This window comes from Vulpes vulpes, chromosome 2, assembly GCF_048418805.1.
Source record: "Vulpes vulpes isolate BD-2025 chromosome 2, VulVul3, whole genome shotgun sequence".
Classification (NCBI taxonomy): Eukaryota; Metazoa; Chordata; class Mammalia; order Carnivora; family Canidae; genus Vulpes; species Vulpes vulpes.
This window is the reverse complement of record NC_132781.1, coordinates 126,359,235-126,503,413: the sequence shown is the minus strand read 5'-3', so window position 1 is coordinate 126,503,413 and position 144,179 is coordinate 126,359,235. Positions and strand designations below refer to the sequence as shown.

At 36.8% G+C, this 144,179-nt stretch overlaps 4 protein-coding genes across 4 annotated transcripts in view; all 4 read right to left on the bottom strand.

The window, feature by feature from the left end:
- LOC112907689 (serine protease inhibitor Kazal-type 6) overlaps positions 1-6,082 on the bottom strand; it is a 9,371-nt gene extending 3,289 nt beyond the window's left edge. The window contains exons 1-2 of the mRNA XM_025982998.2: positions 6,025-6,082; positions 4,319-4,341 (exon numbers count right to left, since the gene is read on the bottom strand). Coding sequence (XP_025838783.2) covers positions 4,319-4,341; positions 6,025-6,082 — 81 coding nt within the window. The remainder of the gene's footprint in view (positions 1-4,318; positions 4,342-6,024) is intronic.
- Positions 6,083-31,283: 25,201 nt separating this feature from the next.
- On the bottom strand, positions 31,284-34,442 carry SPINK14 (serine peptidase inhibitor Kazal type 14 (putative)). Its single transcript, XM_025982984.1, has 4 exons — positions 34,373-34,442; positions 33,466-33,509; positions 32,204-32,340; positions 31,284-31,329 (listed from the first exon to the last, which is right to left on the bottom strand). The coding sequence occupies exons 1-4, from the start codon at positions 34,440-34,442 to the stop codon at positions 31,284-31,286; spliced, it is 297 nt and encodes a 98-aa protein (XP_025838769.1).
- Positions 34,443-40,856: 6,414 nt separating this feature from the next.
- LOC140596737 (double-headed protease inhibitor, submandibular gland) lies at positions 40,857-45,961 on the bottom strand. The gene is made up of 6 exons (XM_072745231.1): positions 45,865-45,961; positions 45,102-45,115; positions 44,458-44,579; positions 43,020-43,062; positions 41,655-41,764; positions 40,857-40,995 (listed from the first exon to the last, which is right to left on the bottom strand). The coding sequence occupies exons 1-6, from the start codon at positions 45,959-45,961 to the stop codon at positions 40,950-40,952; spliced, it is 432 nt and encodes a 143-aa protein (XP_072601332.1). The 3' UTR covers positions 40,857-40,949.
- A 9,796-nt stretch (positions 45,962-55,757) lies between these two features.
- On the bottom strand, positions 55,758-134,283 carry SPINK5 (serine peptidase inhibitor Kazal type 5). Its single transcript, XM_025982973.2, has 33 exons — positions 134,154-134,283; positions 132,830-132,855; positions 127,609-127,736; positions 125,881-125,953; positions 109,303-109,430; positions 107,230-107,293; positions 106,265-106,392; positions 104,708-104,774; positions 100,748-100,875; positions 99,314-99,401; positions 97,322-97,449; positions 96,024-96,102; positions 94,546-94,673; positions 92,712-92,793; positions 92,244-92,371; positions 89,681-89,729; positions 87,824-87,951; positions 86,179-86,269; positions 83,640-83,767; positions 82,925-82,991; positions 81,387-81,514; positions 79,556-79,664; positions 78,026-78,153; positions 75,022-75,094; positions 73,948-74,075; positions 73,707-73,785; positions 69,702-69,829; positions 68,824-68,896; positions 67,594-67,721; positions 66,622-66,718; positions 61,959-62,089; positions 59,023-59,110; positions 55,758-56,064 (listed from the first exon to the last, which is right to left on the bottom strand). The coding sequence occupies exons 1-33, from the start codon at positions 134,206-134,208 to the stop codon at positions 56,056-56,058; spliced, it is 3,192 nt and encodes a 1,063-aa protein (XP_025838758.2). The 5' UTR covers positions 134,209-134,283; the 3' UTR covers positions 55,758-56,055.
- Between the last annotated feature and the right edge of the window lie 9,896 nt (positions 134,284-144,179).

Genomic DNA, 144,179 nt, shown 5'->3' with positions numbered 1-144,179 from the left:
TAGACACACCTAGGTTTGAATTTTGCTTCTTTCACTGACTAGCTACATTACCTTGTACAAAAACTTCACTGCTCTGAGCTTAAGTTTCTTCATCTTTAACAGGGCTGGCAATGCCTATCTTCTGGGATTATCTTAATAATGAATCCTTTGAAAACACTTTGTCAAAGCTCCAGGTATGTGGAAGATTGCTACTATGCATACTAACAATGTAAATTGTATCACAGTCTACAATTTCTGGAGCCCATTATTTCTTATCTCATTTTTAGTGAATTTTCTGACTTTTTAAAAAATTGGTGTTGGATTTAACAAGCATCTATTTATTTCCTCAGTTCAGCTTCCAGAGACCACTTCTGTGCACTTGGGTGTCAATGTTTAGTATCAGTCTGACCCCTTGTGGTTCTTCAAAGAACTGTGCCTTCTAAAATATTCTGGAATAATCTGTGTCTTTTGCTAATGGTGACTACCAGATTATTTAAATTATCTGGAAAATGAGTTTGTACAGTTAATAAATCAACCAAAGAGTCAGGATCATTGATATATTAGTCTAGCATTTTAGTTCTACAAATAAAGCCAGTGAAAGTTTGCAAACACACAATCACACACACACACATACACACATACCCCCCCACCCCCCCACCCCACACACACCCTAGAGTGTAGGACTTCATCTATTCTCCTCTTTACTGAAAAATACTAGTTTAGGTGCCCCTAAACTACTGCTTTCATTATAGTCTTTCTTTCTTTCTTTCTTTCTTTCTTTCTTTCTTTCTTTCTTTCTTTCTTTCTTTCTTTCTTTCTTTTCTTTCTTCTTTCTTTTCTTTCTCTTTCTTTTAAAAGATTTTATTTATTTATTCATGAGACACAGAGAGAGGCAGAGACATAGGCAGAGGGAGAAGCAGGCTCCCTGCGAGGAGCCCAATGTGGGACTCAATCCCTGGAACCCAGGTTCATGCCCTGACCCGAAGGCAGATGTTCAACCACTGAGCCACCCAGGTATCCCATTATAGTATTTCTTTGCTTAAGAAGTAAGGATAGAAAACACTAACATGTATTTGCTCAGAAAATTATGTTGCTCAATATGTATTCACACGCCCTGCACAATGGCTTTCTGTTGCTGATCAGAAGTAGCATGGAAGGGCACCTGGGTGATTCAGTCAGTTGAGTGTCCAACTCTTGATTTTGGCTCAGGTTATGATCTCACGGTTGTGAGATCGAGCCCCACACTGGGCACCATGCTGGGTGTGGAGCCAGCTTAAGATTTTCTCTCCCTCTCCATCTGCCCTTCCCCTCCAATTAAAAAAAAATATGAAGCAACATGAATCCACAGACGCTCACTCAAAGTGGAGTTGGGCATCCTGAGATGCTGATTGCACAGCTTTACTTCTGTTGCTAAACTTGGGTGAGGTAGGTCCTCTTTCTGAAGCCTGTTTCCCTATCTGTAGTTAAAGTGTAGGTGCTGATTAACACTGCCAGGTTGTATTTAGGTGTCCTATCAGTATCTTAATTATGAGTTAGTACAAGCTCATTAAGAAAAATGAATAGCCCCAAACATATTTTAGCCATGGAGCATTGTTTTACTAACTCTACTAAAATTTATCATGCCTTTATCTTAAAATACCAACAATAATAAACTTATATATCTTAAAATTATTGTAAAAGAAAATGATTGACAATTATTTATTTTTGAGCAGTTTGTTATATTAATTTCAATCTGGAATACTCATTTAAACAGCACCTTAAGGATATGGTTCCCAAATATCCAGCTTAGTAGGGAAATAAGAAAAATAAAGACAAAGAGTGAGGGGTTCTGAAAGCAAAATGTATTCTGTTCAAAAACCTATCCTTGTTCTGAGAGCATGTATTTGAAGCATTTTGGTATTACCCTATAATTTCTTTAATGAAGGCTGATGATGGTAAATAGTGGTTTTACCTTTAATTATTATTATTATATTTTTATATTTCTGTTATTTAATGTTTCTACTTGGCAAATTAAAGAGTTGGCAGCATAGTAGTCACTTAAATTTATGGGGGAAATTTTATGGAACTATGAATTCCCGAAGTTCAGGAACATGCTTTTCGTTTAGTTTGAACCCTCTCTTTGAAAGAATGTGAAACTTTTACAAGTCAGTAATTTAAACTGTTCAACTCTAATTTCCCATCAGGTGCTCCATCATGGAGAGACTTCTTGGCATGAGATATTGGCTTTGGGGTCAGAGAAAACTCTTTCCCTTTTGTCCTGGCTGGATCAGACGTGAGTAGGCATGCTCCCAAGGATAGTTTCAATTTCTGTCTGTTGTTGCGATTGCCAGCATTCTTCCAGACACACAGAAGAGAAATGTAGCCTTTGTGCCATCTCAAAGGTGGCATCATCCCTACCCTTAATATTTGAGCGTAAAAGAGACAGCAGTCTTGGTCAGGCAGGCTTGGTTCATTCCGATTCAGATCCCCAAGGCCGGAAGGGGTTCTAGAGATCATTGAATCCATATTTTCATTTTAGAGATGTGGAAACAAAGGCAGTGAGTAGGGAAGATACACCCCTTGGATCATATAGCCAGCAAGGATTCAAACAAGGACTCATTTATACTGTCTCCAGGGTGTGTGGGCACTCTAAAGTAGGTGCTTTCCAGCATCAGGTAATTACCTAGAATGTAGATTCAAAACTCCCCAGTTGTGTGTTATTACTCAGCAAGCCTGGCATAGTGTCTGAGGATCTGCATACTGAGGAAGCATCCCCTGGGATCCTCAGGCAAGCAGAGTCTAAGACTGGGGTCCATCTACAGGAACGAACCAATAAATAGCAGATTTTCAATGAACCCTAGAAACACTAAACATCCAATCTGGAATTCCAAAATGAAAGAAGAAAAACAACTTCTAGGTTAATGAGAAAATTGGGGTTAAATTCCATATATATTAAATTTGTATGTAATGGCCTCATCATACTTTACTACTGAATGGGATATAGAATGTTTTTCTGGATCTTATGTCCTCTCTCTATTTTGATATTTAACATAGGCTGGCTACCATATATATTTAAACATAAGAATAAATCAATTTTAAGATGTATAATTACATATAGCAATACAAACCCATGTGTGTATGCACTAGGACCCAAGTGTATATGTGCATGCATGCGTACACACACACACACACACACACACACAAGCACATATAGCACACTGGCAGTAATCATGAGGCATCATCCATTATAAGATGCATCTCAATTTCTGAGATGCTAAATTTGAGGAATAAAAAGCCTTATGCGAGCAGAAGGTATACTAGGGTTGGAAAATGTTTTTCAGCTACTTTGCCAAATCCAATCAGTTGGCAGTAGTGTCTAGAAACTTCTAATGCCAAGAGTTCTTGAGCACAATGGGGCTAACCAAGAACCAAGGCCAAAGTCAAGTAAAAACGTTCAATATAGACACAGGGCCAGGACTCGTAGAACAAATACCACTTGTTTTGTGTTGTCTTTTGATAGAACAAGAAAACTGGAAAAAGGTGGTAGATTAATTTGGAAAAAAGAATCAACCAAATAAAGAAAATAACTTGTGCCTATTTCAATTGTTAATCCCAACGGTACTTAAATTTAAGTGAATACTCAAGGCAAGACACTGAACAAGTTTACTCTCTAAGCAGAAATTAACAGCCTCTGTTCTAATAACTCCTTTAGAAGTTGCTAATGATTGATCACTAAGTCATCCTTCTATAATTTGCCAAATGCTCTCACATAGTTTATATAACTTAAATCTAATTCTATGTGAATAATATTATTCCTTTTCTATAGTTGTGGAAATTATGGCTCAGAAAAACTGAGTAACTTGCCCAAGATCACACAGTGAAATCAGTGACTGAGCATTAGTGCTATCACAGATTCATCCTATTTTTTTTAAGATTTTATTATTTATTCATGAGAATACACAGAGAGGAGACAGAGAGAGAGAGGCAGAGGCAAGGTGGAGGGAGAAGCAGGCTCCATGCAGGGAGCCCAAGTGGGACTCCATCCGGGGTCTCCAGGGTCACGCCCTGGAGAAGGCAGGCGCTAAACCGCTGAGCCACCCGGGCTGCCCAGATTCATCCTATTTTTATTTATACTTATTTCACTTTAACAAAATCTGAGGATGGAGCATTTAGACTCTTTGAAACTGAAAACAGTATATTCATAGAGATACTGTAATTAAAAAATGATATACTTCTGATTTCTGTATTTGTCCTGCTTGTCCATTGTTTCTGCTCTTTTACCCATAGGCAAACCTCTGGCCAGGGAATACCAACCAAATACCAGCCAGGTCTGAAGAATAGATAAAAAACATACACTGACCTGTCCTCCTTGACTGAAGACACCTGAAAAAAAAAAAAAAGCACAAAATCCAAACAATGTAGTCTCTGAATGTGTGAAAAGCAGGATTTGCAGAATAAAGGTGCCCTCTGTAGAAACGTCAAAAGTGATATAAGGACAGGACCCTGATGGAGAATATTTCTTGGAGGTTGAGGGGAAGTTAGAGGAAATAGTTAAAGGACTCGGGAATTCATATGACAGTCCTGGTTGAGTCATTAATTTACTATGGGAATGACCTACCTATTATCTCTGGCTTCACTGTAGAGAAGTTGGGTTGGAAAGTTTCCTCTAACTTTGACCTTCCAGGCTTCAGTGCCTGCAGCCTCTCCCCAAAGTCCTTGTTACAGGCAGCTGGGGAAGGCACTACTTTTGTTGTTTGTTCTTTGATCCCCAAATTACTCTTCTGCCCTTTATACTCAACCAGCTTTAAATATAGACCCAAATATAGACTTGTAAGGACAAACTCATTCTCTTTTCTGCGATATATTTCTCTTGCTACAGCTTTCTAAATTCTTGAAAGAGAAAAAAATGTCCATAAATACAGTTTTGCTTCTCTCTCTTCCATCTTTATGATTATGTATGTGATTTTAAGTTGTGGCTAATTAGCTCAGTGGTTTAAACCATTCCTTTTTTTTTTTTTTTTATGATAGTCACAGAGAGAGAGAGAGAGGCAGAGACATAGGCAGAGGGAGAAGCAGGCTCCAAGCACCAGGAGCCCGATGTGGGATTCGATCCCGGGTCTCCAGAATCGCACCCTGGGCCAAAGGCAGGCGCCAAACTGCTGCGCCACCCAGGGATCCCAGCTCAGTGGCTTAAAATACAGATACAATAAAAGTCTTAGATTCAGTTCTGGTATGAGCTGTTGAATCTTGATTTCTGGCCATTGCTGTGGAACTCCTAATGCCAACAACACTTCTCACACTGAAACAGCAAAGAATAGAATAATAAAGAAGGAAAGAAATAGGTACAGTGGCCCTGTTTATTCACACAATGCTGTGATAAAAAATATCAGATTGAACTATAACTATCCTTTCAACAATCTGAATTGATAGAATCTATGACTATTGCTCATTAAAGTAGCCAAAGATATTCCCCTGTTTGAAGAATTAATTCACCACCAGCATAAATGTTTCTGCATTTTAGGATTCCATAACTTTTCTGAAGCATTCTCTGGGCTGCCTTTTTCCTCCTTATTTCAATTTCAGTTATTTGAATCTTAATTATAAGAATAATGAGGACAGGAAATTCTTCTTTTGTCTTGGAAACCAAATTACTCGTCCTCCAGACTAGTTCTATGAAACAAACATCTATACTGTTCAGAAGTCTTGGATTCAAGTTATAAATTCTACTTCCTACTTACAAGTCTTTTGCCAATTCTCTTAAGTTCTATGTGTCATGGTTTTTTTTTTTATATGTAGAATATAGATACGAATACTTGGCATGTCTATTGAAGATAATGTATAAAAGACCTCAGTACATTCTTAAAATATAGAATATGCTCAACAAAAAATATTTTTATCATTACTATCACCTTTCTCATCATCACAGTCATTATCACTATTATAATGATCTCAGAATTGGTCTTTAATATCAAAATTGTTAGAATTTGAAATATGGTAGACAAATATCCTTATTTCCAGTTTGCTATGAACACTGTATTATAACTTTAAGAAAAAAAAACAACTCACCTGAGAAAATGCTGAAAAGAGCCAGAGAGAGGAGCAGAAAGACACTCAATGTTTTCATGGTGCCAGTTAGCTCACTCAGATCAAGGCTGCTTTGTCCGGCTCAGGTTCTGTGTCAAGACACTTCCCAGGGCACTAAAACGCACACTGAGACATATATATATAGACATGATCAAGGGAGCTGGGATCTCCACCTTCTTTATAAATCATATTCTAAAACCATATGCAAATCTTTACAATTTAGGCATTTATTGGGACCTCTTACCAACTTAAAGAAATGCTTCATGCTCTCCAACATTCTTAAAAATTAGAATAATTATGTAAGTTGCACCTTAGATCTTATTAATTGAGGATGTCCTTTCCCAGCTGTAGTCTACGTTTTCCTAACAACCAATATATCCTCCCTAGTCTTCCCTCTAAGGTTTTGCTACATTAAAGGGATGATTCACTGGTGGAGCCTGCTTGATGCCTAGGTCTTTTGCAGACAGGTCCTGCATGTCTGTGGTCCAGATGAGCAACCACAGGGGAATGGAATCTAGGGTGTAACTTGGATTTTCAAAGTCCACGTCATCCAAGGTGTACCCCCCCCAAAATAGGTATTCTATGTTGTCACCAGGACTGCATTAGCAAAAGCATTTTCTGGGGGAGGAATCAGCCTGCTAATTTAAAAAATCATCACTGTACTCAAATGCCAGTGATTTTCAATTCTGAAGTCAAAATGAAGAAGGGAATCTCTATATATTTTTTATTTGTAAAAAATTATTTTCATTCATTTATTAATTGGTGGTGATATATGAAAGTATTGAGTCACTATATTGTACATCTGAAACTAATATTACACTAAGTCAACTAACTGGAATTTAAATAAAAACTTAAAAAATTATTTTAAAAAGTTACTGAATTGAGGAATATTTAAAATAAGGAATAGTAACTAATTTCTTTTTCTCTATAAGGTAAAAAAAAGTAGTCATAATAAAACTTTTTGTTTTTGCTTCTTGAAAATATACTCTTCATATACATAGATGAATCCCATTAACTATCATGGCCAGTTCATGTGCAAGACAGATCAAATGCTGTACCTTTTTTTGTGGGAACAACAACAAAAATAAACAATGGTTATAGCGCTAATGAAAAAGTCTGTCTCAAATCATAAACAGCTACTTAAAATACCATAAAGAAAAATATAGCACTTTAAAGTTTTGGAAAAACATGCAAAATATGCCCAGTTTAAACACTCCTATGTGGAATCCAAAAAAATAAAACAAATGAATAAACAAACAGACAAAAAGCAGAATCAGGCCTATTAATACAGAGAACAAATTGATGGTTGCCAGTGGGAAGGGGGGTGGAGAGTTGAACAAAGTTGATGAAGGGAAGTGGGAGATAGAGTCTTCTGGTTATGGATGAATAAGTCACAGGCTTAAAAGGCACAGCAGAGGGAATACAGTCAATGACATTGCAACAGCATTGTATGGTGACAGAGGTAGCTACCCTGATGGTGAGTCTGGATAGTGTAAGGTATAGAGAAGCTGAGTCACTATTTTGTACACCTGAAACTAAGTAATATTGTGTGTCAACTATAGTCCAATAAAAAAAAATAAAAGAATAAAAAAATAAACACAAGTGATTAGTGTGTTGTGTGTACAAATAAGTCAGAAATTATACTTCTAAACGATGGGGTTCCTTTTACATTAAACACTTTGAGAAAATATATATGTAGTTCAGATATTATTCCTTTTATTTCAAGATATTTATTATCTTTTTAGAAATTTACATATTTTTAGGAATTTTAATATGATACATCTCAAAATTTAAGATGTGTTTTCTGTCTTTGGAAATGGTGAACATATTATACTGAATTTGGTAATCGAATGAAATACTGCAGTTCAATAAAAAATGAAGCATGAATGTAATTAAAATAAGAATTATTTTCTTTTAATTGCCTCTCTGACAATTTTGAAAGGTGTGAACTTGTATGGTAGAGGAAATGGGAGAGTGAGGAGAATAGGTAAGAAAGAGGAAAGGAATAAGAAGGTAGGAAAAGCACGTGCTTGGCGAGTATTCAGTATTTTCATTTTCAGGTGTGTGGTGTAACACACATGTAGACACATGTGCTCACACATACATAATCTTGAAGTCCTTTGCAAAAAGTTAGGTCAGATGTCAGGCACTAAAAGTTTCAAAGGCAATTAATGAACAACCTTAAAAACTGTTTTAAATTATTCTTGAACGCTTCATGGGAAGAAATTTTGTGACTTCCAAATATTCGTAGCAATTAATAGGTGCTCAGAAAATGTTATATAATTGAGATTAAGATATCTTTAATTGGCAAGAAAGTATATTCTGTTATTATCATGACATGAAGAAAATAACAATAAAAATAAAATTTCATTCTTTGACACAGAAATCTTAGCTTATATAAAATTGGATCCATTCTACTCAGTATATTAGGTCCAAACTTCATTCATGTTTTATAAGAAAATAAAAAATAGATTTTATAATTAATTGTGATCTTCAAGGACATTTACCTCCATCTTCTTCTCAGCACAAAATACAAGCTAAAGTTCTTCTAAGAGAAGTACATAGTCCTTTTATACTTAACTGGTTCTGTGGTGGATAAGAAAGAGCATAGACTTTGATTCCAGATAGACTAGGAATGTGCATTCCACTTCTGCCATGAACTGTATGATTTGAGGGATGTTAATTAACCTTTCTGATTCTTAATATTCTTAAATCAGATGGCCTTTCTTTTCATGCATCTTATACTTATTTCTTTCACTTTCTTGGCTCAGAAATACCTTTAGTGTTTTGTCGAAAGTTTGCATTCAGTCTCAAAATTGTTTAAGGTTTGAGTATATCATCGTATTAGTGATGCCTTTCAACCTTGTGTCAACTACAAATAGTAAATGTCTTCTTGATCATCATCAATATCATTGACAAAGTGTTGAACAAAACAGGGTTGAAGATATTTCACCAACTTATCTCCCAGGTTACTCTACTGGAATCAACGTTCATGTTTTTGGCATGGTAGCAAGCTCTCAGCCTTACGAAATACAGGGAGGCATATTGGGCATGACTTGCTTTTAAAGAATCTACGTAGACTCCTGGTTATCCTCACCTTCTTTCCTAAATGCTCACATTACTGTATTTCCTGCTCCTCCCGTCACAGATTCAGCACCCCTTTAAAAATAAGTCCTTTATTTGCATTACACTTGTATTTTCCTAACTTAAGTCATGATGTTGCTTTTGCCTGGAATGTTCTTTCCTCTAATCGCTGTAGTCTAAATTCTACATATCATACAGGGAGAAGTCTAAGTAATAATACTCTTCAGGAAACATTTCTTTCTTCTTTGTTTCTTTGTTTCTTTTTTCTTTTTCTTTTTTTTTTTTTTTTTTTTGAGAGAGAGAGAGAGAGAGAGAGAGAGAGCAAGCAGGCTGGGGTAGAGGGAGAAGGAAAGAGAATTCCAAGCAGACTTCATGCTCAGCACAGAGCCTCACGTGGGGCTTGATCTCATGACCATAAGATCATGACCTGATCTGAAATCAAGAGTCAGTCACTTAACCGACTGAGCCACTCAGGCACCCCTCGCGGAACATTTCTTAATCCTCTAAGGTAGACATTCTACACTAGTAGCATGAAGATTGACTCTCATTTGTTAATGTATTTTATTTGTAATGTATTTATTTGTATTTTAATGGTTTAAAAAATTTAAAATAGTCCACAACTTTTAAAATTTGAATATATAACAAAATGTTAAACACAAGATTTCTGAATTTTTGGGGGTCCTTCATTGCCAGGGTGAAAGTCAGCTGGCATTTAATGGTAACTGCTTCATTTAAATATGTCATTGGTTCATCATTGGCCTTATTTGTTTTTTTTTTAAATAATAAATTTATTTTTTATTGGTGTTCAATTTGCCAACATACAGAATAACACCCAGTGCTCATCCCGTCAAGTGCCCCTTCAGTGTCCATCACCCATTCACCCCCACCCCCCGCCCTCTTCCCCTTCCATCACCCCTAGTTCATTTCCCAGAGTTAGGAGTCTTTATGTTCTGTCTCCCTTTCTCATATTTCCCACACATTTCTTCTCCCTTCCCTTATATTCCCTTTCACTATTATTTATATTCCCCAAATGAATGAGAACATACAATGTTTGTCCTTCTCCGATTGAGTTACTTCACTCAGCATAATACCCTCCAGTTCCATCCACGTTGAAGCAAATGGTGGGTATTTGTCGTTTCTAATGGCTGAGGAATATTCCATTGTATACATAAGCCACATCTTCTTTATCCTTTCATCTTTCGATGGACACCGAGGCTCCTTCCACAGGCTGGCTATTGTGGACATTGCTGCTAAAAACATCGGGGTGCAGGTGTCCCGGCGTTTCGTTGCATCTGAATCTTTGGGGTAAATCCCCAACAGTGCAATTGCTGGGTCGTAGGGCAGGTCTATTTTAACTCTTTGAGGAACCTCCACACAGTTTTCCAGAGTGGCTGCACCAGTTCACATTCCCACCAGCAGTGTAAGAGGGTTCCCTTTTCTCCGCATCCTCTCCAACATTTGTTGTTTCCTGCCTTGTTAATTTTCCCCATTCTCACTGGTGTGAGGTGGTATCTCATTGTGGTTTTGATTTGTATTTCCCTGATGGCCAGTGATGCAGAGCATTTTCTCATGTGCGTGTTGGCCAGGTCTATGTCTTCCTCTGTGAGATTTTTCTTCCTGTCTTTTGCCCATTTCATGATTGGATTGTTTGTTTCTTTGGTGTTGAGTTTAATGAGTTCTTTATAGATCTTGGAAACTAGCCCTTTATCTGATAAGTCATTTGCAAATATCTTCTCCCATTCTGTAGGTTGTCTTGTAGTTTTGTTGACTGTATCCTTTGCTGTGCAAAAGCTTCTTATCTTGATGAAGTCCCAATAGTTCATTTTTGCTTTTGTTTCTTTTGCCTTCGTGGATGTATCTTGCAAGAAGTTACTGTGGCTGAGTTCAAAAAGGGTGTTGCCTGTGTTCTCTAGGATTTTGATGGAATCTTGTCTCACATTTAGACCTTTCATCCATTTTGAGTTTATCTTTGTGTATGGTGCAAGAGAGTGGTCTAGTTTCATTCTTCTGCATGTGGATGTCCAATTTTCCCAGCACGATTTATGGAAGAGACTGTCTTTCTTCCAGTGAATAGTCTTTCCACCTTTATCGAATATTAGTTGACCATAAAGTTCAGGGTCTACTTCTGGGTTCTCTATTCTGTTCCATTGATCTATGTGTCTGTTTTTGTGCCAGTACCACACTGTCTTGATGACCACAGCTTTGTAGTACAACCTGAAATCTGGCATTGTGATGTCCCCAGAATGGTTTTCTTTTTTAAAATTCCCCTGGCTATTCAGGGTCTTTTCTGAATCCACACAAATCTTAGAATAACTTGTTCTAACTCTCTGAAGAAAGTCCATGGTATTTTGATAAGGATTGCATTAAACGTGTAAATTGCCCTGGGTAACATTGACATTTTCACAATATTAATTCTGCCAATCCATGAGCATGGAATATTTTTCCATCTCTTTGTGTCTTCCTCAATTTCTTTCAGAAGTGTTCTATAGTTTTTAGGGTATAGATCCTTTACCTCTTTGGTTAGGTTTATTCCTAGGTATCTTATGCTTTTGGGTGCAATTGTAAATGGGATTGACTCCTTAATTTCTCTTTCTTCAGTCTCATTGTTAGTGTATAGAAATGTCATTGGCCTTATTGGTTTGCTGGCCCTAGAAGGCATTTGAGTTTGAGAATCATGTCCTTTGACTGCAATAATATTTATTCTTCTTAATTCTCTTGACGTGTATCTTTACTTTTCTTGTGAAACTGTTCTACTTTGTAAAATTATGCCCATCTGACATCTCCTCTATTTGTCTGGATGCTCCTTGTGAACAGAATCTGTAACTTATTAATCTTTTATCCTCCAAATCTTTGTCTTATATTTAGCAATTACTCCACATTTATTCAAAATGTGAATAAGATTTTTTTGTAAATTAGCATTATATATTCATCAGAGATCATTAGTTACTTGTAGCAAACATTTTTCAAAATCTATCCTTTTCCTTCTTTTACACATGTAGATGTTTGCTCCCTAGTTTCCTATCATTCATTTCTTTGATTTCCTATAGATATATTTCAACAGGGCTGTAGTTTCCCTTAGAAACCCCTATATACTTACCTGCTTCCTAATGAAATAGAGGGACTATATACTAATACTCTCTGACTCTCATGCGAGAAAACATAGACTGCCACTCACATAATCAGGAGTCAGATTTTGCAACCTGCAGATTCTTGTGTGGCAGCTCTCTTCCTATTTAATTCATATAACCTTCTCCAGTCACTGCCCTTACTTCACCATCCACACTCTCTTCATATCCCATTTCATTATTATTTTTCTTTATATTACTTTAACTGTAATAGAAATCAAACTAAGTCATAAAGTACACTTTTGGAAGTTAACTGATGTTATGAATCTTAATATAACATTAAGAAAATTTCTATTTCATTCAAATATTTCTATCTTCCTGATTTTCTCTCTTTTTCATGTTTTTGTATATTTCTTCATGAATTCACTTTTACAGTTAAATTTTGCATATGTAGTTTCATATTAAGCCTCCTTAAATATCTTATTTTTATTTTTTAAATTTAAATTCCATTTGCCAACATACATTGCATCATTAATTTCAGATGTAGTTTCCTATAATTCATCATTTGCCATAAACACCTTATTTTTGAATTTAGGTGTTTTAGCTCCACATAAATTTGGATAAGGTTCAAGAGATTACCACAGCATAAACTTAGGAATGCTATGAAACAGTGATACTATTCCTTAGTCATCCTAAGAAAAAGGTCAGAGTAACCTTGTTTTCATCTTTGACAAGGTCACTAGACTCGTAGATGTGGGGTACAGAATAGATACCATGGGTTGGACACTGGCAAGGTGTGAGACAAACTGTCTCAGGCTGTAATTGTGAAGCGACAAGAGAATTAGGAGAAGACTGCTTTAACTGGTTCAACAACTGAACAAAAAACATGCTGATGGATGAATAAACATACCTGGGAAGAACAGAGTACTGTCCAGTCACTACTTTCATAACTGACTCCAATGAAGATATAGAAAGCGTGCTTTAAATATGAACTTACTTCTCTATTATCCTCTCCTTTTGTGGTTCATTTCCTTGGCTTATATAGAGTGCATTTCATCTTGTTCATTTTGGCCGGTCATCACTGCATCACCTTCACTGATTGTATCAAATTTATCAGTTAAACTACTCAAGGTGTCAGGGCTGGAGTACTACCATCGTTCACCTCTCTTTTCTTAGAACTTCAATAAATCGGTTCCACCGAAATTGGTACTGGATTGCTGTTATGTTATTGACTGATGAGTCTTGTTCTGTAGCTTCATCTATAACATGAGATTATAATGATCTTGAAAGCAAGACAGGGGTTTATTTCATTCTCTTTTAAACTCTCCTATCAATATTTTTTGAATGAAAAAGGACAGTTCTCATCTTTACTTATGTTCTTTACTTATTAATCTTTTGGTTATCTTATCTAAACTACTTCCTGGGGACACCTGGGTAGCTCAATGGTTGAGCATCTGCCTTTGGCTCAGATGATGATCATGGGGTCCTAGGATCGAGTCCTGCATCAGAGTCATAGCAGGAAGCCTGCTTCTCCCTCTGCCTATGTCTCTGCCTCTTTGTGTATGTCTCTCATGAATAAATAAAATCTTAAAAAAAAATAAACTGCCTCCTAATCTTCTCTGCCATTATTTGAAGCTGATCTTCCTCAATGGTTTCTATAGGTTTGTTTGGCTGCTTTGCTCCCTCTGCCTTCTCATAGCAATTTGCTCGTCCTCATTAGAGTACTGAGAACACTATGTTATCTCTGTACTCTAGGAGTTCACAGTTTAGCAAGTAAGATACAAGCAATACAATTCAAATATCATGTAGTAGTAACATTTCAGAAAACACACTGTTTTTGAAATGCCATGAGGGCATAAAGATCCAATTAATTTTTCCAAGACAGTATCAGCAGAAAAGGGCTCATTAAAAAAAAAAGATACACTTGTACAACTGTGTACAAGGAGTCTTGAAGAGTAAATATGAATTATGTGGCAAAGTAACACTGGAGGGGAGATGCTGAAGAAGAAGAGGAGGACAGAAGTAGAGATACAATTGAACTAAAACCCAGGCAAATAGAATGAATGAGAGAAGACTATTGACTGCCATGAAAACCAAATAGCTCTATAGGCTGAAGCACAGGCTACCTGGTCAAGATGGTTGAAGAACATTTGAAATGGGCCAGGACCAAGTTAGTTCCTGGAATGTCTCACCGTGTTTTCAGAGTGAGCAGTGGCCCAAGGTGATTTAGAGCTAGCTCTGAATCAGAGGGCAATAAAAATTCTTGCTGGCACACTGACTTTTCCTACCACCCTAAATTGAAACATTTATTTACCCTCTGGAAAACATGATGGAAAACAAGCTAGGGTGAATTGCACATGGTAACAATGGAAAAAATGAAATAGTTTCAGCCCAACTAAGTGTCTGGTTGTGCCTGTTCCTTTTGAAGCTTAATTATAACCATCAAAAGAAGCTTCTATAATGTTAGCTAACACTACAATACCAGGGGAAAGTTCGCCAAAGTCTTAAAATCACAAGGAAGCAGTGTTGCCCAGGTCAGGAGATCTAGTTCAAACAAATCATTACTCAGTTTCCCCTAAATTTAGGGGCAAAGCGTCTGCAAGATTTTTACTTCTAAATTCTCTAATCCCATTATATCAGCTATCTACATTCTTTCCCAAGCCTATCGATTCTGGGGATTGGGGGACAAGCTACAAGAGGGAAGAATAAGTGAGAGTGCCTCCCCATTGCTTAACAAAGTTTAGCCAATAAAATTAAAGAGCTTTTAACTCAGGATTCAAGGTTCTTCTGTGATCTGGCTACCTTCTGTCTCAATTTCATCCCCCAGTATCCTTGCTGAACAGCAGAGGCTCAAACCACTAAAATCCTGAGTACTATCTCTTCCTATACTTTTGCCCACTAATATTTTCTAAAACACATTGTTGCTACTTCTGCCTATCAGAATCCAACTCAACTTTCCCAACTAAGCTAAGGTAAAGCCTATACTAAAACATTTTCTGCAGTTTCTCAGGAAGGAATCAATTTTTCTCTTCTAACTCATATTAAAATAAATATAAGCATTTTATTTATAATAAAAAGCATTTTTACCTTTCATGGCATATAGCATGGAGTATATTCTAAGTCTATACCTACCTTATAGAAGTTATTCATTATTACTTAAGATACTATATAATCTTTGAGAGTAGAGGTTTATTAGACATATGCCAATCAAAAATAGTAGGAACTATAACTAAGAGTTTAATAATAGTAAGAAAAATAGGCAAAGCTAAGTAGCTATGTTTGGTGAAGCATCAATGTTTCTATGATTCATTGTGTTTGGTTATGTTGCATATAGAGGGCAATGTCTATGACTTGGCCTCGTTGCCTGTGTATAAGAGAAACAATCCTGTATCTATCAGATAGTACAATCCAGTAACTCCTTATCCTCTTAATTCTGATGCAGGTAAATTTTGCACCATACCTTTTATTACAAATTGTTTTATGTAAGATAGTCCCAGTTGATATAACACATTACCTCTATGTATAATAACTTACACAAGAGGAAGTGCTTCTCAATTGTGTAAAGACCAGGTGGCTACCTCTGATTTACATACATCCTTTTTCCAAGCAGTGGTGAAGAGACCCAGTCTCCTTTTATTTTGGGCTTTCTTATGTGGCTTAAATTTGCTATGCTCATTTGCATCAAGGTAGTAGGAGAAAGAAAAATATTGTGGGGCACCTGGATGGCTCGGTTAGTTAAGTGTCCAACTCTTGTTTTTGACTCAGGTCATGATATCAGGGTGATGAGATAGAGCCCCATGTTGGGCTCCAAGCCCGCACAGAGTCTCTTTGAAATTCTCTCTCCCTCTGGACTCCCACTCATTCTCTCTCTTTCTCTGTCTAAAATAAATAATAAAAATCTTTTTAAAATAAAAGAAAAATACTGTGAAGGGTTCACACGTGATTCTTCATCAACTTGGCTTTAAAGTGAAACATCAATTATCGCTGAGAACTAGTCAAATGATTACACTTAAATCCAAGAGGGGTAGAAAAACCAATTTCCTTGTTGGGCTTTCCCTTCCCGGCAATGGTTTTATATTCTATCAGTGGAGTATGAATTTTGTAGATAATTAGTCCTGATGGTTACCAGATAACCATGCATACCTGTTTTCCCACTCTTAGGACATACACACTTGACTTCTCATAAGAGGCATTCTAAAGTGTTATCCAATCATTGCAACCAGCAAAAAGTCCTGATTTCTGAGAGGAGCTCTTTATGGAGACCTATACATTGTAAGGTATGCTGCCAAGGCCTATCTCCTCTCCTATACTAATACATAACGGAGCTTGAACCGGGTCACCACAATTCAGGCCCCTATTCAGAACACAAGAGTGATGAGATTCACATGCCTATCACTGGCACAAAGCACTGCCCAAATCTGCTTATCTGGACTAGTGAAGTCTCCTGGCCTGGTAGTGGGGCACAGTCTTTGACAACACTCTGATTTTATTACCTAAAGAAATGCCCTCTTCCCTAGTTCTTGGCAGTTTTTGGCTCTGCCCTCTTATAAGGATCTTATTTGCCTTTCCCCCATCAAGAACCAATCTAAGCCAGGGATGCCTGCATGGCTCAGCTGTTGAGCGACTGCCTTCAGCTCAGGTTGTGATCCCTGGTTCCTAGGATGGAGTCCCACATCGGGTTCCCACTGTGGGGGGCCTGCTTCTCCCTCTGCCTACGTCTCTGGCTCTCTCTGTGTCTCTCATGAATAAATAAATAAAATCTTAAAAAAAAAAAAAGACCAATCTAAGCTAGGGTTTGGAAACACATTTACCCCTGGGGCTACACTACTTTCAAACGTACTTTTCCATGGTCAAGTTCAGAGGCTTAAAGTTTCTTTAAGGGAAGTGATTCTTTTATCTTGGCTTATAGTTTCTCTGGCAATTCAATTTGAAAAAAAGAAAAAAAATAGTTTCTTTAGCAATACAAATACTCAAAATTTAGAAGTTTCCTGAACTAATTCCTTTTACTTGTTTCCATTTTGGGGAGTACGTTCAAAGTCCTTTACTATAACTGAGGCCTACTTTATGCCTTTTCTTTCTTAATCTCCAGTCTTCAGCTCTAAGTTTAAGGGAGGATAGTTTGTGTCCATCTGAAATAATGAGCTTAGGTGGGAGATCATATCTTTAATATGATCGTGGCAACAAACCTAAATGACTTTTTCAATGGAGAAAATGCACATGGCTTTTGTTACGAAGGGGCTTTCTCATTTTATTTCTTACCATGAGAGGTCTAGAAACAAAAAGCTTCTTAATTTCCTTGGAAGCCTCACATTTCTGGGTGTTTTCTCTGTGCCCTTTAATTTTTACTAGTAAGCCTCCAAATACTTTTCTCAACTCAAGTCTTTCTTATCATATGTTAAAATAAGAAAATAAAAACTGGGGGCCTCCTGAGTGGCTCATTCAGTTAAGCATCCAACTCTTGGTTTTGTCTGAGGTCATGATCTCAGGGTCATGAACATGCAGCCCCTCATCAGGCTCTGTGTTCAGCACAGGATCTGCTTGAGATTCTCTCTCTCTCCCTTTGCCCCTCCCCCTGCCCATGCTCTCTCTCTCTCAAATAATAAATAAATAAAATCTTAAAAAAAAAATCAGAATACACTCTCACTGTGACTCTTTCTGATCCTCTTCCCCAGAATTACAGGCTGAGGAGGCATATGGGGTTGCTTTTGATTCATCATGGTGTGGCAGTTGTAAAACCCAGTCTCAAAGTTGTTCACATTCTTCCCATCAAGCAGTAAGGTCCATAGCCTGTATCCTTCAGCCTGGGCAAGTTTGGGAGTTTGTCAGTCACTAGAGTATGCCAGAAGTGAGGCTGTGCAAGCTCTGAGGATAGGTCATATAAGTCACCACAATGTGTACCTGGCTGTCTTGGAATGCTTACTCTTGGGATGTTCCTCATTGGCGTGCACATTGAATAGATTTGAAGTGTGCCTTTTGTTCAATAAAGCGTTAGGCAAAATGATGCGTAAAGAACCCAAAAAATTAAGGGGCACTTGGGTGATTCAGTTGGTTAAGCATCTGCCTTTGACTCAGGTCATGATCCCAGGGTCTGGCATTGAGCCCAATTTTGGGCTCCCTGCTCAGCTGGGAGTCTGCTTCTCTCTGCCCCTCCCTCTGCTCATGTGCTCTCTCTCTCTTTTTCTCTCAGAAAATTAAATAAATCTAAAAAAAAAAATAACCCAAAACCTTTTTGATGACATTGAACAACCCTAGACTGAAGGAGACAGGAAGAAATGAAGAGGTCATGTTTTGTGTAATATGGTATAAAACATCAATGGGCAAGAGGCAGCCTCTGAAAACTACTCATCTTTAAACACAGGCCATTTTTTTGTGGGGTGTGTGTTTTCGATGGGTAAAGGGTGAGAAGGTAACACAGAATGAATAACCAAGAGACCAGAGGACAGGACTGAAAACAGAGAATTACTCCCAGGTAGCAGTGTGGGTCTTTATCAAAAACTAGCAACTTGTGCCCAATTAGTGAAGATCTATAATGAAGAAGTGGCATGGTAAAAATTATATTTAGACCGAAAGATTCTGGCTGAGTGCACTGTGCTGATGTGTAATGTTGAATGTTGAATGCATGCTGAAAGAGTGGAAGCAGGGATAGTAATTAGAAGATTATTGTAATAATTCAAAAGAAATAAGACAGTGGCTATACTGAGGAATTAACAGGGTGGTGATGAAAAGTGGTTAGCTTTGGGGTATATTTTGAAGATGGAGCCAAAAGACTTTGCTGACAGATCAGATGCTGGGTGTGAGAAAAAGAGTGCAGTCAAGGATGATTATAAGGTTTTTGGCTTAACGACTGGAAAAACTGGAGTTACCATTTTACGAGCTGGTGAACAATGAGGAAGAAACAATTGAGGAGGGACAGAATGTCAGGAGCTCGGTTTGGGACACAGTAATTTTGAGATTTTGGTTGGATATTCAAGTAAAAGTGCTGAGTGGGCTGTGGGATACAAGACTCTGGATTTTGGGGAAGAAGTACAGATTGGGGTACAATCTGCTAGTGGGTGAGATCGCTAAGAGAATAAATATGGGTAAAATCCAGAATGGGTCCAAAGGCTGAGAAGCTGCCATTGCCACTCGAGGAAGTAAACTCAGAGAAGCTGAGATGGAGCATCTTGGAAGTGTGATGGGGGAAAAATGTCCTTCCTAGAGGAAGAAGATTTTAATTGCATGAAATGTTGTTGATATGTCCACGGAAGTGAGGATTAATCAATAATGGAACATTATTCAGTCCTAAAAAGGAAGGAAATCTTGCCATTTCCAATAACACATTATCGATATCATTCTTCATATTGGTCATTCATGTCCTCTCTCTTTTTGTTTTCAGTCAGGTGGACTAGAATTTTCTCAGTTTTATTAATCTTCTCAAAGAACTAGCTTTTGATTTTGTTGCTTTTTCTGTACTGCTTTTGTTTTTTTCACTTCATTACTTGAAAATGGAATTTTCAGAAGCAGGAAAGGAGATTTTCAGGAGCAGGAAGCATATTCACCACAGGCATGGGGGAGGCACCATCTGCAGGTTGATGGTAGTGAAAGGCCAGCATGGGTCTTTCAGGATTGCTTCTATTTTCTCTAAGAGGAAGTTCTGAGAGTGAGGATGCTGAATGAGACACACGTAGTGCTTTCTGACTTGAATTCAGCTTTGTTTAACATTGACCTTGATGACCTCACTTTATTTCCTTTTCCCCATTTGATGGTTATAGTTTTGACATACTTTGTATTTTTAATTTTTCATTACACCTTTATATTGCTTTTGTAATGTGACTTTTTAACAGTTTTCCTTTTTTTGTACAAGGAGAGATTCTAGTTCTATATTTATTGCAATGATTCCTCTTTTAATTATTTCTAACATCTTAACTATTTGCATTTTGAAAAAATCAGATTTGGTGCATTTTGAAAAAATCAGATTTGGTGCTCTGGTTGTCACAAACAAATTAATTGAGTTTGAATATTTCAGATAGGAGTTGTAGCTGAGACCAAGACTACATTTCAGAACACAAGAATACTTGTGAAAATGTGAGAAAAGTAGAACTGCTGCAATTTTGTCTATTTCTCTATAAAATAAAGTATTCTTATGCACTCACCTTTCTTTATGTATGTCAGTCAAAAAAGCACACACATACACACACACACAAAACCACAGGAAATAAGTGCTGGTGAGGATGTGGAGAAAAAGGAACGGTTGTTCACTGTTGATAGGAATGCAGACTGGTACAGCCACTGTGGAAAACAGTATGGAGTTTCCTCAAAAAAAAAAAAACCTAAAAAAATAGAACTACCCTATAATACAATAATCATACTACTGGGTATTTACCCCCAATTGCAAAAACACTAATTCAAAAGGATACATGCAACCCTATGTTTATTATAGCATTATTTACAAACTACAGAAGCAACCCAAGTGTCCATCAATAGATGAATGGATAAGGAAGATGTGGTATATAGTTACAATGAATATTATTCAGCCATAAAAAAATGAAATTTTGCCATTTGCAACAACATGAATTGAGCCAGAGAGTATAATGCTAAGTAAAATAAGTCAGTCAGAGAAAAACAAATACCATATATTTCACTCATATGTGGAATTTAAAAAACAAAACAAATGAGCAAAGCAAAAAAGAGAGAGACAAACCAAGAAACAGACTCTTAGCTAAAGACAAACGATTGATGGTTACCAGAGGGCAGGTGGGTGGGGGTTGGGTGAAATAGGTGATGAGGATTAAAGAGTACACTTACCATGATAAAAATAAAAATTAAATTAAAAAATCTCATTCATTGAGTTGTCTCATTTTGAATCTCAAAATTCTGTGAGATACTCATCAACAGGTAAGGTATTATCTTATTTTACATATGATACAACCATGTGCAATAACTGACTATCAAGGTTGTAAATAGCTTGATGATAGATACTAACCATCTAGTATTTCCTAGAATCAGCCCAAAGGGCACTACATTGACACAATATCAGCTTGCAGAATTCTTATGTGGAAGACAAAATATGTAGTCCCTTAACAGATGTGTTATGAAGGTGTATAGATGCTCCCAGGAAACGTATGATGATTCTTCCCCTTACTCAGGAGTTATTCTGTAAGTGTGAACTCTGTAGAGCTTCACCGAAAAAAAGACACAAAACTTCTGCTTGACTCATTAGGATGCAACCCTGCAATATAGGACTTTTCCTCTCCTAAAACTTAGTCACAATGCTAACAAGTCATAATTTCCCATGGAATGCTGATGTAGGAGGAGGTTCAGTAAATGTGTAATCATTGGAGCTAAGTTATTATTACACACACATATGAAAGTCTTGCTTTGATATTATATTCGTCTTTCCTTAAGAACAGTCTCCTGAGTCCCTCTCTCAATGCCAGAAACTGGCAAAAGGAAATTGAGCAAGGCCCTGACCACAGCAATGTACACATTCCATTCTTATTTTTGGTCACACGGGTATTTCAACAAAAAAAAAAGAAATTAAGAAGAACTGTTTAGTCATGTCAATGTATAAATACCTTCTATTTGATAGTCCTAGTGGCTCCTAAGATATATTATATCAAAAACTAAATTCCTCTTGATTGCTATTGAATCTACATTTTTCCATGTCTTCTTATTTGATTAATAGTATTATGGATGAGGGATCATCTCAGACTTTGATTTGATTTATATCTATACCTTGTCTTTATATCTGATCATTATTCAGTCACTAAGATGGCATCTTCTTCCTTAGTAATATTTCTAAGAAGGAGGAATCATAAACCATGAAGTTGGCAAAGATCTGATTTCAAAGATCCAATAGTAATCATATAGATGGTGAATATGTCACATAGTGCAGAAAATTCTGAATATATGAGTACTCTATAACTTTTAAATCAATTCCAAATATTTAGTTGCTTTTCCCACTTTCCAATCATTCCTTGATAATTATTTCTGTCATTTTCCGAATCCTGCTAGTAAGGGCCCAATCTACTTACAAGCAAGTTTGAGAAAAGTTGAAATCTTCAAAATATAAAGCTGAAATTCTCCATCTACCAAAGGACCAGATAATCTGAGGAAGTTCCTCCTTCCTACTCCTGTTTTTATGCAATTGCCATTGTGATGATGGGAGATGAAACAAGGCAATCTAAGAATGCTCTGCTCCATCTTAGTTTAAAAAATACTGTGAAAATGTTTTAGAACCAAACATCATATTAGCATTTATGACTTCAATGGTGTGGTACAGCTCAGGTGACTAATTCTTTATTCATTTGTTGAATAAGCACCTACATTATGCCAAGCACTAGACTGGGGATAGGAAATGTAACAATAAACACCAATATGCAATGTCCCCTGCTCCCCTGAAGCTCATGGTCTAGTTATGGAAAAAGAGGTTAGTAAAATTATCCTCGTGATATGTGCTTAATTTTCTGAAATACAGACATTTAGCAGTATGAAAGGTCCAATAAACAGGTCAGATTTAGTTTGGGACTCAGGAAAAATATTCAGAAAGAGAAGGAAGCCTGAGAAAAAGCTTCCTATCTCACACGGCCCTCCTTTTCCTCCCCATAACTACAAGCAAAAATACTGTAATCTCCTATTTTACTTCCCAGATCTGGCTTCCATCCTATAGTTATTTCTTCTGGGAGTTGGACTGTGACTCACACATTTCTGCTTCCTCTGGATACTACCCAAAGGACAATATCAACCTCAGTTTAGCTGCAGGCCCTAAGAGATCCTTCTCCCTCCCAGCTCCTCCTTGAGAGCCTGCCTCTCAGGTGCTATTTTGGGATTGGAAGAATCGGATACCTACAGAATCTGTTCTCTTCAGGCCACTGATCAAACTCTGTTTTGCCTCAAGTGGCACAGTTGCATGCTTATAGAAGATCAACATAATTCCTAAGGGCTGAGAAACATTTTAGTTCTATAAAGCTTGCACCTAGGTACAATTTTCCTGCAAACTCTGTAAGGGCAGTCATTAAACCTTTGCTTGAGTATTTTTAAGACAGGGACTGGACTCCTTTTCAGGGAAGCCCATTCCACTGTTAGATAACACAATTAGACAAATCCTCCTTTTTTTGGGGGGGGGCATAATTTTATTTTATTTTTTTAATTAATTTTTATTGGTGTTCAATTTACCAACATACAGAAAAACACCCAGTGCTCATCCCGTCAAGTGTCCACCTCAGTGCCCGTCACCCATTCCCCTCCAACACCCGCCCTCCTCCCCTTCCACCACCCCTAGTTCGTTTCCCCGAGTTAGGAGTCTTTATGTTCTGTCTCCCTTCCTGATATTTCCCAACATTTCTTTTCCCTTCCTTTATATTCCCTTTCACTATTATTCATATTCCCCAAATGAATGAGAACATACACTGTTTTTCCTTCTCCGATTGACTTACTTCACTCAGCATAATACCCTCCAGTTCCATCCACGTTGAAGCAAATGGTGGGTATTTGTCGTTTCTAATTGCTGAGTAATATTCCATTGTATACATAAACCACATCTTCTTTATCCATTCATCTTTCGATGGACACCGAGGCTCCTTCCACAGTTTGGCTATTGTGGACATTGCTGATAGAAACATCGGGGTGCAGGTGTCCCGACGTTTCATTGCATCTGAATCTTTGGGGTAAATCCCCAACAGTGCAATTGCTGGGTCGTAGGGCAGGTCTATTTTTAACTCTTTGAGGAACCTCCACACAGTTTTCCAGAGTGGCTGCACCAGTTCACATTCCCACCAACAGTGTAAGAGGGTTCCCTTTTCTCCGCATCCTCTCCAACATTTGTTGTTTCCTGCCTTGTTAATTTTCCCCATTCTCACTGGTGTGAGGTGGTATCTCATTGTGGTTTTGATTTGTATTTCCCTGATGGCAAGTGATGCAGAGCATTTTCTCATGTGCTTGTTGGCCATGTCCATGTCTTCCTCTGTGAGATTTTTCTTCCTGTCTTTTGCCCATTTCATGATTGGATTGTTTGTTTCTTTGGTGTTGAGTTTAATAAGTTCTTTATAGATTTTGGAAACTAGCCCTTTATCTGATATTAGACAAATCCTCCTTAATTTTAATTGAGACCTGCCTTCCTGATGATTCAGTTATCTTAATTTCCACCTTGAAGCCACACAGATCACAGTGTGTCTTTCTGTCCCTTCATAGGCTCTTTCCCTCTCTTCCCCTCTCTTCCTTCTTCCTTTCTTCATTCTTTGTTTCTTTCTTTTCTAAACATATTTCATGCTCTATATAAATATTCTTCTCTACAGGCTAAATATCTGTAGTTTTGCCTTTTATTTTTAATTAAACATTTTTTTAAGACTTTGTTTTTTAAAGTAATCTCTACACACAGCATGGGGCTGGAACTTACAGCCCGGAGATCAGAAGTCACATGCTCTACCTACCAAGCCAGCCAGGTGCCCCTGCAGTTTTGCCTTTTAAAAATGGAATATCTTCTAGTACTTTCATTATTTTGATCAAATTTTTCTATACTATTTCCAAATGTCCTGTTTTTCATCAAGTTTCATACCCATGTGTATATACATACAAATATATGTAATATTCCTATATATATAATCTGATATATATTATGAAATATGTAATATTCCAGAAGCTACTTCATCAAAATAGAACTTAACACAGCTATCGGTTTCCTCAGTTCTATTTTGATGAAATAGAAACTGGGGTTGTGAGATGGATCCCCATCTTCAAGCTGCGAGCTGAGCATGGAGCCTGCTTGAGATTCTCTCATCACCCTCTCCCTCTAACCTTCCACCATCACCACCCCCCCCCCATTTGTGTGTGTATGTGTGCGCGCGCACGCATGCTTGCAAGGTCTCTTTCTCTAAAAAAAAGAAAAAGTCATAAGAAATTAACTTGACTTCTTTGTCTTCTGTCCTGTGAATTATTGCCCTACCTATCATAACCACAACTACTTGGAGCAGAATTTTATTACAGTTTGGGCTCTAATAGTCCTCAGGAAGGACCTCTTTCCAACCATCACAACACCAAATAACCTAGAATTTCTGTAATAACTAAGGATAAATTCATTCTTCAACTTGTTCTCATTCATCATTAATCTAGAAGAATATGTATTTTTAAAATTTTTTAATTCTAATTAATTAACATATAGTGTTATATTAGTTTCAGGTGAACAATACAGAGCTTGAACAATTCCTTACATCACCTGGTGCTCATCGAAATAAAAACCCTCCTTAATCCTCATCAACTGTTAACCCATCCCCCACACCCCTCTCCTCTGGTAATGGTTACCAGTTTGTTCTCCACAGTTAAGAGTCAGTTTCTTAATTTGTCTCCTCCTCTCTCTTTTTTAACCCTTTGCTTGTTTTGTTTCTTAAACCCCACATATAAGTGAAATCATATGGTATTTGTCTTTTTCTGACTTATTTTGCTTAGCATTATACTCTCTAGCTCATCTATGTTGTTGCAAACAGCAAGATTCCATTCTTTCTGATGGCTGAGTAACATTCCATTGAATATATGTACAATATTTTCTTTATCCATTGATCAATCGGTGGACACTTAGGCAGCTTCCACAGTTTGGCTATTGTAAACTATGCTGCTATAAACATAGGGGTCCATGTATCCCCTTGAATTAGTGTTTTTGTTTTCTTTGGGTAAATCCTAGTAGTGTAATAGTAAAAAAAAAAAAGCATGAAGCATAAATAAAAATAAGGTAAGCTATGTAATATTAAAATTAAAATTAATCAAAATTTTAGAATATTAGTAAACTAGTAAAACAGGTAAAGTAAAAGAGAAAATATTTCCAACATACATATTCAACAAGTGGCTCACAGAAATACATGAAGAACTCCTACAGATGATAAGAAAAATACAACTGCCCAATGGAAAACATGTGCAAAATAAAGGAAGAAGTTATCAAAAAACTAATAAATTATGCATCATCTCCATTATCCTTTACATTTCAGTTGTTTACCACTGGTTTTTTAAAAATTTTTTATTGGAGTTCAATTTGCCAACATATAGCCTAATACCCAGTGCTCATCCCTCCAAGTGCCCCCCTCAGTGCCCATCACCCAGTCACCCAACCCCTTGCCCACCTCCCCTTCCACTACCCCTGTTCATTTCCAGAGTTAGGTGTGTCTCATGCTTTGTCACCCTCACTGATATTTTCACTCCTTTCCCTTTATTCCCTTTCACTAATTTTTATATTCTCCAAATGAATGAGACCATATAATGTTTGTCCTTTTCCGATTGACTTACTTCACTCAGCATAATACCCTCCAGGTCCCTCCAGGTCAAAGCAAATGGTGGTATTTGTCATTTCTAATGGCTGAGTAATATTCCATTGTACGGATAGACCACATCTTCTTTATCCATTCATCTTTCAATGGACACCGAGGCTCCTTCCACAGATTGGCTATTGTGGATATTGCTGCTATAAACATTGGGGTGCAGGTGTCCCGGCGTTTCACTGCATCTGTATCTTTGGGGTAAATCCCCAGCAGTGCAATTGCTGGGTCATAGGGCAGATCTTTTTTTAACTCTTTGAGGAACCTCCACACAATTTTCCAGAGTGGCTGCACCAGTTCACATTCCCACCAACAGTGCAAGAGGGTTCCCCTTTCTCCACATCCTCTCCAATATTTGTTGTTTTCTGTCTTGTTAATTTTCCCCATTTTCACTAGTGTGAGGTGGTATCTCATTGTACCACTAGTTTTTGATATAATGTTATAATAAATCCTGCTCTTTTGCTAAGGTGAAGCACTTAAGAAAAAAATAAATCGGTTCCTTGGATTATATTTACTTTCAAACAGTCTTCATCCTGTTTCTTTCATATAACACGTTGCTCTCCTAAATTTTTTGGCTATTTTAGAGACTAGCATACATTTCAGTTTTCCTATTTTAATTTCAAACTCAAAATGTACAGTTCTAGCCATACTTCTCTTTGATCTGACATAGAATCAATTTCCCCTAATCATCTGCATACTGTTATTTGCAAGTTTATTGTCTTGCTGTTTGATCTATATATTAAGGGCTTATTTTGTTTCTCTATTCTTTTTTTCTATGGTGTGAAGTTTGGGATTAAATGGGGATTGCACACATTTAGAATAGAATTTCTTTTTCTATGGCATATTGACCTGCTTATCCATTACTTCTCACTTCAAAAGTAGCATGTGTAGTATGATCCCATTTTTAGTTCTATCACACTTTTTGAAAAAAGATTTTATTTATTTGACAGAGAGAGCACAAATAGGCAGAATTGGCAGGCAGAGGGAGAGGGAGAAGCAAACAGCCTGATGCGGGCTGAATGTGGAGCTGGATCCCAGGACCCTGGGATCCCAACCTGAGCCGAAGGGAGCTGCTTAACCAACTGAGCCATCCAGGTGCCCCAGTTCTATCACACTCTTAACCTACATATTTAGTCATTAAGAGAGAAAGAGGAAGTGTTGGAAAGATTTGCATCTAAAATTCATGACAGTAAATCTTGGCTGTAATGTTTTGTTTGGTTTTACTTTTTTAAATTAAAATTTCTCTGTATTTCTGAATTCTTCTTGAAGAGTATATATTACTATTTCAAAGCAAAATCATTTTAAAATACAAATTTAACACTTAAGGAAAGTGAACCATGGTGTAAATTGGTCTTGTGGTTTGCATGGTATTTCAATGAACCTCTTTGGCTGCCTACACATACCAGAACTCTCAAGTAATTCCTAATTTGTGTATATATACAAAATATGTATCAGCCATCAGAAAGAATGAAATCTTGCCATTTGCAACAACATAGGTAGAGCTAGAGTGTATAATGATGGATGATCAATTTTTAGTCAAGCCTGTCTCTTTGAGTTGATTAGCTTTCTTTGGGTCAGGAAAAAATGAACTCTGCAGAATTACATGAGTAATATTTAGTCTGTTAGGTAGAAACATTTACCAACTCTTATCCAATATGAGACCTGAATAAGAGCTCCGCATGCACTATATTAGGAGATTTCACCGTCTTGGGGAAGAAAATAGATAAATAACATCAGGAATTGCTGAAATCTCTCTTCACCCTAAACTGTTTCCCTTAAATAGATTCAGAAACAGGAATTCCTATGTAAGGAGTGAAGGAGAGCTCTCTTGCTCCTTCATAAGGCTTTGTTTGCATTTGCTACTCACCTGGACATCCCTATTTAAACTTTTCCGGAACGTCACTTCTCCTCAAAATCAGCAGTGTGCTGTTATTTTCATCATTTGAAATGATGAGAAATCTGTAGCTCCTGGAGCGTTAGCAACTTGCCCAAATCACATTGTTGCTATGCGATGAGCGGGCCAAAAAGGCTACGCAGTTATTGGTTTAACCGGCAGGCAGTATGCTACTGCCACCTTCTGGGAAAGTAGAGTATGTTACAAGTCCTACAAGAGCTCATGAATAAGGTCAGGCCTTTTAGGCTGTGCCTGTGGCAGATGAAGTAAATGTCTTACAAGTCATACTAGGATATATGTTTATATATAACACACAAAAGATAATGGTTTTTAAACAGGTCATGTTTAAAAATGATTTATAGAATGGTCATGTTTATAAATGATTATAGAATAGAGGCAGGATTATGGTTGAGAGACTAGAATGGAAGTAATAGTTAAGAAGAATATAAAAATAACCCACCAAAACATGATGAAGACTTGCATTAAATAAATATTCATGGGTCTAATTTATATCTAGGATGAAATAAGAAATTATATAAAAGTTGCATATTGAAATTGAGTTTGAGTGAGAAAAGAGAGACATTGACTTTCATTAAATCAAAACGCATGGAGAAGTCCATTTAGAAAGAAAAAAAGGACTTATATTAGCTATATCATTAAAGATTCTAGAAGCCCATGAGATTAAGATGTGTAGTATCTGATACTAAGTTTATGGGTACAGTCTCATTGTGTGAACACTTGCGTTATAAGTATACAGACAATAGAGCAATTATAGATGTAAGTGGGATTATGAAGCAGAGAAAGATGGGGAAAGAGAAGTTGGCAATGACAGAAGCTTAGGACAGATCAACAATTAGAGCATATAGAATAAAGATTGTGACAGAGGGAGTTCAAAATTCAAAACAGTTGCTAGAGAGAATAAGAGAGCGAGCACAGGCAGTGGCTGCCAGAGTGAGGAATGCTAGGGGCAAAAGTTCTTTTATGTTGGCAGTGAGAGGATATATGCAGCAATGGTCAACTCTTAGAGGATGTACTGAAAGGAGGGAAGTCTTACACTTAGATAAATATGCTGCCCTCCTTTCTTTCTTTGGAAATGTCTACTGTCAAATGACAGAAAAATACCATTATTAAAGTCCTTTTACTGTTGTGAATGGCACCTTTAAGTAAATGCTTTATTATCCACTACAAATTTTTGTATTATTACAGAATGCAAGTCTTATCTTTTGGAAATCTTTTTAAAATATTGATTGAGTTATTTGAGAGAGAGTATGTGCATACACATGAGTGCAAGGAGGAGGAGGAACAGATGGAGAGGAGAGGCAGAAAGAGTGAGAAAATTTTCTAACAGATTCCCCACTGAATGTGGAGCCCTATGAGGATCTCAAGTCCTGAGATTATGACCTGAACAAAATCAAGAGTCAGACACTTAACTGACTGAGCCATCCAGACGCTCCAAGAATTCTTTTAAAAAGTAGAATAACAACTACTAAATACATTGACAAAAGTACTCCAGACTTCAGAATGTAGTATCAGAGGAAAATCATTTTATTTAAAATGATAAATCTTTCATGATAAAATGATGATAAATAAAATGATTTATCTTTCATGTTTCTAACTTTTTATTAAAACTATATTCTGGATGTCAAAAAAGTTAGAAACATGAAAGATAAATCAAGCTTGTAGAGACAAAAATTAAAATGTTTGAGATGAAAAAAAATCTCCTGTATAACATTCATGGCAGTTTAATCATTACAGAAGAAAAAATTCGGAAACGTGAACTCAAGGCAAAGTGTTAGAAAACAATCCTTCCTGGAGTCCTGTGTGTTCCTGCATGGCCCAGGACTCAGAATAGTGGAAAGAGACCTGCTATAAAGATAGAGAATATTTCATTTCCTCAGGGCAATTTGCTTTTCATATTCTAAAGATGATAGACCAAAATTATTTTTCCCTTTTTTACTGGAGCCATGTGTCTGCTTAGTAGTTAAGGTCAAAGAGCTAATGGAACAGATGAAAACTCTGACCATAGTTTCACAAGGATATTCAGAGGCAGAAGAGATGCTCTTCCCAAGGTAGCAGAGAGCAAGCTGGCTGAAGGGAGAGAGCATATTAGAGTATATTAGTGTGTATTAGTCTCCTCTCCATATTAGGAATGCATAGGAATATAGGAATATATATATATATAACAAAGATGATAGATAAAATAATTTTAAATATAAAACAAGGATATATATATATATATATATATATATATATATATATATATATATAATATAACCCAAAGAAGAGCATGTCCTGATAGATTTCAGAGGTTAAAATGTGTCAAGAGAATTAAAAAAAAAAAACAGTGGGATATTCATGGACACTACTGACATAGGCCTCCTATGGAGAAGAGTGGGGCTTGTGGGTTGGGTGTGTGTAAGTGCCAGAGGTGTGTAAATGCCTCTGTCTGAATGCTGAGTTCAACAGAGAGGTTTGCAGTAAGTGGGCGACACAAATGGCTGGGAAGAACATGATGCTCCTTAGTTCCTAATAACTGTTTTTTAAGAAATGCCATAGGAATATAGAAGAAATTTCTCTTGTGTTCCTTGGAAAACAACTTGGAGCATTTGTACCATAGATTACTACACTGTTCCCAGTATCAAGAGGCTGATGAATCTCAATATTTGTCTTTGACTTTTGGCTCAAATGTTCATTTTGTTCTACTTCTGAGAACTGAGACACAGATTCTTGGACCAAGGATAAATCAGGCTTTCAGAAAAGTTTATTTATTAGGGAGGGAAGAGGTCTAAGGAACCTTCAGTTATCTGATACAAGCTCAGCAGGGGCAGGTCTCTGTCACTATCACATGTTAGTAGGGATGAATTGCAAGAGAAGGATTGTCATGATGGAAAGAAAAAAATATTCTCTGGCATCCAAGTCCACTCAGCATTTTCCATCATTTTGAAACCTAATTTTCCCATGAGACTTCCTAAAGGAAAGAATCAGAATCAACATTTCATGAATAAAATGTCAGAACTACAAAAACTTTTAAAAATTATTTTATCTATCATCCTTGTTTTATATTTAAGGAAACTAAGAGTCAGAGCATGAAGGAAAGGGACGACAAATAAAAGCCAGGTTATTGGATTTCCTGCCCGGTTACCCTTCAATGATTCTAAGATGCTACGGAAGATATTGTGACCTATGCTACAATCTCTTTGTAAATAAATTTTTCAATCAGGTCTGAGAGTGTGATCTACAAGACCCATCAATCCTCATCTTATTCTGTTAACACTCTCATGCTTTGGCCCAATTCCTCATGACTGGGGATGATGTGGGGTTTACACATTCCTGTCATTGCTCCTTTTACAAAATTACAAAATGATTGTTGGGTTGAGGGCTCCAGTCTGATGCCAAGAGGAGAATTTTACTCCCTGTGAGCTGTACCGGCTTACACAGAGATCAATCTGAAGCCATAGTTTTGTGAGATCTCAGTGTCTAATCACTGGTAATCATGTCCTATATGTCTAAAAACCTAAACACCGATTCTTAGCAAAAGGATCCAAACCTGCAGTCACCTCATCCTAGCTCAGAGTTTCAGGCATGTAAGAGATTGAAGGTATCTGGGAGAAGGCAAGCCAGAAGGACCTGAAACAGCACAGAGTACAGGGAGTCTGCTTTCTACCCCAGCGGGCTTTCTATTATTACCACATGCTTTTCTGAGTGGAGACTGATTAGCATCTGTGCAAACTGAAACAAATTCCTGACTTTGAGGCGGATGCACTTGGTAGAAGAGTCACGTAGTAACTGCTGTGGACTAAGCTTGTCTTTGTTCTCTTCTTTCTCCCCCAAACAGTACTCACATGCTCTCAATACAGAAGATGCAGGGGTTTTCATAGGTTACAAAATCAGTGCCACAGATGGGTTGATATAAATCAGGGCAGGGGTTCACTGTTCCAGTGAACCAACTCAAGTCTACTTTCTTATACGGACATTTCACCTGAAATTCAGTTGAAAAAAATAATAATGGTTACAATTGCTCTCACAGACAGGTAGATAACCGCTGGACTTGATTAGGAAAATCTAAACACAGTCAGGATCCCACCACAATCACACAAAGCTCTTACAGCTGCCCCTCCACAAACCAGTGTAGGAAGGACAATTGATGTTCTTCCATCTGACAACCACGATGCCCTTATTGTGAGGGGCTTCCTGACAGTAACTGGGCACAGAGGCCTGCTACTCTACAAAGTAGACAAAGAAGAGTGGATAAACAGCATATATTGGGGAATATAGCTTCTTTCTCAATCTCCTTTATTTCCAGAATATTAGACATGAGAATAGTCTTAGGGATTTTCTGTGCCAACTGGGCAAAAAGCCCTGAAAGCCCATAATTGGAAAGGGGCTTCTCTGAAATCCATATGCTTTGATTTAAAATACTTACCATTTTTTATCCATTTTCAAAATCCCCAAGTCAATTATTTTCTCAAAGTTGTGAAATGTGAAAGCAGTTAGCATAATGCCTTGACTTTGTAGAGAAAACGAAAAACAAAGAGACATGTCTCATCAGGGACGCGAACCCCTGTCGGCTCATGATGCTGGTGTCAATGGCAGCTTGAAGCAGTGACTCAGGGTTGCTGGAACTTGAGTTCTGGGGGCTCTATGAATATCTGAGACAGATTGATAACATGCCTCTGATACAAGGTGGGAGGGAGTTTTGGCTGAATGTGTAGAGAACGAGGGATCATATTTGAGCTTAGAAACTCTTCTCTTTCTTTCCATATGCAACACCACCAGCATGGCCAGGCCCCATCATCTACCTCTTGTATATCTGTCACCCAATTAATCCCCCCACTTCCTCTGTTCTCCTGGAAATTGTTGGTGCTCAAAAATATATCCTAGGCAGTAGGGAGGGTTCTCTGGTTGTCAAACGATCAAATCTTGGTGTGGTTCTCAGTTTGGACACTCTACTCGGGACTCTTGTACCTGCAGTGTACCTGCCCGTTCATGTGAGTGGACTCTGTAGAATGCCAAGATGCCATTCCTGAAATAAGGTTATAACACAGTAATTCTAAAGAAAACTCAGATTAGACTGTCAATCCTGAGAAATAGAGTGGAAGAGTACCTTAACAGTTCCATGTGGTGGCCACCAGTTTCGACGGCCTGAAACTAAGACATAATTGAAAATAGTTGCAGAGTATAATATCTGGTGAATCCTAGCTTAATCTGTTGGCAGAATTAAAGAATTCTAATTTATTACCAAGGAAGCTTGCAATATGAAAACATGGTTTTATCTATACATGCATTCATTTCCTCCCCCACAAAAATGTAGAATAACTCTTCTACTCCTGATTGATAATCAGTAAGCAATCACTGCTCTCATAAATGTTGCCAGTCCAGTATACCAAATACGTTTTTGATTAATAGTAGCTAGCTTGGGCTTGAGAGGATTCAGGACCAGTAGTCAATATGTAAAAAAAAAACTTTAAGAAATGCTGGAACTTTAAAGAGATCATTAGCCCAATCTCTGTATTTTACAGAGGGAAAAGACTCTTGCTAATGCCCAGGAATTTCTGGTAATACATGAAAATTCAAGCTCTTCAGTTCTTAAGGCTAGGTATCTTTAAAACTCCCTATAGGACTCTTCTCTAAAAGAGGACAAAAAAGGTAACACCAATTCAAATTCATGGCAAAGTATTTTTAAAAGTTTTGAGTCTTTGAGATGTGCTGCGGACATATTACCAATCACTTTAACATCATACCTCACTGAAGCCCCCAAGCCCTCTGGTCCCCATGAGTTAAGTTTTATAATCTGTACTAATAGATGGGAAACAAAGGCCCTTACACTTGTCTCAGAGTCTTTTCTTGGGACCACACTCCATTGGCTTTCTCTCTATAGATACAGATACATATAGTAAAATGATACTCTTACATAAATAAACAGAAAATAATTCTAAAGCATTCTTTTGGATTACAATATCAAGCTCATAAATCAACCATACATAACTGCCAGAACCAGTCAAATTACTCACCAGAAGATAATGCCCAATGTATCAAGATGAAGAACAAAAGTGAGCAGAATACTGGAAGATACTTGGCCATTTTTCCTCCTGGTGTGTGTATCCTTAGAATGATGCTTTGAGATATTGCCTCAGGATGTTCCCCTCTAGAACAATCACCAGAGCAAAGTAATCAAGATATAAAGATGATCTGTGAAGTGAATATCCACCTCTAGCCTTCCCACTGTAGCCACTGTATAACACACCTGGAAAGCCTATCATTTCTCCCTTCCCCAAGAACAAATGTTCAGAAAAGCTTAACTTGGTTAGTCATAAATAAAAATATAGAACTCAATGATAGATCTGTGACTACTTAGAAGACAGAAGTAAATCAGACGTTACTCTTTGGACAGAATTATATTATTTTAGTGTGGAAGTGTTTTAAGTGTCTTGACAAGGTGACCCGTTACCTGAAGATTCACCCCAATTTTTTACGAAGAAAATGATAAGGCCATTAGAGGCTTCTAGATAGTAAGACTTTCTCAACAGAGGAAGCAGGTCTGTACTAGTTCATGAAGCAGAGACTACCCCTTTGTAGTAGGACAAAGATAATATTTTAGGCATAGGTGGCTGTGCTGAGAATCTTCTGACATGGAATGCTTATCTTTTTTGGAGCACTCTGACAGAGTACATAGGGAGAAATGCTGTTCCATCTCATGGGGGCCCCAAAGTTATTTTCATCTAGACATCCAGCAAGGGAGAAGTCAGTGAGCAAGTAGTCTTGTGGGATCCCTTGTAGCAGACTTTCCAACCCTAGAGAATGGTATAGGACAGTTCTAGGCCTGACCAACGGACCACCTTGAACTCCCCTATTTCCTAATCCTACAAAAGTGACCTGGTCCTCCCTATGTGCTCTGGTGGCCTTCATCGCTGTGCTGTAGCATATATGAATAGGCATCTGACATAAACTCTTTCCCAGAGACTACGGTGTGATCTGTGATATCTGAGACACAGTAAAGTCTCCAGGGTATTCTACCCCCCAAGATGGTTGGAGGTTCTTGGCACAGGCTCTGGAGTTATCTATCCTGCATGCTCCTGGGACAATCTAGGACATGTTTTTGCTAAGCATACGCATCTCTTCCTGACATCGTCCCTGGATTCCTGCAGGAACGGAGCAGCAATAGTGGACGATCTAGCTGTACTACAGCAGGATGCCAGATGCCTGCTTCCCTGCCACATATATCCCCTTTGACCCACCTCAGAAAGAAGAGAAAAGGAAGAGAGATGTAACATCTTCTTTTGTGGCTCGTGCCTCTTTTGAGAAGCAGGTAGGAGGGCTTCGGGAGTGGGTAGGGTAGCTATGTAGGAGAGAGAAGGCACTGAGGCATTGTGTGCTGGGAGGAGCAGGCCCCGGAGGCCCAATATTCAGGGTAAATCAGAGTCAAACCTCAGCAGGAGGCATTGGGGAAGGAAGCACAGAGCTTCCTAGAAGCCTTGGGGGTAGGAATGGATCACTGGACACTGGACAGGGCAGCCCTTGACAGGCAATCCAAACAGGCAATGCATGAGGAAAGAGCATAGCAGAAAAAGCAGAGTATGTTCCACAATAAGAATGATACCTGTGACCAGTGTGAAAAATATAGAAATAGCTGCATAAGAAAGGAGGCTGGTGATGCATGAGGGCTCTGGACGCCATTTGCATTTGGTCCAGCCTTTCTCTTGAATTGATCCAGAGCCTTTGCAACTTTGTAACCTGGAAGATTTGTGGTCATGGCTGAGTTGCCTCTTGCTGTCTGAACTTCCTGCCTCCATCTTCCTTCTTGTAAAGAATAGTTGTTCTTATACGAAGGAAATAAATGAACTTGAGAAAACTGGAAAAATGGAAATTAAAAAAAAGAAATAAAAAGATGTGAAATCTCAAAACCCAGAGATAACTGTTAAACATGTATTGGATATTATGGTTCCATTTTTAAAAAATCAAAGTTTTGTAGTACTGTATATTGTTTTCTGCCTTTTCCACTTAGAAATGTACTGTGACATTTTCTTGATTTTTAAGTGTAGTCATACAGTATATAAATTTAGGTGCCTGGTGCCATATGCTGTCACATATATGGGTTTTTATATATTAATATTCTCCCATTGTTGCTCAATTAGATTGATTCTAGTTTTCATTATTATTAGCATTGCTAGAATAAATAAATTTTTATTTACTTCAGTTAATTTATTTCTTATTAACTTTAATAAATGTGCTTAAAAACAAACTGACTGGAAAATTCCAGAAAGGACCTGACTAACCTAGAATATGAAAGACGTGTTTTTCACCCAATCTGTGGACTCCACGCTTATAATCTAACGTGGAGCATTTTGAAATACAATGCCACCTTACTAAGTGAATCATCTGTCATCTAGTTCAGAGAGATAGGGGACTCCATTGCATAAAAAACATTACAGAAGAAAAAGTAAAACATCAAAGGAAAAGAATGAGGCTAAAATATCTATAGCTTTTCCAAACTCCCACAAATTCCAGTTGAATAATATTGGGTGAGGAGAATATATAAGATTAAGGAATCACATCTCTCTCAGAGAATCCTGAGTCTATGACTTCCTCATCATCTATTATGCCCAGGGCTTAATTCTAAAAGCTATAACGTGGAGCTTTTTCCTGGGTGGCAGTCTCCTCTTCCTAGCTATGAAATAATTTGATTTGTGGTCATGGCTGAGTTTCCTCCTGTTACCTGAACTTTCCGCCTCCATCTTTCTTTTCATTTTCAAAAACCCACACCTTACTGTACAATCCAAAGCAGGTGCTTATCACCTTTCAAGGATACCAAAATCTTCTAAAGGATTTAACGTACAACTCCACTGTTCTCTGCAGAAAGGAAAGTTTTAGCTCCACTGCTCAAATTACAGAGCTTTCTTGTCTAGCCCATTCTGATAACCAATTATCTTACCACCAGAGCACTAAGCTGCTTTCCTGTACGTCCCAATAGCTGTCCTTCCCTCACAGAATAGCCACCACACAAATGTCAGTCCAGGCTATAGGATAAAGCCTTTTTCTTCTCAAGGATTTTTTGGAAGCCATAGGACAGCATTAGCCAGACTCACATAATCTCCTGCCCTGGTCTTGAGCATTTGATTTGGGTAACAGAATTCCTGACCTGTTCTTTTGGCCTCAATAACCGTCATATTCCTCTCACCCTGACAAACATTTAGACAGGCTTCTAACTGATCATTTACTTTAGAAATCTTATCGTTATAAATTCTTTCTCTGGTGCCTCGAGATGTAATTCTTTTTGGAAGCCCCTGGCCAGTTTTACAACCAGAAAGGTCTTTCTTGAGGACCCAGGAAGGATCCCTTTGAAATGCAGCCATCAGGAAAGACTGTGCAGATTCTCTCCTAGTTTCCGTGGTTGATATTATTGTTCAATTCTGCTACACAATTGGTAATACTCTTACTCATTTTTGAGAGATGGATATTGAAATAACTGGTATGATCATGCATTTGTTTATTTTTCCTTGCACTTGGATTCATTTTTTCATTTGCAAATCTTGAAGTTCTGAAGTTCTGTATTGAGGTTCATAAACATTTAAGATTTTTATATCTCCTTACTTGACAACTTTATCATTATAAAATTTACTTCTCATCCTTTGAATTATTCTTTGCTCTAAAATTTATTTTGCTCATATTAACATTGCCATTCCCGCTTTCTTTTGGCTAATATTAACATGGTAAACCTTATCTTATCCTTTTATTTGTATCCTATTTGTGCTTTTAATTTATTGATTAATTAATTTATAAGGATTTTGTCTGAAAGTAATCGCTACACCCAACATGGGGTTTGAACTCACAACCCTGAGATGAAGAGTTGTATGCTCTATTGACTGAGCCAGCTGAGCACCCCTGTACTTTTTTTTTAAGTGTATTTCTTGTAAACACACTTGCTTTTTTTTTTTTAATCTAGCCTTGCTTTTTAAAAAATTCCGTCTAGCAATCTCTTCCTTTAATTGGAATGTTTAGACCATTCATATTTAATATGATGACTGATATACTTAATGTCAGGGTTAATTTTATATGTCAACTTGGCTTGTGCCCAGACATTTGGTCAGACACCAGCTGAGATGCTACTATGAGGATATTTTTCAGATACAGTCAACATTTAAATTAGTAGATCTCGTTATTATTGTTTGTAATTAAATTATTTATTACTTAAGGTCAACATCCATGTACCCACCATTCTAGTGATGAGTTGGAATGGCTATCATCCTAAAAGGCTCCCCCATGTTATTGCCTGCTATACACTGAATATTTGTGTCCCCATCAAATTCTTATGTTGAAGCCTAGTTGCCAATGTGTTGGTATTATGAGGTAGGACTTTGGGTGGTGATTAGGTCATGAAGGCAGAGTCCAGAGAGCTCCCTTTCCCCTTCTGCCATGTGAGGACACAGCAAGAAGACAGTTCTCACCAGACACTGAATCTTCTGGTACCTTGATCTTGGACTTGCCAGACTCTAGAACTATGAGAAATAAATGTTTGCTCTTTAAGCTTCCCAGTTTATGGTATTTTTGTTGCAGCAGCCCAAATAGACTAAGGCACTGCCTTAGTCACAGACTCTATTCTGATTTATATGTTAATCACTCACATGCATGTTTAATAGTTTTACTACCTATAAATGTCTCCTTAAAAAAGATATTTTAGCTTTTAGGATTTCCTTTTTGGGACTGAAAATTCTGCCTCTTGACTGCCTTCAGACTTGAGTGGCAACATCAATACTCCCCTCAGTCTCCAGCCTGCTGAACTACTTACCAGGTTCCATAATCACATGAGCCAATTAAAGTAAATCTTTTCCTTTTTCTTTTTTCTCTGTCTCTTTCTGTCTCTACATCCACATGCACATGCACACAAAACACATAATTTGGTTTTCCTGAAGAACCCTAACTAACACAATGACATTGAGTCTACCATTTTGCCACTTGCTTTTTTATCATTCCAATCTGTTTTTCCCCTCAACCTTCTTTCTTTGTCTTCTTTTGCACACATGAACATAAGTAGCTCTTCATAGTGTACCTTTAAGTAGTATTATACCATTTAACTAAACACAGAATCTTAGAATATTTTCATTTGTCTCTCCTATTGTCACATTGTCATGCATTTTATTTTCACATATGAGAAGTAAGAATAAAGTTTTGGCAATTTAGCTACTATGGATGAAATTATGTCCCCTCCAAATACGAATGTGAAAACACTAACCCCCATTGTGACTGTCTTTGGAGATAGGGCTTTAGGCAGCAATTTAGGTTAAATGAGATAATAAGATTCAGGTCTTCCTTCAGTTCTTATTGTACCTTTAACAATTCTTGATTATATAGTCTTTTTATATTGTATAGTAATCAACTCTTCAAAAGAGTGTCTCTGACTAGTCTACAAACTCCTTAATGGCATGGATTCTTTGCCCATTTGCATTGCCTTTTTCTACACAGCACATTGCTTGACCTATAGTGATCTTTCTATGTGTGTTGTTAGAAAAGACACACAACTCTCTACAAAATAGCTGGCAAGCATTTGGTCAATCTTTACTAAAAAAGCATCATGCTTAGAGAACCTGGATGGCTCAGTCAGTTAAGCATCCAACTCTTGATTTTGGCTCAGGTCATGATCTTCAGATCTTGAGATTGAGCCCTGCATGGGCTCTGTGCTCAGCAGGGAGTCTGCTTGAGGTTCTCCCTGTCTCCCCCTGCCCCCCGCATGCATGCTGTCTCTCTCCCTCTCAAATGAACAATAAATCCTTTAAAAAAAAAAGAGCATTGTGCTTTGGACAGATGAACTTATAGGGCATAACTTTGTTCCTATTTAAAGACTTAGTGTTAGAAAATTCTCTTTACCAAGGAAAAATATCTCTCTTTGGATGTTAGATTAATGGCATGACTCTCCCTATGGAACACCAGAAATGAGAAAGCTCTGATCTCTATCTTATGATACTCCTGCATATGCCCTCATCTTTCCTAGCTACCTTGAACTTTCCTTGGGCCTTTTAGTGACTTCAACAATTTAATCAGATTATATGGTTCTTAATATCTCCCCAACATGATCAACAAAATGCCTTCCTTTGTGGTTGCCATTTGTGACTGAGTCCTCTTTAAATAGATATCTAATGTCTAAATACATTCCTGGTCTGATTAGTTGATAGTATTATGGATTCTTACTCTATCTTTCTCCAAAGCTGAATTATACACTTTTTATTATTGTTGCTAAAGGTAGTAATATAAGATTTGTGGTCAGATCCATCCCTTGACCCATGTTTGCTTAAAAATCATGAGGTGTTTTTTTTTTTTAAATGGAATTCTAAGAGTAGATTCTTCTCTCACCAGTGTGCATACAATCTTCCAGTTCTCAACCTGAGTAAAAATAGAGGAAATCTTTCTGTGTAACCCATTGAGGGAAATGACCATAGACATTCTCCTTAACAGACAGTCACATCCAGAGACAAACTTGAAAGATTTCTGCTAAGAATCTTTTATTGAAGAATCAAATCCACATATTTGCCCCCATAACCATTTAAAGAGATTGGTTCTCTACATGGAATCTGCCAAAGGGAACTTGGGATCCAAATCTCAGCACTCTCCATGCTTGGCCAAAAAGATTGTACCACGACTCCTCCTACAAGAAAAATCATTTTTTTAAAAGGAAAGTTTTAGAGATCTAAAATTGAAATTTTAATATTCTTAGATCAAGCCAGCCAAATGAGCACAGAGCATGAAAGGTGAATAATTATTAGCTGAACTCCAGCATGGTGGAAAAAGGAATTTAATGTAGTCAAAGCCAGTATCAGAACCCAAAAAAAAATCTATAAATATCTCTGTTACCTGCCATTTAATAATATTATGATGTTGATCAAGTCTCCTTTTCCAGCTCCAGTTCCTTTCTACCACTTTCTTTCTCTTGCCCTCTCTTTCTCTTTCTCACTTTTTACTTTTTTTGTAAAATATTATAATTATCGGGCAGCCTGGGTGGCTCAGCAGTTTAGCGCAACCTTCAGCCCAGGGCCTGATCCTGGAGACCCAGGATTGAGTCCTGTGTCGGGCTCCCTGCATGGAGCTTGCTTCTCTCTCTGCCTGTGTCTCTGCCTCTCTCTCTCTCTCTCTCTGGGTCTCTCATGAATAGATAAATAAAATATTAAAAAAATATTATAATTATCAGTGAACCATGTGACTGTTAACACTTTGTAGGAGCATCTCACTTAATTAGGTAGCTATGATGGTTTCTGGCTCTGCAGGAAAGGCTGTTTTTGCAAATAGTACATTAAATTCAGAACTTACACAACAGCATTGCAAAACAAACATTTGTTGGAATAGTTTTTTCCATCAGATCCACAGAGAGGTCTATTTTCCATGGTACATATATCAGAATATTCGGTGCACTCAATATCCTTCAGTCCAAAAAAAGGAAAAAAAGAAAGAACAACCTCAAATTATTAAATCATAGAAAATAAACTGTTTTAAGGCCTATGAGAAGTCACTTAGCCCTCAATCTCATATGCAAAAAGACATATCTTCTTTAATTTCCAAAATCTGACCCAGTAATGGTGACAATCTTGTCACAGTAAGAGATAGCTTAGCTTGAGGTTAGGGCTTCCCTCCCAACTCATTCTCCACAGGGAACTGGTAAATAGAGTACATCCAGTGGATTCTATCTTGTACTTAATTTCCAAACCAGTCCTCTCCTTGTCACACTGTTATCCACTTTATTTAGGCCCTCCTTATGTCTTGCCTGCATAGTTGCAGATGTCTGCCAGTTTGCTGCCCAATGTCTATGCTTAGCTAAGATTTCAGTCACCTGCCACATTGATGTCAGAGTGATTCTTTAAAAACCAATTTGTTGTTTGTTTATTATCAGATCTTGTTTTTTGATTAGGTAACTAATTCCCCATCTACAGAATATCCCCTTATAAGCTGTGCTTACCTCTCTCATCTGCTTGACCTGTAACTCCAACTAAATTTGAATTCCCAGAGTGTTTCGTGCTCTCCTAAACATCCCTGTGCCTTCGCTTACGCTGTTTTTCTGTCTCGCCTGACCTTACCCACTGTGTCCAACACAACAACTCCTAAGACTCCTAGTCCTCCTTAGAAGTCAGTTTAACTCTTTTCATAACAGTTTCTTGACAACATTTATCTCTCTTACCCATCAAATTGAGTCAGATGTCACTCCTTAAAATGAACTGTCTTTACTACCACAGCACCATATTTTTATTTCTCTTGTCACATCAAACTGTATTGAAATTATTGACATCCACTCACATAGTTCTTTACTCCTGAATTGTCTTTATAGTTGTTCTTGAAATTTTTTTTTGTTTTTTAAAAAATAACTTCCTTTATTGTTATGAGAGTGTCCTTAAGTCCCTAATGTCCTCTTCTTAATCTGCTAATTAGCTGCAACATTAGAAAACAACCACATCTATACCAAACTGCCCCAGTTAAGGGGTTATGAGTAAAATTTGTGGAGTCTTCCTCTGGAGAAGTAAATTAACTATGCTCATGTCTTTTGTTTGGCTGGCCTTATAACTTATCTATGACTATACATACTCATAGATAATTTCTAGAATGTCTATTTTAAAACTTTCATAAAGTGAGGAATTATTGTAACCCTTCATATTAGGAATAAATGAAACTTCCTTGTATACTTACACATGCAGTATCCTGAAGTTTCCTGACTTCAAATTCTTTGTTTCTGAAAGAAGATTTTATTGAATAGGTAATTCATTACTTGGCATTTTACAACCTACAGAGTAAAATACAATCATATGTCATTCTGTGTTGCCTGTTTTGTAGTGAGAATGAGGCGCTCTGGTTAATATTCTACCCGGGTTGATGAATATTGACCATTAACACCTTCATGTATGATCATTTTGTAAACAAATAAAAATATAAGAAAGTAAGATCAACTCTAAGAGGAGATTGGGCATTTAAAAAATTAGTTCATAAATATTCGGATGAAAATTAAAGGCATAGTATAGTGTGAAAAAATTTTTGCAGTTAAGAAAAAAATATATTCAAATTCATTTCTGGCACTTATAGTCTGTGTAATTTTGTTACAGTCACTTCTTTCTATAAGATTTCTGTCTTCTAAGAGGAGGCTATGAGATGATAAAATCAGTAAGCTCTCATCAGTCTTTAGTCTCTTGCATTTTTATTAGTACCCGAGTTTGCATATCCTGAGAGACTTTATTCTGAATAACACTTGTTGTTACACTTGACTATAAATTTTCAGAAGGATTAGAAAAGAAGGAGAAAATGATGAGAAGGAAGAAGAGCTCATTTCTGTAAATATTCAGTCTGTATTAGCTGTATAGCTAAGATTTGATGTGTTTTATCACAGTGAATCCTAAACACTATTAAATTTCTATATTATAGATGAGGATACTGAAGCATGTAGCAAATTGGTTTTTCTTTTTTGCCTAGTGTCACACATCTTCTAAGTGTAATCTGGATTCTAGACCAGATACGTGACAACAAAGTCCATGATTTTGATGTAATGAATTCAAATTCCTGGAATGGCTGGTAATAACTATTCTTTCATTTTCCTAGAAGCTGAGATGTTTACAGTTAGCAACTCATAATTTGTGGGGCTGCTGGTGGTAGGGGTCTCAACTATCCATTTGTACTCTCAATCTCCTCCCTAGACTTTTCCAGATAATTGTAAGAAGCAACATGGATTTTCTCTGGGGTATGAAAGATAGATCAAAGTCTTGTAAAGTACCTGTGGCAATTATTCAATAGGAAAGACACAACAGAAAATTATGGAACTTTGACCAAGATACATTTTCTGCCTGAGACTCAGCTTCCTCAAATGTAATGTGAGAATAAAAATGTCTATAGGTAACGCTAATGGCTGAGGAACAGTATATAATGTGAATGAGAATTTGGCTGGATAGCAAAGAAATATCTAGCTAAATTAATTAATTAATTAATTTTAACAAAGTAATGTCCAAAGGGTATTGGAAGAGCATGACAAAAGGTAGGATTTATCAAACCACCTTGTTGGAAACCAAGCAGGTTTTGGCCAATGTGGACTTTGTGATCTTAAAAAAAAAAAGAGGGGATACAAACTGAGTATGATACTTACAGAGTTAGTGCGCAAAACATGCATTCATTACTGTAAGTGTTATGATCTGTGCCACATATTGGTTGCAGGTGCCTTGGGCATGCAATCTGAGAGCCTTTTCCTTTGTAGCTGGAGCAGTCCACCTATAATTGGAACAAAAAACAATGGCCCACATTGTCTTCCTTCCATTCTATAGTCTTTCTCGTATCAAGTTGGTCAGAGAGAAAAGAATGGAAAGAGTACTAGCCTCTTCAACTTTTTAGCAAACAGCTAGAAGACCTTACATGGATCAGATGCTGTGCTACACAACTAGATCAGACATGAAACATTAGAGGTAACTGTTTAAGAAGGAAATGTTAGTCTCTCCTTTTCGAGTTACAGTGAGAATACGATGGAATACTGAAAGTGAAAAATACTCAGAAAAGTTTAAAATGTCACCTAAAGGTAACAGTTTACTTTATCAGCTGTTCACCTTTTGCAAAGAGATTCCTTTTGTGAACTTCTAAGAAAGAAACACCACCAGGAAAAGTGGAGTAACAACGGTTTTACCTCCCTAGGAATTATTTCCATTCACAGTGAGCCAGTTTAGCTCCTTTCACAGCTCCATTTACACATCAGCTCTGGTATCATTTTTACCAAGACCCCACAGAGAAGTTTACACTCACCTCTCTTCCTATTGCTTGTCATCAAAAGAGAGTGGCATGCGGTGCATTTGAATAGAAGGAATCAGAGAAAGAACAAATTCCATAGTTAGAGGTGCAAGACTGAATTCATTGTTCACAGTGACTAAAACCTATTTCTGACATCCTTTGCCCAGGCCAGACCTAAGAGAGTTCACTTCTTTAGTCAGGACCAATTCAGGATGAATCAGTATGTGATTCTGATTAAAACAAAACAAAAAAACAAAACACAAAAACACAACACAACACCAGGGAAATTCCTGGTCTTTGGAGAAAGGGCTGTCATAGGTATCCAGGAATTTCTGTGAGCATGTCCAGGATAGGGTTGAGTTAAAGTCTCAAAGCTGCATAAGTTCTTTCTGAAAGGCAAGTCATAAGCCTGATGTCTTGATCAGGAACTGAGCAGGTTTCCCACAGTTCTTTTATTCTTTTCTTTTTTATTATTATTAAGTATAGCCAAGGCAGTATGTTACATTAGTTTCAGGTGAACAACATAGTGATTTGGCAAGTCTACATTACTGACTATATTCCCTATGCTGTACCTTTTATTCCCATGACAATCTTTTTATTCTTCTTCTCCATCTCTCTTCCTCTTTTACGAGGTCTGACTGCCACCCTCTCTTTGCTAATCAGGCCAATTCAGTTAATTTCTCAATTTTCTTCTGACTTTAACATTCTATTATTATTGAAGATTGAACAAACTGCAGTTAACATAAAGTCATTATCATTGAAAGGAATCCTAACTTACCAGGTGGAGGGTCAGCCCATGCGGTGGCTACAAGAGCAAAGATGGCAAAAACAGTGAGACTCTTCATAGTGATGATAAGTGAGGGTGGCAGGGACATGCTGCTCTGAGGCACACATACACGTATATATACATATATGCACAAGGGAGGGTCTCATCTTCAACAAGACTGACCTGTACAATGATGACTGGTTGTTAATCCAAGCTAGAGTGTTAATTTCATTTGTCGAGGAAAGCTTCCTTATTTCCTTGATTTATGGGCAGCTGAAATAGTTGTACCCTGAACTCACCTACCTGAACTGTCTTGCATAATAATCCTCTGGTTTCTTAGCAAATACAACAGCATGTCTATATTTGAGAACCAGTAGAATCATAGGTGGGGTAAAGAGACATTAGATGAAATGCACAAAAGTTGAAATAGAAAATAGGAGCAATGAGAACATTTCATGAAAATGCACAGTAAAACACAATATGAATACTAAGTACTGTAATACCTTTTCTGGAGTTTGAAGATAATTTACAGTGTTTTATGAAAGCTTGTTGAATGACTAAAAGAAACTTGTGAAATATGCAGACCAGGATTATTGCTACTTAGCAGATGGGACAACAAACACAGAAAGTTTAAGAGTTTTCTATTTAGTCAGAGTTAACAGTTGGAAAAGCCAGTTCTCCAGAATCCTAGACCTATACTTCTCTCATAATTTTTTTTTTTTTTTTTTTACTGAGATAGGCTACTTCAGTAACAACAACCAATATTTATACTTAAAATCCAATTTTTAGTATAGTGTCTCATGCTTCTTAAGATCATAACCATGATATTCTGTTTAACACATTCTCCTGCGCCCATATCTATATATGTACGTCCACCCACATAACTGACATTTTTTCAATAGTGATTGAAGGCCTGGCCTAATGATTTCTAATTACTTAGCACTTTCATCTCCATTACCTCATGTGAAGACATCAGCTCTCCAGAAGATAGAGTTAATGTGGATTTAAGATACAGTTAATTCTCAAAGGACAAACTCAAAGATTGGAGGAGTTAAGCAAATTGCCCAAAGTAGACAGCAAGTAAGTGATAGAATCTTGACCCAAACCAGATTTTCCAATTTCAGAACTTATGACCTTCCAGTAACTGGTTGTATTTGTTTCTAATTTTTTAAGTTGTGTCCCACTCATTCATACTTTCCATTCTCCAATACCACCTCTTTTTCTCAGAAATAATTCTATAATTTTGGCTTGTGCTATTGTGAAATTTGAATACTTCTACTGTATCCATATTTCAGTGCTTCTTCAGCATTTGAAATATGTATACTACAATGAGATGTGCTCCAGAAACTTTTCTTAATGGGATAAATGATCTTCTTCCCAAGTCATAGTGGAGCACCTGCTTAGAGTGATCAAATTCTGAGTAGATAACAGAAATGAGAAAAATGGCTCAGTCATAGTAAAGCTGGAAATGTCAGGAGCAAGCACCTGGGTCTGTGCCTTTCAAACTTTTCATTATTGTTATTTAATTAAGAAATGGAACTTCCCCCCCTTCCTGAATGTAATTTTGTGAGGCAAGCAAGAAATGAAACAGATCTTTTAAAAAGGCAGACACTAAATAGAAACAAGACAGAATTAAAGAGTCCCTACGTTTCCACCACACAAATCCATGCAAATCCATTTGGAAACTGATCTAGAACACACACACCACAGGAAGTGAGGCCCTGGGAGGGAGAGTATCTTGTCCACTCAATGGACACTCAGTGAAACAGATCCCCAGACCACTCAGTGAAACAGATCTCCAGATTCTAGTACAAGATTTGCTCTGTTATGCCATATCTTCTCACACCATTACACCGCCCTATGTCAAAATGGGATTTCTGCTCCTACTTGCTTTCCCAGAGAACATGAGGAACAATCTGCCACCTGGGTCCTAGACTCCATTCTCTACTGCTTACTAGATATCCTCTTCCTGATATCCCATAGGATCTTCCAGTTCAACATGTTCCTAGAAGGCCTTGTTGCTAAATCTCATTTTTAATGTTTCTCTCCAGTTTCACTTTGTTAATATCTATCAGTAGCAACTCAATCCAGGAAAATTTAGTAATCTTCATTTCATCTCTGATTTTCACACTCACATCCAATCTCTAACCAATTAAGTTTTAATTTGTATCTGTATCTTCCTCTCCAGGAAGAATATAAGTGTTTTTTCTTAGTTTGTTTGCTTTATTATTATTATTTTTTAAATTCAGAGTTCAAGAATAATAGCTTATAAATCTACCTCCAAAAAAAAATCTACCTCTCACGTTTCTTCCTTTTGGGATGACTGAAAAATTAACCCTGTCAACAAATTCTAAGAAGACTGCATTTTTCTTTCCTCCTTTTGCTACCTACTCAATAACTATCTAAGGACAATGCTCAACATCACTCAGCATCAGGGAAATACAAATCAAACCCACAATGAGATACCACCTCACACGGGTCAGAATGGCTAAATTTTACAACAGGAAACAACAGATGTTGGCAAAGATGTGGAGAATGAGGAACCCATTTACACTGTTGGTGGGAATGCAAACTTGTAGCCACTCTGGAAAATAGTATGAAGATTCTTCAAAAAGTTAAAAATTGAACTACCCTATGACCCAGCAATTTCATTACTAGATTTTTATACAAAGGATACAAACATAGTGATTCAAAGGGGCACATGCACCCTAAAGTTTATAGCAGCAATGTGCACAACAGCCAAACTATGGAAAAAGCCCAGATGTCCATCAACAGATGAATGGATAAAGATGTGAGATATATATATACCCATATATGTATATATAAATATACATACATATATGTATGTATACATATACATATATATAATAGAGTGTTACTCAGTCATCAAAAAGGAATGAAATCTTGCCATTTGCAACAATGTGGATGGAACTAGAGAGTATCGTGCTAAGTGAAAGAAGTCAGAGAAAGACAAATACCATATGATTTCACTCATATGTGAAATATAAGAAACAAAACAGATGAACATAGGGAAAAGGAAGGAAAAATAAAAAAAACAGAGAGGGAGACAAATAATAAGAGACTCTTAACTATAGGAAACAAACAGAGTTGTTGTAGGGGAGGCAGGTGGGGGCATGGGGTAACTGGGTGATGGGCATTAAGAAGGGCATTTGATGGAATAAGCACTGGGTGTTATATGCAACTGATGAATCACTAAATTCTACCTCTGAAACTAATAACACACTATATAGTAATTAAATTGAATTCAAATAAAAAGAAATTTTAAAAAATGTGTAGGATTATGTAAACTCAATACCATCACAACACATTGCCCAGATCAAAAGTTACTTTAAAGTGACTTCAAATCCATTCCTATTTCGAGTTCCTTAACAGGTTTAAGGTTTTATTTCAGAAAAAGCGTTGGTTGTGATTCTAGGGTAGCCAGTCCTAGGGGTGGATGTTCTCTGTGCATGAATTCTTAACAATCTCCAATATGATCTGACGCCTAGTAGGGGTGAGTTTTGATCAATAATGTAGATATACAACATTATCTATTCCCTCTTTTTCTCTAAAATTATGTCTAATTCCAAATCTTCTGTTCTGTCAGGTTTTGGGGACATTTGGTCTCATTCATTATTGAGATTGGTGAGGATCTGAGATGGTTACACAGTGCACAAGAACATGAGGAGAGACCCTCTAATCTCTGGACAGTCATGGCTGCTGCCTGCATCCTGATGGTCCAAGCCAGACATAAATGGTTCCCTTCCCTGAGGTAGTTCCCTGATTCTGTGCCACCTATGGGAGGGGGTGATTTTTGGTTGAGATTGAGAACTCTTGAATCCAGGGTTCAGCAGATACCTTTTATAGTCATACACTCAGTAGTCTTTTGCCTTTTGAAGATGCTACCAAGCAGCAGTGTTAGTGTTAGAACTTTGTCCCTTTCATTTCTCTTGAAAATTTTATTGCTTCTACTTTAGTTACTTTCCAAAGCACACAAGCCATTAAGAATATTTTCTTGCCTATTATTTATGCTTTTGTCAGTTTTACTCAAATATCCTCTAAGGCAAAAGTACACACTGTTTTCTTTTAGCTTTGTGTTAAGGGGGAAGGAAAGATACAGGGAAAACTAGTTAATAGCTTTTTAACCATTGCTTTTATTGTTGATGTGTTATTATTTCTTGTTTGACATATTGACATTAAAATGACTATCAACATTCCATTCCTCTTTAGAATATTATCTTGTGTTTTTAAGTAAATGCTAATCTGGGGTCATGTAGCTCCACCAGCAATCCTCCAGTGGGCACTTATAATTGGAACTCCTTCAATTGTCTACTCCTCTTTTGAGTGCATAGGAACAGCCCCTGGGTAGAGAACGATGTGGCATTTCCTGCATGATTTAGCCATGCCTGTCCTGTGACCAAAGGTTGGGACTTAAGCAAATATCCTCTGTGAACACAACTTGTCCATAACTCATTTTTAGAGACCTTGGCAACAGGAGTTCTGGCAACTTTGTCACTTAAAATTCTAGGAGCAAAATGGATCCAGAGCTAAGAATATGAGAGTTGAAAACTTTTCACTTTATTACTGCTCCTAAGACTTCTTTCATGTTTCATGTTTAAGTCAAGCCATTGGAATTCACTTTTCATTATTAATCCCATTTCTATATGTTAAAAAAATCAGCATGTGTACTTTCTTCTGTCACATGTTCCATAGATCTGGAATTGAATTATTCCACAAATAAACAGAAGTGACCATTTCTGTAGATAATGAGCAATTTTCTGGATCACTAGATGCAAAATCCATTTCTCTGTCTGAAAACATATCGGATAGATAATATTTGTATGAAGATGGAACTGGGGTTCATGAAGCCAGAGGGAATGGTGTAAGGAACACAAGATTAAAAAACACTTGAATTTGTATTTCTGATTTCGACCCACTTGGGTAAGCTCAGAAAATCACTTTCCCTCTCCAAGCTTCAGATTTCCATCTATGAAACATGTTGCATAAATCATATCTAATTTTTCTCTAGCTCTGTCAATTTGAGATATTATCAACCTGAAATAAAATGATCTTTTCCTGATTGCAATCTTATCAGGACATGTTACATATTTAGCTGATAAAAATCAATTAATTAGCTGAAAGTACAATGTCAATCACAACAGTCCACTTCACAGTGTATTTTTCTGGGGTCATGCTACTCCTTGCATTTCTCTTTAGCTGCAGCTTTTGCTAGTTTCTGAGAAAAGACCTCATGAATTTAGCCTTTTAGGCCAGGAGGAGAAGGGGAGATATATCTTATAAGATCATATTTTCATATAACTTGTTTGTTACAGCTATTAGCGTCAGCAATATTTTATTTGTACCAGGAAGGGAATGCAGTTCCTTCTCTAAGTTCCTCGAAAAATAATGGTCCTCTTCTATTCTTGTAGGCTTTATGCCATTGACCAGAACTGAGAGTTTCCATCCAATATTCCCTTTTAAAACTCTTATCTTAGGGGTCTGGTTTTACTCAACAACTTTTAATAAGCAATTGTTCCATGCCAGGCATTGATTGTACTAGGCACTGGGGATATAAACATGGACATTAAATGGTGTCTTCTCTTTAAAAAGTCAGTCTAGTGAGAGAGATGGACTTCTAAATAAGCAAGTACACAACAGTGACAGCAGGCCATGCAGGACTAGATGTTATGGGAGCATATCAAAAGAATAACTAATTTTTATTCTTTTATTTAAAAATATTTATTTTTAGAGAAAGAGAGAGAGAGAGTATGCACAAGTAGGGATGGGAGGGAGGAGCAGAGGCAGAGGGAAAGAGAAAAACTTAAGCAGGCTCCACACCCAGCAAGGAGCCAGATGTAAGGCTCAATTTCACGACCCTCAGATCATGACCTAGGCCGAAATCAAGAGTCAGGTGCTTTACCGATGGAGCCACCCAGGTGCTCCTAACTAATTTGTATTCTAAGGGGAAAGGGGACATGTAAGGTTTCCAGAAAAAAGCTGTACCTTCAATGAGCAATAGCAAATTAGAATTTGGAGGGATGGACCTTGTGAGTTGGAAGGAAAACTGGGAGAAGGACCAGGGGTGGATAAAAAGAAGATGTTAGGAAGGGACATTTAGGAAGAAGTTCAAGAAAATTATTCAAGGTAGAAGGGAGAGAGGACAATGTAAGAGTGGAGGCTAGAGAGATGAACGGAGGCCTTGTATGTTAGGAAGAGTGTGGAGTTCACCTTGGGAGCTGGAGAAACCACTTACAGGTTTTAAAAATAATGCCATCAGATCTGGACTTCAGACCATTATTCTGCCCACAGTAAAGAATGCAGTGGAAGGGAGAAGACAGAGGCAAGAAGATCATTTATAAGGGTGCTGTGTTCAATCATCAAGTGATGATGATGGCTTGAACCAGACTTATCCATGGTGACTGACTCTATGGGGGATAAAAAGGGTGGGGATAGACAGAAGCCAATGCCTAGACAGGTTTGTCTCACTTTGCTTTCTTCTAGTACAGTGTGGTTACTTAGTAGGAGTTTTCAAAAATTCAAACTGGGGAATTAAATATATCAGTGTTTTGAAGAGGTCATTTGAAGTTTTTTTTTAAAAATAGAGAGCTGTAAAGGATGGAGACAAGCAAGTCTGTTCAGAGGTCATTAGAAAAGTCCATTAGAGAGAAAAAGAGCGTCTAAAATACAAAGCGTCAAATATTACAAGTACTGTAACAGATTAGAATGGCAAAAGCACACTTTATTTTCTGATAGCTTTGTGACAGAGGGCAAGGAAAAATACAAGGAAAACTAGTTAGTAGCAAAGAATCATCTAGAGGAAGACAGCACATCATCCCTCAAAATAATATGGAAGGAGCTCTATGGTCATAGGAATTTCCATCAAGGATGACAAATATTTATTTTGACTTTTTTCCTGGGACTAATCCTCATTTGACAAAGTCTTCCTCTCTGTTCTCTCCTCATACTCAAAGAATGAGTTATAGTCACAGGTTATTTAGATAGAACTTTAATTTCAATGCTGGAAAGAAAAAGGCACCTGTGTGCCATAATGGCATCAGAGAAAGAACAAGAATATCTTGCTATGCCTTTTTTCCAGGAGGTAAACAGATAGCACTCATCACTGTAAAGGCCTCAGGACATATTCACTTCATTTACCATCATCTCTCTGTATAACACATGAGACTGGCCTTGATCAAAATCAACCAAGAAGGCCACAAAGAATATTGGATTGGGGTACAAATCTGAGTCTTACTGTGTGCTTTGTTTAGCTTCAAGCACATATTAAATGTTTAGAAATGTCCATATTTATTATTTTCTATTATTCTATTTTCTTCTAGTTCTATTTTTATTCTCTATTATCATGGAGTGAGAAATGTGTTTGGTGCTTAAGAGCATAAAAGAGGGCCAAGAGACCAGTAAGTTACAAAGAAGGACAAGAGACAGATTCTTACCCACTACTGAGTTAGAGCCCACAGGTCAAACCTGGCCCACCACCTGTTTTTATAAATATACTACTACTGGACCACAGCCATGTATATTTATTTACATAATTTAAATTCATTATTTATGCAACAGCATCATTGAGTGGTTTGTGACAGAGGCCTTATATCCCACAAAGCCTATGATATTTATACTTTGGCTGTTTACAGAGAAAGTTTGCCTACCTGTAGCCTAGACAAGTGCTCTCCTAGGCTGTATCTGAAGCCTTGAGAGAGGAAAATTTCAGGTGAGTTCCTTACATGAGAAAATAAGGAGTTTGATACTGTTAGATCTCTGAAAATCCATATTCTGAATATAGAATCTGAAACAGCATCAGTTATAGAGAAATGTGTAAGTCTGTGATTGTAACCAATAAGATGTGTTAAAGTTTTGCTTTTTCACTTCTGACTCAGGATCATTTATCACTTCCAGGGCTAGAATTTTAGGGCTGGTTTGTGACGTAGGTCTGGTTTTCATTTGCCTCCCATCCACTGAACCAATAACTCAAGAAGCAAGTAAAAAATTAGTTCACTTGAAAAAAAAATTAGTTTACTTCATATTTAATGCAGCTTTTTTGTTGTGACCATTTTGACACAGATGACATTTTATATTCACCTCTACTTTAGGTGAAATAAACTTCCACATTCACATTCAACCCCAATCCTTGTACCCTCATTCTAACATCTAGTTTTCTTGGTCCCCATCCCATTCCTGATGTCTGCACCTCCCCACTCTACCCTTGAGCATCCCTGAGTCGCTGGGTCTTTCTCCATTCCCATGTCTCATCCCATTCCAGACCATCCTATCCTCTACCTCACCCAAATCCTAACCCACACTTTCTCTGGTGCTCAGAATGATTATCAAGGATTGTTTAAGTCTTAAGTGTGAGATAACAAAAATCTTCTGTGCATATTACCTAATAATCATAACCATCATAAAAATACTAATGAAAGAATGTAAAGGGTTTGTTTATAACTCAGTAAAATGTTCAAAATGACACGAAAAAGGAACTACTTATAAAAAAATAGTAGGTCTTAGCCATGGTATAACAGAGTTTCTGGATTTCCTAGAACTACCCAGGAAGGAGATACAATCTCATGTTGCAGATTCTCTAAACCCTTCCCTTACATCCTGGAATTGCCAAAGAAAATAGCAACAATGTTTTCTCACTTTTTTTTTTCGGAAATGACAGTATTTTCATGCTTGAAAAATGATTTACAAGACTTCCTTTTTTTTCTGTTTTCTTAAGGATAACATAGAGAAAAACCCAGTGTAGAACTGATTTTCAATTACAAAGGACAAAGATCACAAAATCCTACTATAATTACCCTAGAGACAACTTCTCTAAAAGAAAAGGGAAGAAGTAAAAAATACAAAATCAACTTCCCAAATCCAAGTAGACCTGTCATTCTGGGTATAGTTCTTCTATAGCTGAGAACAACTTTAACTGTGATAGAGTCTATATAGATTTCTCCTGCTAGGATGTGTTCAGCACCAACTGAATATCTGTAAGTGAACAACGTAACTGGGTATGGTCATAGGAGGCCAATATCAGGATGCTGAGTGTGACAGAGTTTCAGCCCTGAGGCAGGGGCTTATAAGCCATCCCACCCTATCCCTACCTGCTGCTTGTATTCCCTGGCTGATTTCTCATGTGCATGAGCTCACTGTCTGGTTTAGTGGCCTCTAGCTATATGTAGATAGGTATTAAGCAGTTGAAATGCAGTTGGTCAAAACAGATATGCTGTAAATATAAAATACATATACTAATATATCAAAGACCTGGTTAAAAGAAAAGTTTATATTGATTCTATTTTGAAATGATAATAGTTTTGACATATTGAGCTACATACAATTTTTATTAAAGTTGATTTTATCCATTTTCTTTTGTATCTACTAGAAAATAGGAGGTGACACGTGATTTGAATTCTATTTCTCATGGACAGTACTGCTCTAGAGACAATTGACACACTGGTAATTCTCATTTCCTTTGTCTTGCCCCAGACCATGGGTCCAAGGTCCTGTTAGAGGAGATAGTCAAGAGGCAACATGACTGAATATGAGAAACTACTGGTTTGTGTCTTTGGATCGTATCTGCAGCAGTAGTTATTCTCTGTGGAAGTACACAAGCTGGACAGGAGAGCTGGTAAGGTGACAGCTACTGAAGGTAATTCATAGCTGGTTTGACCTTATACAGCTCTTGAATACTGGGGAGCCCATACCTCCCTCTTCTAGACACTCCTTCCCAACTATGACAGCAAATTGAATCTGAAAAAAAAAGTGAGCATTCTGTGTCCACCAATAGCTTAGCAAGACAAAGGGGTAGAGTTTTTTGGCTTCTGTAAAAAACAAAAATAAAACAAAACAAAAAACAAAAAACTCCACAACATTCCTATTATCCAGGCAGTGAGAAGGAATCCCAGAAATGGTGTTCTGCTGGGTTTACGTTTATTGAACAAGTAGTTGAACAGACAGCATTGTGATCAGGAGATTTTCACGCACAGACAGATGGAGATGTCTCTATGCCCTCAGATCACAGAATCTAGGAGGAAAGAGGATGGGAAAGACTGCAAGTCAGTGAGTTCATTCCCCCAACAGCTTTGTATTATTTTCTATAGTAAATAAGACAACCGCTGAAGAATTCTTTGTCTATACAGATGGTGAGGGTTAGGCGAGTCAGAATTGGGCATGTATTTTCCCTCATGGCTTTCACCAATTCTTCCATCATTTGTCCTAGAAGAGAAGATGGATAGGTTAGGTGCTAGAAACTGAATATTATAGAAATGTGGGCTACATATTTATAGGTATACTGTAATCAAAGAAATCCATAGATCCCTGCAGTCTGCCAAGAACTCACCACTTACCATCACTTTCACATTTTATTCAATTGATTCAATGAGTCCTGAGCAACTAGTATACATTACCTGTGGAGGGAGATACAAATACTAACTCTGCCTTTGATCATGTGTGATCCTCATGGTAATGAAAAGATGTAGGTGTCAGTAACATACCACAGAGGAGGGAACAGAGCTCCAGAGAAGGTCAGTGGCTTGCCAAGGTCTCACACTGGGTCAGAACTTAAATCTAATTCCTCCAACACTAATGCTTTACTACTATAGTTTGTTTTAGGCCATTAGAATTTAATCATCTACCTTCCTTGCCTGAATCATCCAATATTCATACACTCTTGAAAATAACATCTAAAGTTTTTTTTAAAAAGAAGGTAAGGGCCTCAGGAAGTTTTTATCCATATAACTGCACATTGTCAGCCAGTACAACTGGAGCATCAGTAGCACTATCATTCCAAACTCAGACTTCCATTTAGTTCTTACTTCCACCCTAGAAGATTTCCTTTGATTTGAGGTTCACAATCTATGGTTTTGTTATATCTCTGAAAATCTTTGTCACGGAATTGAGAATAGTCATTTATTATTTCACAGAATGATATTGGTATTTTCCTTAACATAGAAATTTCCTTAAAAAATAAAAATAAAAAATAAAAATAAATTTCCTTTCATGCTAGCTAATTTTTATTTAATTGAGATATATACTCCCTCTTCTAGAGTCCCTGGTTTTCAGAATTTCCTGACAACTCAGGGATGGTGGCAGAGCATAAGCTTGAAGCCAGAAGATATGCACCAGACCCAAAACATAAGGTTGAATAATTTTGATAATTGCAGGATCTCCCACAGGCTGATTTTCTGTGAAATGAGAAAGATAATAATCCTTGTCCTAACCACAGGTCTACATGAGGGTGCACACAGGAAAGAGCACATAAAATTCTGAGTTACATCAATCTTAGTAGTACTGAGTAATAGAAAATACTTCTTAGATACTAAGCATCATTACGCCATTCTAGGATCTTCAGTCTATTTTTCCAGGAAAGTTGTGACTGTCTGGCCTTTTTTAAAATTCATTCTTCAGATTCCAGACTCTCTTGGAGAACATTTCAATACAGAAGCAAAGTTCAGGCAATTGGTTTCAACCTCAAGGATATGCATGCATAATAGTCATTAGAGCAATGCTGGGCCATGACCCACTTGGACCATGTTGGTGTATCGAAGATCATACCGCTGAATCATACAGAGGGAACTGAACCCATGCTAAGGACACCTTTTGTTCTAATGATTTATTCCATCATCTAATACCATAAATAAGTCCTGTCTGCTACATCATTCTAGTGAAAAGAAAACATCCAAAAATGAAAAAGAAGAAACCCTCTTACAAAATCTTTTATGCTTAGCCCTGTCAAGATTCTTCTTTATTTTAATAAATACATCTTATCAGTATTATCCTATGACAAATTTCTCATAAAGTAGTTTTTGTCAAGTTGTCTACATGGGATTACAGCAAGATGTAGTCTACAGTGTGGTCTTTAGGATTCACATAAAGGTTATTTTCAGTCCTGAGTTATATGTAATCAGGTATATTCGTGAGATGGGAGAGATACTATATTCTGTTAATAAAATAAGGAACAAACCACTAAGATTTTATATGGTCTTCTGCTTTCACCCCAATACTCTGCTTACTTCACCTGGCCTTTTAGCAGCTAATGTAAAACCAAAAACACTTAGTTTACATCTCTTGTTTTTCCAGTTTCCCATATCAAGACTCACTGAGTAGTTCTTTTGAATGTGGCTCATCTAGTATTGCTTAGGAGCCCTAAATCTGGCAATTCCCTTATTGCCAGAGCTTTTTGTAGTAGTGGAATGGAATGAAACCAGTTGTGAATAATAATAAATATTTACTTAGTAAATGTACTCTATTACAGTATTTTATTTTTATTGAATATAAATATATTTTAACATCAAATATAAAGTTATTAAACTATAACTCACTATAATTATTAAAAATACATAAGCACTGTGCCAGGTCTGTTTCTCTAAGTTTACACTATGGACTCTTCTTTTTGTCTAAGTTCATACTTTGGTCTCTTTGGCATAAGAATAATAGTGATAATAATAACAAATGCTATTAGTTTGTAGACACTGTGCCAAATGCTTAAAAGTTAATATTTATTGAGGATTTTCAATAACTTAGTGAGACCTTTGGTCTAGATCTTTGATTTGCCAAAGGTCTCATATATGAGGAATATACAAAACTGGAATTTAAACCCATATTTACCTGGAAACAAACATTTTCTCTTGTTTGAAAATGCCTATATTTTCTCCCAAGTTATATACCATCTTGCCTGGGGAAGAGCATCCTCAAATGCAATCAAGAGGGAGAATGGCAAACCTGATAATGTTTATCAAAACATCCTTCTGGGATTTAAATGAAAAGGCCAGATTTTCATGTTGGGAAACAGTTGAATGCAGTGTGAAGCGCAAGAATATGGGAGTTACACAGAAATAGTTGAAATTCGGTTCTGTCACTCTGTGACCTCTTGCAATCTTTTCTTATCTTTTTATGGTAAATCACATACTTTGCCAAAGTGTTATGTTAGGAACATTGCTCATAATCTACTAATGATCCCAGTTAACAGTAAACATTTAAAAATATTAACTATTACAATTTTATTCCCACATATTGCAGTGATTACTTATCTTTACAATGAAGGATGTGACCAATTCTGGGGTTACTTGACCCAGTATCACTTCCCTAGCCAGAGAAATGTCCATCATTTGGTGGCAGACACAGAAACAGAACCAACTCACTCTGGCAGTATCATCATAAACACAGTGTACTTACAGATGCTGGAACAGGGAGCGATGTTGTTTCTGGAATGTTCTCTTCACACTTCCCTTCACTGCGTATGTGTGTATTAGTTTGACGTATTCTGAAACAGAACAGAGGAAATTAAAAAGATGGGAAAATTCACAGTTACAATGAGAAAAAACAAACAAGGATCAACGTGGGTGAAATCTGGGCATTAAATCAGAACTGAAATGAAAGGTAAGACCCAGGATCTGAATTCAACTACTTTCCAGTAGGGATCACCCAGGTTTTGTCTCTCTCTTCATATTCAGTTCCAGATTCTTTCCTCAGTGCTGGATTCATTCCATCACATTTTATTCACCTATATACTCATGAAATCGTTCAATGTTAGAAAAAACTTGGGGACCATCTATTCCAAAAGCCATCGTTTTACAAATAGAAAAACTGGATCCCTTTGAGAAGCTTCGCTGTACTGATACCGATAATGTGGGATTACAAAATACAATACATATATATATATATATAATAAAATATATAAAATATATATAGAATATGGATTATATAAAATACAATAAAACATCATCATATAGTATGAATTTTATAGCTGGAAAAAGTCTTAAAAGGTATGCATTTTTTAAAGATTTTATTTATTCATGAGAGACACAGAGAGAGAAAGGGACCTAGGCAGAGAGAGAAGCAGGCTCCTTGAGGGGAGCTCAATGTGGGACTCAATCCCAGGACCCTGGGATCATGCCCTGAGCTGAAGGTAGATGCTCAACCACTGAGCCACCAAGGCATCCCAAAAAGTATGCATTTTAATGCTTCTCTCTTAAGAAATATTGCATATCAAACATCTGCTTGTTTGCTTCTGGTACTGGGAAACTCACTGTCTATCAAGGTAGTTTGACTTGTCTTTGGACACTGCTCAAGTTGAAATGACTTCCCCCAAAGACCACAGAAATCAATACTATTTCCCCTTGCCAGGGATAGTCTGGATTTCCCCACCATAAAATATACTACCAGTTCCTTTAGCTAAAAAATCCGTCCTGAAGCATGATTTATTAATATTTTTGCCATCGAAGTTTCTGACTCTAAAGTTCCCTTGACTAGAGTATCACTTGATATGGGTTTCCACAGTTAATGGAATGCTTAAAGAACACTGGATGGATAATTTAGGCCCTGACATTTACAATAAAGGGAAGTTGGAGAATTTCTGGCCTGAGGATAAGGCATATATAGTAACAAATTCCTGAATGGTTCCATACATATACTAAATGGAGATCTCTTAATTTTTAAAACTCTTAAGATCCATGGATGGATTTAAAGAGGCTTGTGTGCCCATAAATATTATGTGCACAAATTGTTAATGTAGCTTCATTTTCTTTTCTTTTTCTTTTCTTTTCTTTTCTTTTCTTTCCTTTTCTCTTTTCTTTTCTTTTCTTTTCTTTTCTTTTCTTTTCTTTTCTTTTCTTTTCTTTTTTTCTGGAAAGAGGTAGCTTTCTCCATACCATCAAAGAAATTTTAAGCCCCCAAATGTTTAAACAACTACTGTCTTGGATATAAGAGTAGTGCAGTGGAGAGAAAAGAGAACTGTAGTTAGATCCCATCTGATCTACTTTCTAGCTCTGTGACTTTAAACAAATTACATGGACTCTCTGAGGCTCAGATTAGTTCTCTGTACAATGAAAATAATACCATGTCGAAAGGATTCAGTGAGAGGGAATGTGCAAGTGTCTTAACTACAGATGTCAGAACACACAGGGCACTCATATTTAGATGTTATTCTAAGTATATGAACTGTAGAGCGTCCCATCCTCACATTCTGGGCTTTGCTTATGGTGTCCTCAGAAGGCAAGAACAGCATGGACTATAATGTAAATCTGGGTGGGGTGGAGTGGGGTGAGGTGGGATGGAAAAGTCAAGATTTGTCACCACGCTTTCACTTGAAGCTGGTCAAACATAAGGCATGTCAATGGAGGTGAGGGTAAGACAGTATGTAAACAGAAAAGTACCAACCAAAGCTAAAACCTATAATGATAGTATTAAAACAAATCCCTTATATTTAATCTCAAATAAAAATGGCAATTCTTCTCAAAAACCCAGTGAAGTCAGCTGGCCCAGAGAATGGTCTACACTTGTCCAATGGAAAAAATGAATCTGAGAATGATGAAATAATATGCCCACAGATGCACAGACAATAATAAATCTGAGCACCCACTCCAAGTCCACCATTTGTTCCAGGATGCTTTATCTTGAATGATACCACTTCTGCTTCAAGAAGAAGACTTGGAGAGGATGGGAAATATGTGACTATCAGGTAGTCATAAGGCCTAGTAGAAATTATAGGCTGGGCTGACTCAACATAGCAATGATTCTCAACTTTTTTTCTTTTTCTTTCTTTCTTTCTTTCTTTCTTTCTTTCTTTCTTTCTTTCTTTCTTTCTTCTCTTTCTTTCTTCTTCATGAGACACAGAGAGAGAAAGAGAGAGAGAGAGAGAGAGAGAGAGAGAGAGAGAGAGAGAGAGGCAGAGACACAGGCAGAGGGAGAAGCAGGCTCCATGCAGGGAGCCCGACACAGGACTCGATCCCAGGTCTCCAGGATCACACCCTGGGCCGAAGGCGGTGCTAAACTGCTGAGCCACCCGGGCTGCCCCTTTTTTCTTTTTACATCATGAATGGACAATGTTCACATTCCCGTGAGTGTATATGGGCTAATAGACACTTTCTCTAATTGTTGTAACCTCACCACTTTCTTTTCCACTCAGTAAAGTATATAAGCAATTTAATCAAAAGGATAACCTCTCTATTTTATATTTGAATAAGATCATCCACAAAATTTGAATTTTTAGCTGCTAGGATTAGTAAATTGGTGCAACACACCTCAAATCGATATGAGTGTAGATCTGTGGGGCATCACCATAGTCAAGAACTCTACGCTTGAAGATATAATAGTGCAACTTATATACTTACAGGTTTTCATGACAGAGCATGCAGGGATTGTTGTATGTCTGGCCATCATCACCACAGACAGGCTGTAAATTTTTTGGGCAAAGATAACCCATCTTTGGCAATACTCGGTAGTGTTTGCACATCTCAGAATCCTGAAGAAGTAAAACATAAATCAGATTTATTCAATGGCACTCAAGAGAGATGGGCTTGGAAAAAATCTTTTGATTTCCTCAATCACATCTGAAACATTAGTAAGAGAACTGTAGCACAGATCATAGAAACTCACTATTTAAAAATCAACAACACACAAATAATTCATGACTCAAAGTGATCATAATGGAATGTAGAAAGGTTTTAAATTGAATGGTAATGAAAATATAAACTATCAAATCACAGCAGCTAATGCAGTGATTTGAGGGAAAGTTATAACTAAATACATAATTGGCAAAGAAGAAAGTTTTCAGATCAATGATCTAAACTTCCATGTCAAGAAGTCAGTAAATAATAAACAAATTAAGCTCAAAGAAAACAGAAGACAATAATAATACAGAATAGAAATTTATGAAATAAAAAACAGAACAAAGCCAAACACTGGTTGTTTAAAAAGATTAATAAACTTATAAGCCATTTGCAAAACTGATTGAAAGGCAAGAAATATACATTACCAATATGAAAAATAAAAAGAGGGTTTCACTATATGGAGACCATTAAAACAATAATGTGGAAATGTTATAGCTGTATGCCAATAAACTTGGTAACTTAGATTAAATTTAAAAATTCCTTGAGGGGCACCTGGGTGGCTCAGTGGTTGAGCATCTGCCTTTGGTTCAGGTTGTGATCCTGGGGTTCTGGGGTCAAGTCCCACATCAGGTTCCCCACAGGGAGCCTGCTTCTCCCTCTTCCTATGTCTCTGCCTCTCTGCATCTCTCATGAATAAATAAGAATCTTTAAAAAATTTTTTTTACATTCCTTGAAAATCACTTTTTTGAAACAGAAGAAATAGAAAATTTAATAGTACCATATGTGTAGGCATTCATTCCAGAGGCATAAAGAAGTACCTGTTTGCTAGTTTATTTGTTTTGATAAATAATTCAAACATCCAGGGGTGCCTGGGTGGCTCAGTTCATTGAGCGGCTGACTATTGCTTTCTGCTCAGGTCAGGATCTCAGGGTCATGAGATGGATCCCCACCTTAGGCTCCACACTCAGTGTGGAGTCTGCTTGTCCCTATTCTTCCCCTTCTACCCCGTCCCCATTATTTCTCTTATGAGAGAGAGAGGGAGAGAGAGAGAGAGAGACAGAGACAGAGACAGAGACAGAGAGAGAGGTTGAGCACATGCACTTATGCACATGCATGCAATTGGGAACAGGAGCAGAGGGGGAGAGCAAGGGACTTTGACAGGTGGATAGATCCAGGGTCTGCTCTGAAGGTGGAGTCAACCATAAATGGTTCAGAGTTGGTATATTACATAAGAAAATACTAAAGATCCCCCTCTCTCTAAAATAAAATAGATAACATCTTAAAAAAATAATTCAAACATCCAATGGAGTGCTTTAGATTATGGTGAGTTCCATACTGATAGATATTCAGGGAGAATTTAGACAAACACCTTTTATGCATCGCTGGCAAAGGTAGGACTAAACCAGATATATCCTTAATATTATTTCAGGTATATGCTGCTACAAGGTTCAAAACTACATTACAAAGAAGCAACAACAGGCTACCTCTCCTTTTTTCTTACATGGTACAACAACTCTGAAACAATTATGGTTGATTCCACCTTCAGAGCAGACTCAGGATCCAACCACCTCTCATTACTTCTACCATTACTACCATGTATAAACTGGCATCATCTCTCCATTGATTATTGCTATGACTAACTCACTGTCCAGATTTTGCTCTTGCCTCCCTGTAGTGTATTTTCAACATCCCAGGCAGAGTTATTCTTTTTAAAAATAAATCAGATCACATCACTCCTCTTCTTAAAATCTTCATTCAGAATAAAAAGTCAGTATCTTTAATATGGTCTACAAAATCCTGTATAATATGGCCTCCTGTTACTCTAATGACTTCCTCTTCTATGGCTCTCTCTGAGGTCACTCTAGTTCAAATACACTGGATTCCTTGATGTCCTTTGACTCCTTCCTTGGGGCTCTGCTATTCTTTTCTTGGAATCCTGTCCTCTTACTTAACACATATGGCATCAATCCCTTTAGACCTTGGTATAAATGTTGCCTCAGAGTGCTTTTCTACATAGGCTACTTAAAATTGTACCCCCCTCACCCTGATCCTAGTATTTATTATATCATTATTTTATTTCATTTTCACCTTGGAGTTATATCTTATTTGTTCACATTATCTAGTATCAATATTCTTCAAATACAAACTCCATGAATGTAGAGAGTTCTGTTTGCTTTGCTTCTGTTCTCATACACATGAATAATGCTTGGAAAACAGTAGGTGTTCAATAAACACCTAGAATGAATGAATGAATGGATGACAAAATGAATAATGAATATGGTTCTCTTCTCCAAGAGAAAGCTCAGCTCAAAAGCAGATGGTACATTAGGAAGAACCTTGAGGCCCCTGGTCTGCTGGCAGTATCTTATTTCTTGACCTAGGTGCTAATAATACAAGTGTGGGCACTTTGTGATATTGCAGTTAGCCTCATGATATTGCATTTACACTCATGATAAGCATACTTCTTCTATATGACTATTATACTTCAGTAGAATGTTTTTTTAAAGATGAACAGATTTTATTATTTGTAATAGTCAAGATATGGAAATGACCTAAGTGCCCATCACTGGATAAGTGGATAAAGAATATATGTCACCTTCCGCCCCCACCCGTACACACACACAGACACTCCACTGAAATATTATTCAACGAGAATAATTATTCTTTCACTGAATATTATTCAATGAGAAAGATGGAAACCCTGTCACTTATAACAATTTAGATGAATCTTTAGGACATTATGCTAAATGAGGTAAGTCAGAGAAAGACAAATACTGTATGATATCTCTTACATGATATCATAAGATGCAAACTCAGAAACAGAGTATAGAATGGTGGTTACCAGGGAATGGGATTTGGGGAAATGGGAGATGTTGGTCAAAGGGTACAAACTTTCACTTACTAGATGAATAAGTTCTGGGGTATAATACATGGTGATTATATCTAATGATACTGTATTATATCCTTAAAAGAGGTAAGTCTTAATATCAAATGTTCTCACCACATACACAAAAATGATAATTATGTAAGGTGATGGCACTGTTCACTAACGCTACAGTGGTATCATTTTGCAACATGAAAGTGTACTAAATTGGGGCACCTGGGTGGTTCAATAGGTTAAGCTTCTACGTTCAACTCAGGTCATGATTCCAGAGTCCTAGGATCAAGCCCTACATTGGGCTCCCTGCTCACCAGGGAGTCTGCTTCTCCCTCTCCCATTGCCTCTCTCCACAAACTTGTGTGTACTCTCTCTCTCGCTCTCAAATAAATAAATAAAATCTTTTTTTTTAAAAAGTGTACTAAATCAACACACTGTACATTTTAAATTTACACAGTGTTATATTTCAATTATGTCTCAATAAAGCTAGAGGAAAAAAAGAACAGATTTTGTGAATATTTTCTCTTCATGTTTATGGGACTCCTAGGGTAGCATCTAATTTTCTAGAAATATGTAACTAATATGTAGTTCACTAGTGCAACTCATCTACTATCCTGCTTAAATTGGGCAAATAATAAGATAAAATTCATGTTTGACACTTTTCTTTCTCTTTTTTCTGGGTCATCAGACTAGCTGCTAAAGTTTCACTTTTAGAGGCCAATTTGATACTGTACTTTATGAATATTCCTCATGCTCTCCTATTCCCTTTCTTTCTTCTATTCCTGACCTTGGCAAAGCTCTAAAAAAGCAAACCTGTTAGGCTAATTTACACTAAGGTGTATGTTACTGATGGCCATGAGCTTGCATTTTGAATAAATGAGCTTTAACCACTGTGAATTGCTGATTGGTGGAATTTCACCAGTGTGAACATGCTCTACACACCCTTCTAGGCTATGGGGAAGAGGGTTGGTTTGGGGAGAGGGAGAGAGAGGGGGCTGAGTGAAGAGTCTTTTTGGCCTGATGAAATTCACAATCGAGGTTCCTAACTATTAATATGACCATATGTGCAATAAATCACATTCATGACACACCTATATGTTAATTTTTCAATAATGTACTATATTGGCTTGGAACAGGGCTAATAACCTAAAAGAGCACAGAATAATGCATTGATGAGTAATCCCAGAACTCTCACTGAGCATGAAATACATAAAAAGGGTTTGGAGCTATACTGTATTACTCTTTCCTTTTTTTTTCTTTATAAAAAGATTGTATTTATTTATGAAACACACAGAGAGAGAGAGAGAGAGAGAGAGAGAGGCAGAGACATAGGCAGAGGGAGAAGCAGGCTCCATGCAGGAAGCCTGATGTGGGACTCGATCCCTGGACTCCAGGATCATGCCCTGAGCCAAAGGCAGACGCTCAACCACTGAGCGCTACCCAAGAGACCCTGTATTATACTTTCCGAAGACTTTCTATGGAAATGAAGCTCATGGATGGCGAGTGGCAACAGACTCCAAACATAAATGCATTAATAACTGGCTTTTCAGGAGTAGTCATTCTTACCAGAGAAGAACTGGAGGAAGTTGGGCTGTTTTCCTCCATAAATCTAACGTGGGACGGCTTTTTTCTATATCTTGCCCTTTCCAAAGCTTCTTTTTGACTACAGAAGAAGATAAAAAGTAATTTAAAGTTATAGCCACAAAGACTATCACCTACAACTTCCAGTGGGAAGCTAAGCAATCCTAAATAAAGTATGATAGAAACCAGAACATCAACAAGAGGACAATGATGTAAAGAAAAGTACACAATGGGGAACTGCTTTAGGGCACTCATCACTTAGTAGATCTATGACTTTGAACAGGTTGCTTAAATTCCTTGAGCTTAGCTTTTCTGGAACATAAAATGAAGGTAGTATTGGTAATTGCTGTTTCTAGGAACATACTACAAAGAGCTAAAAAAGAATACTGATGATTTTGTGTTTACAGTGTTTTCATAACCACCATCATCAGTATCTATCATGTCCATTGGTCCCCAAATATGGTTATTTATCAAAGTAACTCAGAAACCCCTTCTAAACAACAAATTCCTTAGCCTTGAATTTTATGCCAAATACATTTTTGATGTAAAAATTTGTATTTCTGAAAAAGACTTCCCTGTTGAGTCTGATCTAGTTATGAAAAAAAGATTTGGAAGAATTTCTTGTAGCTATGATCCTGAGAGTTGAAAAAAAAATTTTTTTTTCCAGTGACACAGCTAGTAAATATCTGGGTTAGAATTCATATCTGGATTTCCTGTCTCCTATATCAGGTGTTCTCAACTTAAGGGCCTTGAATCTAAAGATTTATTTTAAGGATACCATGGATTCATGAGCATACACGTTTAATCCGCAGCTTCTAAAGGTGCAGTTCCCATGGGTCCTGTTCCCATGCTTTAATAAAAACAACCTTTACACCAAAAAATAAAAATTGAAAAATTGAAAAAATAACAATGCAATTACCCCACTAGCTGGAAGGGTAACAGAGTCCTCTTACTCACATGACAGCTCTGCACATGTGGCACTTGTTTTTGTATAATTCTCCATCAGCACCACTCACAGGGTCATTCTCTCGAGTGCATATGAGCTGGCCATTCCTCACGTACTGCCGAAAGTTACTGCACTCGTCCTAGAAAATGAGAAAGGGAAAGTGAACAGGATTCTTCCCGTTTCTAAAAAAAAAAAGAAGAAGAAACCCATAGTTTTAGAAAGTCCTTTCTTAGCTCTGAGTTCAGAATCATTGCACTTATCTTGGCAGTGGAGGCCAAGGAATGCCCAGACTTTAAACTTTCCATTCCCCACTTCATTCCAAACCTCTCTGCCTGGGTCCTGGAAATGCAGAGGGGAACACTTGATGGAGCTTGTCTCCTTCCTCCTTTCCTTCCTTGCTTCCTTTCCCTCATTTTCCACATGAGCTGTTCTCTTGACCAAAGGGCAATATTATAGGAATCTAATGCTACAAATATGATTATCACTGCAAAGTACTGAATGAAGATGTCTTCTTTGCAGCCTTGAAAAGTAAATAGAAAAGGCAAATCACACATGCACATTATCAATTGGTTGATGCTAAGAAAACTATCTGGAGGAAATAGAAAAGACATCAAGGAGAGAAGCTAAAGGGAAGGATTTGAAATTAGCTTATATTACCTGAATTGTAAAAATCAGTGTCAACAAGCTACCTGAAGCTTCATTACACCTTTCGTGTCAGAGGAAAGCACGTAATTGAGGTGGTAAGGAATTTTGCACACTATTTTTCTTTTTTTTTTTAAGATTTTATTTATTTATTCATGAGAGACACAGACACACACACACACAGAGACAGAGAGAGACAGAGACAGAGACACAGGCAGAGGGAGAAGCAGGCTCCACACAGGGAGCCCGACATAGGACTCGATCCCGGGTCTCCAGGATCAGGCCCTGGGCTGAAAGTGGCGCTAAACCGCTGAGCCACCCGGGCTGCCCTACACACTATTTTTCAATCTGTATTTCTCCCAAAGAGAGAATAGAGCAACAACTGACACACAGTGTGGGCAAATCCTCTACAAAACTGAGAAAAATATTAAACCTTAAAGCCAGATAAAAATGTTGTTATAACCAAAATGAAATACTAGCAAAGTCTATTTTCTTTGAAGCAAAACATTGGTATTTTTATTATCCAAAAACTGGAGGAGAATGTCAGATTCTGAGGATGAAAGGGAAAGCAGTTATCTTCGCATCTTTTAAGAAATGACCTTTGCATCGTCTGAGGGCTTGGCACTTGAATTTTCTTCGTCATTCTTTTTTCTTTCGCTCGCTTCTCGCTGGCTAAAGAATTAAAAAGGATAGGATTTTTTAAATAGGGTTCTTACTGAATTTTTTTTTTACTCAGCTTTTTAAATGAAGTATTTCTTCAATTCTAAACCTTAGCAAATCTAACACTGTTTTCTCATATCTTAAAAAAATGTATCTGAAATACTTTTTTTAAATTAGTGATTCTTAATTCTTGAAATTTTCATAGTGCATTTATGGCAATGCTATCAACTTTCATAAATTCAGTTACCACACTGTCATCCAGAATCTTATGCTCCTAGAAGACCATTGCATTTTTTTTCCTTAATAAAATATTTGTATGGCTCTCATACAGAGTTGCTTCATCTTTCTTTTCTCTTTTTCATATTAAATGAAAACTGAACTCTCCAATATTTTCTTTATGTAGTTATATTGCTTTAAAGTTTATAAATGTTAAAAAATATAATCTTAAATCCTTGAGAAAACTCTATTATGTAGAAATTGTTTCCTATACATACAAGAGGAAGTGAGGCACTGCAAAGCGAACTGGCATGTCTCCCATTACTCACCTGATGTACTTCCTCTTTGAAAGCCAGGGACTTTGACACTATACAATAGCTATCTCCCTGTCTCAGATATTCTAGGTTTGATTATGCTTCCTATCACAAAAATAAAAATTTCTTGTGAGATTGTTTTGGAAGCTCACTATCCTCTTCTAAAGTGAAGACCTCGTATGTTTTTAATGTGCAATGACCAGGGCCTAAAGTTTCAAATTAAAAAGATCTGTCTCTTCACAAATAAGCACAAAATATCAAACTGATTGATAAGCCTCTTCACGTACAAGATGCTCTGACACATAGCACACTTGTTGACATGCATCTTGCCATCTGGACCTTGAACAGGGTTATTTTCTCTGGTGCAGATAAGCTTCCCCTCTCTCACCATACTCCGGAATTCGTGGCACTGATCCTGCCAAGAGGAACAGAGAAAAGATGTTGCCATGATAGTCTGATCTCTAAAACTTAGAACATAATTTGTGAGATGTAAACTCATAATATTTGAGGAGGGAAATAAAATCTAGAGAAAACAAAATTTTAGAGATGGAGTGTATGTCAAGGCATTTTATTCAATATCTGCTTAGGAAGTTAGAATCTTCTCAAAAGCATCCCCCTCAAATAATTACCCTGTCCCAGTGGAATTTCACTACTGCCTCAGGCAGTCTGTACTATGGAAATACAATTCTTAGCAGGCTGAGCCCCAAACCTGTCTCCCTGAAGCTGTATTCATTACTCCACACATAAAAAGCCCTAGAATGAACCAACAGGTGCTCTTTTGGCAAGACATTTATCTATGTTCCTCAAGAACAAAATAATTTTTAAAAAAATCAAGACTCCATTATTATATGCCAGGCATTTTGTTGTATGCTTTAACGAACTTCCTTTGCTTGTCACAAAAAACCTAGAAGATAAACACTCATTATCCTCATTTTATAGACAAGAAAATAAAGCTCAGAGAGATTAAGTAAATCAATGTTGGAACTGTGATCAGAAATCTGCTAACAAACTTTCTTATTTTCTGAGCTTTCACCTGGCAGAGAATACTACTAAACACTTGTAAGAAGATAAAGCTGCCTTTTATAGTCATTGAAAAATAAGAACTTTAAAAAGAGGACAATGGAACTGAGTCCACAGGATCTCTGATGAAATTTTTAGACATCAATAGAGATTTGTCATAAACTACCTGCAAGCTCAAAGAGCCAAAGGAGAGATATGGGGAGATTATCTTGAAAAAATACTGCTCGTAACCTAGATGGCAGTTTCCTTCCTTTCTTTCTTTCTTTCTTTCTTTCTTTCTTTCTTTCTTTCTTCTTTCTTTCTTTCTTTCTTTCCTTTTTTCTTTCTTTCTTTCTTTCTTTCTTTCTTTCTTTCTTTCTTTCTTTCTTTCTTTCTTTCTTTCTTTCTTTCTTTCTTGATTTTATCTATTTACTTTGGACAGAGAGAAAGAGAGAGAGAGAGAGAGGGAGCATGGGGTGGGGGAGGAGCAGAGGGAGAGGGACAAGAAGACTCCAAGTTGAGCACAGAGCCCGACATGGAGCTCAACTCCATCACCATGAGATCATGACCTGAGCTGAAATCAAGAGTCAGACGCTCAACCAACTGAACCTTCCAGGTGCCCCTTTCCTTTCTTTAAATCATGATACCCATGAACAACTCCATATCTACTTTTATCTGCAGCATTAAAAAATGTTCTCTGGAATTAAAAACTTGATCAAAATATTAAATGTCTACAGCCATCATTTTGGAAGTTGTTAGTATCAGTTCCTTTTCCAGCTACACAAAATACTATGTATATATATGTGTGTGTGTGTATGTGTGTGTATGTGTGTTTATGATAGCACCCATCTGCCCATAATGCATTCTTTGCTTTATAAGTGCAATCTCCAGCTCTTATTACCTGTGTGTAGTTAACTTCTCTGAGTTTTTCTCAACTGAAAAACTGCAACAATATCACCTACTGCATAGATTTAGGGAGGGCTTATTTATCTTTTTACTGAAGTGTAACTGACATACAATATTATGTAAGTTTTAGGTATATAGCATAGGGATTTGACATTTGCACATTTTGCAAAATGGTCACCCCAATAAATTTAGTTACTGTTACCATACAATGTTAATACAATGTTACTGACTGTATTCTCCATTTGTATATCTCCATGACATTTATTCTAGAACTGAAAGTTTGTACTGGGAAGGTGTTCTATATAGATAAATGTTTTTATGACTTTTCCTGCATAGTCGACTATTTGGACTTGTGTGTACACAGGCAAGCTAAGGAATGAATATTGTTTGTGAGCCTCATGCTGTATGAATAACCTTGGGAGCCTCATTGTTTAAAACATATTATCTGGTCTCCACATCAGAACTGGACCTTCTGTTCTAGATGCCAGGAGTTATAAATCTTGTCTCATACCCCCTCCTGTTCCAGACCGGGCTGGCCCCTCTGGCATGGAATCCAGGAGGGGAGGCAGATAGACATAGCCAAGGCTCCCTGAAAATGCAGAAACATGGTAACATACAAATGCAGCTCACTGAAAACTGCAGGTAGGTACACGAATGTTTAATTTCAAACCCTACAATTTGCCCTGTACATATGGCCCTTATGGGGATGGTCTCCCCCAGGCCTCTCAGTTGGGACTCCAGCCTGGCTGTTATCCACAGGGCTTCCCCAGCTAATGAAGTTGGATGTTGTAAGTACCTGATTTGATGTAACTTTGCCTTATTTTCATTTATTGCCTACTATTACCTTCATCTATGTATATAATCCTTTGCTCTTTTGTTCCTGTTAGGTTTCTATAATAATAATAATAATAATAATAATAATAATTAATAATAATAATAAAAGTTTTCTTTCCTTTTTGAAACTGAAACATGACTATTGTAAATCTTTTGTTCAAAACAGAGGTTAAAATATGATGATGTATGTGCTTTGTAAAAAGTTTTACTATGCATATGTAGGTAAGACCATAGCTCTCTTTTTGCCACACAAACACACAAAATGTCTGGATATTTTTCATATATGAATAGAGTATTTTTTGTTCAAAATTTCTCAAATAGATATTAAAAAAGAAAAATATTGACCAAGATTATAAATAGAATAGACAGCCTATAGAGATCATTTGAAGTGGTATAACAGAATCCTTTCTCAAGGCCATTCATTTACCAAAAAGCATAACAGATATTCCCAACATATTTTTTAAAAAGGAAAATTACTATTAATGGTTCATTTTGTAAGGCAATATAGACCTACTGAAAAATTCCCTCATTAATGGGAAAATTTCCTGGGGAAAATTTATGATTTCTCTTTTCTTTCTTTCTCTCACTTTTTAAAAAATGGAATAGCTTATTTATTTATTTATGTTATTTTAAAAATAATTTCATAGGTAGAATTTGTGATTCATCAGTTGCATACGACACAGAATGCTCATTACATCAAGTGCCCTCCTTAATGCCAATCACCCCATTACCCCTTCCCTCTATCTACCTCTCCTCCAGCAACCTTCACTTTGTTTCCTAGTGTTCAGTGTCTCATGGTTTGCCTCTTTCTCAATTTTCATCTTATCTTATGTTTTCTTCCCTTCCCCTATGATGTTCTCTTCTCTAACTGGAGTCCCTGGATGGATTAGAAGAGATTGTGCTGTGCCATATTCTATATGTTAGTGTTGTAAAGCATTAAACATTATTTTTAAAGCCCACATTGAATAGAAGATGGTACTGGAATACCTAGTCAGGAATTTATCATCTGGAGCTCCAAGTTTTTGGTATTTGATATTTTGTTTGTAATTTTGGTATCTATTTGCTTAATTATTTGTTATAAAACTTAAGAGAAGAGGGGTGCCCTCAGCCACTTAAGTGTCCAACTCTTGGTTTTGGCTTGGGTCAAGATCTCATGGATTGGGAGACTGAGCCCCACACCAAGTTCCATGCTCAGTGAGGAGCCTGCTTGAAGATTCAATCCTTATGCCCCTCCCACCACCCATATGCACGTGCTCTCTTTTGCTCAAATAAATAAATAAATCTTTTTTAAAAAATAAAGAAGAAATCCACTTAATAATTGCAATAAGTTGATGACTGTCATTGGTCCTGTAAACAGGTGGTAAATGCATCAGAGTTGCTTTCAGAACATTGAATAGAACGCTATTTCTTTGCAAGACCTTGCCATGCTTTGCTGTTCATCATCAAACACACAATGTGTAGGACACAGCAGACATTCCATAAATAGTTGCTGAATGAATTAACCTTACAGCCAAGCATCCAGCTTTAAGTATTAGTTGTCTAACACACACTACCTGGTTTTCATTACTCTTTTCTCCTGTGTTTCTCAAGTTGTCCTCCTCTTTCTTTTTTCTTTCTGCTGCTTCCCTTTCCCTTGAAGAAAAAAATGCAAAAATACCATTTCAGCCAAAGTGAACAAACACCTCATTAATAATTAGATCTGTTTTTAAAAAGAAGTCATTTTCTCAAACTGATGAGAAATTATTATTATACTTCAATATTCGCAATTAAAGTCCCATTTTTGAAAATACTCACAGTTTGTCCTTACACATAGCACACTTATTGCCATGTGTCTTGCCATCTGGACCCCGGACAGGGTCACTTTCTCGGGTGCAGATAAGTTTTCCATTTTTCATTTGGCTTCTAAACTCATCACACGTGTCCTAAGAAGAAGAAAGATTACAGTGTAAATGACTGATTTCACATAGTATTAGGGCTTGAAAATTTGGAAGGGGAGGAGGGCGGGTGTTGGAGGGGAATGGGTGACGGAAAATTTGAAGATTTTGATTCAAGAGTCAGGCAGCCACTGACTGGGTGGCTATACTTGCTGGGAGGCAGTATAATGATCTACAAACATGTCAACATTCTAATTCCTGGAACCTGTAAGTATGTAGCCTTACATGGTAAGGAAATATTAAGGTTGAAGATAGAATTAAGATTGCTAATTAGACCTTAAAATGGAAAGATTATCCTGAATTATCTGGGTAGCTAGTGTAATCACAAAGTTTCTCATGAGTGAAAGAGGAAGGCAGGAAAGTCAGTATCAGAGTGATGCAGCCTGAAAACAATTCAACTGGCCACTGAGGATTTTAAAGGTGGCCACAAGGCAAAGAATGCAGGCAGCCTCTAGAAGTTAGAAAAGGCAATGAAACAGATCTTCCTTAGAGCCTTCACAAAGAAACACAGCCTTACTGATGCCTTGGTTTAAATACAAGGAGACCAATTTAGGGCTTCCGAACTCCAGAAATGCATGATAAAAATTTGTGTTGGTTTAGCCACTGTTGATAGGAATTTGTTACAGCAGCTGAGCCTCATTCTCCCCATCTACAATATAAAGTTAAAAAATGTATTTGACCAGGTGGTTGTGACAATAAAACAGACAACTATTTATAAAAGTGCTTTGCAATATATTAGACTGAAAGATTTCCATTTGGCATTAAATTTCTACATTGAACAAGTTACTAGCAATATTGACATTTAGGATGGCTTCTAACCTTCTTAGGGCAAAGATCTTGGTTGGCAACAGTGACTCTCTCTTTCCATATTTTTGATTGCCAAGTATTGACTTACAGAAAGACCATTCTTGTCAAAATCTAGTTAATGACTTACCTTTTCTGATGCTGATTCAGTCTCATTTGATCTGTAGCCAGAATGCTTATTTTTTTCCCCTGCTTCTCTTTCCCTGAAAGAGAAAAGTCAATAGTCATCCTGTTAGCCCAAATTCAGGTTTGGAAGTAGCCTTAGAGTTTGGGTACCCTAAACCATCTCCTTTCCAGAGAATCTCTGTGCATCCATAAGGCAGACAGCCGCTCAGTTATTAGTAAGGAGGCTTCCTCATCACAGGGTACATAAGGTAGATATTATAAGAAAGTCAACTCAAGTAATTCCAAAGTTCCCTTTATTTGTGTCCAGATTTATCTCTGTCTAACTTCTGCCCTCCAGTCTTACTTCACAATTCCAGGACAAGACAGAACAAGTTTGCTGAATCCATTACATCTTCTCAATATTAAACCCATCAGATATTTAGAGGCAAGTTTCAGGTCTTAAGCCCAGTGTTCATCCATTCATTATAAGTTGTGGCTTTTCATTCTTCACCAACTCACCATTCTAGTGACTTGATGAGTAAGGCAATACATTAGAATATTATTTCTTATAGCATGGAGCCCAAGAGAGAGAAAAGACAAGTAATCTAGAAAGTACCTTAAGATCATGTTGTTGTTGTTGTTTTTAATTTCTTACTTTTCTGGTAAAATATTTATGTCTGTGGCACCCTAAGTTTTTGTGGCTTTAAGAAACACCTGTGAGATTTTTTAAAATTCAGATCCACTGACCATCCCAACAGGTTTACTGTCAATTTCTAGACTGGGACTCTGTAGACTGATTTTCATTCTGATGCAGTTGGCCCAGGATCCAAATACTGCAAAATTCTAATATACTTATTCCTCTTTCAAAGTTTCACTTGGTTTTGTACACAAAACAAACATGTGTATGAATGTACATAACATGAATACATATGTTTTTTTAGAGAGTTCCCTTTTGTGTAGTAAAATGATAGTAAAATATATCCTGAAAATACAAACATATATAAAATCATGACATTTTAAACAAGTACCGTTAGAAAAAAAGGGCACTGGAATGCTTCAGTTTAATGGAATGCTAGTCATAATCATGGCTCTGATCAAAAGCATCCAGTAACTTCTAATCACAGATAGAATAAAATCCAATGTCCTTCTCTTGGGCTAAAATAACCTTATTTGATCTCCCCAAATTCATTTTCTGCAATTTTCCATGCAATAATTTTAAGACATGATGACCTCCTCTCTGTGTCTTGAGCTTGGTAATTTTATATCTTCAGAAGCTTGCATTGATTCTTGCTCTGTCTGAAACTTTCTTCCTCCAGATGTCTAGATGTTTCACTTCACTCACTTTTTACAGGTGTCCCTCACATGTTAGGCCTTCCCTGAACACCATAAACAAAGCAGCAATTTCAATCTCTCTCTGTTGACTTACTATTCTTTATTTTTATTACTATCTGGCCTTGTGCTATGTAGTTATTTGCTTATTTATTCATTATCTGTCTTTTCTATATTACAGTTCCACAGCAGGAAGTTTGTCTTGTTCATGTGAAGAATGCTTGTCCGTGAGTAGTGCCAATTACATAGCAGACAGTCAAAAATCATTTATTATCAGATCAATGATTTCCAAAGATTGCTAGGTATATTCCAGTTGTGTTGTGTTTTGTTAAATACTCCAGCTAGTGTCTTATAGATGAAACTGATTGTATCAGCAAAAATGTTATCTTCACAATTTCTGCATTTCAGGATCATAATTTGTTCCTGAATAAAATTATCTACTCTTAATATGTGATGCAAAAAGAAACAAATTCATAAGTGAAAAGCTATCTCAATTATATTAATCATATTTGCAAGTGGAAGGTTGCAAAAGAACAACACAGTATAAGCATAAGAGATCACAACAGTTATTATTTATTACTATCCATGCTGATATGTACTACTTACTGAACACTAATGATGGTATTAAGAGTGACAGTTCACATTTATTGCATGCCTACTTTGTGCAAGGCACTGTATTAAGAGTTTTACATGGTAATTCTCATTTAACTTTCAGAAGAAACATTATATGGCTATGATATTATTGTTGCCTCTACCCCCATTATAAATAGGAAACTAAAAAAGTGAAATAACCTATTCCAGATGAAGCTAAATTCATCTGATGCTAAAACCCTAGCACTGCTCTATTCTACTCCCCTGCTTCTATTAAAGAATTTTCAAAATGTGAATGAACTTTAGGCTGGTATTCAGAGGAACCGGATTCTAGTTTCAGCTCTGAAGTTCACTCCCCTATGAGACCTTGAACTTAAAATTTTTTTCAGCTTTTGTTATCTGTAAAATCCACCATTTCATTTAATTAAATTTTCTCACATGGCCTATGCTATCACAAGATTGTAATTTCTTTTTAAGGAAAAAGGTGTTTGTGTGGAGAAGCATTACATATTATTAAATAGGTATCAATTAAATGCCATAATAGCATTGTGATGTATGCATAAAATTTTAGAACTATGAGTACCCATCAAGGTCACCTGGAAAACTACCTTAATATACAGCAGTGGTTATGTTGTAACACTTGCCTCAGAAACATAAATCAAGCTTGGCTGAGTTGGATTAAAAAGCACTCCAATTCAGTACCATTCACCATGGGAAAATAGAAGAAACATACCCTAGATTATACAATAAATGTGTGGCACCCATATAAGAAACAACCTTCTTGAACTACGCTGCTCAGCTATCCCAAATGACCTTCACAAATTCTGCATAGGATTTAGGTATTATATGTGCTAAAGCACAATTTTCTACCATGATGTACTTATAGGTCACAGAATTATGACAGAAAATGGAGTAGGAATCAGACATTGAGTAGCTGCCATTGCTAGGCCTTGTTGTTCCTCAGAGGATGTAAGGGAAAGAGACAATATTTGGGAATTAACAGAAAGAGCAATTTTCCTGGAGGAAGCTGTAACTAAATGAGAAATAGCCAGTCATTCAGGAGGAAGTGGTGACTATCCTTTAGACTGCCAGTTGAAAGAAGTACTTACAGTATCTCTTTACACATGGTACACTTATTGTTGTAAGACTTGCCATCAGCATCACGCACAGGATCACGCTCCCGAGTACAGCTGAGTTTTCCATTTTGCAATTTGTCCCGATACTCTGCACACTGGTCCTGAAAAAGGAGAGGAGAGTAGGTCTCCAGACTACCTGGGCTATTGCATTACTGTTAACTTTGTTCAGCAATTTGAGTAAGGAAAGTTCTTATTTACCTCCTCTTATATATAACTTCTAGCACTGCTTTCTACAGAGAGGGGACTGGAATCACCCATATTCTAAGACGTCAGTTGTCATGGATAATAATGTTGCTTTTAAGGCTTTATGCAGGGAAATTATAAAGCGGACTGGGACTTAATCGTATAGATGAAGGGTCAGCAAACTAGAGCCTACAGGACTAATTTGTCCTGTTGCCTGTTTTTATATATGGGACTTTATAAATAAAACGTGAAATGCCCTCACTCATTCAGGTATATCTACGGCTGTTTTCTGACAACAGTGGCAGAACTGAATAGAAGCAACACAGACTATACAACTCAGAATGCCTAAAATGTTTGCTATTTGGTCTTTACAGGAAAAAAAAAATCTGACCTCTGGGGTAGGTAGAAGGGAGAAAGGAATGCTGGAGGAAAGTATAAAGTTATGCAAACGCCAAAGAAGACAGGCTCCAGCGAACTCTGAAGATTGACAAAGGGCCTTACCAGCTCTACCCCATGAGAGTGAGGATGTAGCCTCCTTAAGGAGACAGAGAAAAACGGAACAGCCCGAATTTATCAAAGACATATGTTGAGCCTGTGTCAGATCTGGAAGCAAACAGTCTTGATATCCCAAGGTCATAAGAGGAGAGATCAAGCAGCTGTAATCTTACGCAGTGGTGTCCCTGTGCCCAAGGAATTGCTGTCATTCTGATCCTTAAAAGTGTCTCAGGAAATGTGCTAAAAATTTGCCGAAACTATTTTATTCTCTCCTTATAAGAGTAGTGTTGAATAAGGGGAGCTAGAGTCCAGTGAGATGAAGTAATTTAGTCCATGCTGCACAAGTCCTACAGGCAGGGGCAGGGCCGTACCACAAACCATCTGCCTCGGAAAACCATGCTGTTTTATGCTGTCTTGGATCAACAGAAAATATGCCTCTGAAAATATGCCTCAGTGGCTCCACTGAAGGAAAGAGAGAATAAGAGAAAATGAAGAGCATGTGATGCTGATGTGGCACATCTCCATGTTTATACCACTTTCTCTCCTGTGATCAATTATTGGCATGAGAGCCACATTATGTAAAAAGCAGTCCGGAGACTGGGATGAGGTCATTATATTAATTCTTTCCGGGTTTAAAGATGTCAAAATGATGCCCAGAGGGATGAAAAATTGCTGAGTTATCACCCTCCAGGTTGGGGGGAAGCTCCCTTGTTCTTCCAAGGACATTTTCAAACCAGCAAGACGTACGTTCCACTTTACCATAGGCTCTGTCATGGCACCAATGTCCACGGCCACCTGGATTGGAGACATTAAAGATCCTCTCACCTGAGCTTTTCCTTCTCCACCACTGCCGCCACCACCGTGGGAACTGTGCCCAGCAGCATTTCTCTGATCTTCCTCTTCTTTTCTCTTTCTTTCTTCATCTTCTTTCTGGCTGGAAATTAGAAAGGGGGAGGTAGGAATAATAGATTACAGAGAGTGGAGAGCATTTCTGCGAATTCCTCATCCTCTGACCAAATTAGATGTGTATAGAATTCACCAGCATTTACTGAACATCTACCATGTTGCAGGCCCTCCCCTGAAAACAGAAAGAGGAATTATGTGGCGACTTTCTGCCTGGAAGAGCTCTCACCGATGTTGAGGAAAACCAACATGTATATAAACATAAGCAAGACCACAGGAGTGATTTATTAGCACTTCATAAATGCTCACTGTGACTTTCCAGCTGGATTCTTCTCAAACACCTCAGAGTCAAGAGATCCAGCAATAATTACCTTCTCCACCAAATGTGCCCTGGCTCCTGGAATCTCTACCTTTCATGGAGAATGAAACATCAGAGCTGTCTCTGCTCCCTACCTCTCAGCTCCCACAGATGTTGCCGCCACAACACTGATTTCACATCTCACCTTCTCTCCTATTAATATCTGTCACTCTGGTTACTGCTTCCAGACTCCTGCAACCCCCCACCCCCACCCCTCCACCTGTAGCATTTGGAATCTTAGTCCCTTCCTTCCCTTTTTTCCCTTTTTTACTGCTCACACATGAATCTTCCCAAAGGAACCATATTTATGCCACTAACTCTCCCACCTGAAAAGCTTTAGCAGCTTCCCACAATATATAGAATCAACTTCAAAATCCTCAAACTGGCATCCAAACTCAGCTAAGTTGTACCTAAACTAAATGACTTGCTCTTTACTGTTCATACGGTTTCCTTAATTTTAGAGCTTTACCTATGCTTTTTCTTTCTTCTCTCATCTGTTCCTGGACTATTCACATCTTATCCAAATCATAAAGTACAATTCTACTACCCTATAAAATTTCCTATTAACTCTCCCTTCTCTAAAGTACCACAACACATTGTATACATCATTTAGCATTTAGAAATTTCTCCTTCATATTTTTAAAAGATGTATTTATTTATTTTAGAGAAAGAATGGGAGGAAGAGGAGAGGGGAGGGAGAGAAGCAGACTCCTCAGAGTGCAGAGCCTGATGTGGGGCTTGATCCCAGGATCCTAAGATCATGACCTGAGCCTAAACCAAAAGTTGGATGCTGAACTGACTGAGTCATCTGGGTGCCATTCCTCCTTCATATTTTATTAACTTGTACCCATGTCTAATCCTTAGTCAACTCTATGGTTTCTGAGAAGACTATTTATGTCATGCATTTGTGTACAATCATTATTCAGATTGCACATTGTAGATGTTCAGTAAATGGATATTGAATGACAGAAATATTTTATGTGTACTTCTGAGATTTGCATTAAAAACTATTTTTCATTTTGTGAAAAATGTGATATTTTCAAAAATGTAGGTAGAAAAGTTATCTTCCCAGAGGTAATTAAAAGATAATCTAGAGAAGGGATCCATCAGATAGCAAAGGACTTAAAATTTTATCAAGAAAATATTGTGATCTATTAATAGATAGCCTTTACTTCAGAATTTATTGAGCATGTAATACCCTAGTCATATATTGTCTATTTCTAGAATTGTGAATCTTGGCTTTTATAAGGAAAGATTTGACTGAAAATACTCTACAGGTAATCATTTCCTCCTTTCATATGTAAAGAAAAGACAAACACAATAGGTATTATCTTCCTGGCTCTCTGCATCCCTAACTCTGCCAACCCACAGCAGGAACTTCATTTGTGCACTCACAAGACAGCTTTACACATGGCACACTTGTTGCCGTGGGTCTTGCCATCTGGGCCACGCACGGGATCATTTTCTCGTGTGCAGAAAAGATTTCCATTTTGTACAAGACTCCGAAACTCACTGCATGTATCCTAAAGGAGGAAAAAAGGCAAAAGCATTAGTATTTTCTTATAAATACTTTATTGGGTTCCTTCCAAGTGCTTTCTAGAAAGAACAGAAAATGACCTATGGATATTTTTCTTCCTGGTAATTGTCTCATCTCATTCAATTCCTACTAAACATGCATGGCTTAAAAAGAAGTTTCTCTTTTTTTTTTTCCCTTGAGATCTAGCCCCTAAATCCAAACTGAATCTGCACTCAAATGTAAGTAAGAATCCCTTAATAAACTGGGTTCTTTGAGAACTTGGCCACTCATCTTTGATGGGGGGTAGCAAATGACCACAAACCTGAAAAAAACTACTTAGAATAAGTCTTTTCGAAACCAAGAAAATACTATCCCAGATAACTCACGTGCGCAATGTATTATTTTCCCAAAATTCTGGTACCAGAAAATAAAGACAGAACACAACTGATGTGACCAAATGTGGCCATCCAAAGCTACATAGTGGGTTAGGAATAATGCTTGATTTGGCATCTGGTAGTCTATTTTTGAATGCTTTTGTTTCCATTTTTCAACTGTGAGAACTTTGAAATAGGAAGATGTGGATTATGATGTCAATAATCCCACTGCCTTTGTTTTTGTTTTTGTTTTAATATTTTATTTATTTATTCATGAGAGACATAGAGAGAAAGAGGGGCAGAGACACAGGCAGAGGGAGAAGCAGGCTCCATGCGGGTTGATCCAGGGACTTCAGGATCATGCCTGGGGCCGAAGGCGGTGCCAAACCACTGAGCCACCCGGGCTGCCCTCCCACTGCCTTTGTAAGCAAGTTATTCCTCTCTCAGGATTTTAAATCTTCATTTAAAAATATGAGAATGAAGTAAATCAAATGTGTGCAAGCTATGGCCTGAAAGCAAAATCTGGCCCATCACCTAGTTTTGCAAATGAAGTCTTATTGGAACACAGTCATGCCCATTTATCTGCATATTATCTATGGCTGCTTTATAGCTACAACAGCAGAGTTGTGACAGAGACTGAATGGCCACAACCTAGAATGTCTACTATCTGGTCGTTTAAGAAAATTTTATCAATTCCTAAACTAGATGAACCTTGAATTCTCTTACATAGGCTTTCAGTAATTCTATGTTGTTGTGGTTATTTTATTTTTTTATTTTTATTTTTTATATACTATTTTTTAAAAAGATTTTATTCATTTATTCATGAGAGACACACAGAGAGAGGCAGAGACACAGGCAGAGGGAGAAGCAAGCTCCATGCAGGGAGCCCACGCGGGACCCGATCCCAGGTCTCCAGGATCAGGCCCTGGGCTGAAAGCGGTGCCAAACCACTGAGCCACCTGGGCTGCCCTGTTGTGGTTGTTTTATAGAGAAACTGCAAAACCTCATCATTCAGTGTGGTATTAATCTTCCAGGATAACTACCTTTTCAGCTTCTCTCTTAGCTCTTGTTCTGGATTCAGCTTCTTCTTTTTCTTTTGCTTCTTGCTGGCTGTTAGAGACAGGAAGGAGGAGAATCACTCCTAGCACCCAATACATATTATCCATATTATCCTAAAGGGGAAAATCTCTCTAGATAGAAATATCCCATTACTTCCATACCTCTACCAACTGAACTTGGGAATAGGAAGGTAAATGCACACCTCTCCATATTGTTTTTTGTTTTTAATGTTGCTTAAAGAATAAGACACACGTGTCATGGCAAACCAGTAAACAAATTTTTAGCACTACTTTTTTCTGGAAAATAAAGATATTGTCCTTCTCCCCAGAAAGCAGTGAGGGTGCTTGAAAATATTGACTAGATGTTAGCAAATGTTCAATGTGTTAGCTCCTAACGATCACATCTTTGGATTATTCGTGGTAGTATATACACAGAGAACAGGTATCCCAGGTCTTGTATGCCATTAACTCAGAGGAATTTGCCCTGAGCACATGGAACAATTCATGTACGTTTTAGAAAATGGAGAATACTTCAAAGACATGCACCAAGTATATGGCTTTATAATCATAATTCCTTGTGCTCCATGCAGAGATAGCTTCCATATCTACTTCCTGGAGAAAACCTTCAATCTGACCTCCCTTGCCTGTGCCAGGCCCATCTCCTCCCACATGCAGCAGCAGTGGCTGCTGTTCTACTCACAAGAAGGCCTCACACATAGAGCACGTGTTGCCATGCATTTTCCCATCTGGGCCTTCAATGGGGTCATTCTCTCTGGTGCAGGGCAGGCGTCCATTTCTCACATAGTTACGGTATTCACTGCACAGCTCCTGCCAAATGAGCGTGGATTTAAGAATTGGGTAATGAAATACTGGAGACCGCCTCCACTTACCCCTCTGAAAACTATACTAGAATGCCCCCCAAACATAGTGGATACATCAAAATGGTGATGTAGAAGGTCAACCCTAAGTCGTCAAGATGCTTTTCAGAGGCCTAGCTCACACATTTCTGGAATGTAAAATTACTGCTACCGATCTGTAGAAAACCTGCAAGCCAACTCAAATATGATTCTGGGCTAGGTACTGTGAGATATATAAAGATGAATTATCTACTGTTCCTTTTAGGGAAAAAAAAGCGGGATTGGCAGAATAATAGCTTCTACTCCCCAAATTGTCCAAGTCCTAATAATCAGGCCCTGTGAATATATTATCTTACAGGGCAAAAGAGACTTCACAGATGTAATTAGTTAAGAACTTTGAGATGGGGAGATCCTTCTGGATTATCCTAGTGTCTCCAGTGTAACTGCAGGGGCCAGTTCTTACGATTGGAAGAGTCAGACAGGAGAGAATAAGAGGGAGTTACAACTACAGAAGAACAGTCAGAGATGTGATATTGTTGGCTTTAAAGATGATGGAAGGGGTCCAAGAGCTAAGAAGCATACGTGGCTTCCAGAAGGTAGAAAAAGCAAAGAGACAAAGTCTCCCCTAGAGATTCCAGAAAGGAACTCAGCCCACCAACCCTTAGATTTAGTTCAGTCAGATCCAGGTCAGACTTCTAATGTAAAGAGCCAAAGATAATAAGTTTGTGTTGCTTTAGAGCAGGTTTGTGGCAATCTGTTAGAGTAATCATAAAAACCAAATATAGAGTATTTAGAGTCTTTGGAGCAAATGTATAGAAGCATCAATGAGTTAGAATAAAACAAATTATATAATTGAGAAATAAAGGAAAATGGCTGGCATAATATATGGTAGAGCTATTAAGTATATTGTATAAATAGGGGAAACATTTGGAGAGCAGCAAATACTTACTCTGAGCCATGAAAAGTGGCCAAATTTTGACAGATAGAAGAAAGGGATAGTCATGTCTGAGTATGGGCCATACAGAAAGGAAAGTTCATTGTATGTATAATTTTGAAGACTTAAGACATGTGAAGGACTATGCTGATATACATGGATAAGTTCCTTGGGACTTCTTAAAAATAATACACTTAATAAGATTTTATTATTTTATAAGTGAAGAAACGACACAAAACTATCTGCCTTTCTGGTTGGAAGACACAGGCAGTATTTGAGCCTTGGCAGTTTAAGTCCAGAATTAAGGTTTTTAACTGTAATGTGACTGAGTCTACAAGATGGGACACCTTGAATCAATGCTTGGCATGTCGAAGAAGCAACAAGGTGGCCAGTATAGCTGGCACAAGGGTGGCAAGGGGTAGAAAGTAGGAAATGCGGTCTGAGAGGTGGCAGGGGTCTGGTCATGCATGGCACTGTAGGCCACTGGAAGGACCTTGGTGCTTACTCTAAGATGAGAAGCCATGGGTGGCATAACCTGCCTTATGTTTTTAAATAATTACTTTGGTTTCTGAGTTGAGGGTAGATTGTAGGGAACAAAGGTAAGAGCAGAGAGAACAGTAAGAAGTCAGGTCTTTAAATTATAAAGGGATACAGGAGAGGAGAAATGAAGACCTGAAGCATACCCTGCAGGAATCTTGCAAATGGTGACAGGGTGCAAATTCTTAAGGTGCATGATGGGCATTATAGCCAGAACTTGTGTTCCAGTTGCTAGCTTTCAAGTTATGAACTATATGTATTTCCTAACTTCTTATCTGAGCCTCTGAGTCCTCTTCTATAAAATACACACAATAATACACACCTTGACCTGTTACTACAAAGATCAGTCCTAAAATTGCTATACCACATGGCTTATAGCTGCAGCTAAATAATTAATAGCCATCACCACCATCATCACTATCATCATCATCATCATGTGAGAATGCAGACCCGAGGCTCATATATGCTGTTAAGTAACTTTCCCCAAACCTCACAGAGAATTAATTGGGATTAAAACTTAGGGTTGCTTGTTTTGTTTTGTTTTATTTGTTTGTTTTGAACGAAGCATCCTTATATAAAAAGATAGAGAGAAAAATCTGAAATCTGTCTCTATTGGTTTATATTCATATAACAAGATATAGCCATCCATATACACTTCTTTTCTGGCATAATACAATTTACATAATCAGTGGACAAAATAGTGACTGACCTCTCCTAAAATGCACAAGCAACTAAATCAGATTTGGTATGTCTAAACTGAATGGGAAGAAGGAATCTCCTTATCCACGAGGATCCAGATACATGTTCTTAGTCTGTGAAGTCACTAAGGACACTGGGATAAGGAGACGGGAGCGGGAGGCCTGCACAGGGGAATGGAAGAGTTACGTGGTTCTAATGTCTGAAACGACTACCTGTACTGCTTCTCTCTTCGACTTCTCAGCCTTTACTTTCTCCTTTCCTTCCTTGCCATTATTTTTCTTCTCTTCTTCTTCTTCAAGTTTGCTACAATTAAAAACAAAGATACAGGCTAAGTACAATTTCCTATTCTCTTTGATAATGTATTTAAAAAGGTATGAAGATCTTCCAGACAAGGTCAGATTTACTCTTCTTTACAAATTTATCTAGTCTAAGAGATGATACCCCTGTGCCCAGTAACACAGATAATAAACAGAATAATAATAAAATAAAAACTTTCTTTAAAAAAATAAAACTAGCATGTTTTTATCAGCGTGTGACCCTCAAATAGTCTTTATCCCACCAGCCAGTGACTTCAATGATCTGAAAGAAACCACAAATGCCTTGATGTTTAAAAACTGTGCAACTTTTCCTATGTAAATAACAACCATATCGGTGACAAAAGCCAGAGGTGATACCAAGGCAGATAATGGGTCAAAATAATGTTTCATTATAAAATTAAAATTTTAGATATTATTTTAAGGGAATTAATGTTCAAGTTGAAGTTCAAGTTTTACAATAATGATCCAAATCCAGGAAGATTCAACAATTAATATTTTGATGTTGATCATGAGCCTATGCTTCTGGCTTCCTTGCCATTTTCTATTGATCTGTAGCTTATCAAAGCTGGAAAATCTGTAGCATTGACTACACCACATCCAGTTATCACCATGGACCAGCATGGACCAGTGGAGCAAGTGAGAGAAGAACTTTGATTTCCTGAATCTCAGACCACTTTGTACACTACTGGCCCAGTCTGTCAATTTCTCCTTTAAGGGGAACTATGAGCATATACCTGAGATGGGACAAGGACATGTGAAAGTTAAGTTTTAATACTAACTTTGCACCTTTTACAACAGGTATTATTTAAATATTTTTCTTAACATTTACTTTAGCGTGAGACTCTGTAGAGGATTAGGAATCTAAGAAGGAGGAGAAGCAGAGGAAGAAATCATCAATTTCTCCTATACTGTCTCACACAATGGAGCTCTGATCCCACTCACCAAAACAATGGCCTACAAGTCCCTGGATTTGCCTTTCAAAGAAGATATTTCAATAAACATCTCTTGCATGGGCTTGCCCCTTAGGGGTTTTACTCTCTAACTAAACCACTTATCGAAGTATTTATTCCACTTGTGCATGGTAATATCTCTGAAAATGAATGCAATCCTCTCCTTTCCATTTCTCATTCTGGTTATTTTAACCTTGCCTACTGGCCTCATAAACTTCTGTCTGACTGGTTTTCCCATAGTCAATAGCTGAATATATTCACAGAATCATAAAATATCAGGGGTGAGAGACAAAGATATTACTGCATTCAGATCATCAAATTTCTCTTCTCAGTTATGGATGATGATTATCAAGTATTAAAAACATAATAGCACTAAATTAAGACTTTCCCATGACTTAACTAGAGGATAGAAGGATAACTGAATAGAGAATCACTGTGTGTTTTAGTATTACTTCATGTCTTATCCATGTGCTTTTAAACTTGTAGCATACAAGCCATGGTATATATTCTACAGATTTCTGAGGAAGCTGAGACTCAGATGTGAGCAATGATGAAGAGATTCAGTGGGACAGGTGAGGGTAGGTACTCACAATACACTTGCACACATGGCACACTTGTTTCCATGCATTTTGCCATCAGGGCCACGGACAGGGTCATTCTCCCTGGTGCATATAAGCATTCCATTTCTCACTTGCTTCCGAAATTCACTGCAGAGCTCCTGGAAAATATTTTCTCAGAATGACCATCTACCCTTCCTACACCTTTGCCTCTTCTGAGGAGTAAGTGATGCAGAGTAAGAAGAAAAGCAAAAAATGTTGACAGGTAGCAGTAAATTGGCAAGTATTTACAAAGCTTCTGCCATGGACTCAAACTTGTCCTTGCACTACAGTAGATCTGAAAATATTCATCATCATCGTTCTGAGGCTGCTTATATTCCAGGTGCAGAAGAAGGCTGACAAAATTAGCAGAGAACAATATACACCTTTGTGTTATGTTACATATCACAGTCTATAAAAACTATGAAAGATCACAGGTGAAGGGGTTCCATGGACCTAGAACAGGAGGCTTCCTGGAGGGACCGAGAAGATTACTGAGCCTCCATGAGAAAGAAGGGCATCCTGCCATTTGCAACTACTTGGATAAAACTAGACGATACTCTGCTAAGTAAAATAAATGAGACAAAAAATACTGTATGATCTCACTCATGTGGAATCTGAGAAAGCTGAACTCATAGAAACAGAAAGTAGAGTGGTATTTGCCAGGGGCTCGGGGTTGGTGGGGGAAATAGGGAGATGCTGGTCAAATGGGCTAAATTTCCAGTTATAAGATGAATTAAGTTCTGGAGATCTGCTGTAGAGCATGGTAACTACAGTTAACAATACAACAGTATATTATATAGTATGCTTGAAAGTTGCTAAGAGAGTAAATCCTAAATGTTCTCACCACAAAAAAGAAATGTATTTATGTAATTATGTGATGTGATGGAAGTGTTAGGTAAGACTATGGAAGTATCATTTTACAACATATAGGTGTATCAAATCAACACAATATATACCTTAAACTTACATGGTTTTGTATGTTAATTATATTTCAATAAAGCAGTAAAAAATTAAAAGAAGAATATGTGCAAAATAATTGGTGAATCTCACTTTGTCTTTAGAAGGCTGAGAAGGAAAAGAAAAACATGCTCAAACTATGAAATAAAGATATATTTGAAATAAAGATATGGAAGAGAGAACAAGTATGGCCCTTGGAGAAACTGATACCTTTCTGGGAGCTCTTTGATGAAGTAGAGGGATAGGAGGCATAGATTTCAAACAGGAGAGGTACAAGGGGAGTAGAGAGAAGGAGAAACGTGTTAAGACTAATTGGAAAATCTAAGATGATTTGGCAGCTGATCGGATATTATGGATAAAACAAGTGTTCAACTCTAAATTACCAATAAAAAGATGGTGTCAACTAACAGAAAGTTAATGAGAAAATGAGTCAGTTTAAGGGTTGATTTTCAAACTGTGTCAACTCTTCCCAAATAAATATTAGGCTTATGTTTTGCATTTGTTAGGAAGTAAAGAACATAAAGATAATTCTTGTTTATGGTCATTATATGAGAGTAATCCAACATCCCATACAGACAGATTCTGTTGTGCTACTTGTACCAACAGAAATCTAAGAAAGGCCAATTATGGAGAGTATACCTCACAAAGTAAGTTAGCCCTCTACTTTTTATAAAATGAAACTCAAAATCTGAATTATCATGCAATAAAATTGGTGCTCTAGAAACTTCTAATCTAGGCCCCTTTTCAGGTGAAAGGCTTTTTGTTTTTATTCATTTCAGGCATGACAATTGAAAAGGAAAACATTTCTGCTAGTGAGATATCTAGGATACTTTAAAGCAAAAAAAAAAAAAATTGTCAAGGCATAGTATTAGCAGTCCTGAGAAAAATTACCTTTGTAGCTTCTCTTTTAGCCTTTGCTTTTGCTCTTTCTTCTTGCTGACTATTAGGATCAGGGGAAGAAAAAGAGAGAAAAAGAAGAAATGAGTCTTAGTAGAGTAGATTATTAATATTTATAGGTTGATAATTCGTTACTTTGACAATTTTCAAATTGTCACTCGCAAAGATCCACTCACAGCAGTTTGTAATTCTATTGACTGATAAACTGAATTCACTTCACCTCAAGAGAATAGTATGCAAGAAAAAGTCCCTTAATAAGTAAACCCTTATAGCTCCCTCAGCAAGTACACTGCAGTAATGCCTTCCTATTGCTGATTGTTTTGCATCTGCAACAGCTCTCTATAAAGTGGCAATATTTGGCTTCTGGGAGGCAGTATAGCATGGTGGTTAACAGGACAGAGTCTAGAGCCAAACTGCATAAGGAACACAAGAAATGTCTAAACCTCTCTGAATCTTCCTCATCTTTAAATGGGAAAGGGAGAGCGGGGTAAAGAAGTAGTACCATATTCTTCTCCTAGGATTTTCATGAGCATTAAGTGAATTGATACATGTAAAGCAACCAGGGTAAACAACTGGCACATAATGAAATGACAGAGTGATATAAGGGATTGGTATCATCATCATTGTAATTATTAAAAGTGAGACACTCCAAAAAAAAAAGGCATATGATGGAAACGGAGCGAGGATGATAGCTCTTAACCATTTTAGGTTACTAACAGTATTGCAAATGAACTTTCCATAATTGGATCTCTAATATAAACAATTTAATCCTGTTGTATAGGCGTAAAAAAACTAAACATGTAAAAGTTTTCATTTTAAAATGTAAAAATGTTTAATATGTAAAAATGTAGTATTTCAATCAACATAAGACTTGCTCATTGATCAAATGAAAATATTTTTTAAAAGGTGAAAAGGCAGGGTGTCTGGGTGGCTCAGTCAGTTAAGCATCTGCCTTTAGCTCAGGTTATGACCTGAAGGTCCTGGCATTGAGCCCCAAGTCCCGCATCCTACGCAACAGAGAGTCTGCTTCTCCTTCTCCCTCTACCCTTTCCCCCAACTTGTGCACTCTTTCTAATAGCTAAGTAAAATATTTTTAAAAAGATGAAAAGACAGTTGCATATCATATGAGAGTGTGCAAGAAAAGACTATGAAGAGAAAAATGATTCTTAAAAAAGCCAATAGCTTTTGCTAACATACCCATAAAATATGACATAATAAAACTTTCTTTTTGACAAGGAATTTTTATAGTGATGGGAGGAAATTACTAAAATAGCTCCAAAACTGTGAAGTTTCTCATACTTCTTTATATGGAAACTGCTCTATCCTTTACCATGAGTCTAAGTTGATTAAAAGATTTAACAAGTGTTTTCTTTCCATACTGGGAAATTATCAGAGGAAGCAGCAGAGCTGACCACTAGGTGGCAGGATTACTTCCTTGCCACGGAAATATTATTGTAGAGGGTGAAGAAATCCAGACAGAAACAAGCCTAAATACAGGCAAATAAAATGAAATGCCATAATTTATAATGGCATTGCTAAGTGGTTATATTGTGTCTACAGCATACAGTGGAAAACATCACTCTCTTCATTTTTTTTTCCTGCACTGATATTTCTGATATTTCTATTATTCTCAACTTCTCTGGGCCTTTATTTTGTCATCTGTTACTTGTGATAATACAATAAAGACCTACTTCATATATTTGTTGCAAAGATTAAATGAGATTAGGTAGAAACGCGTTTAGCAAGTATATGCCAATTACTCGCATTCAGTAAATTTTGGCTATGCAGATTTGGATTTTAGTACTTCCATGTGCAAACACTATGCAACAAATCTTCAGGATCTCTCCACCAGGGAAGACTGACTGAATCCTTTCAGAGATACTGAGTATATAGAAAATCAACTGGAGTATCCCTTGGGACAAAGATAAAAAACCTTAAGGGATATTGTAGACTTTTGTTTGAGAGGACACATCGTGTCACTTATTCTACGGTTATATTTTACTCCCCTGTACATGAGCATCCAACTTTTACCATTTCTAAAGCAGACTTTACCTACTTCAACTATTACAAAGTTCATCTTGATGTTGCACCCATATCTATGTCCCTATGGCTGTCATTCGTTTTAATTCTACTCATTGAGATCACACAGAATGAATAAGAAGAAAGGTAGTAAACTAAAACAAACAAAAAAATTCTCCTAAAATTGTCCATGTACCATAATGATATTTTACCTGTAATCTCACCCATTTCCTATTTTAGCTTAATAATCCTTCAGCAAACTAAAAGCAATTAGAATGGTTATCATAGAGTATTCTCTCCTGTGAATAAAAACGTCTTGAGTTACCTCTAAAATGTCCTGAAAGAAATTATTATGGATCTCTTTAGATCACAATAATCGTCATCTGAAAGCTATCCACTTGCTTTTTGGCTTTGCATTTTCCTGTGTATGTTTTTTTTTTAAATTTAGTTTAAATGTGACACCCTAAAATGACCAATTGTTTGAAAGCTTCCCTCAGTTCCTTCTGTCTCTCCTTCAGGAGTCCTGAGCTCTACTCACAAGAAGGCTTCACACATGGAGCATGTGTTGCCATGCATTTTCCCATCTGGGCCTTTGATGGGGTCATTCTCTCGTGTGCAGAGAAGCTGTCCATTCCTCCTTACTTTTCGGTATTCAGAGCACAATTCCTGTGAAATTGAGGAAGGGAGTTTGAGGTTTTGAACACAGGTTGGATCTGCCTGGAAAAATAGCTGCAGTTTAGACTTTTTTTCTTAAATGAGGATCTGCAGTGGGCTTATTTTAGAATAGTTCTTAACTGGGAAGACATGACTATTTTTAAATGGTAAAAGTTATAAACTCTCAACCTAGAAATAGTCACATATGCGCATGAGTATATGCTCACATATAAATAAACACAAAGTGTTTGTAGAAATGTTTCCTACAATTTCAGGGGATTTATGAGTTTCCTGAATGCCATCTGTGGAGCCCAGGTCCACATGCCTCTGACTTTTGAGGAGTTCCCCTCACCTCAAAGGAAGCTGTGTTCTCAGATTGTCTCTTATTTCTTGACTCACTTTCCTTCTTTTTCTTTTCTTCCTCTTCTGCTTGACTAAAAAAAGAATGATTAAAAGAGATCGGTAAGGATCGTATAGAATGTCCAGACTGGAAATGACCTCACATATCATTTAATCATTACAGTTAATACTTATTAAATTCTGGGGCTCCTGGGTGGCTCAGTCAGTTAAGTGTCTGCCTTCGGCTCAGGTCATGATCCCAGGGTCCTGGGATTGAGTCCCAGCCCCAGGTTGTCAGGCTCCCTGCTGAGCAGGGAGTCTGCTTCTCCCTCTCCTTTTGTTCCTCCCCACGATTCATATTCTCTTTCTCTTAAATTAATTAATTAATTAATTAAATCTAAAGCAACAATAACAACAACCTTACTAAATTTTTACTATGTGCCTAGCCTGGGGGGTCATTCCATGAAATCTTCCCAACTGTATGTTACAAAACTACTATTATAACCCTACATACAGATGACAAGAAAACTGACAGACAGAATGGATTGCTTTCCCAAGGACACAGAACTAATGTACACAACAGATTTAAACCTAATCCAGGGGAAGTTTTTTGATCTTCCACTACTCACGACTTCTAATACTCAGTATTTCTGATTACTATCTAGCTTTGCTTTAATCTGCCAGTAACTTCTCTACCTATATCATCCTTGAAACCCCACTAGGTCATTCTACCCTTGAAGTCCTCAAACTGTTCGGAAGTTGCTTCTGGCACTGAGCCAGACCCTTTCCAGAGCTTTTACTCATTGTTCCCACTTTCAACTACAGAGACAACTTCAAAGTAGTGTTGATCCCACATTTAAAAACAAAATCTACTTGGGTATTTCATGACCATGACACCCCCTTGCTAACTGTCCCAAGCCTTAACAGTCTTCAAAGGGCATGGTTTTTATTCATTTCTTCTAAATATGTTTTTGTTTTCCTACTGAAGCGGTCTTCTCATAATGGAACAAAGAAATGGAACAGAAAGTTAATCTGAACTCACTGCTTGCATTTTCTAGAATCCCTTCCATAATAACAACAGTTGTCTGGTAGAAGAGAGATGTTGAACATGTAGTCACACATGTCAATTTACAGCTGTTACCTGTGCTTAGTGCTACGAAGCAAAGTCCTGATCACCCTGAGGGAGAAACTGTGGGGTTAGGGATGCAGCTATTCAAGCTGGTGAGACACATGGGAGACCAGATTCTCATGATTCCTATTCCAAGTCATTCCCCCAGATCCTGTGTATGAACTAATGTACCATTTTGTGTATTGATTATGTTTGCTTTGTGATTTGTTGTGTGATTTCAGATGACTTCACAGCCTGCTCTGCAAGGGTAAGATCCTTGTTTTACATCCTGTACACCTTAACAGGGACTCAACCAGGGATTGATATGCAGGAATTATTCTTTGGAGTTGATTAGGAGTGACAACACCATGATGGCAAGATATGTGGTTCTTAACTTCCCTTCCCCTCACGAGAACAACTAACCTCTATTCAAAAGCATGACATGCCTGAGAAAATCCTAGAACACAGGGGCGAGGTGGCAGTACCCACTGTACCTCAGAGACCAAGACAGACTGCATTAGAAGGGTAAGAGAAGCAGCTACATGTGGACCTCATTGCCCCTCTCTCAGATCAGAGCAGGCATTATTCTCTGATCCTTATGACGTTGTGCAAAAATGCCATTGACAAGAAACAAATATAACTAAAGAAATAAAATATAACAAAGTTAAAATTCAAAAATAAAAAATGAAGCAGAAAGGACAAAACTCTCCCTCATTTGCCCAGGTGCAGCACTACTCACAAGAACACCTCACACATGGAGCACGTGTTGCCATACATCTTCCCGTCTGGGCCCTGGATGGGGTCGTTCTCTCTAGTGCAGGGGAGTCTCCCATTTCTCACGAGCTTGCGGTATTCATTGCACAGCTCCTGCCAAGAAAGAGAAAGCAAGGTGGGGATACATTTTATTCCTATTCCAAGCAGAAGATTGGAACATAACCATTGGCAGGAACTAATATTATGCTTCTCTGACACGAGAATTTTAGTTGTGTTTCTTTCAAATGTAAAATTTAACTCAACAAACAGAACTCATCACTTGATAAGAGATGAGAACAAGTGAGACACAACAGAATGTCACAATGTAATAAAAGAGGTAGACAAATAAACTCCACTATAATCTAAACAGAATAAAATAAGTGCGGGGGGTGCATGGGTGGCTCAATCCATTAATGGTCTGCCTTGGGCTCAGGGCATGATCCCAGGGTCCAGGGATTGAGCCCCATGTAAGCCTTCGTGATCAGTGTAGGGGTCTGCTTCTCCCTTTGCCCCTCCACCTGCTCATTCTCTCTCTCTCAAATAAATAAAATCTTTAAAAAATTTTTAAAGAATAAAATAAGAGCAAACATACAGGTACAAGAAAATCTGAGAACACAGAGGTTGGGACCATGAGATACGATTATGAAAACTGGGGAAGATATCATGTAACAACAAGAATAATTTGAGTGAGACTAAAGAGTAAACAGGATTTTCATGGGTAAGAAGGGGATTGGGGAATATGCATATGAGACTGTAAAATTAGGAAACAAAGTAGGAAACCACATAAGCATAGCAGAACATGAATTTCCAAATGAAGGCAAGCCAAGTAAGAAGGAAGATATGGAGATTGAGGTATATCCTGTAGTTGATGATGAGCCATTTGTGGTTTTTAAGCAGAGCAGTATTGTGATCTGATTATTAATATTTGAAGCTTTACTCTAGCTATGTTAGGGTGGATAGTTGGATAAAGGAAAGAATAGCATCTAGAAGGAAAAGTAGGAGACCTTCATCTTCTAAATAATAGGCAATAATGACTTATAGAAGCCTATGAGAACAAATAATGTAACATTTCAGAGGTAAAAAAAAAAAATCAGGCTTTCTGTGTGCAGAATGAAGGTATTTTTATCCCAATTCAGATGTGAAATTTAAAAAATTCACATGTAGAAAATATACATATAGAATCTCTAGAAAGTGGTTTGCAAAAGCTAGCATAATCTGTAAGTGATGAAACCAGGACTAGAACCTAGTTTTTTCAGACTTCAAATAAGTTCTTTTTACTCTACAGGGTTTGTCTTAGAAGCAGCAAGAATTGATCAAGATCCCATGGCATTCATCTCAGTGCCATCTCGGATTAAAGGGTTATTCCCGGCAGTTTTTGCTGGATGATATTCCACCCTTTATTTGGCTCTGAAATATGTTCAAATTAGAGTGTCAAGTAGGACTCAATGGGTGGATTCCACTCACTGCATATAAGGGTGTTTTTTCAGATTCTCTTTTACTTCTTCCTTCCACTTCAGCCTTTTTCTTTTCAGCTTCTGCTTGGCTAAATGAGAGAGAAAATGAGAAGAATCCATTGGACCAAACACTGGCAATTATTTGTCCACATTCTTGCATTGCTAATCTGTCCTCCCCCCCACCCCCCTTAGGAAGAGCAATTTTGTCCTTTTATCACTATATACCAAAGAGAGGCAACAAAACAGCCTCCAGTATGGTAAGATACCATAACTTCTTCATTGTTTTTGCTTAATACTGAAAGATAGTGATTGTAGATCTGGAAAGCTTGCTTTCTATAAAATACCTCTCTTGCCTGTGGTCAGAAAAGAAATACTATCAATGTCCATCAAGGAGATATTGAAACTAGTGCCATCATGAAATAGAGAAAGTGGCTTTTACAAAGCATATCAACTGGTTCCCTCATTTCACAGAGAGAAGGTGAGGCAGAGAGGACTCTTAGGACACGACTACCACTGATCAAGGTCTTTCCTCTCAAGTCTATTGTCTATTACATCATGCACACCCTAGCTTTGTTAATTCACTATTCATGGCTATGTTATCTAAAGACAAAATACAGTATAGGTGGAAAAAGGCCAGTAATTTCCATACACTGATAAACCAAATGAACCTATATCTGCTTTGCACAAAAGAATTATATTGCATGTACAGTTAACTGATGCCATTTCAACCACACAAAACAAAAGGCCACAGATTAGAAGTGTAAACCAATGACTTAATCTGAGTTCAATCAAATAAACTGGGAGCAGTTCCAAATTTTGAAAGTCAACTGTCAATTCTAACTTACTGAGAAATGTCACATTACATAAAGTAATATGTACTTTAATTTTATAAGAGTTCATGATTGTTTCATGGGCACATTAACTAATCAGTATCTGCATTAAGTGCTTACGTTGGGCCCTAACCTCTCTGGAAGATGAGATACCTGTGAATTTGTACCACAGGTTCACCTATGAAGCTTCCACAGTAGGGAGAATGTGGTATTTGCACAAGCTTATGGCTGTTGGGATGTTCCACTGGGATGTTTGCTTTAAGAGAGCGAGTGTTAGGGAAGCAGACATATAGGAGTAAAGAGCTCTAGGTGCTTACTCCCAGAGCTGTTGCTAGCATTCTCAGTGTAAGTATTCAACTCCCTCCCCTACTTCAAACCACAGGTTCCCCATTTACAAAAGTAGTTAGTTATATTAGACTCTTTGTAAGGTCCCTTCTCTCTTTGGCATTCTTTAGACACTCTGACATTCTATACTCACTAGAAGGCTTGACACATGGAACACAAGTTTCCATGCATTTTCCCATCTGGGCCACGGACAGGGTCATTTTCTCTGGTACAGAAAAACATTCCATTCTTTGCATGATCCTGATATTCACTGCAGAGCTTCTAAATAATGAAAATGAGACAGTTTAGATATAGTTCTCTATTCTGATTATATATTTTTAAAAGATTTTATTTATTTATTTGAGAGAGAGAGTGTGTGTGTGTGTGTGAGAGGGAGAGTGAGCAGGGGGGAGGGTCAGAGGGAGAGGGAGAGTGAGAATCTCCATGTTGAGCATGGAGCCTGACACGAGACTCAATCTCATGACCCTGAGATCATGACCTAAGCCAAAATCAAGAGTCAGATACTTTACCAACTGAGCCACCCACATGCCTTCTGTTTATACATTTTAGATGTGCTAATTAAAGATATCAGAGAAGAGAAACTAAAGAAAAAAATTACACTTTCAGGATTTAGGATCATCCTGAAATTTTGTGATACTTCCCTTGGTGTAATATTCACCCATTTAAGTATTCAACACATGTATTAAGGGGGTATAAATATAAATGTGATTTCTACTCCAGTGGAAATGACAAGGAACGGCAAAAAGCTAAGAGATATGACACAGGACTGAGTTAAATGGATACAATACAAAGGGAAGAATGACTCATGGAACTACAGAGAAGGGTTTATAGCTGAGTTATATAACTCTAGGATGTGTCCAGGTAAACCGTGTGGTAAATAGGTCCTCCAAGACCAATTATGACATATATGCAAAGACAGAGGGCCATAAAAAACTACTTTATCTTGAGATAATCTATTATTGCCCAGAATAAAGAATTAGCTGGGTAAAGAGAGGAAGGTTTGGGAAGTGGTCAAAAAGGAGACCATGAAGATAAGTCAAAATTAGATGACTGAACTTTGAAAGGGATTTGGACTTTATTCTTAGGAAATTAGAAAATGATAAATAGAGAAGAGAAGATCGTAAGCAAATCTGTATTTTAGAAAGACCACCCAGACAGATTTGTGAGGATTTGAGTGATTGGAGACTGAAGTTCAAGAAACTATAGAAAAAAATATGGAAAGGGAGGGAGGAAGGGAGATAGGGAGGTGGAAGCAAGGGAAGAGAAGAAGAGAGACAAAGAGGAAGGAAGAAACTGGAAATGAAAGATAAAAGGATTGTTTTGATTTGAGAACTAAAATTAAAGGATTGAGGGAAAAAAATCAGTTGAAAGTGAGACAGACAATAGGATGCAATCACATGAAAGTAGAAGGGGGAACCAATGAAGTAGGCTGTTTTATGAAACTGTGAACTCCACACTACAGAAGGTAGGCTAACTCACTGTAAAAAATAAGTTAAATAGGGTTTATTCATAGAGTGAAATGGTCCAAATATCCTCTAGGATACCTTCAAATATTAGCTTTTCATATGGCCACTGAGTTGTGAAAATATTTCCCACTCTATAAAAGCAATGTGGAAAATGAATTGAATCTTGAGGATTGAGGAAGATGTTGGCGCAAGGCATAGAGACCTGGCAGGATGCTAATGCATCAGTGCAAAGGAAATCTATTAGATACATAAAATAAATTGGTAGTAGGAGAGAAAAAGACAAATGAATAGTTAAGAGATGCTTAGAAAGTAGAATGTGGTATGATTTTAAAGGAAGCAGACTAAAATGTTACATTGAAGACCTCCAAAACAACTACCACACAAATTAAACTTCAAATTCAGATAATGCTTTGATATGTTATCTTCATTTAAAAACAATTCTACTAATAATGGTTAGCTCCAAATACAGCTATTTGGAGCTAGAAATTGTAGTGTTATAATTATTCTTCTAAATCTTATGAAATAATAATGATAAATAACTTTCCAGAAAATCCATCAGTAATGGAGGAAAAACAAACCAATACTGAAAATGCATGTTAGAGTAAAATGCACACATACACCACAAAAGTCAGAACTAAATTGATCAAAGTAGTCTTCACCTCAATTTCTCTCTTAACTTTGACTTTTTCTTCAGTCTTTTTCAGATTTTCATGTGCTTTATTTTTTTCTTCTGAAAAAAGCTGTTTACTGGGGAAAAAAAAACAAAAATAAATACATGAATACAGATGCTTCAAATCCTCACGTTATAAAATAGTCATTTAGGTGCAGGTGGAAGAATAAGAATAGCCACGTGTTCTTGAGTTCTAGAATAAACACGTTCCAATCATCTTATGGCTCCTTATTAGGTTGAGATCTTCACTCTTTCTCCAAAGAATCCCTTTTATTTTGTCTTCATGTTTGCCCTTCCTCTCACTGCAATGACTTTTTTTGTCATCTTGTCTTCTTTTAAATCTCCTCAGCTTAAATTCTACCTTCTTTAAGAAGACATTCTAGACCTCAAAGTGGAAGAGAACTATATATCTGTTATTGTATTTTCATACCTGAATATTCTCTTAAGGGATAGTTCTCACTCTATCTTGTAATGTGTGTGTGTGTGTGTGTGTGTCCATGGCTTATTTCTGCTATTTAACTTTAAGCTTCTTGAGAGGAAGGATCTTCATTCATACATTTACTCAACATTTGGCTTGTAACTACTTTTTGTCAAGTGCTGGCCTGGTGCTATAGTGGCATATAAAACAGACCCATATCCTATGTTCTCAGAACTCAGAAAGCTAGTCAACAAATAGTCATAGAAATAATTACATAATTACCAGCTGTGATGATTGCTATGAAATAAAATGATTAAGAGTTATAAAAATCGATTTCAATTAGGAATTTCAGGAGATCTTATCCAAAAGAAGGGTAATTTTGAAATGCCACAGTAGAGACATTAGCTGGCCAAGAGTGAGACAAACTGGCAGTAGGCCAGTTTAAAGGAAAGGGCTTAGAGAGTTCAAGGATCTGAAAAAAGGATGGGACCTTGTCTGAGACATCTTCATAAATGCCATAATTTATATGCTGTGGGATTTGCCCTTCCTCTCCCCACCCCCCCCCACCTCCTTCAGATGCCTGAGATGAAAAGATAAAGTTAATCCAAGTCACATATAAACATGAAGTTTTTGTGGGCATCGACATCTATTCTGTCACACTGGGATAATTACTACAGGAAAACGGCCAAAGTCTTGGTACCTGCTTTCACCCTCATTCTGTATAGACTGTCTTGTAAAAAGGCTTACAGAGGTGTTGGGAGGAAATATTAAGAAGTATGCTGAAATCCAGTCTTCTAACCGGAAAATAGAATCCATCTGTACTCAGAAACAGACACACATCACTAGGATCTACTTACTAAGTGATACCATGATTTTAGAGGACAGCAAATTGCTCAAAAATTTTCAACAACAAAGCTGCATCTCAACATTGTTCTTATTCGTCATTCCCATCAAGCTCCACTTTACCCATCCAGTCACTCCAAAGAAAACCACATCTATACTCACAAAATTTCAGCACACAAGGCACATTTATTGCCATGCATCCTGCCATCAGGGCCACGAATTGGGTCACTCTCCCGTGTACAGTAAAGTCTTCCATTCCTCACTTGGGTTTCATATTCTTTACAAAAATCCTGCAAAATGATAAGTAATTACATATAGCACTCTTCTACTCTTTAACATAGAAAATGCATGTCATGGATTTATAGTCAAAGAATGTTGTGTCTAGAAGGTATGGGTAAACATATAAAATATTAATGAGAATTAATAAGAAATAGTAATTATGTTATGAAATTACTTGGTACATGTTTCTACTATGTGGTATATTTATTAAAAGAAAAAAGAGCAGAGAGGCACCTGGGTGGCTCAGTCAGTTAAGTCACTGACTCTTGGTTTGGTTCAGGTCATGATGTCAGTATCTTGAAACGGAGCCCCTACTGGGCTCTGCACTCAGCAGGGAGTCTGCTTCTCTCCCTTCCTCTCCCTCTACCCCTCCCCCTGCTCCTGCATACTCTGTCTCATAAATAAATAAATAAATAAATAAGCATTTTTTTTTAAGGGTAGAAGAACCTTATAAAAGAATAAGACTAAGCAAATATCTCCTAAAACTAGATAGCTCTTAACTTCCAAATTTATGAATAAAGGATTATTAGAAAAAAAAAAAGGTCTTTCAGGAGAGAGATAACAAAATGGAGCTGCCAAGACAAAATTAAAAAGTTGCCAACAAAGCAGAATAGGGGATCTATAAGATGAGATGCTTAAATATTATTTAATGTGGGTCAAATCAAGAATAATCCTATCTGGTTTGCAAGGAAAGTTAATAAGGTGGCATCCATCGTCCTCTGTGAATGTGTGGCCTCCTGTACTGATGTTCATTTTTATGTGCTCTGCCTCATTTATGGATTTCCATTTCTAACATAGTAGGTAGGAAGCACAGAGAGAGAGTCTAATTTTCCTTTACTCCCCACTGGAGAAAGGTCAAACACCAAGACTAAAATTTAAATTTAAATTTAAAAGGCTGTGACTTTCCCAAATAACCCAAGAAAGGTTTGTACCCAGATTTCCCAATGCTTTAATTCAGTACTTTCAGGTTTTTCTCTGTTTGGAAAATTCTTCTATTTGAATTGAAGGCTATACTTCATATTTACATCCGTATTTATATCTATATCTATCCCAAATTACTCTAAATTTAGGAATCTCTATGTCAAGAAACATGTTTTGTGATAGCATATATTACTACATAACATACAAAACAAAGCCTACAAAAAAATGCTTCTCTAAGCCTTTTTCAACTTCCCATTTCAGCCAAGAAAAAAAAAAAAAAACATAAAGAGTATGGTTTGAGGAATGCTTAGGTGGCTCAGTGGTTAAGTGTCTGCCTTCAGCTCAGGGTGTGATCCTGGAGTTCCAGGATCAAGTCCCACATCTGGCTCCCTGCATGCAGCCTGCTTCTCCCTCTGCCTGTGTCTCTGTCTCTCATGAATAAATAAATAAAATCTTGAAAAAAAAAAAAAGAGTATGGTTTGAAGCTGGAAGAGCTGAGCAGCTAAACGTTGCCTCTAACTCCCTGGGAGGTCACAGCAAAGGCCCATCACCTTAGAGACCTCAATCTTATCACCTATACAATGAAGTTTTTGTATAGATGCTCTTTAGGGCCTTTTCTAGAAAGATGTCCTATTCTCAATTTTTTAAATAATAACTGATAGTTCATCAGGATACTTTTAAAAAGAATCCTAATAAGACTCCTAATAGGAAGATATTTGTTTTTGGAGGAGCAATGGGTGTGCTCCAAACTTCCTGGTTGTAATAATCTAGGAATAAAGACACAGAAGACAATCCCTGATAATCACAGCATGGTAATAAAATTACTGTTCAATGGTTCCCATAAAAGAAACAATGATAATGTCAGTTTATAAGTTGTGATTCATGCAAGGAGATTCTGAAGAAAAGCTTTTGTGAGTAAGACAAAGACAGGTTAATTATGGGGCAGATATTGAGCCATCACTGTAAAGCAGTCGTGTTCAACACAGTCCTGTCCAGCAATCCCACCAAAACAATGACCCTAGCCACAGAGAAAAAGAGGGAAAAATAAATAAGATCTGATGATAGATAATGGAAAAGAACTGTCTGTGTTTATAGAGAAATAAGATGCTTAATATTACAAAATGATGCCAAAGTTTTGGACTGAAGTTTAACCACCAAAAGAATTGCTTTTCAAATCTCAGTTATTGTTGAACAAATTAGTGATGCCTGAATGCTCCATGTTTCTTCATTCAAACTCCGTTGGACTCCCTATTTAGGGTGGGAAATTTGCTTGATTGAATAGCATTATGAAGTAGAAGTTCAGTCCTTGACTATTAAAAACTGGACCTGTGTCTCTCCTTAGGAAAACATATGCCCATCATCCACAAAAATAGTATACTTGTTGTAGAGTTTCTCCCAATGGAATAGGGGTCCCCAAATGTGAGGCATTCTGGATCGAGTGGGGGCTCGTGGTGCAGGCAGTGAAAGAAGGCAGAACAAAAGAAAAGTTTGGCGAATACACCACAAAGGAGGGTAGGAAGGATAACAAAGTAAAGGCTGTCTGCTATGAGGCAGTGGGTGGGGGCTGTATTGGGAAATATCAGGAAGGGAGACAGAACATAAAGACTCCTAACTCTGGGAAACGAACTAGGGGTGGTGGAAGGGGAGGAGGGCGGGTGTTGGAGGGGAATGGGTGACGGGCACTGAGGCGGACACTTGACGGGATGAGCACTGGGTGTTTTTCTGTATGTTGGTAAATTGAACACCAATAAAAATTAATTTAAAAAAAAATAAAGGGGGAAGGTAAGTAGGCATGGGAATGTATGGAATTCTCCTTTTTTGGTATGTATGTCTGGGTATAAGGAGCCCTTTGGTTAGTTAGGGCTGATGGATCTTTTGAGGTGACCACCTATGGGCCTGTTCATATTCAGCCAGGGGATTACTGTGGGTCCTTTTACCTTAATCAAGTTTCTGTTTTTCAAGCCCATTGCCCAAAAGAGGCCTCTACACTTGTATTAGCACAAGAGGGTACAGCGTGTGGACTCACATTTCAACAAGAAAGTAAAATTGAAATCATTTATCCAACCTTCTTAATTTGGGACAAAGAAATTGAGGCCCAGAAAGAAGAGATGATTTGGTCAGTTTCACACAACCAGAGCATAACAAAACTATGGGTAAAACTAAGTTGCTCTGAATTCTCAACAAAAAGCTAGTCATTTAGCAAAGTAACTGCTATCACTCTCAGTGAAAGTAGGGTTTAATAACGTTGGTGATTTAGGAAATCCAAGCTGTATGACCTGCAATGTTTATTCAATTACCTAAAGGAATAATTTTTTATACTAAACAATTAAATTACATAACAATTTGAAAAAACTTAATTTTAAGGGTACTTTGAAAACCAATCTCAATATCTGTTTTGATATTTTTGTTTAAACAGAAGCAAGATCTTTATAAATGCAAGCATCACTGAATGCAATAACCGTAATGGAAAAATGAATTACTCCATTTTGTATCAATGGGATCAGACATAAAATGCACCAGTGGATGCATTGTTTAAAAGACTCTAGAATTATTTTAAAGTTATTCATGTCTAATTTTTTAATGTTACATTAAAAAAATATTCAAAGCAAAATTAATCTACACTAAACCAGAGAAATCCGGTGGAAATTAAGCAGAATTAAATTTGCATATTTCCTGATTTACATTTTCTTTCCTTTTTTTCTTAAAAATAGCATATTTTGAGCTTTAGTTAGGAAATGCCATTTTATATTTAAATCTAATGATTAGTATACCTGAAATAGTCAACCTGGAACGTTTGAAATTGAGGGAAACAATTTATCGTGAAAATTGAGGACAATGACATTATTGAATTCCTCAAAGATTCAAGCCTAATTTTGTTAACACTTTGGCCACAAGGCCAAAATATGTTGGTGAGTAATTTACCTTTTCGGCACTTCTTCGAATTCTGGCTTCACTTGCTCTCTTGGCATTTTCTTGAGCTTCTTTTAAGCTGTTAAGAAAGAGAACAGCTGGTCAGTTTATGGCTCAATCATATTTTTGGTGTCCAATTCTGTGCTAGGCACTTTCCTATCCTTGGCCATAACTTGTGAAACCAATCGATTTACCTGACACAGCCTTTTCCCTGTCTTGAATTCTAGCCAGAAAATTGCCAAAGATAAGGAAGGGTGTGAAACTGACTCACTGACAGTCAATTAGAAGCTTTGTACTCTAAGAGTAGATGGGTGTGACTCCTTGATTGACAAACAGAAGATTGTCCGGAAAATTCCCTTTAACTGGCAGAACCAAGAGCTTTTTAACACAACGCTGTGACAAGGGTGAAACCAAACTGAGCATTTGAGGTATTGCCGTCCACACCCTTATGCAAACCTTTTCTATACCTTGTAAAGTATTTGTTTGCCTTCATGTAAAATCACCACTGTTAAAAAAAAAAAAAGCCACATTGAACTGAGCTTCTAAGTCCTCTCATATCTGTTACCTAATTACATTCTCATCCCAGAGACAGGCATTATTAGTTCTACAAAGGAAGAAACCAAGAGTTAAACCAAGAGGTCAAATTCTCTTTTTTAGCTAGTGCATGAAAACAAACAGAAAGTCACAGAACTGGGGCAGGTTGGAACACTATAGACACATGTCTTCTAGATAAGAAAGTAGAAATTAGGCTTATTTCCTGTCTGGAAACCAGATATAATCACTGTTTTGTAAACCTGATAGGACCTGCCCTTGAATTCTCTAACCAGCACACTGTAATTTTCAAAGGCAGGTGTGAAATTTATTGATCTGTTAAATCTTTCTCTGTCTTGATTTAAAAAATCCATGGATATAACTGGAGCACTTTAAAGCCTGCTGACATACAGATTAGAGAGTTTATACCTTGTTTAACTGCCGGAATATTAAAGACTCATTGGATCTTCTCCACATTGCAGCCTCAGTACTCAAGATGACAGGCACTCAGAGAAAGTTAACCCTATTCTTCCCTTTCCTAAAGTTCCACCTTTTATATTCATTTTTTCACCTTTTATATTCATAATGAAGGCAGCCACATGACACTATTGTTATTATTATTAATTTAAATTAGATTGTCTCTTTTAGTAAGAGTCTCTATACATATTCAAATAAAGCAATGCACATCAAAAGACCAAACTAGATTATTCTAGGAAAGTGTTTTCTAAATTTTAAAATACTGTACTTTATAAAACACCATGCATTGTCCTATCATTGTAATCAAGCATATTAAGCGTTTTGAATTTAATAATTAACATAATCACCTTATCTATGCCTTTTAAGAAACTCTAGCAGATGAAAGAACTAAAAATAAAAGAAGCCACTCAGAAAGCAAGGACTATTTCAACTTATGAAGACAAAGAATTGTATGTTTCATGAAAAGGACTGTATCTCTCTGTGGAGCAGTTCTCAGGACAGCACCAAGTGCATCCTCATCAAGTCCACCTACTTGGTCTGCTTGGGGATGGTAATACTTACAAAAGCTCGGCACACATGGCACACTTATTGCCATGTGTTTTTCCATCAGAGCCAAGGACTGGATCATTTTCCCTCGTGCATACAAGTCTTCCATCCTTCACATAAGGCCGAAAAGCACTACATACATCCTGAGGAACAGGGAAAAGAACTTAACATTCACCATCCTGATTGTAGTGCTTTCCACACTGTTTTCAGAAATTTTATAGTACTCAATGCTTCTCTGCCCAATGCACATTACCCGCCTAGAGCAGTGACAGATGCCTAGAGGTAGCTTATTAAGTATTGCATAATTCATGTGGTTTTGTATGGTGCTCATTTACTTATTCATTTATTAGTAAACAGAGATACCCTAATATGTGCTAGAACTAAGGCAGAACACAGTCCTTGCACTCAATTTGCTCACAATGTACTTGATGACACAAAGAGACTTAAAATATGATGTGCTAACTCTCCTGGTAGGTGCTCTAGGAGCATAGAAAGGGCACCAAACTTTGACTTAGGAGAACATTCAGCTAGAAAAAATCAAGTGTGACATATTTTTTTTTTCCTATCATCACAGGGGCACAGAATGTTAGCATGGGAAAAAGCTATTTATTTCAAATTTCATTTTTAGATATGGAAACCCTGGTACAGTATGGGTAAGTAATTTGCCCAAGGTCTCCCGACAGCAAGTGACAGTGCTAGGGTTTCAATTCAGATTAAGTGACTGAAGACTGAAGCGTAATGCCCTTTCTTCTACAAGTGTAGTTTCCTTTTGATTGATTGATTGACTTATTTCTTTTTTTCACTGAAAGCAGAAATAGAGCTGAGAAGTCTAACTACCAAAGTAACCTGCTCCAGTTTCAGGAACTATCAACTGCTTTTCATCTAAACAAGCAGTGACCCATTTCAAATAGAGCAAGAGTTGTTTCCTTCTTAACACTCCACCAAAGAAGTTCTCCCACTATTTTGACACTTGTCCTCACCTGCTCTGGATTATTGGTCTCACATTCGCCTTCACTTTTTATGCCAACTTGAGACCTGGATTTACTGGAATTGAAAGTAAGTAGACACAGTTTAGTATCACAGAACTTCTTACCATTCAAAAAATAATTTATTTTCATTGTATTATGATTATCCCTTGCCCTTGAAAACAGGTGTCACCTTGCATTCTTTTTTTTTTTTTTTTTTTTTACTTACTGTTTCTAATGAGAGCCTATGTTTATAACTTGGAGTTGAAGAAATAGAATCACGTTGGAGGGTTAACAAGAGTCAGACCTGTAAAAATTATTTCTACAATTTTCTTTCCTGCATCTAGGGAGGATCCGTATAAGAGAAGGAAAAAGTACACCTTGTAACCAGATATCAGATGTCCCCAAAGAACTATCCTGTTGATGTTGTTTCAAAGATATGAATTCAAGTTTATAGGACCTAACATCCCACTATACTATTCTTTGTTTGGGCTATGCTGACTGATATATTTTAGTTGTCATGGAAAGTACCTAAAGTCCCAAGAATTAAGTTTATTCAGTCTAATTGAGCTTTATCTCTATCTGAAAACAGAACCATAATACACTTCCTACTTTTTAAAAGGTCAGGCAGCTTAAAACCACAGTCTTTGTATAACATTAAAAAAAAAGGAAAATGAAGTCACTAAGAGTGTTATGAAAAAATTTATATCAAAAGATATCATCTGAGGGAAACAAAAAAAAATTGAATCCCAATGTTACTGTAGTATTTCCTAGTAGACAAAGTTAAGGAAGAAACACAATGTGCAGTATGTCTCTCACTACATAATGAAAGAAATACACCAGAAATTAGGGTGAGAAACTTAGACCTGAAGAGATTTAAAGAATCTATCACAGAATCCCCCACATAAAACATAGTAGTAATTACATGTTCAATGTGTTCATAATAATATTACAAAATACTATCTAATAAAACCTATCTGTTCTCCCTATGTTTATTTGTGCTTTCCATTTATGTTGATCACTGGTGAGAGGTAAAGGCATAATTTCAGAGTGAATCTCTGAAAATGCAATAATACAAGGCATCAGAATGATTTAATTCGGTTGTGTTTTGGTAAAGATAGTTATTACAAGGAGAGATAAAGCTTGTAGAACCTTGAAGACTGAATATTTATAACATCTTTTATCAGCTTTAAGCACTGGTTGTATTTATATTTGCAAAAACTGAAGAGCAGACTATTCAAGACTGACGCCACAAGCCAGAATCTGTGAAGCAGGTATGCTATCTTGCTGATAGAAGACCGCTGACAACCAAATTTAGCTTTGAAGGTGGAGAAAGAATCAAATGGGGAAAAATATTGGACAGTGAGATGCTTAAGCCATGTGACAGAGGTCAGATAAATGGAAAGAAGCTCAATATTAAAAGTTCCAATATCTACTCCACTATTATAAATTATCAGGCACTTAGTAAAAAAATCATTTGATGATTAAACAATTATCTGTGAAAAAAGATATACTCCTAGATAGATAGACAGAAATAGATGTCTGTATGCGTATGGATGTATGTGTGTATAAGCGAGTATATATACATAAATGTGTGCTTATTGTGCATGTAGGTAGATATATAGATTTAGATATATCAGATGTATGTCTACTTCACAGAGACACTGACAACTATCTGATAAACTGCCTACAGAAGTGCTTTGTAAAATATAAAGTAAGGCATTACCCATTTTTTCCTTAAGAATTATAAAAGGAGTGGTCCTAATAATTTACTAATGGCTCATTCCCACAAAATGAATTGATATTCCAAAGCCTGTAGGGGCGCCTGCATGACTCAGTTGGTTAAGTGTCTGCCTTTGGCTCAGGTGGTGATCTCAGGGTCCTGGGGTCTAGCCCCACCATCCCCCCCTCCCCTGCTCAGCAGGGAGCCTGCTTCTCCCTCTCCATTTGCCCCTTCCCCTGCTCATACTCTCTCTCAAATAAATAAATAAATAAATAATCTTAAAATATTAGACTGTAAGAAAAAAATGTGTCATGTAATTATACAGAGAGCATGCTTTGGGGAGAAAGCCCACTGCAGATACTCACGCATTCTCAGCACACAGCGCACATTTGTTGCTATACGTTTTCCCATCTGTGCCACAAACGGCTGCATTATCAAAAGTACAGATAAAATCTCCATTTCTCTCTCCTTTCCTGAAATCATCGCAATTCAACTGCAAGAGATATTACCAAGGAACATCAAAATATAAGAGATAAAATATTCCTTAGATACTTAAATAGGTTAATATTTTAAACCTACAACAATATAACTTACTGAGAACAAAACAGATTGAGGAGACTGTAGTGCACGAATAACATCATGAATAATAAAACATAGCCCAAGAACAGAGATACAATTAGGTTTTAGGAGAAAGAATTTCTTTCTTTTTTTTTTTAATTTTTATTTATTTATGATAGTCACAGAGAGAGAGAGAGAGAGAGAGAGAGAGAGGCAGAGAAAGAAGCAGGCTCCATGCACCGGGAGCCCGATGTGGGATTTGATCCCGTGTCTCCAGGATCGCACCCTGGGCCAAAGGCAGGCACCAAACTGCTGCGCCACCCAGGGATCCCAGGAGAAAGAATTTCTACTTGATTTTGGTCACTTGTTATCTGGGTGAGGTAGGCCAAGTCACCTTTCTGAAACTCAGCATACTGTTTGTCAAATCCTGCCTGCCTTCTCTGCAGAGTGGTAATGAGGTCCCGTAGATAATGGGTATGAAAGCTCTTGGTAAAAAATAAGCTGCAATTGAGTTTTTATTATTATAGATTAGGGTACTGATCAGGAGCCAGATTGAATTGTTCATAATTCTAACTCTGTCACATACTGGCTGTGTGATGTGGGAGTTTCTTAACCCCTCTGTTTTGGTGTCCTTATTTGCAAAATGTGTACAATATTACTAACCTCTCAGCATTTTAAAGAGGTCTCAGGGTATGAATACATGCACAGCATTTAGAATAGCATATCATAACCATTTATAGCTATTATTGTTGCTGTTCTTATTTAAACATTTTCCTCACTAACAAGCCAATAAAATGAAACATGTTTTGAGGATGATGGAAGAAATCCCCAACTCTCAGTTCTAATAATATGACACATACTCAGAAACATACCAGTATGGTGAGGAAAACAACTACACTCAGTGGTAACTGGAGACTAGGGTTTGATTCTCCCATCTGCCACCCACTCACTCCACCTCTTTGAACCCCACTTTCAATATCTGACAAATGGAAATTTACATCCCATCTATACTAGTGATTTGTGCTGAGGATCAAATGAATACTTTTGAACCCTTATTTGGCAACACTATTGTGACATGAGCTAACTAAAGAAGTCCTAGACTTAACTTGAATTTAATTTCTACCTAAAATTAAAGAATGAAAATGGAGAATTATTTAGTTATTATATCTCATGACAAAATAAAATTTTGATGTTATTGTCCTAACAAAAATATTTTAAATATTGCTATTTAAACACTTATGGAACACTTAGAATAGAGACCAGTGGCCTAGTATGTCAAACAATACAAAGAATAAAAGAACAATTGATACAAGTATATAATGAGTTTGTGAACCAAAAGTTTACATTGAGGAGTACTTCCAAAAGACAAAAAAGGAAAAAGAATTTAAAAGAGAAAAAGAAAAGCAATGGAGCATATACCACTATTCATCTCATATGTTTGGGAAGAAGTTAAAATAGAGTGAAAACAGGATTAAGTAATGGCTATGTGTGTGATTTCATTTGTTCGGTTGTTCATTTGTTTCTCAAAATCCACTATACATTTTACAAGGCTCTGGGCTTCTACTAGACTAAGACCCTGCCACAGCAAAAACCAACAAACAAAAAATGGAATATATGCTTTAAGGAACTTACATTCTAATAAGAAGATAAAGGCCATAAATATGATAATATTAAAGTATAATAAATGCTATTTAAAAATATTGAACGATAACTAGAAGGGTGGCTATTTTAAATACAGTATCAAGAAAGATCTCTCTGTAAAGGTAACATTTGAGGTGAAATGTGATTAATGAGGAGAAGTCAGCCACTAAAGATCTGAAGAAAGGACATTACAGGCATAGAGAACTGCAATTGCAAAGGACTTGGTTTTTTGTGTGTTTTGTTTCTTTGTTTGTTTTCTAAAGATTTATTTATCCATTCATGAGAGACACAGAGAGAGAGGCAGAGGGAAAAGCTGGCTCCACGCAGGGAGCCCAACGTGGGACTTGATCCCAGGACTCCAGGATCATGCCCCGGCCGAAGGCAGGCGCCAAGAAGACAGGCGCCAAACCGCTGAGCCACCCAGGGATCCCCCAGTTGCAAAGGATTTGTGACAAGAACTAGATTATCCCGTTTAAGGGGGCACAAAGAAGTGTGGCTGAAGCATAAGGAAAAAGTAGGATCGCTGCTGGTTTTTTCTCTAAGGTCATTTCTGGAGAAACTACAGAGGCATGGGTGATATGGATTGATTTTATTACCTTGGGACATCACTGCTATCCCCCTTCACCAGCAAAAGCAACAGCAGCTTACTAGGTCACAGGTGTTGGCAGGGCGATGACAGGCCAGGTCAAAAGCCAGCTGTGAGGTGATGAGCACAGGTGTGGGTATTTACTACTCCACCTCCTCTTCCCCCTCTACACTCCAAGGCTGGTAGGTCACAAGCTACAGAAAACACCTCTTCTTAATGCTAGCAGTTTCTGAGAGCTTACAGCTGGATTCCCCACCTGGTGGAGTGGCAATGAACTGGAGGCACAACACTGGCTCCAGTTCTGATCTAGGCTTTATCCCTTTTCCTGTCCTTACACTAATCAGGAGAGGCAGAGCCTTAAACACCATCTCACTCACTGTAGCAGAAAAAAATAACTAAAGCTATTATGGAATCTTAGGGTAGAAATATCTGTATATGTGAGGAACACAACAACATAAAAGAAATATGGTAATATAATATTCAGTATCGGTTGAAGCAGAATTATAAGAATGCATAGAAAAATAATTTTTCAAGAGTGTAACTATGCTTTAGGGAGAGAAAAAAACGGCAATATGAAACAACAGAAAAAGATATAATGGGGAAAAAGTGGAAGTTTTAGACATGGAAAATATTTAAATGGTAATAAATAAAACAATATAAAGAATGAAAGTAGCATAGGTACAAATACCTAATGAATTTGTGAACCAGAAGATTAGATCCAGAAACTCCCAGAGAAGGCAATGATAAAGGAAAATGCATTTAAAATAGAAGAGAAAATTTAAAGAACCTGGTGAATAGAATCAGAGGTCCCAAGAAGGAGACAAATATATATAGGAAAAATATTTGAAGAAATAGGGTACATTTCTAGAATTAATGAAAAACAACAACAACAAAAAAAAAACAAGAGAAATCAAGAAATACCCATAATAACTCAAAGATAGAATCTGGTCAATAACAAATTGAAGGAGTTTAGGGAATTTTAACCAAATGAGAGCAGGTTAACATATATTAGAGGAGAAGATATAGATATTAACAATAAACAAAGACATTAGCAATAGTGATTATAAATAATTATAAATATGGATATTTGGTTAAGGGTACTCATAATAAGAGCAAAAATAGATATGCAACCTTTAACTCCTCATCAGAGAAAATCTGAAAAGAAGAAACTACTTTTAAAATAATTTTTTAAAAGTCTGATAACTGAAAATATGAAAAATTAGAAGAACCAAGTCACAGTACAACAGAAATAAACTGTAAATGGACTAAACACATAAATTAAAATATAATTTGTGGCTGGATTTTAAAACAGAATCAAACCAGGTATGGATGATAAAAGTTAAAATTAAAAACCACACAGATATTAAAACAATAGGATAAGATACAAGGTAAAAATGAATAAGAAGGCAGATGTAGTAATATTAATACTCAAATTATAGAATTCAGTCCAAAATGCATCATAAGTGACAAAGGACACTATTTAAAGTAAAAGGAAAAACAGAACATGAAGGCATAATAATCACTGAGCATTCATTCACAGGCTCTACCTCTGTCAGACTACAACCAAAAAAAAGTGATAGAATTAGATAAATCAGTAACTGGACTTACAGATTTTAGCACATACTTCTCAGAAATTGATAGATCAAGTAGAAAAAATTAAGATGCCATTAGATTTTTACATCAAACTACCACCACCAAGAAATGGCAAATAACCATTTTTTTCCAAGGCATAGGAAACATTTGGGAAATTCCAAAGGATTGATGAATGGTCTATGTTCTCTGCCCAAAATTCAATAAAAATAAAATTAATTTAAAATAGACAAAATAATTATATTTTAAAATCAAAGAATGTATTACTTGGAATGGAGGAAAATTAAGGAATGTTTGGCAAAGAGTAACAATTGGAAATACTTCAAGCACAAATCTTGGGATATATGATCATTAATATCTACACATCCCCTTGTCATGGAATCTTAAAAGTTAAAATTTTTAAATGAAGTATTTCTCAATCTGTTATAAAATGTGCATCAGAACAAACATAAAGAAACAGGAATAAGACACGGATAACAAAACAATAGAAGATTAACAAAAAAGCTGATATTCAGATTTCTATGATTATTGATAAGAGAGAAGATGGAAATAAAAATACATGCAATGATCATTGAAAATAACTGTATAAACATTGAGATATACATACAATAAGGATGTATTATGAGTATCCAGATGCTGAAACTTCTGAAAACCAAAATGGAGATGTGTCTACCAGAAAAAAGTGTAAAATACCTACAGTGGTTCAATAAGAAAAGCTGAACAGACCAATAAGCATTAGTCTAATTGATATACTGGTCTGAGATATTCCCTTCCCAAAATGCCCAAGTCCTAATAGCTTTAAAATCCATTTTTCTAAACTGTTAAGAAAAAAGGAAAACTTGTATTGAGTAATGATAATTTACAAGTTATTCCAAAAATGGAAAAAGTACGTGATGTGAAAAACAATTGCAGACAGTTCTATTGGGGTTTTACTTACATACCATAAAATTCAAAAATTTTAAGTGTACAATTCAATGATTTTTTGGGTAAATTTATGGCGTTTTACAACCATGACCATAACCCAGTTTTAGAATATTTCCATCACCCTAAGAGTTTTCCCAGTTCCCAGCGCTAGCCTTGGGTAACTACAGGATTTTCTGACTATAAATTTACCTTTTCTGGATACTTCTTATAAATGGAATCATAAATATGCAGTTGTTTGATTCTGGTTTCTTTCACTTTGCATAATGTTTCTGAGGTTCATCCATGTCATTCACAGTATCAGTGGTACTTTCCTTTTATTTCTGAATAATACTTCATTCTATAAATGTAGCTCATTTTGTTTATTCATCACCAATGGAATTCAGACATTTAGATTATTTCATTTTGGATTATGAAAAGATTGCTGTTATGAATATATTCACATGCATGGCTTTGTATAGACATTATGTTTTCATTTCAATGAGGTTGATTCCTAGGACCAAATTTGCTAGGTCATATAGTAAATTTATGTTTCACTTCTTAAGAAGTAGCCAAACTGTCTTCCAACTTAGTTATACTCTTAAGTGCGCCTTCCTGCCATCTGTGTTTCCAGTTTGTCCACAACCGTAATGACATTTTGTATTTTCTGTCTTTATCATTACAGCCATTCTTGTGGATGTGTAATGGCACCTCACTGTGATTTGTTTTTAGGATTTTATTTATTTATTCATAGAGACAGAGAGAGAGGCAGAGAGAGAAGCAGGCATCATACAGAGAGCCTGACGTCGGACTCGATCCAGGGCCTCCAGGATCACGCCCTGGGCTGCAGGCAGCGCTAAACCGCTGCTCTGGGCTGCCCGTCAATGTGATTTTAATATGCATTTTCCTACATAATAATAATGTAAAACATCTTTTTAAGTGCTCACTAGCCATTTAAGATGCTTTTAGTGCAATAGCTGGAGTTGTTTGTTAATGGAGTTGTTTTCTTACAATTTAGTTGTGAGAGTTCCTTATATATTGTTGATAGAAGACTTTCACCTCCTCTATGACTATGTTCTCCCCATCCATACTTGCTTTTCTATTGTCTCAATGATTTCATTTCAAGTCAAAATGTTTGTGCAGGCACACTTTGGAGACATTGCAGTTTGGTTCCAAACCACCACAACAGGCAAATATTGCAATAAGGCAAGTCAAATGAATTTTTTAGTTTTCTAGCACATGCAAAAGTTAAGCTTACACTATACTGTATTCTATTTTTTTAAAGATTTTATTTATTTATTCATGAGAGACACAGAGAGAAAGGCAGAGACACAGGCAGAGGGAGAGGCAGGCTCCCTGCAGCAAGCCTGATGCAGGACTTGATCTAGGACTCCAGGAGCATGACCTGAGCCAAAGGCAGACGCTCAACCACTGAGCCACCCAGGTGCCCCTATGCTGTGGTCTATTAAGGGTGCAATAGCATTATGTCTAGAAAACACAATGTACATACCTTAATTAAAAGATACCTTTTTTTTTTTTTTTTTTGCTAAAAAAATTCTAATCATCATCTGAGCTTTCAGTGAGTTTTCCATCTTTTTGCTGGTCAAAGGTCTTGTCTTGATGTTGATGGCTGCTCACTGATCAGGGTGGTGGTAGCTGAATGCTGGCGTGGCTATCGCAATTTCTTAAAGCAAGACAACAATGAAGCGTGCCACAGCACTGAACTCTTCCTTTTATAAATGACTTTTGTGGTATGTGATGCCGTTTGACTGCATTTTATGCACACCAGAACTTCCTTCAAAATTGGAGTCAATCTTCTTAAATCCTGCCACTGCTTTATCAAATAAGTTATGGAATACTCTAAATCTTTGGTTGTCATTTCAACAATCTTCACAGCATCTTCACCAGAAATAGATTCCAGCTCAAGAGACCACTTTCTTTGCTTGCATAAAAAGTGACACATTGGGGTGCCTAGGTGGTTCAGTGGGTTAAGTGTCTGACTCTTGGTTCTGGCTCAGGTCATGATCTTAGGCTTATGGGATGGAGCCTCGTGTCGGCCTCCACATCTCCCTCTGCACCTCCTCACCACACTCTCTCACTCTCTCCAATAAATGAATAAATGTTTTTTTAAAGTGACTCCTCATACCTTCAAGTATTATCATGAGATTGCAGCAATTGAGTCACACTCATGTCCCGCTTTTAGTTCTAGTTCTCTTAATATTTTCACCACACCTACAGTTGCTTCCTCTGCTGAAGTCCTAAATCCCTCAAAGTCATCCATGAAGGTTGGAATCAACTTCTAAACTCCTGTTTATATTGATGCTATATCTTGACCTTTTCCTATGAATCATGAATGTTCATAATAACATCTAGAACAGTGAATCCTTTTTAGAGGTTTTCGATTTACTTTGCCTAAAGCCATCAGAGAAATTGCTGTCTATAGCAGCTAGAGCCTAACACAATATATTTCTTAAACAATAAGACTTAAAAGTCAAAATTAATCCTTGATCCATGGGCTGCAGAATGGATGTTGCAATAGCGGCCACGAAAACAACACTAATCTCATTGTACTTTCCCATTGAAGATCACTGATCACAGATAACCACAACAAATTTATAACAATGAAATTTTGAAATATTATGAGAATTACCACAACGTGACACAGAGACATGAAGTGAGCAACTGCTATTGGAAAAATGGTATCAATAGACTTGTTTGACGCAGGACTGCCACAAATTTTCAATTTGTAAAACACATCTGAGAAGCAGAATAAAGCAAAGTGCAATAAAATGAAGTATGCTTGTAATTTTGATGAAGTGCAACTTGTTAATTTTGTGTTTATGGATCATGCTTCTGGTTTCATACATAAAAACTCTAATTCAAATTCATTAATTTATTCTGTTATGTTTTAATCCAGAAAGGTTATAGCTATGGCTCTTAATAATCCATTTTGAGTTAATTTTTGTGTATGATAGAAAATCTAAGTTTATTTTTATGGATATTAAATTTTCCAAGCATTTGTTTATCTTGGCAAGTCTGTCAAATATTTGACCATAAATCTAAAGAATATCAATTCTATTCCACTGCACTGATTTTTATGCCTGTCCTTGTGCTAATAACACACTGCACCATGTGTTATAAACACATTTTGAAGTCAGTTACTGTTAGGTGTCCCATCATTCCTATACAAATATTAAAATCAGCTTGTCAATTTCTACCGGAAAAAGTCTGCCAGGATTTTTGTGGGACTATGTTGAGTTTATAGATTATTTTGGGAGAATTGCCATCTTGATAATAATTTTTGGATTGTTCAGGGATGCCTGGGTGGCTCAGTGGTTGAGCATCTGCCTTTGGCCCAGGACATGATACTAGAGTCCTAGGATCCAGTCCCACATCAGGCTCCCTGCATGGAGCCTGCTTCTCTCCTTGCCTCTCTCTCTCTGTGTCTCTCATGAATAAATAAATAAAATCTTAAAAAATTTTTTTTTGGATTGTTCATTGCTAGTATACAGAAATACAACTGAGTCTGCATTATTGGTTTGTATACTGAAATCTTATTGAACTCATCTATTAGTTCTGGTTTCTTTTTATGGATAATTAGGATTTTCTATACATAGTATCATGTCCCTGCAATGAAAAGCAATTACTTTCCTTCCAAGCAGAATGTCTTTAATTAATTAAGAAATTTTGCCTTATTATATTGGCTAACCCTCCAGTTCAAGGTTGCATAGAAGTGGTATATTGAATAAAAGTGGTGAGAGCAATCATCTTTGCTTTCTTACCAATCTTAAGGTAAAAATATTCACTCCCCAACCATTAAGTATGATGTTCGCTATAGCTTTATCATAGATATCCTTTATCAGCTGAGAAAGTTTTATCTATTGGTAGTTTTGTGCATGTGCATGTGTGTGTGTGTACGTGTGTGTGTGTGAGAAAGAGAGACAGAGAGAGAGAGAGAGAGAGAGAGAAGGAAAGAGAAAAAGAAAGAGAAAGAGAGGCAGAGAGCGTTTTTATCCTGAATGAGTGTTGGATTTTGTTAAATGCCTTTTCTGCATCTATTGAAATAATGATGTAGTTTTACCCTTTATCAGTATGGTGTATTGGATTTTCTATTGTTAAACCAACCTTTCTTTCCTAGAATAATTCCCACTTGGTCATGGTTTTATCTTTTTTTGTTGTTGTTGTGTATTCTGTTTGCTAATATTTTGTTAACCATTTTTCTGTATGTTTAGAGTAATATTTGTCAGTAGTCTTCTGTTGTGGTATCTTCCTTTGCATTTTGTATCAAAATAATACTGCCTGGTAACTGCTACTTCTTCTATTTCCTGAATGAGTCTATAAAAGATTAATATTATTTCTTCTTTCAATATTTGGTGGGGAGTCTTTCTTTGACTTAATCATGGATTGAATTTGTTTACTTGCTATACATCTATCTTGATTTTCTATTTCTTCTGGGTCATTTTTTAGTAATTCATGTATTTCTAGGAATTTTTCCATTTCATGTCAGTTGTTAACTTTTTTTGTCACGAATTTATTCGTAATATTCTACTATAATCCTTATAATTTCTCTAGGGTATACATTGATATTTTATATTTCATTCCCTATTTTGGTAATTTTTGTCTTTGCTCTCTCACTTTTTTTTTAAGGTCAGTTTGTCTAAAGGTTTGTCAGCTTTGTTAATCTTCTGAAAGAACCAATATTTGGTTTATTAACTTTCCGTTGTCTTAATGTTTTGTATTTTATTGATTTCTACCTGTAATCTTTATTATGCTCCTCCTTCTGCTCATTTGAGGTTTAGTTTGCTTGTCTTTTTCTAAGTTTCTTAATGTAGAAGTTATGATTATTAATTTGTGACCTTTCTTCTTCTCTGACTTAGGCATTTAAAGCACTATGCGATGCTTTAGCTAAACTCATTTCTTGAATTGTGTTTTGTGTTTTTATTCAGTTCAAATTATATTTTGATTTCTCTCAAGATTGTTTCTTTTATCCATCAGTTATTTAGAACTATGCTGTTTACTGTCCAAATATTTGGGTATTTCCTTAATTTCTTCCTCTTGTTGATTTTCTATTCAATTCTATTTTCAAATTTTAATTCTTTTAAATTTATTAAAATATATTTTATATCCTAATATTTAGTTATTTTGTAGAATGTTTCATTGTTCCTTAAAAATAATGTCATTGGGGAAACATTTTATATTTTAGTCAGTTCCTAGTGTTGTTCAAGTATTCTATATCTTTGATGATATTTTGTCTAGTCGTCCTGTCAATTTTTAAAAGCAGAATATTAAAATTTCTAACTATTATTATTGAATTATCCATTTCTTCATTTAATTATAGCATATCTAGTCTCATATATTTTGAGCCTCTGTTAGAAGGAGCATATATATATTTATGATTGTTATATCTCCTGATGTATTAATACTTTTAAATTATAAAAATGTCCCTTTTGTCTCCAGTAATATTATTTGTCTTAATATCTATTTTGTCAGATGGTAATGTAGCAAATCCTCCTCTCTCATTTTATATTTGGCATGGTAGTATCATTTATCATTTCATACTCCTTGTGTCTTTGGATTTAAGGAGGATCTATTGGAGATAGTTTAGAATTGCTTTGTTTATCTTACAACAATCTCCACTTTTTGATTGGAATGTGTAAATCATTTACATTTAGTATAATTATTGATATAGTTATATTTAGATTTGCTATGTTTCTGTTTTCAATGTGCTCTTATCTTTTTTTACTTCTTTATTCCTCCACCGCTGTCTTCTTTTTGGTTAAATATTTCTAGTGTGTCTTTTTAATTCTTCTGTTGATTTTATATATTTGTTATATATGTCATTTTCTTGCCAGTTACTCTAGCAATTGCAATATGCCTCCTAATTTATCACAAGCTATTACAGATTAATATCCAATTCTGGTAAAATATAGAAGCTTTGCCCCAACACAGCTCTATTTCCTTTATTCCCCTTTGTGCTACAGTTATCTTGCTTTATATAATATTATATATTTAAAAGAAACTAGGTGAGGGGAACCTGGCTGGCCCAGTCAGTAGAGCATGTGACTCTTGATCTTGGAGTCATGACTTCAAGTCCCATGTCAGGTGTAGAGATTACTTGAAAAGTAAATCTTTAAAAAGTTTTTTTTTTTAAATAAAAGAAACGAGGTGAAAATATAAAATACTTTATATTTATAAAGTAGTTCATATTAACACATATATTTACCATTTCTAATGCTTTTCATTTCTTTCTGTAAATCCAAGTTACCAGCCAGAAGTAATTTCCTTTCCACTAAAGGACTTACTATTACTTGTAAGACAGGTCTGAAGGCAAAAAATTCTCTCATTTTTCATTGATTTGGAAATGTCTTTATTCAACTTAATTTTATAGATTAATTTTGGTGGATATAGAATATTGATAAACATTTGTTTTTCTTTCAGCACTTTAAGCATGCCTTTCCATTGTCTTCTGGCTTTCATTATTTTTTTTTAAATTTTTATTTATCTATGATAGTCACATCAGAGAGAGAGAGAGAGAGGCAGAGACACAGGCAGAGGGAGAAGCAGGCTCCATGCACCGGGAGCCCGACGTGGGACTAGATCCCGGGTCTCCAGGATCGCGCCCTGGGCCAAAGGCAGGCGCCAAACCGCTGCACCACCAAGGGATTCCTGGCCTTCATTATTTTAGATGAGAAGCCAGTCATTAATTGTAACCGTTATATAGAATGTGTCATTTTACTTTTTTTTTTTTCCTCTTGATTTCAACATTTTGACTGTGATAGGCCTAAGTTTTGATCTCTTTATATTTATCCTATTTGGGACTTGCTGAAATTCTTGAATATACTGAGTAATTTTTAAAAATCAAATGATACATTTTAGGCCATTATTTCTTGAAATAGTTTTTCTGTCTATTTTTTCTCTCCTTTATTTTTGGTATTTCTACTGCCTATGTTTTGGCATGCTTGCCACCTCAGAGACCGTGACTCCATTTTTCATCAATATTTTTTCTCTACTTCTATTGTTAAGGTTTATTGATCTTTCTACAAATTTACTAATTCTTGCTTATGCATCCCCAAAGCTACTTTTGAACATCTCTAATGAATTTTTTATTTGAGTTATGCTTGTCAACTACATAATTTCTATTTGAAATATATATCTTTGTCTATGTCCATGTCTATTTACTGAAAATTTCTATTTGTTTACTTATTGTTATTATACTTTCCTTTAATGATTCAAATATGGTTTTCTTTCATATTTGAACATTTTTAAAACAGCTGCTTCAAGTCTGTGAAATCTAACATCCAGAGGCACTTAGATAGTTTCCATTGACTTTTCTTTCCCTCTGAGTATAGGTTATACCTTCCATTGACTTTGCATGTTTCATAATTTTTGTTGAAGGTTGGAAATTTTGGATAATGATTTCACTAAAAAAATTTTTTTTTTGCTTATTTGCTTACTTATTTTATTGCTTACTTGCATCTTTGGCTGGGCTAACTCTCTGATATCTTGCTATCCCATAGTATGCAGCTATCAGTGTTGTCTGCTATGGAAATGTTTATAGCAGTTGGCCAAAAATTAGACACAGTTTTTGCTCAAACACCTCAGGCTAGTAAAGCTTCCATTGCCTGCAGTTAGGCCTGTATATACTGGGTAGGGCACTCAAAATTCTGGATATATTTACATCTAGCCCAGCATTTACTTTCCACTGGGATTGTTTTCATTTGTGCTTGCTTGCTTGCTTTTCAAAAAAAGGTGGTTTTATTAAAGCACAAGGACAGGACCTGTGGGCAGAAAGAGCTGCTTCATGTGTGTTTTCTAAGTGCTTGTGCACAGTCTTATGGTCAGCTAAAACTTTGTGAATTGCTTGGTCCCTCTTTGCTCTCTGCTGCCCATGTATGAAGACTCAGCCAGAAATACGCTTGCCTCAACCATGCTACAAATTCAGGCCACTGTCTTTATTCTTAGTGAATGAAGATCATGGCATCCAATGAAAACATCTCTGGATATGATGTTGCCCACTACTCTAAATTACTTTAATAAGGACGGTGCAGTTGCTGATCCTCAGAGTAGCCTGCCCTATGAAAGCAGACCCTCCATACCAATCAAGCAACAGGAGTAAGATGGCAATATCCCTAAACAAGAACATCACAGACCCTCACCATCATCATTGTTTCAATTCAAAATTTAGCATTTTTCAAACATAAATGCTAGTCAAATTGACATAGACTATTTGTCAATTTCCAGAGTGCTATAACAGTTGTTTTGGTCAGTTTTGTCTCAATTTATAGTTGTTTTCTGGATAAAGGATTTGCTGATCTCCTTATTCAGCCACAGCCTTAGGTGCTACTTCTCAGGGTAATTTTATATTGATTTCAAAACCAGACAAAAATAATTAAAAAGAGAAAAGTATACACTCATTTTACTTATGAAAATAGTTTCAAATTTTCTAAATAAAATACTAACTATTCAAATTAAAGAGTGTATTAAAAATGTATTATGGTTAGGTATGATTTACCCTAAGAAAACATTAATAGTTTAACATTAGCAAATTTATCAAGAAATTTATTACATTAATAGACTTAAAAAGAAAAAGTCAGAAAATTATTTCGACAGCTATAGAAGACATTTGATTTTCATTAAAACAGATTCAGGAGATTAAGAATAGAAAGGAATTTTCTAAACCTGCTAAAGTTTATTTAAAAATACCCACAGTAAACATACTTAATGGAGAAACCTTAGATATATATTCCTTTTTAATATATGAAGATAAGGCAATCTGATGTTCATTATTATCATTATTATTATTATTGTTTAACTATGGAATTCTAGATTCTGGCCAATGATATAAGAAAAGGAGAAGATATAATGGAGTGATAAAATGGAAAAGGAAGTTATAAAACACCTATTATCTCCTATTATGCAGATAATGTGATCAACTACCAAGAAAAAATGATGAGTTAATAGATAAACTATCAGAATTAACAGAAGATATAATAAAGCTATTCAATGTAAGATCAACCTGTAGAAACCAATAGAATTTCTCTATACCAACAATAACCAGATAGAAATACCATAAACAACAAAAAAACAAACAAAATATCAGTAAAATCACAAATTTTCTAGGTATTAGCAAAAAGTATAAAAATCTGTGGAAAACGCTTAATAGATTTCATAAAGTACACAGAAATTATTATGAATAGTATTAATGATAAGGTATTCTGTGCTCTTGAGTTGGGCAAATTAATATTAAAAAGTCAATTTTACTCAAATTTATTTATAAATTCTTTGTACCCCTAATCACTTCAGGTTTCCAAACTCAAGTTGGATTTTTCATAAACTCAATAAACTTTTTATTTCTAATATACAAGAAAATATACATCTATGTATAGGTAGGTCAACTTGGAGAAAGATGATTTAAGAAAGGTGACCTGCTTAACTAGTTATTAAAGGAATGAGCTCATCTGAATAAGGAGCTCAGAAATTCACATATATACACATATGAACATAATATCCTACACAGTTGGCAACCTAACTCAATGAGAAACATTGAATAAATGAGTCAATTAAAAAATGAAAGTCCCTAGATGGACCAAATACATTAAAGATTGTGAGGAATTGAACTATGGGTGATAGAAATGAAAATGGTGAAAAGAAGTCATATTTGAGATACACTTTGGAGACAATACCAATGAGAGTTGTTGATGGATTGGATATTAGAGTTGGAAAGTTAAAAAAATGACATGTTAGTGAAGAAGGAATTGATGATGCAAGAGAGAAAGGATGTCTGTAGTAGGAGGAAAATTCTTGAACAAGAAGAACACCTTATCCTGAAAGTGAGCCTCAGGGTTGATTTTTGATGGGAGGAATCTAAGCAGAGAAAGTGGGTAGATTTTTCTCTCTTATGGTGAAGAGAAAGTAACAACAAAAACAGTTTAATTACATGAGCGCATTCAAACACAAACAAGTAAAAATCTAAGCAGAAATTACGCGAAAGGCCCACAGTCAAATGTGAACAACCTTAATTTATAAGTATTTTCCTCGGTAGCAAAACAAGTAACCATAAGAACTTAAGAGGTAAAAATCATAATATAGGCATGAAATGATAACAGAAAGGTATAAAGGTTCAGAATTCCAAAATTTTCTTCCTTAAAAATCTTATTTGATCAAATTTAGTAAATGTGTGTCTACACGTGAAAACATCTGACTAGCAAATTTAGAAATTCTTTTGTTAGAATTGGTATGGGTGTGTATTTCATTTTTTTGTTTGTCATTTGCTTGTATTTTATATCTTAAAACATCATGATCAGTTTTTCTTGAAGGAGAAAGATGGGGAGGAGAGGATGGAGAAGGAGAATAGATCTTAGTGAATGAGTCCGTCTCTAAATGTGACAAAGCAGAATTGGAATTTACCGGGAAACTTTTCTGACCTCCACAGATTTTGTAAAACACAGAAGCTGCTTGCTTTTGTTCAGATAAAGGATTTGCAGTGATAGGCCAATTGAGGGGTGACTGTGTTACTCTTTTAAAAGTGAGACTGGTTGAGTTAAAGCAAAGAATTTGGTTGAGTAGATTTACTGTGGAAACTGAGATTCTCAGACATTCCTGAGTAACGTTTACAGGGAAAAATTTTAGCGTGGTTAATCCAGGGATGTTATGGTAATTTGGGTGTGCCTCCTCTGACTGATCACTTTAATTATGTGTCAGGGAGAGGAGAGGAGGAAGAGAAAGAAGATATGGGAGAAGAAGCTCCCTGGGAGATTGGAGAGATATGAGTAGTTGTGAGGATTCCTAGTGATAACCCCCGGCTTTGTCAACAGCTTACTGTGACGGAGTGTAAGCTAGAAATGTCCCTCAATCTGGGTCTAGCATTTTAATTTATTTATAGAAATAAAAAAATTGTATAAATTAAGAAAATTACAAAGTAAAATCATTGTGTGGTGGCTTGCATCTGTACAGTTTCTTTCATTTTATTCCCTTTTTATTAAAAAATTTAATAAATTTATTAATAACATTTTTTTAACCACAGAATACTCTTCTGAAACAAATATTAGCCTGTATTCCAATCTGCAAAATAGATGTAAACAAGCAACTTTAGGTGAGTTAGGGAAACTCTCTAGGTGTCAGAAAGAACATGCAGGAGAATGTGAAGGAAAAAAAGAAAAAATAAAATGAATCAGACACCTGCTAACATATGTTGAATACTGTATCTGGCTTTTAAGAGTTAGTTTCTCATTTGATCCATATTCCATCTCACAGATGAAAAAATTGAGACCCAGAGAGAGAGACATAAATTGTCCCAGTGACACAGAGTGTAAGAATTCTGACATTTGAACTTAGTTCTGAAGTTCCATGACGGCTCTTGTTGAAGCTGAGGCAGGCCAGGAGGGATGAGAAATGGCCATGGAAGGCAGATCTCACACTCCCTCACTCCACCTCCTAGTGTCTGTCAGTGCCCAAAGTGGTTTCTGAGAGTCGGGTCATGGGTTGGGCATATGGACAAGCTGTACCAGATATTTAGCCCACCCCTGGACTAAGCCATGTTCCCTCCCTTCTAAGTAGTTGGCTTCACAACAGGTATGACCTAGTAATTAGGAAACAAACAAACAGTTCTAAGTAGAGTCAAACATAATCTTGAAAGCAGATATGACAAGTTGACTTCAGATAATCTCACCTTGTCTGAGGCAGTGGCCCGGGAGGCTCTCGTTAAATAACTGGCCCTTTTCTGGGATTTTGCTTCTTTCTCCCTGAAAGAGTGGGAAGTAGCATAGCTTAGACATGCTTTCCCAATTTCAAGGATAATAATATACATGTCAAACTTAATTTTGACTCTTATCCTCAGCTAACTCTAGTATATCAGAAGTAGAGGTAGATATGTGCAGAAATGACCTAAGTTACCATAAACTCTTCTCAGTGCTGAAAAAAATCTCAGACATGGCTCTACAGAAAGCAGGAATCTCTTCTTTTAACTGCACAACCAACAGACTAGTCCTCCACCCATTTAACTGCTTCCAACATCCCGGTGGTCACCAACTCTAAAAGCCATCTCTACCGTCATTGGAATAGTCTCTTTGAAGGACTATATTCACACTGAACCAAAATCTATCTGCCTGTTTTGGTTCTGGTTCTAAACTCTAAGGTCCCACAGAGCAAATTCAGTTATTTGAAGATAGTTTTTATGCCTTGTACATCTCCTTTCCAGTATTAGAAACCAAGTTTACTCCAACATAACTTAAATAGGTAACAAAAATAATAATTGAGTGATTTCAAAGAGATAAACTACCTTGTATGTTTCAAGACATTTTATTTTTGTTTTAAATTATTTTTCAGTAAATATACTATATTCATATTCATAGTTTTAGTCTCCTATCAGGGCATCCCATATAACAAGAAGGAAGTTTTATAATAATATATCTGCTGGTTTACATTCAGCTTTCAAGAGAATAAGAGAATTGCTCAGCTTGCCCTGGGTCTCCCCCATCCCCATCCCCTAAGTCTTGCCCTTTTCTTCCAACCTCCACAATTTCTTCACTAGGAGCAGCATGATGATTACAGCTTCATTATCCCAAACTTATTGACTATGTCAAATTAAATCCCCTGAGACATACCACTTGGCATTTAAAAAGCTAATTATAACATAATTATCTTAAATGGATAAGCTTAGTATTGGCTTGGTATTAGTGTTGAAGTTTTGATAGTGGTCAGAAAACAAAGATGACCTCCTTGTTCAAAAACAAACTAGAACACTTTGAGTTGAGGATTTTTGGTTGATGCCAAGCCTTCTTCCACCTTTGGGTGTCCCTGAAGAGAAGGAAACCAAACTAAGAAGCATTGCATACATGTCGGTGAACTTTCAGGACACTCACCCTTCCGGAGCTGCGGGGAGGTGGAAGCTAAAATCAATTCTTTAGACCATCTTATCCTAGTGTAATCCTAGATGTCTAGAGGAACTGGCAGCTCATAGGGTCAGGGTGTGTCCTGCTTAAATCCTTCTACTGGTTGGCTGCCATAAGGAGAGTTTGATATCATTCCTAGGGGGCTTTTCTCAGGCCTGAGTATACAACAGAGTCAGGGCTTAAGAGACCCAAGAATTCTTTTTTCCCAGAGTTAGGAAACTCAAAGTGGAACTACATCTTCAAAAGACTATTAAGTGCTACAGAAGGTATTAACTCTGGATCCTCTGGAATGTTTTGGAATGCCATTTGAGTGATTATTAAAATTTTTTCAAGTAGGTGGCATTTATCCAACTTCACCTGAAAATTGGTGTCAGACTGATCTGCTAAGCATTTTTATTTAACCTTTCAGATTCAAAAAAATATATTTGACAGAATATAAAAAGAATACATTCACTAGTCCAGAGGATAGCTGGTAACTCAAACACTTAAAGAGAGATTTTACTCACAACATCATTTTGCAGGTGGCACATCTATTGATGAATGCTATTCCATCGGGGCTTTGAAAAAGTTTTTTATCTTGGGAACAAAATAATTTTCCATTTTTCATCAATGCCCGATATTCATTACATGTTTCCTAAGGAAAAGATGAAAAAAAGCGTGTTTACTGAAATCTCATCAAAGCAAGACTTTACCTTCTAAGAACTTCCTTGAGCAATATTATTTAATGACCAATACTTGCTTTGTAGGAAGCCATTCACTCAATTGACACAAATAATCACAATCAAAAACAATGACTGGATCATCTGTTGGAGATTGCAAATATACTTAAAAAGCATTCATCCAAAAACAATTAGTGAAATGGAAAGACCTGACCTTTATTCCAGGGTTGTCATTTACAAGCCCAATAGCCTTAGCGAATTATCTTCTCAATGGCTAACTTACCCTGTCTGTAAAAATAGAGGATATAATTTCATATGTTCCGTATGTATTATGAGGATTAAGTATTGTAAGCATGTAAAACTTTCAAAGTGCTTGATACATAGTAATAATATTTTACATTATCCTCCTCCCCCTTTCTTTCTCCTTTATTATTGTTGTTGTTATTATTATTGGAATATGACACATATAAAATACCTAGCACACAGTAGGTCAATACTAATTGCTGTCAAAAGGAACATGAAAAGATTGCTGAAAAGGTTAATTCAATATATTTCATGGAAGGCTTGCTATATGTCACTCTTTTCTAGGAACTTAAAACCAATGGTGCATTTGCATTAGCTCTCAAAGTACTGATTTAATGATATATTTCCTATTAGTTTAGAAAATCCACTGGGTCTTTAAAGCAAGCCTTTGGAATCTAAGTTTTGTGAGTTTTTTGGTTTTATTTTGATTTTGCAAAAAAAAAAAAAACTGCTTCAAGGTGTTTGCATCAGGAAAAAAGAAATTAGGGTGCTGGGGTTGCTCATTTGGTTAAGCAGCTGCCTTTGGCTCAAATCATGATCCCAGGGTCTTGGGATCGAGTTCTGCACTGGGCTCCCTGCTCAGTGGCAAGTTTGCTTCTCCCTCTGCCCCTCCACCCACATGTGTTTTTTTTTTCTCTCTCTCTCTCCTCCCTCTCTCCCTCAAATAAATACATAAATAAAAATATTTTTAAAAAATAGAAAAGAAGCAAGAAATTATTATTATTTTGAAAAGAAGAAAGAAATTAAATCAAGCCTTTGCTCTAAATCTGACAAATACAACCTCTTTTAAAGAACTGATTATAGAATTCTGTCCAGCCTCAAAATTAATAAGTTAGGAAACAACAAGTGTTGGTGGGAATGTGGAAAAAGGGGAAACCTAGTACACTACTGGTGGGAATGCAAGCTGGTGCAACCACTCTGGAAAACAGTACAGAGATTCCTCAAAAAGTTAAAAGTAGAGCTACCCTACAATGCAGCAGTTACACTACTAGGTATATATCCCTAAGATATGAATACAGTGATAGGAAGGGGCACCTGTCCCTCAATGTTTATAGCAGCAGTATGCACAACAGCCAAACTATGGAAAGAGCCCAGATGTCCATTAACAGATGAATGGATAAAGAAGATGTCTATCTATCTGTCTATCTATCTATCTATCCATCCATCCACAACAGAATATTACTCAGCCATCAAAAAATGAAATCTTGTCATTTGCGATGGAACTAGAGTGTATTATGCTAAGCGAAATAAGTCTATCAGAGAAAAACAATTATCATATAATTTCACTCATGTGTAGAATTTAAGAAATAAAACAGGAGCACAGAGGAAGGGAGGGAAAAAATAAGTTGTAATCAGAGAGGGAGACAAACATAAAAGACTGTTAACCATAGGAAACAAACTGAGGGGTGCTGGAGGGAAGGAGTTTGGGGATGGAATAACTGCTTGATGGGCATTACGGAGAGCACATCACATGATGTAATGAGCACTGGGTGTTAACAAACCACTGAACTCTACCCCTGAAACAATAATATACTATATGTTAATTGAATTAAAAAAAAGAATTCTGTCCAGCTTCCTATATCTTTATAATAATCATTCAATCAGCCAACAAAAACTCATTATGATATTAATTTACTTTGTTAGGTGCCACGGGTATAGCTAGGTGCATGGATATGGCACTAAGGCAGAAGCATTCTTGCCTAAACTGTGCTTACTGTCGAATGGATTATGATGTACTTCACCTCGCCTCTTAAACATGGGACGCAGTTGGTAGCACTTGCAGAATGATTAATGGTGAAGAAGAAGAAATAAATAATATCAGAGACCAGCCCTGGGAAATTTTACTCATGGTGACCTACTAAAATATCTCTAATACTTTTATCACCACCCAGTGATCTTATCTGAGTAGCATAGCAATAATTTTGGGCAACAGCCTGACGACTGGGCCTCTTGAGATGTGTCTCAGTCTCTGGTTTTACAGTTTTTTTTTTAAAGATTTTATTTATTTATTCATGAGAGACACAGAGAAAGAGAGGCAGAGACATAGGCAGAGGGAGAAGCAGGCTCCATGCAGGGAGCCCGAAGCAGGACTCGATCCCAGGACCTGGGGATCATGCCCTGAGCTGAAGGTAGACACTAAGCCACTGAGCCACCCACGTGTCCCTCTGATTCTATGGTATCTTATGCCAACATTGCAAGTTACTGCTCAGCTCACCAGATATAACTGATTCTATAAAGTCTAGATAAAACTTTGTCATAGAATCAGAGAAGAGTCTGGTGTTTTTTTGTGATAGAATAATATCCCTTGTGAGGGAGGTCTTAAAGAAAGTATTGAAAACAAAGATTTATGAAACATTAGAATGAAGCTTTTAAAAGGTTTTAGTGGTCAGTTGAAAAAGAACATTACCAATTAGGATAATTCCTGCATTGGACTTCTCCAGTGTCACAATGAGATGAATGCCTAATTCCTAGAAAGACCCACTTTTTTTTTTTTTTAACAGATGGACAACCAAGACCCAGAGAGAAGGTCAATATTAATTAGTTTAAGTAGTTAAGATAGAATACAATGCTGTTTTTCTGAGTTACAAAATAATCCAACGTATTCTCTTGGCAAAAACAGGAAAAGGCCATACAAATTGAAAGCAGGAGGTGGGTTTTCTCTCAGGAGGTTTCTCTCGGAAACAACGTCCTCTCAATTACCAATGAGGGAGGGTTGAAACAGGAACAGATCTACACCAAAACAGCATCCTGAGGTAGGGGGATGACTTTTCAGCAAGTGTTTACTTGCAGTCCACCTTCTAGTCTTTGGCTTATTTCCATTTTGTTTTGTTATTGTTGCTGTTGCTTGTGTTTTCTCCCGGTGTCTCAGAACAACTCAAGCCGTCCAGGGCCCAACTCCTTCCTTCACTGGCTGGGATGTACCCATTGCCCTCTACCGTCCCTCCTCCAATAGCACAATAAAATCCCCCAGGAGCTGGCATCAACCGCACTCTGTGTTAGAGCACTAACAAGGTCCTTTTGGCTTTATAATAACCCTTCTGTGATGACAAATTCAAGTATATGGTAAAGATCCTTGGAGATCACCACAGTACTTTTCCATGCTGTGCTGGCTCATGATTATATCATTCAACATGCTTTTCTGGCACCAGTAAGAACTCAATCTACTGAATTTGGAAAATAAAAATTCCAGCACTGTAAGAAAGACTAAATCAATACTTTTAACTTCTGACAAAATTTACATAGACGGTTGTAAGAAATATTTCCAGACACATAGTTATTTCTTTGTGTCCTTCTTGTTCATACCAGCATCAAGGGTGGCTATATTTATTTTAAAAATATTTTCCAGTGAAATAGATTTTAATGGTATAAAAAGTCACAGTTGCAAAATTAGAAATATCCACCAGAATCACCACCCATTATCAAAGACTCTGAAAAAGAAGATTATGGCTTTATGCACAGTAAGATTTACACAATACTCTTCTTTTGCTAGTAAGCAACTAACATGCTAGTAAGCATGTTTTTTGATTCCCCCCAATCCAACTTTTTTTCTACTCTACTCTACTCTACTACCCTACTTATCCCATAGAGGTTTATTGAGTCTCTCCTTACACAGCAAATTTAGATGAAATAATATAAGCTATGATGAAATTTCCTAGAACATTCCTGAAATGTTTCTTTAAAAAAATTGTTACAGAAAAAATATAGCAAGAGAGTATTTTAACAATAGTTCTATGAGTTTCATTATAGAAAAGGGTTGTTTTATTGTTTTATCATTTTAATGTTCACAGCTTTTAAGAGACATAGCCCATATTTGCTATATATCTAGCACTGTTTAAGTGCTGTATTAATGGCATAGGTGTGTGTGTGTGTGTGTGTGTGTGTGTGTTTGGCTCTGGACTTATTTTTTCCAAATTGATAAAAAATAACTTCTATAGGAAATTTTTCTTTTATTGCTTAAACCAAAGATATCTAAGTGTTGGCTAAGCACCCTCCTGAATCAAGGCCTCTACCATTCCAGGTTCTTCTATCTTCAGGACTTACTCCCTTCAGATCCTTGTTCTAATACTATCTTTTCAGAGCAAACTTACTTGACTATCCTAAGAAGAACTGATACCACCTCCATCCTCAGAAATTCCTATCTTCCTTCCTCCTTCATTTTCCTCTTAGCTCTAATCATTATTTAATGTGCTATATATTTTACTAATTTCTTTATTAACTTATCTGTTTTCCTCCACTAAGGTGTAAGTTCCCCCAAGGACAGGATTCTTGTCTATTTTCCTTATTTTCCAATATCCCCAACAACTCAAACAGGGTCTGACTGATAGATGACAGATGCTCACTAAATATTTAGTGAATGAAATATATACACTGACTATATACAAGGTCCAGACAACCCCTTTATCCACAACGACCACAAGAACACTTATTTCTGCTTTCTATGTCTGTCATGACTTGTCAGTTGTTAAATCGAATAATACTAGTTCACTGGTTTGTTTTTGGAATTTTAGAGCACTCCTTTAGCATGACAGATTGCCTCTTGCAGACATCCACCATCATTAATCCATGGATAGATGTGTGTGTGTTTGCATGTCCATGAGTGATTCATGTCTTTCTTCATAAAGACCTGTTTCTGTGTTTTTAACAAAAGCTATTAGTACCTATCAGTATAATATGTATGTATTATTAATGCGAAGGTGTTGGCCACAGGCCATTTTACTTTAGAGATCTTGGAATGGATTCAATGAACAGAAAAAGCAGGACTAACCTGATTTTCATCCTCACTGGCAGCATCTGGGACAAAAATACAGAAACTAAAGTTAAGGGAATGTAAACTATTCAACAAATAAACAATTCACTCAGTGCAGTGCCTGCTTATTTTAATGGCGGCACATTATAAAACCACAAATTATTTTTGAACACATTAAAATTTACCATGGCAAACAAAATGAGGGCACTGCACCAGGAAACCAGTACATATGTTCACAGAGGTCTAGTCACTCATAAAGGTCTAATTACTTTGGAAAATAATACTCGTACTTTTTTACCCCCCTCAAAATATTTAATTTCAAAGAGATCCTTTCACAGCAAAGTAAAAAGACTTCTTTTAAAATTATAATATAACAAATATCGAATAGCATATCAATTATAATTTAAAAGTATAATTAATGTAGCATAAAGTTTATATTATATATACTCATAAAATGAAATATTTTGAAATCTGTCAACTCTGTCTCCTTATTACCGCTACAAAAATCAGAGGTCTGACAAAAATTAAGATTCATTAAAATCATAGGCTATTATACTGTTTCATTAACAGACTGCTTTTTGTATGTACACACTTATCTTAGGAAAGTGAGCATCATTTATGTATAATGATCTTCTGACTCTGAGACCTTCCTTTAAAAAATACAAATGCTTCAGAGCAAGACTGAGTTTGGCAACTCATGTTCCCTTCAAATTCAAACAGCAAAAAACAAAAAAACAAAAACAAAAACACACACACAAAAAAACCAAATTCAAACAGCAGCTACAAAAACCTACCTTCTACTTCCCACAAAAGTCTCTTAGCCTTTAGGAGAAATGCTTTCAACCCATTTAGGATTTGATAACACAAAATAAAATATTGCTAGAAGGTACTACTACTTTAAAATAAGAATAGATGATTGAAGTTGACTTTTTAATAGCTAGTTTATAAATATAGTATTATTCTTTATAAAATATACGTCTAAGTTTTAAATATCTATTATATATGTAATTCTTGTCAGTATGAATTGATATGCTTGGTGAGGGGAAGATGGAGAAGAATCTATTAGCTTTTCAGAACTAATATAGATTTAATAGAAAGAATTCTCATGGATAAAAATTCAGATTACATCAAACTACTTGCCACTTTTAAAGATAACAACATACTTATTAAGCCACATATATAATTCTTCAAAACTCTGTGTCTGGCAAGATATTTCAAGATTATACACACACACGTACATATATACATACAAACATATTAAGAGTAAGGGGAAGGAGACAAGTCCTTGACCAGGACTTTGCCATGTGTGGCAAGAGGCTTAGATTATATGCAAATTGCTCACCTTGTATGAGGCAAAGAGCCAGGGTCAGAAGCATTGGCACTTTGGCTATCTTCATGTTGAAGATGATGTAAGTCGGTTACAAGTCTGATCCTTGCATTGCTCACCAGCTGGTGCTCTAAGACTGAACCCATGGAGATGCAGCTCACTTTTTATATACTGGCAAATACTGGTGACACCCACAACAACAACCAACATTACAAAACCAGTTGTTCTGGGTCATGCTACACTTAATATACCACATCAATTTAGTTTCCATCCTTCAGTATCCTGTCAAGGAGGCAGATTTGAACAGATAGTGTCTATTTCCACAGTTCTAATACATTTTCATGATACCTCTCCCAAAAGGCAATAGATTGAGCCCAAGAACTTTATTAATGTTTAAAACTCCATACCTCTATGTAAAAACTGAATTTTTCACCAGAACCAGACATATAACTTTGCAGACAAACATGTTTCTAACTGGGCTCCTTTCATAAATGGGTGGGGAGGGACGAAGGCAGATGGGCTATCCTACTAGTCAGGTAGAGACTTACAGATTCTCACATCTGGAGAGAGTTGCTTAGAGTAAGAGAAGCTAAATTCTAGTTGCTTCCATCTGCAAGTGTTTTGAAGTGTCTCAATCCAGTGCCACAGATAATGTACAAGTTAGAGTTAACAAGCCAAAGAGATAACCCAGCAAGATTTTAATTTTGAGTACAGGGGGAGACCAAAATTCAGAGAAGGAACAATGACTTTTCCAAGAGCACACAGTTTAGATGGAAGAGGCAGGGGTGGTACTTTTAACTCCATATACTGCTTCCATCACACATTAGTAAAGGTAGAAACCATGTGAAATCAAAGCTTATACATAACACTTAAAGATTCTTTTATTAAAAAAAAAACTTTTATTTATTTATGAGAGACACAGAGAGAGAGAAAGGCAGGGACATGGGCAGAGGGAGAAGCAGGCTCCCTGCAGGCAGCCCAGTGTGGGACTTGATCCTGGGACTCCTGGATCACTCCCTGACCCAAAGGCAGATGCTCAACTGTTGAGCCACCGAGGCGTCCCAATACTTAAAAAATTCTTTTTTTTTTTCAGAAATATTACTTAATATTTTATATCTAATTGATAATTCAAGTTTCTTTTTTTTGTAAATTTATTTTTTATTGGTGTTCAATTAGCCAACATATAGAATAACACCCAGTGCTCATCCCATCAAGTGCCCCCCTCAGTGCCCATCACCCAGTCACCCCCACCCCCCACCCACCTCCCCTTCCACCACCCCTAGTTCATTTCCCAGAGTTAGGAGTCTCTCATGTTTCTGTCTCCCTTTCTGATATTTCCCACTCATTTTTCCACCTTTCCCCTTCCAATACTTAAAAATTCTTTTTTTTTTCAATACTTAAAAATTCTTAATCTGAAGGACATTTTCTATTCTAAAGTCTTATCTTTTGGTGTAATCAAACATGGTAATTATAAGCATTAGAGACTCAAGCTTTAACTTCCCACAGCCCATCACTCCCCAAACTATATTTTGAAAAATTTGGCTTCATCAGTTTTCCCCTAAATTAAGTTTACTCCTGTATTGACTCACTGTTTAGTCTCCTATGAAGGAAAGAAAGAATAAAATATTTTAAAATACAAATATATCAATGTAACATTTTTCCAGTGAAAGTATCTTCTCCTTAGTTCCTTCTTCCATTTTACAAGTAATGCCTTTTGTCTACCAGCTTATTCTGTTCTAATAGCTCATGAAAGCACCTGAATAATTATGCAAAAATGACCGAAGCCAGAGCCAAATGGTTTGACTCCAGTACTCCAAAGGGTATCCACATCCACAGTGGGAAAGTCAGGGACTTAATGGGATCAATGTCCTTTGAAAGATTCTTCCAGAAAACTGATCTAAGGCTACCTAATTTGGGGATGATGTTAATATTCTGAATACCATCAAAGCCAGAGTATATCCTTTTCTTTTTTTGTGTGAAATAACTTATTTCCTATAAAAGTGTAATCATTGGTTTCAAGGTCTGTGCTTTGTTTCTTTCCAATGGTTTAGTAAATGAATGTCTATGGAAAGCAAGCTCAAACTACGTTACTGTTACAGATTAGAAAATTAATATCCATCATAGCTTAATAGAAAGAGAATGGAACAAGGAGTCAGGAAATTTGTTTCTATTCCTGTCTTTGCAACTGCACAGCCTAATGGAAATGACCTTGGCTTTGGCGCATGGTACACGTAGTGAACAAATCTTGACTCACAGGTTACTAGCTATGTTGCCTTGGGCAAGTCATTTATTTTTTCTCCGCCTCAGTTTCCCAATATGCTAAATAGGAGTAATGAAATTACACTGTATAATTGTTGTAAGAGTTAGAGGTAATTCGTGTGTGTGTCTGTGTGTGTAAGGCTCAGGCCAATTTTGAATACAGTGATAAGTTTTACTGTTAATGCATGCTGGTTTTGAATTTTTATGTCATTACAATGATGTAGTTGTATTATTGGGTTATTTCTAAGATACCAAGAAAAGTCAACATGTCGTGGACATTGACTTCATCAACGGATTTTAAGCTTCCTCAGCAAGCAATAACACTCCCAACACATTCTGAAGTGAAATTAAAAAGTCAAAGTTCTCTTTTTCATTTTGTTATTCTGTTCTAAACTACAATACCTAAAACAAACCAAAGCATTTGCTGTTTAAAATTTATCAAAGTTATTGCAAGATTTCAATCACCATTGATTAGCTTAGCTTTCTCTGTAAAAGTGTCTTCTGAGTATTGACACACTGGTCCTAATTTTTAATTTTTTATCTGCTCTGTCAGATTATATGAAAAGAGTCCCAAGAATACACTCTATCATTGGTAGTAAGAAAGTTTAGCGCCTTACCATAGAATTGGTGAGCTGTGAAATATGCTCAGATGAACCCTAAACCTAGCCCAACGGATAGTATTCCCACGAGTGGAAGTGGTGTGGGGGTAAAACAAAAGAACCAAGCAATTACTGTAGCTCTAAAGAATCTCTGCTATGAGGAAAGGTTGAGGAGTTGGTCTCCTTACTGGAAAAGTGCTCCTCACCAACACCCAGTATATCCTGAAATGATGAATAAGAGGTCTGGAACTGAGAGCCATTTCTATGAGGAAAGGGAGCCAAAAGAAGATTCAGTGAGCACCCCCAATATCGGAAAGGGAGCCAAAAGAAGATTCAGTGAGCACCCCCAATATCAATATTCAGTGAGCACCCCCAATACCCTCAGTATTTTTGTATTCTTGGGACTCTTTTCATATAATCTGACAGAGCAGACAGCTAGCTGTCTCTTGGTATGAGGACTCTTTCTTCATTTCCTTTCAGGAATGTTTTAAATCCAGAGGTGATTCATTACATACTCTACTAATCACTCCATGTTTCTGAAAACCACAAAATGTAAATTCAGATGAATGGGATTGAGGTTTTAGGAAACTGGGGTTTGGGTTATCAGAGTACTTTTATTGTGTGTGGTTCTGAAAACGGTTTCTTCTTTATTGTTATTTTACAATGTACCATGAAAATCTCTTTCATGCACAGGAGGGACAATGTCCTACTAACAGAATACTGTAGCTGGATCAAAAGGCTGCTGTTAGCAATAGTGACATCTAAAGCAAGTATCAACTTAAGGTTAAAGCACAGCGCCTAGCAAATAAATGCCTGTCAGGGAAAGCAAGGCCAGCAATATTCTCATCAAAGAAACCAGAGTTGCATGACAAAGGCAATAAGATAATGGGATATTGTGTAAGCCCTTTCGGCCCCTACCACAATTCCTGACTTCCCTGACCCCTGTTGTCCCTTGAGGAGAATGGATCCTGTACATCTCACTGTATCCAATGCAAACTACCAATTTTCTGTTTTCTCCTTAGCTCTTCCTGAGCCCTTGACATATCTCCACATTCTCTCATCATCTCCTCACTGTCCAAGTGCCTTTCCTTTTTTTTTTTTTGTTTGAAGTCTTTATTTAAATTCTAATCAGTTGGGGCACCATGGTTTAATAAGTTAAGTGTATCTGCCTTCAGCTCAGGTCATGATCTCAGGGTCCTGGGATTGAGCCCCAAGTCTGGTTCCCTGCTCACCTGGGACTCTGCTTCTCCCTCTCACTCTCCCTTTGTGCTCTCCCTCCCCCTCTCTCCCTCCCTCCCTCTCTCAAATGAATAAATAAAATATTTTTAAAAAATAAATTCTAATTAATTAATATTGACTTCAGGAGTAGGATTGACTCATCATTTACATATAACACCCAGTGCTCATTCCAAACAAATGCCCTTAGGAAAAAAAAAAAAGAAAGAAAACCAAACAAGTGCCCTTCTTAATACCCATTGCCCATTAAGCCCATCCCCCACTTACCTCCCTTCTAGTAACCCTCAGTTTGTTCTCTATAGTTAAGAGTCTCTTATGGTTTGTTTCCCACTCTCTCTTTGTTCCCCCTCCCCTATCCCTATGTTCATCTATTTTATTCTTAAATTCCACATGTGAGTGAAATCATATGGTATTTGTCTTTCTGTGACTGACTTATTTCACTTAGCATAATACTCTCTAGCCCCATCCACATCCTTACAAATGGCAAGACTTCATTCTTTTTGATGGCTGAGTAATATTCCATTGTGTATATATACCACACCTCTTTTATCCATTCATCACTTGATAGCCATTTGGGCTCTTTCTATAATTTGGCTATTGTTCATAATGCCGCTATAAACATCAGGGTGTATGTGTCCCTTTGAATCAGTATTTTTGTATCCGAAGTGCCTTTCCTGTAAGTCGTCCTGCTAGTCCTTGGGGGAATCCAGGAGGTACCTCTGTCCATTTACTTTTTGCTTCCCTAGGCATGTAATCCCCCACCAGGTGGTTTTCTGCAGCCCACTCGTGGCTTTCAGACTTCACCCAGGATCCTGGCTTGTTCTCATAGTTTCCCTTCATTTTCAGACTTGCCCTGCTTTTCTTGCTTTACCTCATCTTCTGGATGTCCCTCATCATCTACCTTCCTTCATTCTGGAGCCCTCCCTCATGCCCTGATCTCCCCCCCCCCCTTTCAACTTTCCTTCCTCACCCAATTTTCCTTCATCTTCAGGCTCTACTTCATATTTTGGCTTAGCCTCACTTGTCTTTTTGGATTGTCTTCCTTTTCATTGTAGAATTTTTTCTATGTTGAAATTTCCCCTTCTTTTCCTGTCTTGCAGGAATTGTGGACTGGTTTTCACCTTCCCCTCTAGCCTTGCTAGCTGGGGACTGAAGCCAGAGCTGTGGGTCCAGGGAGGCACCAAGTTCTAGGGCTCAGGAAGTCTGTGTGCCTCCCCCTCCAACCGTGTCCCTCCTCCCCACCCCCCTGCAGCGCAGACCCAACAGCCAGGCAGGCATACCTTTCCTGAAATTCCAAATGCCTTCTTTTTTTCTTCACTTCTTTTTAATTATTCATCAAACATATAGAGCCTTTTTTCGTCTCATCACAAAGGAATGGAACTAGATTTTAAGAAATACAAACTTTACAATTCAGAACATGTATCAAGTGGCCCAGTATCTAAATTCGTATCAAGGATATTGACACAGAGGGAAGCGATGAGAAAATTATAAAAGTAAACAAGGTAAGGTAACCAGTAGTGCTACTGAGAGCAAAGGTTATTCCCCATATCCGAAGTTATCAGACTACTGTTCAAATCTCTTTTTCTATGTAGGTATCCTTGATGATCACAATAGTTTAATAAATAACTATATTATAGATAAAATCACATTGCACATCTTTCAAAACAAACTGCCATTATTAGCTCTCTTGATTTGTTTATGCAATGATGTGAGGTAGTAGGTGTTTTCCTTTTCTTACCTGCCCCAAATGGTACATGAATGAGCCCCAGAGCAGGAACTAGCATGGAAAGTAATCTCGGCCTTGTCACTTTCTCACCTTGTACACCCAATGTGGCTAACCCAGGGAGTTCAGAGAGAATCCAGACAAATGGTGCTATAAACTAGGGAGAGCATGCTATTGTTAAAGTAGTTCATTCTTTGAATTCCTGCTCTCACACACTTATACAAATTCACTTATGCACACACAAACACACACACACACCCATAATGACTAGGGCAAAAACAAGTGTGTTGTGATCATGATTGGAAAGTATATGTCGGGCAGCCCCTGTGGCTGAGCGGTTTAGCACTCCCTTCGGCCCAGGTCGTGATCCTGGAGACCTGGAATTGAGTCCCACATCAGGCTCCCTGCATGGAGCCCGCTTCTCCCTCTGCCTGTGTCTCTGGCTTTCTCTCTCTCTCTCTCTGTCTCTCTCTGTGTGTCTCTAATAAAATAAATAAAATCTTAAAAAAAAAAGAAAGAAAAGTATATATCCTAATACATATGAGAAGATGAAATAATTTATTTCTTCTTTTCTTTTCTTTTTTTAAAAAAGATTTTATTTATTTATTCACGAAAGACATATTTTCTTAATTCTTGATTTCTTTTCCTATAATTCTATTTTCCCCCATTAATTTAGCAGGTCTGTATTCTCTTTTTTGAAAGACTCTAATTAGAAAATCAGCCTTTACCCATCCTCTTATCTTGCACTGTTCTGTTAACAGCTAACTTCACTCCCTCTGTGAGAATTCATTTTTGTTTGTCTACAAAAGCCAAGAAACTATAGAGATAAGCATCTCTTTTTATCTAAGAACAAGATGGGATGGGCACTGTTTGATCATAGACCCTACTATTTATAGATATAATTGTTGCTTTTATTAGATTAGGATTAAGAAAACAAGAAAGTTTCAATATCTATTTTTTAACCAGATTTTTACATTTTGGTTTATATTTGGTTCTTAAATACAATATCCCTACAGTTGATGCTACTGGAACCTCTGCTACATGACTCCAAGCTGCCCATCACCTGAAAATTCAGTACATTCCAAAGTCTCCTAGGATTCATTCTGACTATAGAAAGACAGAGTTCATGGAGCTACAGTCCTCTGAAAAAAACCACAGTGAATTAACCTTTAAGTAGCTACTAGAAGGAATTTTGGTGAAAGAATACTGCATATTTTATTTCTGAAAAATTTATATGTGTCTGTGCATACAGTAAGCAATAATTAAATTGTTATATTTATAAGCAAAATTTGGAAAATATAATTTATGTGGTTTTTTATTCATATATCTTTATAAAATTATTTGCAAAGAAATACAAAACCTGCTAAGGATTTATTGTACACTTACTGACAGGTATAACAATAAACCTAAAGCTTAATTATTTCATTCCTTTTTTAAGGTAAAGAGCTTGAAGTTTGGTGAAATTCTGTAACTTCCCCAAAGTCATACAGCCTGTAAGCAGTAGTCTTTGCAACTGATAACAGTCGTTGCAAATAAAGGCAGTCAAACTTCAAAGCCCATGCCCTTAAATACTACACACTATAGAGACCCCATTACCTACACCTGTAGTTAACTTAGCCCAGACACTGAACTGTTGTGGTCTCAGCTGTGTCCCTCCAAAATTCATGTTTTGAAGCCTTAACTCTATCTAGTACCTCAAAATGTGACTGTATTTGGAAATAGGTCCTTTAAAGACATGATTACATTAAAATAAGACCATAAAATAAAATAAGGCCCTGACCCAAACTGACTGTGTCCTTATAAGAAGAAGAAATTTGGACACACAGAGAAATACCAGTGAGATGTGTGCACAGTGACTTATGCCAAGCCACCTGGCTTGTAGGTGGTTAAGCTGAGAGTCCTATCTAGGTCTTAAGACTTAAAATTTCATTCAATCAAGTAACACATTGATTGTGTCATGCCCCAATCTTGGTTCATTAGACAGGAAAAGGCAATAAAGGAATGAATAGTAAGATGAAATCAGAGAGTTCTCAGGTAAGGGACCAAATTCCTAAAATGTGATTTAAAAGTTAAAAATATAAGTCAAAAGTGAGGTGTTTAATGGTCTTCCAGTAGACTTCATAATACTCCCTACATGAGTACAACAAATGTTGACTAAATGCCTATATGTGCTTAGCACTATTTGAGAGCCTCATTCAATATTTGTGAATAAAAAAGACATGATGTCTGATCTTTAAGAGATTATAATCCAGTGGAAGAGGTGGAAAATAATCATAGAAATCATTGTTCAATCAAATCTGTGAAAGTGCTTTTATTTTTTAAAGATTTTATTTATTTACTTTAGAGAGAGAGAGAGAGAACATTGAGTGGAGGCAAAGGCAGAGGGGAAGGGAAAGGCAAAGGGAGAGAGAATCTGAAGAAGATTCTGTGCTGAGCGTGGAGCCTGATGCAGGGCTTGATCTTACCACCGCAAGATCATGACCTGAGCCCAAACCAAGAGTCAGATGCTTAACTGAGCCCCCCAGGTGAACCGGTGTGAAAGTGGTTTTTAAAAAGACACCCATCGAGTAAAGCTAAGATATAACGCAGGTTTTACCCTTGGAGGGGGACTCCCAATCAGGCTCAATTTTAAAAAATGAACTGGGATTAAAAAGGTATATAAACTCACCTATCTGAAAAATTCAGGTAGTCAGAATGAATCATTCCTTAAATAATTATGAGAATCAAAGTTTGGCTCTGGTAATTTCTTCTATCTGACATTTTTAGTTTTTACTCTATCACTAGTTATCTAGCCCAGAGACAGGAGTTGAAATTAAAATTGAATATGGGAATGCTTTTTAATTTAGTGGGCTTTTTGTTTATTTTGAGTGCTAACTCCTACATGATATTAATACATTCCAAATCCTTCCTAAAAATTGATTTAGTTAATAAAATATTTTTCCTTAGAAGTAATTTTAATATTTTGAGCAAGGAACTACAGCTCCTTGTAAATAGTGAACATTTATTTGCCAACCACATAAACAATCCTGGAAAATGCAATAACTAGCTTTAGTCTACAGTATAAAATAGGGGTAATTTTTTCTCTCCAATAGAAAATTCTACTTATGCTTCTTTAGCTCCTTTGGTCTCCCCAACTCTCAGCCATGTATTTGTATTTCAGGGAAACTGGTAACCTCTGCCTGTGTTTTTCTCTAGGTGTAGCTTACTTCTTATTTGTTCTCTCTGCTAGGATCACTGATCTGTACTACTTGATGTCTAATGTCAGAAAACCATGTCATTTTTCCATTTTCTTTTTCATTATTTCGGGGGTGGGGGGCGGCGCGGGGCATATCCTTTCCTTGTTACTCCATTGTAACCAGAAGCATAAAGCTTACTTTGCTTTTAAGTGACATGTATTTTTCTCTTCCAATGCATTTGGTGTCCTTCAATTTTCTTTATTTCTCTCTGAATACATGCTTTTTTTTTTGTACTCTCAATGCTGTTTATTACTCAAGGATAGAAAAGAAGGACAGTGGTGCCAGACTGGCTCTGTCAGTAGAGCATGTGATTCTTGACCTTGGGGTTATGAGTTCAAGCCCTATGTTGAGCATAGAGGTTACTTAAAAATAAAAATAAAAAAAATTAAAAAAAGAAAAGAACAGTAGAAAGTACTGAGAGTACAAAAGATTCCAGCCAAAATGAAATAAAATATTTCAGGACTTTCCTGAACCATTTCTTACAGGTGGAGCCAGACAATGTCTGGGTAGAGAAAATCAGTTCTCCAAATTGCCCCATAGAAGACCAGTGATTTTTTTGGAAATGTGAGACTTGCTGGCATTTTGACCTCAGGCAAACCATGATAAGAGTATCATTCACTTGACAGTATTGTTGAGCAGATTGAGATGATTACATGAAAAAGCTACAGCTACTATTATATTGGCTACAGTCCAAACCATATAGTGAAGACTACTTGAGAGCCAGGACATACAACTTTGAAGTTGTGTTTAGCTTTGTAGTGATACTACTTGGGTTCAGAAACTGGCTTTTTTTGATGTGTGACCAGGGATAATTTACCTAAATTCTCTGCATCAATTACTTCACTGCTAAACTGAGAATTCTAATTGTGATTGCCATGAGGATTACATGATGTAATTTATGTAAAGTCTTTAGATGATGGAATATGGAGAGTGCACAATGTTAGATGTTATTAGAAATGTCTTCTTGTTAGCCTCTTGACAATACTGA

Excerpts from the sequence above, each read along its gene's own strand:
- SPINK5 (XM_025982973.2), bottom strand. The coding sequence starts at position 134,208 with ATGAAGATAGCCAAAGTGCCAATGCTTCTGACCCTGGCTCTTTGCCTC. Across the intron at positions 97,450-99,313 it reads AAGTTAAGAGAGAAATTGAG|AAGCTCTGCAGTGAATATCA; the intron begins GTGAAGACTACT and ends TTCATTATTTAG. Across the intron at positions 81,515-82,924 it reads CTAAGAGAGAAGCTGAAAAG|GATACATGCAGTGAGTTTCG; the intron begins GTAGTTATCCTG and ends TTCCTCCTTTAG.
- SPINK14 (XM_025982984.1), bottom strand. The coding sequence starts at position 34,442 with ATGGCCAAGTATCTTCCAGTATTCTGCTCACTTTTGTTCTTCATCTTG. Across the intron at positions 33,510-34,372 it reads ACATTGGGCATTATCTTCTG|TTTCAGGCCGTCGAAACTGG; the intron begins GTGAGTAATTTG and ends ATTATGTCTTAG. Across the intron at positions 32,341-33,465 it reads CACCACATGGAACTGTTAAG|GTGAAATGTCCGTATAAGAA; the intron begins GTACTCTTCCAC and ends ACTGAATTTCAG.
- LOC140596737 (XM_072745231.1), bottom strand. The coding sequence starts at position 45,961 with ATGTCCCTGCCACCCTCACTTATCATCACTATGAAGAGTCTCACTGTT. Across the intron at positions 43,063-44,457 it reads ATGTTTTGCGCACTAACTCT|AAACAAAGAATTTGAAGTCA; the intron begins GTAAGTATCATA and ends ATCTTCTTTCAG. Across the intron at positions 41,765-43,019 it reads AACTTCAGGATACTGCATGT|GATATTGAGTGCACCGAATA; the intron begins GTAAGTATACAA and ends TTTGGACTGAAG.